Source organism: Aethalodelphis obliquidens, unplaced genomic scaffold (assembly GCF_003676395.1).
Source record: "Aethalodelphis obliquidens isolate GAN/ISIS:26980383/991018 unplaced genomic scaffold, ASM367639v1 scaffold113, whole genome shotgun sequence".
NCBI lineage: Eukaryota > Metazoa > Chordata > Mammalia > Artiodactyla > Delphinidae > Aethalodelphis > Aethalodelphis obliquidens.
In genome coordinates, this window is record NW_020838057.1 from 3,136,014 (window position 1) to 3,245,011 (window position 108,998).

A 108,998-nucleotide genomic window follows, 5' to 3' on the forward strand; every position below is an offset into this window, starting at 1 on the left:
TATATATATATATATATATATATATATATATATATATATATATATATATATATCTCGAGGGGGGAGAGAGTGGGTAGGCGGGGAGCCAGAAGGAAGCAGGACTGGGTGGCAGTGGCTTGGACCTTCACCCTGTCCCACTGGGGCCGCTGTGGTGAGGGTCCTGAGGCTGCCACCCACCCTCCCCTCCCACCATGCCCACCCACCCTCCGGTGCAGACGCCCACACCCACACTTGGCCTTTCAGCTCAGGTCCACCTTGGGGGAGGGCCCGAGTGGGGGTCGTGCCTTTGCCCAAATCCCCTTGCCTCGGACCCTGCACTTTGACCCAGGCTGGGAGCTAAAAGACCCTCCACCTGGCCCAGCCAGCTCTGTGGGAGGGAGCTGGGGGTCCTGGTCCCAGGGGGCCTCCCCAGTGACATTCCCTTGGGGCCCTCACGCACTCACTGAGACCCCCCCATCTCCCATGGACTCTGGGGTGGGGGTCTGGCTGGGGTCCCCGTCCTACTCCCAAGGGTCTGGGATCCAGCCCAGCTGCCAAGTGACCTTGTCCCAGCTCCCTCTCCCCAGGCTGGCGTGAGTGTGCGTGTGTTTGTGCCGAGCTTCTGTTTCATATTGCAAATATAAACAAATAAAGGAAGACAGTTTAAGACTCTTGCTGCTCAGACCTTGAGTTCTGGGACATGGGGTCGGGGAGCCTGAGCTGTTCCCGCATCGTGGCCTCTGGGGTGGGACCCTTGGAGCATGGAATTAGGGTCCTCAACCTCCAGGCTCTGCTGTGGGGTAACTTCTGCTGAGACTGCTAAGCGTTTCCTGGAGGAGCTGAACACTACCCGGCCTCACGTGGGTCTTGGTCCCAGCGAGCCGTCCCCTGTCCACACGCGCAGGCTCTGGGAGGTGTGGTGAGTGGGCTTCTAACCAGCCCCCTTCCCAGCACCCCCTCACCTGCCCAGCGTGTTGCAGAAGCCATGTCCCCTGAACCCTTTCCCCTTGGTGGAGCAGTGGTAGTTGGGGGCAGCCAACCAAGCCAGACAGGTGGGCGCCCAGCGGGTCCATGTCTTCCAACGGAAAGGTAAAGAACATGCCAGGTGCGCTGGTGGACATGTGCGGGAAGCCTTCCCTGGAGCTGAGGGCTGGCACGGCCTCCTGGTTCAGCTCCTTCCTGTTGGTTCAGCAGGCGTTTGTGGTGGGCACTCCTGAGGGAAGGCCAGGGCCGAGGACGGCGAGGGGAGGAGGGAGTCTCCCGACCTGTCCCTGGGCTCTGGTCCCCTGCCCTTCCCCCCAGCTCATGGAGGGGAGGGCATTGAAATTCCGCACCCCATTCCCTTCTGACCTGCCAGGCACAGCACAGTGGGAGGGGCGTTGGCAGCCATGGCTCCCTAGGCAAGAGACGAAGCCAGGGGAAGGGGGCTGTGGAGGAGGAGAGACCCCTGGGTCCCAGTGGGCACCTTATCAGCAGGTGCCAGGCAGGGCCATCCCCAGGGTGGGGGCAGCACCTCCCTGGGCCCTGTTATCAGTCCCAGAGTCCACAGGACGCTCCTCGGGTTAACGTGTAACCACACGCCGTCCCCTCCACCCCCAAAGCCACCGGTGCCCACATGCAGGCCACTTTGGGTGGGTCACACGTTGACATGGACACCCGGGAAGAGGGGCTGCCTGGAAAACCTCGCTTTTCAGCTCAAGTGAGAGCCACGGAGTGTGGGGTGGGAGCTGGGCCTGGGCTCCTGGGAACCCACATGACCTGGAAGAATTGGGGGGCTGGGTTCTGTGGGGTTGGATGTCCTGGTCCCTGTGCAGCTGCCCCCCTACCCTGGACAGCATGGCTGGCGTCCCTGGGTGGGGGCGGGATGGAAGCCCTGACTCCCAACTCCTGGCCATGTGGGGCCTGACCCCCAAAGGCTGGGAACTGGCTGAGACCAAAGCCAGGAGGGTTCTGGAGCCTGGTCCCAGGGCCTGGGGGCTGGGCTGAGTTCCAGTGGCTCAGCGGCCCCTTTGTCCCCCGAAGCAGCCGCATGTGGGCAGGTGGCTGAGCCCGTTCTTCCTCACCTGTGCCGTCTACTTTCTCCTCTGGAACCCTGAGAACCAGCCGTCCTGGGTCGGTGCCCTGATCAAGTGCCTGCCCATCCTCTACCTGGTGGTGTTCCTGTGGACCGTGTACCCCGGCGGGAGCTACAGCTTGCTCCTGCAGGGGGCCCTTCTGTGCTCAGCTGTGGGGGACTCCTGCCTCGTCTGGCCTGAGGCCTTCCTCCATGGTGAGAGGGGCTGTGTTGTGTTGTCCCTTCTGGACCCCGGGTGGGGGGGTGTCCGGGGTACAGGGGGCGACTCCCCAACAGAGCCCCTGCCGAGTGCTTGAGCCAGTTGGCGTGTAAAGGCACTGGGAAGTGGACGGCAGTGAGGGAGACATACCCAAACCTTGGGCCCCGAGGAGCTCTCCTTCCATGAGGGCGCGGGCAGCATTACCTGAGGCTGTGAGTGTCCAGAGGTCACAGTCCTGAGTACGCTGGTCGAGGACAGCCTCGCCGAGAAGGTAAAGTCTTGAAGCGGGTGCAGGGTGCCAGCCCGGTGCCCTTCCAGGGAAGGCCCTTCCGGGCAGAGGGGCAGCAAGTGCAGAAGCCCTGGGGTGGGTGTGCCTGCTGGGTGAAGCCGACTAGGGGCTGAGCAAGATGGGGTGTCAGTCAGTGGGCAGTTCTGAGCAGGGTGAGGATGGGATGCAGTGCGCGTTTTTAGGTCATTCTGGCGCCAAGAGCAGGGGGAAAGAGGACCACCAAGGAGGCCAGCGTTGTAATCCTGGCAGATGGGGTGGTGTGGCCAGGGTGGGAGCTGGTGCTTGGGGAAGGCCCTTTTTCTCAGGCTCTGAGGGCAACGAGGTGATGCTGGGAAGCAGGGGTCTCAGCAGGTGCACCCACCCCTGTCTCCTCCAGGCATGGCTGCCTTCGCCGTGGCCCACCTGCTCTACCTCTGGGCCTTCGGCCTCACTCCCCTGAAGCCTGGCCTCCTGCTGCCTATTCTCCTGGCTTCCATCCCATATTATGGCCTCCTGCTTTGGCACCTCCCGCCTGACATGGTCCTGCCCCTGACGGCTTACTCCCTGGTCCTGGCCGTTATGCTGTGGCGTGGCTTGGCCAGGGGCGGGAGTACCTGCTGGGGCGCCCTGCTCTTCACGCTTTCAGATGCCGTGCTGGCCTGGAACCTCTTCGTCCATCCCCTGCCCCATGCCCACCTGGTGGTCATGGCCACTTACTATGCGGCCCAGGTCCTCATCGCCCTGTCGGCCTTCCAGAGCCCCAGGCTCAAGTCCAACTGACCAGGGGCTGAGGCAGGCAGATGTCCACCCCCCTCCTCCCTCAAGGACCTGGGCCCCCAAGATCAGTGAGGCCAGAGAAACACCCTTGGGGGTGAGAGCCAGTCCCCCAGACTCCCATCTGCCGGTGCCAGTCTATCTGGAGACACAACTGTTTCTGGCCCTGATCTATTTTTCTGTTGCCTAAGTAAAGTGGGTGTTGCAATGGTGACATCTCCATTATTTGGGGAGGGGTGGGAAGGGAGGGGTGATCACAATAACAGCAAGTGGTTCGTTTTCCTTTTTTTTTTCCTCCCACAAAATTTACCATTTTAACCACTTTTAAGTGTATGACTTAGTGACCTTAAGTACATTCACAGTGTTGTGCATTGAACACTTGCTGTGAGATCTACCCTTGGAACACGTTTTCACATGTACAACGCAATGTTTTTAACTATACCCACAGCAGACTCCTGTGGACCAGTCCTGGTGCCCAGGACTTAGGGGATATGGAATAACCAACCGCCCCCCACCCCAGGCCCTTTGATGGTGGTGGGGATTCATTATGCTCATTGTACAGATGAGGATTTTACAGATTTGAGGCCAGGAGGAGACAGCTTGGTCAATGTATTAGTTTCCTGTGGCTGCTGTCACAAATTACCATAAACTGGGTGACTTAAAACAACAGATTTAATCTCTCACAGTTCTGGAGGCCAAAAGTCCAAAATCATGGTGTTGGTAGGGGTGCCCTCCCTCCAAAGCTCTAGGGGAGGGTCCTTCCTGCCTCTTCCAGCTCCTGGTGGCCCCGGCCACATTCACATGGTGTTCTCCCTCTGTGAGTCTGTCCTCTCCTGAGGACACCAGTTGTTGGATTTAGGGCCCACCCTAAATCCAGGATGATCTCATCTCAAGATCCCTAATTACATTTCCAAAGACCCTATTCCTAACTAACATCACATCCATAGGCGCTGGGGCTCAGGACTTGGGCATCTCTCTTTGGGGGCACAGTTCAGCTGACGACAGTCACATACAGCACCAGGAGAGGAGAGGGTTGAGATGAGGAAACTCAAGAAGAGACTTGGAGGAAGGGGTAGGTAGCAACACGGTGGGAATAGAGTACTAAATAAGAAAGAACCTGGGTATGGCCCTCATCCTGGCTGTGACCTTGATAGCCCACTGCTCCTCTCTGGGCCTCAGGTTCTACATGTGAGGACAGAAAGCAGTCAGAGCTGCTCTCCAAACCCTGCTCAATTTCTACAGACATGATGTGCTTTTAGGGACTCTTACAGCAGAGAGGAGACTTCTACATTCATGATGTGATTTTTAGGGATTCTTAGAGCAGAGAGGAGACTTCTGCATCCATGATGTACTTTTGGGGACTCTTATAGCAGAGAGGAAACATCTACATTCATGATGTGATTTTTAGGGACTCTTACAGCAGAGAGAGGACTTCTACAAACATGATATGCTTTTAGGGACTCTTATAGCAGAGAGGGAACTTATACACCCATGATGTGGTTTTTTAGGGACTCATATCAGAGAGGAGACTTATCCATGATGTGTTTTTAGGGACCTCCAGAGCCCACCGTTGGTTTCTAGTCCCTGCCTCACCTTCAGGCCAGGATCCCCACTCACCATAGAGGAAGGCCTCAGGCCAGAGGAGGCAGGTGTTCTGGGTGGGGGTGCCCTGCTCTTCACAATCTCAGATGCCACGTTGGCCTGGGATGCCTTCCTTCAGCCCCACACCCACTTGGTGGTCATGACCACCTCTTACACTGCCAAGGTCCTCATCACTCTGTCAGCCGTTGAGGGTGGGAGACTCATGACGGACTAACTGGTGGGTAAATGAAGTGAGCACCCTCTCCCTTCCTAAAGGGCCCCGCAGAACAACCTTCCACCCCAGGGAAACGTGCTAAAGGAGCAATATTTCCAGCCTCCATCTGTCTAAAGCCCATATTCTGTTTTGTTAAATTGAGATACAGTTGATATAAAACATTGTGTACCTTTAAGGTGTACTGGTGTTGATTTGATACATTGATACGTCACAGTATGATTCTTACCCTGGTAACGTTAGCTAACATCTCTATGGCATCACGTAACACCTATTTTTTTTTTTGTGGTGGGACCAATTAAGATCTAGTCTTTCAGCAACTTTGAAATTTATGATACAGCATTGTTGTCTGTAATCACTGTACTGTGACCATGTTCTGTTTGAAGGCATTTATATCCAATTCCTGAAAACGATGTTATGATCGCAGCTTTATTGAGATACTCTTCATATACCACCAACTGCCCACTCAAAGTGTGCATGTGGTTTTTAGTATTTTCACAGTTTTGCAGCTATCACCACCATCAGTCTTAGAGCATTTTCATCACCCCCAGAAGAGACCCCGTGCCTTTTACAAATCACCCATCCCCTCCAGCCCAAGGAAACCACTAGCATAATTCACTTTTTTTTTTTTTTTTTTGCTGCGCCGCGTGGCTTGCAGGATCCCCGACCAGGGATTGAAGCCGTGCCCTCGGCAGTGAAAGTGCAGGGTCCTAACCACTGGACTGCAAGAGAATTCCCCATAATTCATCTCTAAATGTTGGTGTTTCCAATCATTTGGGTTGTTTTCAGTGTTTTTTTTCTTTTAATTTTTTAAAAATTGAAGTATAGTGGATTTACAATGTGTTAATTTCTGCTGTACAGCAAAGTGATTCAGTGATACATATACAAACATTATTTTTTAAATATTCTTTTTCATTATGGTTTATCCTAGGATACTGAATATAGTTCTCCAGGGACTTCCCTGGTGGTCCAGTGGTTAAGACTCCTCACTTACAATGCAGGGGGCGTGAGTTCCATCCCTGGTTGGGGAACCAAGATCCCCCATGCCCTGTGATGTGGCCAAATAACAGAAACAAACAAACAAAAAACCCGTCAAATATAGTTCTCTGTGCTGTACAATAGGACCTTGTTGTTTATCCTTCTGTGTTTCATGATGATAAACAATTACTACTCTGCACTCAATTCCAGTGTGGGGCTTCCTCCCCTCACCAACAAGCCAATCTCCAACACCAGCTGGGCGTCCTACAAGTCAACTCAGTTCTGACGCTATCCCACAGGTTAAGGACTCAGTCCTACAAGACTGCCACCTTTTACCCCCCACCCCCACTTCAGATTCCGGTGACAAGCCCAGGTTGTTAACCTGTGCTTCTGACCAACTGGCTATAAATCAGAGGTTCCCAAGACCCGCCTCCTCGGGTTGGATTAATTTGCTAGAGCAGCTCACAGAACTCAGAAAAACGTTTTGCTTACTAGAACACTGGTTTATTACAGAATGTAACTCAGGAACAGCCAGATGGAAGCACAGGCACAGGGCAAGGTGTGGGGAGAGGGCACGGAGTTTCCATGCCCTATCCAGAAAATGTTCCTCTCCCCAATCTCCACGTGTTCACCAACCTCGCAGGCTAACTATAGATTGAGACTAGGCTGGGACCAGGTGGCCTGACCCCTACTTCAAGGTCACTCCCTCCAGTCCCATTTCCACCTGGCGCTCTGGCCACACAGAAATCCCCCCAGATTATCCCCATCCCTCTCCTCCCTCTTAGCCCTGACATGGGCTCTCCCCTCTGCCTGTGATGACTTCCCAATGCAGTTCTTCACTTGACCAAACCCTGCTCTTGTACGAAGACTCAGCCCCAATGTCACCTCCCACTAAGGGACAGATGCTTCCTCGGTGCTCTCACCATTGTAGCCCACTTCATGTCACTCTGCGGTTACCTTCCCAGTCTGCCTCCTCACCACAGTGTAAGCTTGGCCGGAGCTGGAAGAGGCTGTTTGCCCTTGGAGTCCCCGGTGTTGTTTGAGCCTGTAGTCCTGCCTGTAGGAAGCCATAGGTGTTGGGAAAACACCTGCAGGCAGGCAGGGAATTGCTTCAAGATGGTGAATGAACACGGCTTCAGTTCTTGAACCACACAAGGAGAGGAAAGCGTGGAGCAGAGAGACTGATGTCCACTGAGCAGCAAAAACAGTGAGAAACTCCTGGGAAGATTGAAGGGGATTGTGAGCTGGTGGTGGAGGGGTGGACAGGGTTGGCAGCTGGAGCGGGCTAGAAAGAGGATAGCCACGGAGTCTGTAAAAAGAAAGTTTGGCCCCTCCTGGGGGCAGGCCCCACAGAACTGAAAACATACAATGTTTTCGTACATACAACTGAAAACATACAATTCAAGCAACATTATTTTTAACAGCCAAATAGGTGGAAACCCAAATGTCCATCAGCTGGTGAATGGAGAAACAAATTGTCATCTATCCATAGAGTGGAATATTATTCAGCCACGAAAAGGAATGGAATATGGACTTTGGATGATTATCATTGTGTTCATCAATGGTAACGTGTACATTTTGGGGATGTTGACAGTGGGGGAGGTTATGCATGATGGGGGCAGAGGGTGTATGGGAAATCCCTGTACCTTCTACTCAGTTTTGCTGTGAACCTAAAAGTTGTGGTGAAAATAACTATGTCATGGGCCAGCAAACGTTACCTGTAAAGGTCCAGGTAGTAACTTAGATCAGAGCTGGGAGCAAAGAAGGTGAGTGGACTCTAAATCCCATCAGGCCATGGGGTCATGACTTCATGAGCTGCAGTGACACAGAGAGTCCAAGTGCTCATGGGAGTTGTAGTTTAAGGGGGCATGTCTATTTGGGGACAACAGATAATGAGGGACGAAGAGGTATTTTGATTTAGGGGAAGGAAGGGATGAGCTATTTCTCAGAGAACTGGCCTGACTGGTGAGGAGTGGGGAGTTGGAAAGCCCCCCTGGACGGAGCCTACTGATTCCTCTTGTCCCCTCCACCCAGCCCCGGACCCTGTCACCATCACCTCCTGTATCAGCACTTTGGGGGGGGCCATGGAGTCACCCTCACCTAGTCCTGCCCCCTGGGAGGCTATGAGGCCTTTGAGTTGGAGGTGGGCGGGCAGCAGGACTCCAGGACAGCTCCTCTTGTGGGAGAGACGTGTGGGTGTCGGGACTTAGGCCGGCTCAGTCCTACTCAGCCACCATCACGACCGTCTGGGATGGAATGAGGGCCCAGTCTGCCTCCGTGACCTGCCACACCGAGAGCACAGGTGAGCAGAGCCCCACGGGGACAGAGAGCTATTGATACAATGACATTCTCTCCAGACCCCTTCACACCCTGTTGTGAGACAGTCTCACCAACCTATGGAGTCCTTTTTGTTTGTGTTTTATTTCCTGCTTTCTTTTAAACAGCTCTGTTGAGTTGTAATTCCTATAACATACAACAGTTCACCCATTGAAAGTGTACAGCTCACTGACTTCTAGTATATTTGCAGTATTTGCAACCATTATTACCATCAATTTTAGAATATTTTCGTTAACCCATAAAGAAAAGTCATCTCCTTAAGCCATCACCCCCTAATTTCCCCAATCCCCCACCAACCAGCCATTGGCAATCTCTAATCTGCTTCTGTCTCCATAGATGTGCCTCTTTTAGAGCTTTCCTAAAAATACAATCACACAGTATGTGGTCCTCTTTGACTGGCTTCTCTCACTTAGTATAATGTTTTTAAGGTTCATCCACTGTTCTAGTGTGTATCAGTGCTTCATTACTTTTTATTGCCAAAATAAGATTTCATTGTGTGGATAGACCACATTTTGTTTATCCATCTGTTTGATGGATCTGTTGGGCCATTTCTACTTTTTGGCTATTCTGAGTAATGCTCTGAACATTCGTGTGCAGGTTTCCATGTGGACGTATGTCTTCATTTTTCTTGGGTGTATACCCAGGAGTGGAATTGTTAGATCATATGGTAAGTCCGTGTTTAATCTTTTGAAGAACTGCCAAATTTTTTTCCAACACTGCCGCACCATTTTTCACCCACCAGTGGGATATTTGAAGAAGTTTGAACCTCACACTCAGGAGATCTTTGATCATGTACCATTGACCGTGGTCATGGGCCTCCCTGGGCCCTGTCAACCATTTCCTAGGAATGAAAGCCTCTTATGAGGTGGGGTCTCTGATCTGGAGACACTGGAGTTCGGTGTACTGATAAATGGATGCTCTTCCAAACTGGGCTCAGTGGGTCCCAGTGTCCAGGATTCTCTGGTTTAGCAAGAAGGGTCTCTGAGAAGACAGGTCCTCTTGGATCCTGGACTGGATCACTCTTTCTGATGGGGAGGGGAGGCTGCCCTGGGCATTGTCAGGTGCTGTAAGCAGCATCCCCGGCCTCCAGCCACTAGATGCCAGTGGCACCACCATCGCAGCTGTAGCAACCAGAAGTGTCTCCAGACATTGCCCGATGTCACCTGGAGGGCAAAATCGTCCTCTCTGAGAACGACTAGTCTAGGCCAACTTGGGGAAGAGTCACTCTCTAACAACCAGGTCACTTGAGAAAGTGATGCCTTTGGATCAGGCTCCTCGGGAAGTGAGGACCTAAGGGGAAGAGGTTGGGTGGGAGGTAGGGCTCTATCCAGAAGCTTTCTCCTTTCCCTTCTCTGCCCTCGAATCTACCCTCTAGACCCTCTGATCACAGTCTGGGTGAGGACAGAGGTAGGGGAGATGGGACAGCAGGAGAGCAGACCTAGGCTCTCACAGCCCACCACGCCTCCTTCCCCCAGGGGCCATCGTGGGAGCCACAGTCAGTCCCCTTCTGTTTCTCATCCTGGTGGGCCTGCTGGTTTTCTTCCTGAAGAGGAGGTGAGACTTGGCGCAGGGCTTATCGGGTGCCAGGCGGGAGGGGGCCTGGGGAAAGATGGGGATCCGTGGTTCTGGCCTCACTCCCCATGTCCTTTTCCCAGGCATAAGAAGAGTGAGAAGAAACCAGCACCCAGGGATCTGGTGTTCAGGTGAGTGGGTTTGGGGAGCATTCAAAAGACTCACTGTCAGGTCAAATCCAGCTGGTCACTGTATAGGTCAGAGGGCAGGGCCAAGGAACCCACCCACACCAGCCTCAGATCCCCACTGCGGCAGGGATCGCAATGCCTTCACCGCTGCCCACTCCCTAAGCAGCCTGGGCCGGTGGCTGTGGAATCTCTTCCAGTCTCAGTTCTGGGACTTCCATTCATTTATCCAAAAAGACATTCACTGAACCCCTGTTAAGTGTCAGGCACTGTTCTAGGTGCCGAGGAAACTGGCTGAAACAAAGATTCCTGCCCTTGTGGAGCTTACATTCTAGCACAAGCAGCCATTAACAAACAAGATGATTAGGAATTCCTTGGCGGTCCACTTGTTAGGACTCCATGCTTCCACTGCAGGGGGCATGGGTTCAATCCCTGGTCGGGGAACTAAGATCCTGCAAGCCGTGCAGCGCGGCCAAAACAAACAAACACACAAAAAACAAAACCAAGATGATAAAGAACGTGATGCTTACTTGGAGACAAATAAAGCAAGAGGTGGAGGCAGGAAGGGTGGAGGAATATTTTAAATAGAGTGTCCAGGAGAGGCCTTACTAAGAAGATGACTGAGACGAAGTCATTTGAGGACAGACCTGAAGCAAGTGAGGGCAAGAGTCCTGTGCCCATCTGGGGAAAAGGCATTCCAGGCAGGGGGATCAGCAAGTGCGATGGCCCCGAGGCAGGCACAGGCTTGGCTCGTTTGGAGAACGTGGTGTGTCTCTGAGACTGAGCAGAGTGGATGAGGCGGGGTGGGGGTGGGGGTGGGGTAGGAAATGAGGTCGGAGAGCTACCAGGTGGGATCAGATCAGGTTGGGCCTTGTAGATGATAGTGGGGACGTTGGTTTTATCCTGAGATGGGAGTTTTTGGAGGTTTTCAATAGACCTGTGACACAGTCTCACATTTTTATGAAGCAAAGGCAAAAGTAGGGAAGCAAAGGAAGACGTCTGTATATAATCCAGATGTCTGTTATGTCTTGGAGCAGCAAACAGTTAGAGGGAATCAGATTCAAGATGCCGTTTGAGTGTTTGAAGAGCAGACCTGGTTAAAGAATGGATGTATGGTGTGGGATTCGGAGAGGGCTCAAGAGTGAACCCAAGGAATTCAGCCTGAGCCCCAGGGAGGCTGGAATGGCCATTACTTGAGACAGAATGACTATGCGGGGTGCAGGTTTGGGGGAAAGTGTCAGGAGCTCAGTGGTGGACACACTGATTTTGGGATGCTTGTCAGACATGTGAGTGAAAACGCTAAATGGGCTGTTGGATACAGAGTTCCGTGGTTCAGAAAAACGTTTGTGCAGATGTCTTCATCACTCTGAGTCCCCTTTAGGTTGGGTCAATCATCATCAAATCTCTATGTCAGAATGATCCCCAGGGATCAATAGAGGAGAGATAGACCAGGGAGTTAAGGGATGTTGCGAAACCGGGTGAGACAGCCTGGGTGTAAAAGAAAGAGGCATAAACTGAGGGCGTGGCCATCAGAGGCAGGGGCTTGAGGGAGAGTAAATACGATGATGTCCAGTTTCTCCTTCGCCATAGAATCTGTCCTGGCCAGCGTCCCGCCCCACTCACCCTGTGACCTCTCCCCTCCTTACCCTGTGTCCATTATATGGCATCTGCAACAAATCACTGCACCCATTGGATTCCAAGTCTGGCCCCACCTGTATGCTGAGCATCTTGCCCTCCTCAACCTCAACGTGCGTGTTTGGATGTCCCAGCGATGACCCTCGAGGACACACAGGTGGAGATTCCAGGAGGCAGGTGGGAAAACAGCTCTGAAGCTTGGGAGGGGGAGAAGTAGGGACTGGCAATGGAGATTCAAAAATCACAGATGAATGGATGGAAAGCGAAGCTAAGGAAATGGACAAACCCCATAAGAAGTGTGTGTCCAGTGAGAAAGGGGGGATTGAGGATGGGCTTCTGGGGATGCCCACCTTTTAGGATGGGCAGAGGACAGGGCCCCACCAAGGAGATGGAGAAGCAGCAGTCAGAGAGACGGTGATGGTGCAAACCAGGAGAGGGTGTTCAGGAAGAGGGTGGATCCGGAAGAAAGGAAGGCGCGGTCAAAGGTGCGAAGTGCTGCTGAGCACTGAGAGGTGGCCTTTGGAATTGGTGATAAGGAGGCAAATAAGATAGGGGACTTTGAAAAAAGTCCTTGTTCCCCTGTAGTCGTGGTGGAGACACCAGGCCATGGTGAAGGGTGGGAAGGAAGCAGAGAAAACCGGTCAGTGTGAGAAGTTTGAATGTGAAGGTGTGTTTTCATAGGTCGTCTTATTGTTTAGGTGTGATAAGGCCAATGGATCCAGAGACAGACACCACTGAAAGATAGTTCATTACAATCACAGATCCCAGGAGAGGGATTACCAAGCAAGGCCATGCAGAGAAGCACCAGGGTCAGCTGGGAGGTCGGGGAACACCTGAGGAAGAGGCTTTACTGTGGTTTCTGCAGCAAGAAGTGGGCAATCCAAGGCAAACGGGTTTAGTTTGAATCATTTCAGTGGACTCTGATGCACAGGGCCTGTCCCCTGTTCCTGGCGGGGATTCCAGCAGATGGATCCCCAAAGGGGAGGGGGTGAGGGTGTGGATTTAATCAGCTTCTCAAGAAGGAGAACTGGGGAAATGCCTGGCGGTCCAGTGGTCAAGATTCCAGGCTTTCACTGCTAGGCCCGGGTTCAGTCGCTGGTCGGGTATCTCCCACAAGCCACGCAGCGTGGCCAAATAAATAAACAAAACTGTAAAAACAAACAAACAAAAAAAAATACCAGTCACGCAAAAAAGAAGAAGGTAAACCGACGAACCTCCAACCAGGGTCTCAAAACTGAGTCAAGACTGTATATATAACATTGTATATATAACACTATACTACAAGGGGAAGAGAGACAAAGAGCTGGAGCTGGAGCCACAGGAGGTCAAAGGATTCTTTTTTTAATACAGAAGTAAGATTAGCATGTTTACACACAAAAGGGAAAGAGGAGAGGGGAGAGTTACAGCAGAGAGGGAAGAACCATGGCTAGAGAGGGCCACAGGGAATTGGGGCCCAGAGAAGGGCAGTGGTCCTAAGTGGGAGAAGAAATACCCTTTCCTTTTTTTTGAGTCAAAACAAATTTTGATTGTGGTTAAAAAAAAAAACAAATAACCTCCAAATAACAAATTTACCACCTCAACCATTTTTAAGTGTGCAGTTCAGTGGCATGAAGTCCATTCACGTTGTTGTGCAACCATCAGCACCATCCATCCATAGAACTCTTTTTTTAAAAAACTTTATTTATTTATTTATTTTGGTCACGCCACATGGCTTGTGGGATCTTAGTTCCCCGACCAGAGATTGAACCCACACCCTCAGCAGTGAAATCGCGGAGTCCTAACCACTGGACCGCCAGGGGATTCCCCGTAGAACTCTCTTCATCCTGCAAAACTGAAACTCTGTACACATCAAACACTAACTCCCCATTTCCCCCATCTCCCAGCCCCTGGAAACCACCCTTCTACTTTCTGGTTGTATGAATTTGATGACTGCCTCATATAGGTGGAATCGTATTTGTCCTTTTTGTTTGTTTGTTTGTTTGTTTGTTTTTGTGGTACGCGGGCCTCTTACTCTTGTGGCCTCTCCCGTTGCGGAGCACAGGCTCCGGACGCGCAGGCTCAGCGGCCATGGCTCACGGGCCCAGCCACTCCGCGGCATGTGGGATCTTCCCGGACCGGGGCACGAATCCGTGTCTCCTGCATCGGCAGGTGGACTCTCAACCACTGCGCCACCAGGGAAGCCCGTATTTGTCCTTTTATTTGTCCTCTTGTGACTGGCTCATTTCACTCAGCATAATGCCCTCCAGGTTCATCCATGTTGTTGTATGTGTCAGAATTTCTTTCCTTCCTTAGGAAGAATAATATTCCATTGTATGGTTAGACCAAATCTTCTTTATCCATTCATCTATCAATGGACACTTGGTTTGCTTCCTCTTTTTAGCTACTGTGAATAATGCTGCTATGAACATGGGTGTACAAGTATCTGAGACCTTGCTTTCAATTCTTTTGGATATGTACCTACAAATGGAATTGATGAATCAGAAACAACATCACTAACTTGAAAAGATATCTGCACTCCCATCTTCATAGTAGCATTACCCACAATAGCCAAGATATGGAAACAACCTAAGTGTCTATCGATGGATGACTGAATAAAGAAGGTGTAATATAGGGCTTCCCTGGTGGCGCAGTGGTTAAGAATCCACCTGCCAATGCAGGGGACACGGGTTTGAGCCCTGGTCCAGGAAGATCCCACATACCATGGAGCAACTAAGCCCGTGCGCCACAACTACTGAAGCCCGTGTGCCTAGAGCCTGTGCTCCGCAACAAGAGAAGCCATTGCAATGAGGAGCCCTCGCACCGCAATGAAGAGTAGCCTCCGCTCACTGCAGCTAGAGAAAGCCCACGCACAGCGACAAAAGACCCAACACAGCCGAAATAAATTAATTAATTTTTTTAAGGTGTAATATACATATAGAATGGAAAATTATCCAGCCGTAAAAAAGAATGAAGTAATGCCATTTGTGGCAACATGGATGGACCTTGAGGGCATTATGCTAAGTGAGATAAGTCAGACAGAGAAAGACAAATACTGTATGAGATAACACTTATACAGTAAGTCCCTTACACACAAATGAGTTACGTTCCAAGACTGTGTTCATAAGTCCAACAAAGTTAGTCTAGGTACCCAACTAACACAATTGGCTATATAGTACTGTACTGTAATAGGTTTATGATACTTTTCACACAAATAATACATTAAAACAAGCAAACACAAAAAATAAAACATTTTTAATCTTACAGAACAGTACCTTGAAAAGTCCAGTAGTGCAGTGTAAGAGCTGGCATACAGGGGCTGGCACTGAGTGAACAGGAAAGAAGAGTTACTGACTGGAGGAGGGAGAGGAGGTGGGAGATGGCAGAGCTGAAGGATCCTTGGCCATAGGAGACAGAGGGCAAGCTGCAATGTCACTCACGCCTTGTGTGATTGGACATGCGAACGCACATTCGCGTCTTTGAAAGTTCACAACTTGAAGTTTCGTATGCAGGGGACTTCCTGTGTGTGGACTCTAAAAAAAAAACTCGAGAGAATTCCCTGGGGGTCCAGTGGTTAGGATTCAGTGCTTTCACTTCCAGGGTCCCGGATTCGATCCCTGGTCGGGGAACTAAGATCCCACAAACTGTGCGGCGTGGCCAAAATTTAAAAATTAAAAAAACCTCGAACTCGTAGATACACAGAACAGACTGGTGGTTACCAGAGGCAGAGGGTGAAATGGGTGAAGGTGATCAAAGGTACAAACTTCCAGTTATAAGATAAATAAGTCCTGGGGAGGTAAAAAAAAGAAAACAAAACACAAAATCCTTTTCTTTTATCCCAAGCGCACAAGGTTAAAGGAGGTTATGTGCCCCTCTTCCCCCACAGCTTCCCAGGGGACGTCCTGGCTGAAGACTTTGCCGACCACGTCAGGAAACACGAAGACAGCGGCTGTGGCTTTGCTGAGGAGTACCAGGTCGGGTGAGAACAGAGGGAGCTGAGCTGAGCCCCACGTGTCCACGGAGACCTTTCCACCCCTTTGGGATTGAACAGAAGCAGGGATACATACTTGGTTGGCTCATACAGAAATTCTCAGCCATGATTATCCACCTTCTTGACTCACTGAACTCTTACTGTAGTGTTGGTTGGATGGGTTAATCTTAAAGCAACACCTTGGTTTTCCCCTGACCCCTCCTCTCTCACCTACCTCTCCAGTCCCCATCCTCCTGCCCTTCCTCCAAAATGCCCCCCCGGGGATGGTGCACACACTCGTCCTATTTCTCTCTTTCTTTTTTTAAAAATAAATAAATTTATTTATTTATTTTTGGCTGCGTTCGGTCTTCGTTGCTGTGCGCAGGCCTTTTCTAGTTATGGCTCATGGGCTTAGTTGCTCCGCGGCACATGGGATCTTCCCAAACCAGGGCTCGAATCCGTGTCCGCTGCATTGGCAGGCAGATTCTTAACCACTGCGCCACCAGGGAAGTCCTACTTGTCCTATTTCTGTAGGTGCTACAGAATTCCAGGGTGTAAGGGGTGAGTGGGGTGGCACTTAGGAAGGCGGAGGGAGCAACGCGGGTATCCCTGGGGGAGGGCAGAGAAAATCCAGCATCCGTGCACCCTCCCCTCACTTCGCCCCGAGCAGCCGGCCCTGGAGGACCACAGCCAGTCCCAGATGGTGGCCTCAGCTCCGGAGAACAGCGCCAAGAACCGTTACAGAAACGTGCTGCCCTGTGAGTCACGAGCCTCTGCTGACTTTGTTCTCAGCCGTGACTTAGTCAACATCCCAGGCCTGACCCTTGCCCCTTATTACCCTTGAGGGACAAAGCTCTTGCCCCCGTGAGCTGAGAAACCCCAGGCCGGCCCCTCCCGCCCGAGGTCCCTCAGACCCTCTCCCAGCTCCCCTTGTCTGTGTGCAGCGTGACGTGTGTCGGCGTGACCTCTATCCCTGGGTCTCCCACCCTGCCCCCCGCATCGCTAATGCCGGCCTCTTCCCCTAGATGACTGGTCCCATGTGCCCCTGACGCCCCTCCCTGGGGAGCCGGGCTCTGAGTACCTCAAGGCCAGCTGCATCCCTGTAAGGCTGCGGTTGGGAGCCAGGAGGATGCTGAATGAGCCTCGGAAGACGAGGGCCAGATGAGGCGGGATGTGACCTACCTGTTTTCCTCAACCAGGGTCTCTGGAGCCTCCGGGAGTTCATTGCAGTCCAGGGCCCCCTCCCCCACACTGTGGGCGGCTTCTGGCGCCTGGTGTAGGGGCAGCGGAGCCCCACACTGCTCACGCTGACCAACTGCGTGGAGTCTGCCCAGGTGAGAGGACACCTGGGTCCTGGGTGCTGACCCCTGAGCTCCAGCCCGTGACCCTGCCCCAGACACTGATCCCAGGGTAGACCTTGACTTAGACCTCACTGTTTCCCTCCACCACAGCCCCAACCTTCCTGTCTCCCCCAGTCCACCCATTTGTCCACTTACAGGGTGAAGCTGATCTCAAGGACCTTGTGAAAGAAGAGTCCTCCCGGCTGGGATGAATCTACACCTGGCTGCCTGTGGGTCCTGCCTTGTCACCAGAGCAGGGGGGATTCCCCGGCACTGAATACAAGAGCCACCCTGCAGAGGGGCACCAGGGAAGGTGCTCTGGGGCCTCCTGTACTCTGACCCGCCCCAGTCTTCCCCCAGGTGAAGTGTGAGCATTACTGGCCTCTAGACGCCCAGCCCTGCACCCATGTGACCCTGGTGGGTGAGGAGGTGATGGAGAACTGGACAGTACGAAATCTGAAGCTCTGGCATGTAAGCCCCCATCCCACCCCTTCAGCCCCACCTTGACCCTCAGTTCCTCCCCCGTGATATTCCAGGCAGTCCCCTCCCCAGAGCTCCCCATGAAGTCTAAGCTTCCGCCACTCCCGCAAGGGACCACAATGTGCCCCAGGGATGTCCCCACCGGTCAGAAACCAGCCCCCGGGTCCTGAGCTCCCCCCAACTCCCCTCCGTCTAGATGCAAGAGCAGAAGACTTTATCTGTGCGTCAGTTCCACTATGTGACCTGGCCAGACCATGGCATCCCCCACTCCCCAGACCCCTTGCTGGCCTTCTGGAAGATGCTCCGGCAGTGGCTGGACCAGACCGTGGGGGGAGGCCCCCCCCATTGTACACTGCCCGTGAGGACCAGCCAGAGCCCTCTGTCCGTGAGGAAACCGCCCCCTTGGGGCTCAGAAACCAGGGTTCTCTGGGTCCTTAGGAACTTCTAGAGGAGGTGGAGGAGATGGGGAGGGCAGAAGGTGAAGGGGCGGTGATGCAGGTCAAGAATGATGATAAAGGTGAAGAGATGGGAAAGAAAGAAAAAGAGGTAAAGGAGGAGGCATGCATGGGGAGAAGGAGGGAAGAGGGGTGAAGAGCAGGAGGGAGAGGCAGCCAAAGGTTTTAAGAAACATTTAAAACAGCTCCTTGGGGGCTTCCCTGGTGGTCCAGTGGCTAGGACACAGCACTTTCACTGTCGAGGGCCCAGATCCCACAAGCTTCACAGCGCGGCCAAAAAAAAATTTTTTTTAATGAAAAATAAAATAAAACGGTCATTTTCATGTTTAAAATTTTTTTTTTTTTTTTTTTTTTTTTTTTGATACGCAGGCCTCTCACTGCCGTGGCCTTTTCCGCTGCAGAGCACAGGCTTCGGCCGCGCAGGCTCGGCGGCCATGGCTCACGGGCCCAGCCGCTCCGCGGCATGTGGGATCTTCCCGGACCGGGGCACGAACCCATGTCCCCTGCATCGATAGGTGGACTCTCAACCACTGCGTCACCAGGGAAGCCCTAAAATTTTTTTTTAAATGACAAGCTTGGGAGCTCATCTTCCCGTGTATGAACCCTAGCTCTGTCACTTACTAGCTGAGTGGCCTGGGACAATCGACTTCACCTCACTCAGCCTCCATTGCCCTGTATGTAAAATGGGCACGCTCAACTAATGGTTCCTACCTCTTAGGAGTGGGAGGAGTGAAAAAAGCACGTAAGGCACCTGGAACAGGGCCTAGCAGGTAGAGAGAACACAGAGCATAGTCATTTGTTATTACTTCCTACTTAATGAAGTAACCCCCACTTAACACTGTAGCCTCCAGAATAGTCTCACTGAATACCCTGACCCCTGGGTGCTCCGAACACAGATCCCTCCAGTCAGCTGAGACTCCCCCTCCCGTGGTCTGACCCTTCTTGTCCCCGCCTAGCGCTGGCGTGGGCCGCTCGGGCACCCTCATTGCCCTGGATGTCCTGCTGCGGCAGCTGGAGAGTGAGGGTCTCATGGGGCCCTTCAGCTACATGATGGAGATGTGAGAAAGCCGGCCACATACGGTGCAGACTGAGGTGATGGGGATCCTCGGGCACAGGGTGGGTGGGGTGGGGTGGGGCCCCAGAGGAAAGCAGGCCGAGGCTCAGTAGCGCACCCTCACCTGCCCGTGCTCTGTCCCCAGGCCCAGTATGTGTTCCTGCACCAGTGCATCCTTAGGTTTCTGCAACAGTCATCCCCAGTGCCTGCTGAGAAGGGGCCCACCTATGAGAACCTGCTTTTCGAGAATGTAGCTCCTACAGAGGCCTGAGCTGCGGGAGGGCTGAGACCCCAGCCCATCTAGACTCAAATTCTGCATCCCTACTTCACCCCAGATACCTGGACCCCTGGGACAGCAGAGGGCTGGGGTCCCACACCCCTGGGCCCTGCAGGAAGAGGGGGCTGGCAGCCTAAATTCCTGCTTTCCGGAGGGGGAGAGAGGTCAGGTGGGAGCCCAGATCCTGGATTTCCAGTTCCTTGAAGAAGGAGAGGGATGGGATCTAGGATTTCCTTGTTGCTTTTTGAGGGAGGAAGAGGCTGCAGGGTCTCAAGGAAACAAGCTGATTTCTGAGGAAGAAAGGAAGTAACGAGGGTCCAGAATTGTGGCCACCCAAGGCGCGAGGGCAGGCCAGGCAGGATCCTGCCCGTATTTTACTCCAGAAACTGAATCATCAACCTTCGAGGATCTGAGGTTTCCCTGCACCCCACTGCCTGTACATATTTTTTCTTTTATCCCATAATTTATTAAATCACTATGCTCCCTAGAGACACTTGCCCCATTGGATTTCTGGGTCTGGAAATAATATTGGGGTGGGTTCCTGACGTTTAGGTACTGAGGCCAATGTCCTAGGGAGGAAACTAGAGGGACTCACAATTTGCGCCTGAAAAATGTAGGTTTGGACAGTTGAGTCTCTCCGAGAAGGCTGTAGGTCTAGGGTCTGGGCAGTGTGGACTCGCTTCCCTCGAGCTGGGAGCACGGGGGCTTGCCTTCTGGGCACGGCCTTAGGGGAACTTAGAGGGTGGAGTGAAGTCTGTATCGGATTTGCTGGAGAATTTCACGCATAGTCTCCTGTCTGGATATCTGAATAGCTGGGTCTCCGGAGAGGGTCTTCTGGGTCCTAGAACCCGATATCCTGGAGCCTGGTTCTATGGACAGTCCCGGGGTCTGGGGTGGGGAGAAGGGGTCTGTATGCCCGGTGGCTGGACTAGAAGGCAGAAAATCCTTGGGACCAGGATAAATATCCGTGGGCGCCCTGGTGGTTCCAGGCTGGGGCGGGACGAGGGCCGGGGCGGAGTTCTCCACCTTCCAAATACGCACGCGCACACACACATACACACTCTCAGGCTTTCTCTCACACACATATACACGCTCACACACACGCACACGGGCACATACACACCCCGGGCTGGCTCCGTTCGGCTGAGCCCCCGCCCCACAGCGCTCCGCGATCAGCACCCAGGACAGCGCCAGCCACACGCGTGCCGGGGCGGGGTCCGGGCGGGGCCGGCGCCTCGGTATCTCTCGGGAGGGTCCTGTCTAGCCACCGAGCAGGTAGGAGCCACTGGAACCCCCTCCCTAAGCCCCATCCTCATTTCCATCCCTAGAGAGATGGTGTGTGTATGTGCGCGCGCGCGCGTGTGTGTGGTGGCGGGGACACTGGGAGAGACCAGCAGATGGAGTGGGAGGGCTGGAGCCTGAAATGGGGAGAATGGGATTTAGAGACAGGTGTGGAGACAAAGAGCCAGAGGGAAGGGAGGAGCAGGCAGTGGAAGAGGGTGCGAGATCCCGGTAGACTGAGATCAGACAACAGGCAGAGGCCAGACAACCCAGACGGAGGAGCGGCGAGAAGCCGACGGGGAGACGGACCTCGATGTGGGGTGGAGAGAGGAATGGAGGCCGAGGCGGTCACGAGGACAGGTGTGAAGACAGAGCTCAGGGTGCGCGGAAGAGACAAACAGGCTGAAAAGGATGTGGTGGCCCAGCCAAGGCAGCAGGGCAGCCGCCCGCCCCTCACATTCCCCGCAAGAGTGGGAGAGGGAGGGCAGCCTGAGTCTTCACTCCCAGGGCCAGATGTGGAGGGAGGAGCCAGCCTTGGGCGCGTGGACAGACGCACGGGCAAGGCCGCGTCCTCCCCATCTTCGCTTGTCAGGGGTATCCGGGTCTGAGGTCCCAGGTGGGACGGGGAACCGAACCGGCTTGCGCCTCTGGGACTCGGCTTCTGTGCGTCAGCCCCGCCCGTTGTCCTGGCAACAGGCCGTTGCCGGGGCAACCAGCGCTCCCTTCACCCCGCCCCCGTGGAGCCAGCCGTTGCTCTGGGCAACCCGGTGCGCTGGTTCCCACGCCCGCCCTCGCCCACTTCCGGTTCAGGCCCCGGGGAAGGGCAAGGAAGGGACAGAAGTCAGCGGGATTGGATTCCTGGAGGCCTTGGAGGGAGGGGGCGTCCCTTGGGACGAGACTTGGTCCTGGAATCCACCCCCACCCCTCGCCCTCCGTCGCAGGAAGGCTGAAACAACAACCCCCAGCATGCCTCGCGGCGGTTGGCAGGTTCCCATATGGGACCATACGGCCCAGGGTGCCGATGGGAGTTGGAGTTCTTTGTTGTTCGGATGGCTCGACAGATGCACGGGGTGGGTGTGGGGGGACTAGAGCATTTGGGTGCCTCCGCAGAAAGAACAGTAAGACCCCGCCGCCATGTTCCCGGAGCCCCCAACACCGGGGCCTCCAGCGACCGACACGCCTCCTGACTCGAGTCGCATCAGCCACGGCCCTGGTGAGCGAAACCCGGGGTGGAGTGGAGGGAAAGCCAGGCTAGGATTCCCAGGGGCGGGGTTCGAACGGGTGTATTCAGGCTGGCGGGCTGGAAAATACGGGTGAGATTATAGTCGGCATCCTGGATTGGAATCTAAATGAAATGAAAAAGGAACAGGTTTGTGAGAAAATCAGGAACCAAATCAAGGGGTGTGGAGTGGAATGGAACTGTGGATTGGTGAATTGGAAGGTCCACCTCTCCCTTCTTTTAAAGAGGGAGACTGAGGCCCAGAGAAGGGTTAAGCCTTCTAAAACACAGCGGTTGAGCAAAAAAATTAGAATGGGAGTAGAAGAGGAGGTGGAACTAATCCTAATAGGCAAGAAAATCTAGATGGTGTCAGCCTGCCTTAGGTCTTCAAATAGTTTTATATGTGAGACCAGTTGGAAGGAAAACATGGGAATAAAATGGAATGGAAATGGCTGGAGGGAAAACAAGGCCAGGATTTCAGCTGACACGTGTCATACAGAATGAATCAGCCTGCTTGTCTCTCAGGGCCTCAATGTTTGCTGTTTCCATGTCCTCTGCAGTGCCCCCCTGGGCTCTGGCCACCATCGTGCTGGTCTCAGGCCTCCTCGTCTTCAGCTGCTGTTTCTGTCTCTACCGGAAGCGTTGTCGGAGGCGGATGGGCAAGAAGAGCCAGGCTCAAGCCCAGGTCCACCTTCAGGAAGTGAAGGAGCTGGGCCGGAGTTACATAGACAAGGTGTGGCCTGGCCCAGCCCCTCAGCCCTGCTCCTTCCTGCACCCTTACTCCTCTCAATGGCCCAGCAGCCTCAGTCCCTGCTCCATCCCTCTTACACCCGCTGTGTTTGCTCATCTCCCTTGTGTGTCTAGCCCTAACCTGGACCTGGGGACCTGGAGATAGACCAGACATTCACAAGAACCTCCAGCCTGATGGGGAAGTCACATGCTCATATAGACATTCAAAATACAGGGTGGTATGTGCCACATTAGAGGCAGTACAGGGCATGTGGGAGCACAGAGAAACCACCTGACAGCCTAGGCGGTCTGAGAAGGCTTCCTGGAGGAGGTGACTTCTGTGTTGAGACCCAGAGGAACTCAGAATTAGCTGAGAGCAGAGAGAAGGACATTCTACCTCAAAGGAGGAGCATGTGTTGAGGCCTGGAATCCTGATTCTGAGGGATATTTGGAGAACAAAGAGTCATTCTTCACAATAGCTGGGGTATAGCATACAGATATCCTGTGCTCTAGGGTGAGGTTTCTGGAGAGCTCAGCAGTACCCATGTAATGAAGGTGATTGGGAGCCACAGAAGTTTTGAGTGGGAGAGGCACAAGGTCACATGGGCTTTAGGATGAATCCCCTGGAACCCTTGTGGAGGACAGGTCTGGGGCAAGGAGACAAGGGAGGAGGCTATATGGCAGCCTTGAGAGGTTGAAGCAAACGCGAGTTGGAAGACGTCGTTGGCGTGGAAAGCTACAGGTGCAAGTATCTGAGCACTGGGCCTCTGAATGCAGAGTGGAATGAGGCTCTCCTGGGAGCCAGAGTCCTAGGTTTCCAACCCAGAGCAACCGGCTCTGTGACCTTGGGAAATTCACTGTTTGTCTCTGAGCCTCAAGTTTGTGGACCATAACTAGTATTTCCTTACCTCCCTTTTCAACAAATAGCTGTTAAAATTATTACCCTTAAGGGGTGTCCTTTAGGGCCCTGGTATCCAGTCTTCATCCCTCTCCCCTAAGCCAGTGACTCCAAAGACCATCAGCATCAGAATCAGTTCAGGTACTTGTTGAAATGCAAATTCTGGATCTTGTGCCAGACCTACTGAATCAGAATCTCTGAAGCGAAGGCATTTTGCCACACTACTCAGGGGAATTCTGATTCACATTGCATTTTGAAAATCGGTGGCTTAGGTTAAGAAGTTTTCTGACTTTGTTGTTCTAGTTTAGAATGGCAAATACACACTAAATATGCAATTTTCCCTCCATATTTTCTGTCCAAGATCACTGATCAATGTGGCAATTTGGACAATCATCCCAATACATCCATTAATGTGTGAACTAAAATCTGCATCCATCCTGCAGGCAATGAGACACTGTCAGTGCTTGTTTTTCTAGTCTAGTCATGACAAGCACACTGCATGTGTGTCATCACGTCTATGCCCCACCGGTAGCAGGCATCACTAATAAAACACTGACAAACTTACCACACTGTGTTGCCATGGCTAGTCCCACCTGTGGCAGACATCACTAATCAAACACCGACTCTGCTTAGCTTGCAAGTGTTCAGGTATAGCTGGAGGGATCTGTGAGTCTCCTTTGGCTTCTGCACCTGGGTGGATATCACTATCAGGGGAAGAGTTCACCTGCCCTTGCCCCTGGCTCTCTAAGGTGCAGCCAGAAGTGGAGGAGCTGGAGCCGACACCATCTGGGCCAGGGCAGCAGGTGGCAGAGAAGCATGAACTAGGACGACTACAGTACTCACTGGATTATGATTTCCAGAGTGGCCAGGTGGGTGTGGAGGAGGGGAGATGCTTTGGAGGGGAGGGTCCCAGGGGTTCTAGCCCCTTCTTGGAGGAAGCTCTGGAAGGGAAGCTAAGACTAGGGTCCCCTTATCACTGTACAGCTGCTGGTGGGCATCGTGCAAGCTGAGGGATTGGCAGCCTTGGACCTAGGTGGCTCCTCTGACCCCTACGTGCGGGTTTACCTGCTGCCAGACAAACGGAGGCGGCACGAGACCAGGGTGCATCGGCAGACGCTGAACCCACACTTTGGGGAGAACTTCGCCTTCAAGGTGAGCTCGTGGCCTCAGTGCTTTATGCCCGGCAGCCTGTCCCCAGTCTCTGAAACGCTTGGGACCGATATCTTCGGCTTTTACTGGTGGCAGCTACCAGCTCTGGGGACTATTCCACTGGACCCTGCGTTGTCCCTTTAGGGGGCACTACTGGCCCCTGGACTGCTTCGTTGGTCCTTGGGCTGTCCCATTTGGGGTCCATAGGCACCCCCCCTAACTGTTCCTTGGGATCCTCGCTGCCCCCACTCATCGCCTTCCACCTGGATGTGCTGTGTCCCACTTCCTACTCTCACCGTGTGCTTTCTTTGCGTCCCCCTTCCCCCAGGTCCCCTACGTGGAGCTGGGGGGCAGGGTACTGGTCATGGCAGTATATGACTTCGACCGCTTCTCCCGCAACGACTCCATTGGGGAGGTGCGGGTCCCCATGAGCTCCGTGGACTTGGGGCGGCCAGTGCTGGCCTGGCGGGAGCTGCAGGCGGCTCCTCGGGAGGAGGTGAGCACGCGTGGCCACGCCCCCACATCTGGCCCCGCCCACCTCAACCCCGGGCCAATCAGATCACAGGCCTCCGCGATCCTCTGGGCTCCAGCACTTCCACCTGCTGCAGAAGAGTAGCTCCCAGGTCTATCCTGGTGGATCAACGCCTCCCCTCGGCAGTCCCCCTCGGATTGTACCACCCGGGTCTTAACTCTGGACCATACCATTTCAACACGAGGGGGAGGGAAGAAAAATCGCAGAGGGGTTGGATGCGGAGCCCCGGTTCCGTTGATGAGTCCCTCTCCATCTTTTAGCAGGAGAAACTAGGTGACATCTGCTTCTCCCTCCGCTATGTCCCCACGGCCGGGAAGCTCACCGTCATCGTCCTGGAGGCTAAAAACCTGAAGAAGATGGATGTAGCAGGGCTGTCAGGTGTGTGGGAAGCAAGCAAATGGTGATGATGGGCGGGGGAGGTTCTCTGGCTAAGGTTCTGGCAGTGTCTGGGCCCCGAGGGTCTCATAGGGGAGAGGGGGATCCCGGCTGTCATGGAGGATTTAGATTCTATTTGGGCACAGAGAAAGGGAGACCTGAGGGGTCCATGGGCTGTCTCTGTGTTGTTCCAAAGAAGAGTCTCATGCATTCCCCTCAACCTGATCCCTTTGGACTCACCAGAGTGGTGGGGTTATAAGATTCCTCCTCCCTCTCCCCAGATCCGTATGTCAAGGTCCACCTGCTGCAGGGTGGCAAAAAGGTGCGGAAGAAGAAAACGACCATCAAGAAGAATACTCTGAACCCCTATTACAACGAGGCCTTCAGCTTCGAGGTGCCCTGTGACCAGGTCCAGGTGAGCTCAGACCTGCCCATAGCCCCTGCCAGAGCAGCCCTTACCCCGGAGTCCCAGGCCCTTAGAAACCCCCGTTGCTGAGGGAAGGGAGACTCCTTAGCAACCCTGAGAAGCCAGGTCTTGGGGGTCTGATTGTGTTCTCAATCTCAGTTTCTCCCATGAGGACCAGGAAGCCCCACCCCCAAGCAAGACCAGGGTGCCCGTTGCCCTCAGGAGCTCTGGTTACTGAGAAAAAGAGACTTCCCCACAACCCTAAGGCCCGGCCTCTCCACCCACTTCAAAGTCTTGAAGATTTGCCCCCCTTAGGAGGCTGACCCTAAGGGGCCTCCTAACAACCCCTGAGCAACGGGGTCCTGAGAGTTTATCTCCGCCCCCTCCCCCGGTCCAAGCTCCAGATGAAGCCTTAGCCCAGGGGCCTAGGAAGACCCCTCAGAATGAGGGTTGTGAGGGAGAGGGTCTCCTTAGCAATGAAATCTGAGTCCCTCACATTACCTCCTTACCCCACTCTCTGTCTCTTCTTCCTCCCCTGCCCACCTCAGAAGGTTCAGGTGGAGCTGACTGTGCTGGACTATGACAAGCTGGGCAAGAACGAGGCCATCGGGAGGGTGGCCGTAGGGGCAGCGGCCGGGGGCGCTGGGCTGCGGCACTGGGCAGACATGCTGGCCAACCCCCGGCGGCCCATCGCCCAGTGGCACTCGCTGCGGCCCCCTGACCGAGTGAGGCCACCGCCAGCACCCTGATACCCACCCTCAAGCCCCTGACCCCAGACTCCTGTCCAAAGCCACGTCCATGCCCACCTATAAGCCTTCTCTGAACGCTAACACCCCCCCCACTCTACCCATTCCTGCCTTCTCCCCATCCCCATTATGCCAATCATGATAACCTGCCAACTCCCCCAATATGGCACATGCCCCAAAGCCCCAGGGACCCCTGGGGGAGGAGGAGAGCAGTCTGGTCTCCCGCCATCCCAGGGTCTCGCCCTCTGCTTTGACAATCAGTGATCCCAGCCTACTATCCCCTTGGCTCCCAGTATCCCTTTTCCTGCACAGTATCACCCACTCCTGTCCCCGGTCTGATTCCTGCACCACTCCTGGGACCAAATAAATACTCAGCAACTTTGCTGGCCTGGACCGGTGCTCCTTGATGGAGGTGGGTAGGGGTGAAGACTGGGAACGCAGGAGGGACCCTCCAGGGGTGGGACCACACAAGGGCAGGGATAGGGCTGCCTATCCTGGAAACACACACGGAAACTCACCCACCCACTCATCCATCCATCCTTTCACCCACTCACTCTCCCATTCACTCCATCACTTATTCATTCACTCACCCCTCCAAGCTTCAGCTTCCTCACCTGAAAAAAATCATGATAATACTAACACCTACTGTACATTTGCTGTGAGGAGTCAATGAGAATTCACTTAGTTATTCATGAATTTATCTGCTCCCTCACCCATGATTTACATAGATTTTCATACCCATATTTCCCTCCCTCCCTTTCTTTCTTCCTTGCATCATCCATCCTTTCTATATTCCCTGAGGCCCTCTGTATGCCAGCTTCTGTTGGAAGCTCGGGACCCCCAAATAGATGCAAATCCAGACTTTACTTCCAAGCAACTTATTGTCATCAAGGAAACAAAGTAGATATGCAGCGTCTAGGAATAAAATCCCCAGAGAATGAGAGAAAGGGCAAGATTTCCTCAGGGAGACACAGTAGTTCCAGCTACACCTCATTCTTTTTGCAACAAATTCTTTCTCTCAGTCTGTGTCTAGGAAAGTTGATCATGTTATTGGCTTCTCCCCCATCTCATCCCAGACAGGATTTCAGGTGACGGACAAAGGTCCATGACATTTGGCAAGAGAGCTCTCTGAGCATCAGGTAAAGTGGAAAATGAGCCAACAAGTACTGCCATGTGCTAAGGAAAGGGGCAGAACTTACCCCTGAGCTTCCTGGTAGCCAATGGGAAAAGGGAAATCTGATCAGTTACCTAGGTTGTGAGGTCCATGAAATTTAAAAAGTTCCTCCAAAGGAATGCAATAATTTCTCATGTGTGAGTGAGTGGGGGGCATCTTTATAACGACAGTACTATGTATATGTTATTACTATTACTGCTACTACTTTTGATAATAATCCTCACAGCAACCTCATTAAATAGACACGATTATTATTCCCAGTTGACAAATGAGGAAACTGTGCTTCAGGGAATTAACATGACCTGCTCGGGATCATACATCCAGGAAGTCCTTCTCTAAATCCTGGGGTTGAATCTGTTCTGAGTTAGATGATGACATTGGGATCCCTGGGTCTATGTCTCCACAAGTAAGCAGACAAATGAGAAGTATAAAACCATTACAAGTGGCGACCAAACTGGGAAGGAAACCAGTAAGGGCTCAGATCATTTAAAAAGGGTTGTCAGGGACAGCTTCTCTGAAGAAGTAGTGTTTAGCCTGTGATATGAATGACAAGAAGGCATGAGGCTTCCAAAGATGAAGGGGAAATACGATGGAATATGATCCAGTCACAAAAAGGAATGAAGTAACTGATTCATGCTATAGCATAGATGAACCTTGAAAACACGATTTTAACCAGACATAAAAGGCCACATATTGTATGATTCCAACTATATGAAGTATCTAGAATAGGCAAATCCACAGAGAAGAAAAAAGTAGACTAGTGGTTTTCAGGGACTAGGGAGAGGGATAAATGAGGAGGGACTGATTAATGAGTATGGGGTCTCCTTATGGCATGATGAGCAATTTCTGGAACTAGATAGTGGTGATGGTTGCACAATACGGTGAATGTACTAAACATCATTAATTGTAAGCTTCGTATTGTGTGTATTTTAACACACACACACAAAGATGAGGGGGAAGAGAATTCCATACAGAAGGAACCCCAAGTTCCTTGCAAAGGCCCTGGGGGCAAGAACAGGCTTGATGTATTCTCAAAAGAGCCAGGAGGCCAGTGTGGCTGGAGAGGAGCATCAGGGTGGATGTATGGGGGTGGAGGTGGGGACATGACGTAAGAGACACAGCCAAGAGCCAGATCACACAGGAACTAGGAGGTGAAGCTAAGGAACTGGGATTGTATCTACCTGCAGTGAGAAACCTCAGTAGGGTTTTAGAGGGAAGTGGCATGGCTTGGTTCACATTTCAGATTACTCTGGCTCCTCCGTGGAGGAAACGTTGTGGAGAGTGGCGGTGATGAAGATAAAAGACATTAAGCCTCACTGGAGAAAGTCAGGATCTGGGGCTCTAGTGGGCTGAAGCCTGACTCAGGAGGGGCCCAGGTTGGCTGGCCCACTCCTGGAGGGTTGCTGAAAACTCAGCCTTCATTTCCTTCCCACTAACCAGAACTGTCCTCAGCAGGCAGGTGGACCTTCTTTCAACCCACCACACTCCTGCTAGTTGCATGTTACCTTTCCCATTTTACAGAACATGACACTGAGGCAGAGAGGGTGACTGACTTGGCTAAGTTCATGTAGCAGGGTGAGGAGAGGGGACAGAGAACCGAGGCTCCTTGGGTGCTGTGCCCTGGGCTGGGTGCTGGGGATGATCTGGAGATGTGTCTCGCTGGAGTCCCTGCCCTTGTGGAACTCACAGACAGGTTAAGTCACCTGGCCGAGTTCTCTCAGCCAGCAAGTGACAGGACAAGGTGTAAACCCAGCCATGGCTGGCACCAAAAGCCACATTCTCAAGCGTCCTCAACCCCAGATATAAAGTACTGGGAGTCACAGGGTAGACTACAGTGGCCATCTGCTGAAAAAGCAGGAGCAGAAATCAGGAAGATCACTGGCTAAGGTTAGAAGGATTTGGAGTTTTCCAGGGGGAGAAGGGGAGGATGTTAGAAGGAGCAACACAAGCCATAAAGGGACTTCCCTGGTGGTTCAGTAGCTAAGACTCCGCACTCCCAATGCTCCCAAGGCAGGGTGCCCAGGTTCGATCCCTGGTCAGGGAACTAGATCTCACATGCCGCAACTAAAAGATGCCATGTGCTGCAACTAAAAAAAAAAAAAAAAACGATCCTGCGTGCCACAACTAAGACCTGGCTCAGCCAAGTAAATAAATAAATAAATCATAAATAAACAACAACACAAGCCATATAGACCTGGAGACAACAGAGGACTTGGTGTGGTTCCTGAGGTGTGCTGTTACCATCTCTCTGAAGCCCTGTTGTGTAGCTTGCCCCCTTCCATGGTGTAAATACTGTCACTGTGGCTGATTTCAAGCCACCGATGTGAAGTCTGAATATAGAGTTGAGAAGAGATGGCTACTACCACACCATCCTATAGTATTTCCCAGAGTAGAACAAGGGTCCCAAAATTTAAGGCAAAGCCAAAACAAAAACAAAGTCACCAAAACCAACACACCCAGTAATCAAGATAGAAAGTATTTTAATGCAATATTTTTTTTTAAATTTAAAGACAGGATCTGACCCTTCACTTGGACCTCTCTGCCTTATCCTAATCCTGGCGCTTGTTCTAATAAAACTTTATTTACAAAAATAGACAGCCCATGGTCCTAGTTTGCCAACTTCATTTTTTAAACTATCGCATGAAAATAGCATTTCCTTCTTACAGGTACAATAGCTGTAAATAACCTTAAGACCATCAATAATTGTAAAATATAATAAAGTAGGAAGTGATGAGTTTTGAGTATGATTACTTTTATTTTAATGTATTTTATTGGAATTTAATTTTTAGTAAAAAGTTTAATTTTTAGTAATGATTGTGTGTAAAACCAGGTCATAAAATTCCTGAAAATGTAGCAACTGGAGCCAGTGCTAGCTGGCCTCAGTACTTCGCTGTGTTTTTCTCACCTGGAGAGAAGCCCTGTGTGATAGAGCCAGGGTGTGAGGGGAAATGGGGCCACAGAGGTCTATAGTTTATGGTCTAAGCCACCTCAGTTTAATTTGGGTTGATCAAGATTCTGTTCCGTTCTAAATTTGAATCGGCCCAGGCCTCCAGCTTCCAGAAATTTGGATCGCCCCCAGCTCCGCCCCAGCCTCTTCCGGCCCGGCCCCTTCCCCTTCAGCGCCGTCGTCATGACAACCGCGTCCTCTCGCCCACCGCTCCCGCAAACCCTTAGCGCTCCCATTGGCTAAAAGTTTGCAACGGGCAGGTCTCCCTCGCTCTCATTGGTCAGTTGATGGCGGTGGTGCCAGCCCGCACACTCCTATTGGCCGACTGATTGAAAAGGGCGGGGACTATGGGCAGCAGTTGTGTAGGGGCCTTCGGATCCCAGCGCCGCACCGAGAGGGGAGGGAGGGGACGTCTCGGGTTATTTAGAAGGATAAAGGTGAGGGGGCTGTGAAAGGGGCGAGAAGTCAGCGGAGGTGAGAGGGGAATGGGTGGGCAATGCAGACACGATATTTGGGGATTCCCGGGTTGTTTGTCCCGCAGGGAGATGACCACACCAGCGGGCTCGGGCACTGGCTTCGGCTCTGTGTCCTGGTGGGGCCTGTCCCCGGCGGTTGACCTGCAGGCTGAGAGTGAGTCGCCCACACAGGACTACAAATCATCCGACACAGCGGCTACTTTCACAGCCTGGCAGACACTAACGTTCTGGCGCTAACGTTCTCTGAGGCTCCAAGGGCGGGGGGCGCCCTCCAGTGGACAGCCTAGATACCTCTGCGAACTACGAGTCCCAGAATGCTTAGAGGCACAGCTCCTTTTAAAACCAAGGCCAGGGCTTTCCTCGTGGCGCAGTGGTTGAAAGTCCGCTTGCCGATGCAGGGGACACGGGTTCGTGCCCCGGTCCGGGAGGATCCCACATGCCGCGGAGCGGCTGGGCCCGTGAGCCATGGCCGCTGAGCCTGCGCGTCCGGAGCCTGTGCTCCGCAACGGGAGAGGCCACAACAGTGAGAAGCCCGCGTACCGCAAAAAAACCCAAAAAAACAAGGCCAGGGGTGCAAGTCCTGCTGGGAGTTGTAGTTCATCGTGCTGGGGGGTGGCTGCAGGGGGCGTTCTCCAGGCCACCAACCCCAGCCCGCTGTCGTCTTGTCAGGTCCTCCTGTGGACCCAGACTCACAGGCCGATACAGAGCACGGGACCCCCGAGCTAAATGTGCTGCTGTTGGGCTCCGTGGATGGGCGACACCTGCTACGGACCCTGACCCGGGCGGCTCTCTGGCCTCGAAGGAGGTTCCGTGTAAGCTGGGATTATGGGGTCCTGGAAGGAGGAGGACGAAGATAAGAGCACAGATTCCTGAGTCCTTGAGGGAGGAGGGAGCTGGGGACCCAGACTCCTAGGTCCTGAGGAGGGAAGGGGCTGGTGTTGGGGACTCCTGGGTTGAAGTGAGAGGAAGAGCCTAAGGATCAAGTCTCCTGAGTAGTGATGGGGAGGAGGGTTCTGAGTGCCCACACTCCTGTGTTTAAAGGAGTGGGGCTGGTGTACAGGTCTCCTGAGTCCTGTGGAAGGAGGGGGCTGAGGTTTCCCGCTCCAGGGTCTCCTAGGGGCCAGGAACACAGGTCTCACAATCATTTTTCCCTGTCCATCCTTCCAGTTTTATGTGCTGGAGAATAATATGGAAGCTGTAGCCCGACACATGCTGATTTTCAGCCTAGCCCTGGAGGATCCTGAGAAGATGGGGTTGCAAGGTCAGCAAATACCCGGCAATCTGGCCCCCAGCTCCTTCCCCCTGCCTGCAGGAATTCTGGCATTTCAAGGGTGCGGTTAAACATTTTGGACATTGTTCCCTATTTCGTCACTTGCTCACTTGTTTGGTAGCCTTAGAGCCTCAGCTTTTCCCACCTTTGAAATGGGGATAAAAGATAATACTTCCTAGAATCATTTAGGGAATTCCAGGAGAAAAGCCACATAAAACTCTCAGAACTGTGCATGACACAGTGTAAGCATTCGAAACCTCTTAGCGAGGGAGAAGCCCAAAAGAGATCAAAGGGCTTCCTGAGAGGTAGTGAGTCCCCCAGATGTGGGGAGGGTTTGGCTGAGCTGAGCTCAGTCCTGCCCAAAGCCTGAGTCCCGAGTCTCCCTTAGTTAGAGGTGTGCACCCCAGGGAATCTGCGTGGAGGAAGCGGCCTTGGAAGTGAGATTATAAGGAGGAGGGGGAGAAGGAGGATTTGGGTGGGAAATGATTATTTCCCAGTAACAAAAACTTCAGTTTAGTGCCTAGAGCAGAGTGTAGACTCAGGCAGGCTGTATTCAAATTCTGACTCTGTTTGCTGTGTGACCTTAGTTGTGGCAGGCGAACTCTTAGTTGCAGCATGCATGTAGGATCTAGTTCCCTGACCAGGGATCGAACCCGGGCCGCCTGCATTGGGAGCGCCGGAGTCTTATCCACTGCGCCACCAGGGAAGTCCCTTTTATAAGATTCTTAACTAAAATGAAAATATTCAACACTTTAACACACATAAATCTTCACCTCCATCTATATCTATATAAAACTTTTCCATTTTTAAGGCAAGGGAAACAAACATGAAATTCAGGATTGGGGTTACCTGCAGGGGGTGGGAAGGAATAGGCGAGGAGCCCTAGGTGGGGTGTAAGTTATTCTTCGTGTTCTAGCTATTCGGGTGGGTAGGGAGTTTGCCTGGGTCCGTTGTGCTGATTACACGACTATGGAATAAGAAGATCACTATAAAGTGGGTATGCGTCATCCGCACGGGTCTCATTTCTGGGCTCACTCCTCTGCCCCCTCCTCTAATTTTCTCCCCCCTCCCCGCAGAGAGGAGCGAGACCTTCCTGGAGGTGTGGGGGAACGCGCTGCTGCGCCCCTCTGTGGCCGCCTTCGTGCGCACCCAGGCCGGCCGCCTGGCTCGCCTCGTCCCGGAGCCCGATCGCCTGGCGGAGCAGCTGCCCTGGCTCAGCCTGGGCGCCCTCAAGGTGCCGCCGCCCGGCCCGCGACCGTCACCGGCGTGGATCCGGGTGGCGGTGGGAAGAATGGGGATAAGCAGTCCAAAAGGGTTTGCGTTGATGGATAGAGCTGAGGGCTCCCCGGCTCCCGCAGTGGGATATGGCCCTGGGGGTGGCTTCTACTCTTAGAGCCTCAGTTTCTTCATCTGAGAAAAAAGAGAATCGTTCCCACGCCCTGGGAGGGAAGGGAGGATCAGGTAAGAGAAGCCGCGGTCCCTGCAGCCGCCTCTCTCTCGTTCTCTCTCCACGCGGGCCTGGTCGTGCAGTTCCGCGAGCGCGACGCCCTGGAGGCCGTGTTTCGTTTCTGGGCCGGAGGGGAGAAGGGGCCCGAGGCTTTCCCCATGAGCCGCCTGTGGGACTCGAGGCTGCGCCACTACCTGGGCTCCCGGTACGACGCCCGGCGCGGTGTCAGCGACTGGGACCTGCACATGAAGCTGCACGATCGCGGGGTGAGGGCTGGGAGGAGGGGCCTGGGGTCTCCAGTCCTGGGTGTGTAGGAGGAGGGGCTGCGGCTTGAGGAAGCAGCGGTTGGGGGCCCCGAATCCTGGGTCTGAAGGAAAAGGGTGCCAGAGGTCCTCAGTGCTGGGTCTTTGGGAGGAGATCCTGGGATCCATATACCAGATTCACTGAGGCCTCTTTGCTTGCATCCCCCCCACTCCAGGCCCGAGTCATCCACACCAGTGAGTTCCGGCGCTGGAGGGAGACAGGAGTCGCCTTTGAACTCAGAGACTCCAGCGCTTATCACGTGCCCAACCGGACCCTGGCGTCCGGTCGCCTCCTGAGCCACGTGCGAGTCCACTCCCTGCCCTGGCTGCTGCTTCTTTTCGGGGGCCCAGGAGTCGGAGTCCCCAACATCGACCTCACCCGTCTCCTCTCTCCCTGATTTCCCAGCGCGGGGAGCGTGTAGCAGCGCGCGGGTACTGGGGGGACATCGTCACAGGGCCCTTCGTGGCCTTCGGCATCGAAGCGGACGACGAGACCCTCCTGAAGACCAGCAACGGTCAGCCTATCAAGGTTTGAGGCTGGAGGTGCTGGGGCTGGAGGCGAGTTCGCGAGGCCCCGCCCCCTATGCGCCCCCTCTCTACTTCCTAGGGCCAGTATGGAAGTGTAAGCTTGCCCATCAGATGCTAGCTCTGGGTGTGGGGGAGTGTGGGGATGGCGTACTCTAAGCCTCTCCCCTGCCATTCCGGCCCCGCGGTCCTAGCCCCGCATCCTGCCACGCCCTTTCTCCCCCAAAGACCGCGGGCGAGATCACGCAGCACAACGTGACGGAGCTGTTCCGAGAGATGGCCGCCTGGGGGCGCCCGAGAGCCACCCAGGGAGACCCCGCGCAGGTGCAAGGCGACGCGGATGGAAGCCCGGAGCCTGGTAAGCGACGGACTCAGCCTTCTTCCTTGAGATGGAATTGGGGCTCGGGTGATCATGTCTGGGAGAGAATGGGACCCGGACCCCCGTCCCGAGCTTCAGGCTCCTGGTGTTTCAAGTCCAAGCATGAACTGGTATGGTATCTAATGCCTGGACAAGTGACCTCCCCTTCCCGACATCCGGTCTATTTTTCTCTCTTCTCTTTGAGCTTCTCTCCCTTTGCTAAATCCTGACACCATCCTTAGCATTCTGAATTCCAGTAGTAGAATTCTCATCCTACCTGCAGAAGTCCAAGAGGCTGAGAACATTTTAACAAGGTTAAGCTGGGTCCCAGCTTAACGCTGGAGAGCCCTCCCCCCCCAATCTGGTCGTGCCTCCTTCCACCCATCCCCTAACTTGGCCCTCCCGGGTGAATGGATGTCTTGTGTGGCCATGGGCCAACCACTCTCTTTTCTTCTCTTGAATCTCAGTTGCCTGGTCTGTAAAATGGGTCTCTGTGTGCCAGGCCAATCCTCCCAGAATTTTCCAGGAATCTGCCTAAGAGGAAGGATGAGAAAGGGCTTGAAGACGGACAAGGCGAGTCATCTCCAAGTTTTGTCTGTTTGCCTAACCCTGCCAGTCTTCCCTTCCCCAGCAGCCCCTGTCCCGGAATCCTTCACTGTCCACTTCCTGTCCCTCGGTTCTGCCCAGACCCTCCACCACAAGAGCTGCTACAAGGGACGGTTCCAGCTTCTCTACGTGGCTTGTGGGTAAGAGTGCCTGGGAGGTTCCCAGATTTTCCTCCCCCAACCCCTCCTCCCTCAGACCCAGGAATCCAAGTCTCCAGACCCTCCTTAATCAGTGTCTAGGTCCCCAGCCCGCCTCTTCCCTCAGGACCTAAAAGTCTGAGCCTCAGCCCTCCCCTTTTTCTCTCTGCAGGATGGTCCATCTTCTCAGCCCTGAGCTCGGTGCCTGCGTGGCCCCCGGAGGACGCCTCATTGTAGAATTAGCCCAGTGAGCCAGCGGAGAGCAGGGCGGGGAACTTCCAGGTTGGGGGCGGAAAGCCAGGTCCCCTAACACGCTGCTTCCTGGTTCCAGGTTCCTAGTGGACCTGCGGCAGGAGCAGCTGCAGGGGTTCTCCACCCGGGTCGGGGAGCTAGCACAGGCGGCTGGATTCGCCCCACAGCCGGGGGCCAGGAGCTCGCAGACCTTCGCGCGCTTCTACAAGGCCGGAGACTCTGCTCCCAGCCACAAGGACCCAGCTGTGGGATCTGGGACTCCGCCCCCTGAAGTCCTGGTCCCGCCCCTTGAGGCAACCAACCCTCCCCCCGAGGACCTGACCCAGCCCCTTGAAGGCGGGATCCCACCCTCTGAACCCCTCAAACAGCCTTCAGAGTCTCAGGCTTCACTGTTGGAGGCTTTGGTTCCACCCACAGGGAGTCAGACCCCCAAACCAGAGAGTCTGACTCTACCTCCGGAGACCAACTCCCCAATCCCTAACTTCTAAAGTCGGGCCCTAGAATCAGAACGCGCCTCTAGAATACTCAATTATACTCCCAGCATTCTCAGCGCCAGAGGTGTCGCTAGAATTTCAGATTCCATTCCTGGGATTCTATTATTCTAGGAATTCTATTATTCCTAGAATTCTAGATTGTTCTCTTGAGTTCTACATTCCACTCCCAAGACTCTAAAACCAGCCTGGAGATCCGGCCCTGGGGCTCAGGCCCTCTGCGTGGTCCCCTCATCCCCAGGCATCCCATTCCTAACTAGGGGCTGGGGGTGTCTCCTCTCACAGGCTGGTCAACACTAGGGTGGTCCAAGTAAAGAGAGCCAGATCCTCTTCTCCGTGTGTCCGTGTGTCTTTCCTGCCCTCAGTCTGTCTCCAAGGGCTGGGAGAGGGGAGGGGCAGGAGTGTTCAAGAGAAGAGACTCGAGACCAGATTTCTGGGTTCCCAAGAGGGCTAGGGGTGAATTTCTCCGTGCTGCCTGCTGAGAGCCTGGGCACCCCACACCTGGATTCTCAAATAAATCAGCAAAATTTATGGATTGGCTAACAGGTTTGGGGCACTGAAACTGACCATAACATGGTAAAAAAAAGTTCTAGCCCTCAAGGAGAATTACAATTTAGTGAGGGGGCGGGGCCTAGACTCCTGGGTCTGAGGGAGGAGGACGTTGGGGGTCCGAACTCTTGTGTCAGAGGGAAGAGGGGCTGGGGGCCTGGACTCCTGTGTCAGAAGGAGGAGGGTTTTGGGGGCCTGGACACCCATCGGGGTCTGAGGATGGAGAGGTTGGGGGTCTGGACTCCTAGGTGGGAGGAGGGAGGGGCTGGATTCCCAGGCCGCCAAGGTGGAGAGGTGATCCAGCTGGAGCATGGCCCGCCCCAGCCCTCACGCGCCCCGTTATCTCGAATCCTGGGCAGGGAGGGGAGGGGGCAGCAATATATTTAGTCTCTGTCCTCGCCCTTTATCTCAGTGTCCTCAGTGAGGCTTGAGCAGACCGGACGAGACAGAAGCCCCAGGGGCCTTCAAGGTCACTCCGGACGCCCCCTCACTGACCCTCCAAGAGCCCCTTGTCCCCTGCTCTGCCTTCCGCAACCCCTGGCTTGAGACTCAGCATGGCGGACCGGTGAGTAATTGGTAACCGGGACTCCTGAGAACCGAGGCAGTGGCGGATAGGGGGGTGATCCCTTGGGTTCCTGTGAGGGGTGAGAGCTGCGAGGTTGGATTCCAGGCCTGAGAAGGGAGGTAGGGACAGGACTCCTGGGCATCGGAATGAGGTAAGAGTCTGGGAATCCGACCCAGAGGAGCCGAGAAGCGGCAGCTGGCGGGCCGGACCTGTCGGTCAGAGGGGCCTCTGGGGTCCCTTAGGACACGGCGTGGACAGGACCCAGGCCTACCATTAATCCCCTTTTCCTGGTTTCTCTCCCTCCAGGAGCGGCGATGCGGTGAGAGTCGGCGTGGGCTGGACCCGCCTGGCCGGGGAGGGCGCTGCCGGGAGGGCTCTGGGGCGAGAGGCTGCAGCCCTGGAAGACTGCATGGAGAGGGGCTGGGGAGGGGGGGTCCCTGTGATAACTCAGCTCCGTTCCCCAAATCCCAGGCGGAGGACCCGCCTCCCGCGCCACCCCCTGTACGACGCCGCTCCTCAGCCAACTACCGCGCCTACGCCACGGAGCCGCACGCCAAGGTGAGGGCGGGGCCAGCGCGGTGGGCGGAGCCGGGCGGGACTTCGCGGGATCTGGATTCGGATTCTTAGGTTACCCGCGGCTGGGGGAGGAGAGGCGGAGCCAGGGCCTTTACCGGACTTTGGTCGAGGGCGGAGCCCAAGCGGATGAGGCGCTTCAGGGGCGGAGTTTATCAGAGGGCTGGGCTCTGTTTGGTGAGAGCTTGCCTATGGGCGGAGTCCCGCTGCCCGTGGGAACTGAGATTGCTTAGAGATGGTGGGGGGAGGTGCGTAGCCAGAGACAGCACATTGGTGGATGGGAATGAGGGGCGTGGCTTCCCGTAGACTGAAGGCTGGAGTTGGAGGCGGGACTAAATCTGGACCCGGCTTGAGGGGGCGGGTTCTGAAGCTCCTCCCGGCGTCCTCCTTCGGATCCTCCTCGCTCATCCTTCCTTGCTCTGTCTCACCCCGGCAGAAAAAGTCTAAGATCTCCGCCTCGAGAAAACTGCAGCTGAAGGTGCGATGCGCCTGGGGAGAGCGCCTAGGTGTCTTCAGGGGGCGGGGCTTGGAAGTTGGGTGGGGCTTCGGAAGAGCAGGTGGGCGGGAGGCCCTGAAAGGGAGGGGCGGGGCCTTGGAATGATGGACATCAACCTTGGGGGGTTCAGGTCTCTGGAAGCAGGCCTGGGATTAGAGGACGGGGCCCGGCGGGGGTGGCTATCCCGCTCTGTCCTCATCCCCATACCTGTGCTGCCATACCCGTCGTGCCCTCCCCAGACCCTGATGCTGCAGATTGCGAAACAGGAGCTGGAGCGTGAAGCAGAGGAGCGGCGAGGAGAGAAGGGGCGTGTTCTGAGCACGCGGTGCCAGCCTCTGGAGCTGGCCGGGCTGGGCTTCGCGGATCTGCAGGTACCGGCTCCAATCAGGGACTCCTGCCTAGCCCGGCATCTGAGTTTCCTACTGTCCGGTCTTGCATCCCTTAGGACTCAGGGGTACAGTTACTATGCCCCCTTTCTGCTCAGGACCTTCGGGTACACTTTCCCAATTCTTACCCTCAGGAGTTCAGAAATGTGGCCTGCAGCTGCCTACAATCTCAAAACCCAGAGGTCGGTTCCTCCAACCCACTCCAGTCCAGATTCTCAGAACACCTGGCTCTGGAGTTCTGCTTTGTTCGCAGTCCCCCAGGGTCTGGCTTCAATCTACTCCTCCAGGACCAGATGTCCAGGTCCCCAGCTCCTCCTCCCTCAGACCCCAGGAGTCCAGAACCCCAGCCTTCCCCCCACCACGCACACTACATTCCTCCACCAGGACTTGTGCCGACAGCTCCACGCCCGCGTGGACAAGGTGGATGAGGAGAGATACGACGTGGAGGTGAAAGTCACTAAGAACATCACAGAGGTGGGAGACACTGGGCCATCTGGGTCGCTTCAGGATGGGAGGTGATGCCTGGGGCTCTGGTCTCAGCCTGGACCCTTGCAGCTGCTTAGACACCAGGAGACCAAGGACAACTCTGTGAGCCTGGCAGGGAGGGGGCAGAAGGATGAGTACAATACGGTCAGGGAATGCTGTTCTAGGCAGAGGGAACAGCACATGCAAAACCCAAGAGGTGGGAAAGCGGAAAATATGTTTGTGAAAATGTGTGGCTGGAGCCTCAAGTGTTGGTAAGTGAGTTCAGGTGTGGGCCAGGGAACTGTGAGATGCATGTAGCTGGACTGGGATGTGTCAGTAGTTTTCAGAGATGAGGGTGGGGCAGATCAGGTTCCAATTTCAGGATGGGGAGCTTGGATTTTGTCTCGAAGGTGGTAGGAGCCTAAGCTAGGTAGAACCTGGATCGGGATAGGAGGGAAGTGCAGGGTGGAAGAGTGAGGCAAGGAGGAAGTGGAAGGAGGGGTCTCCACCTCTCTTTATGGCTGCTACCAGATCGCAGATCTGACCCAGAAGATCTTTGACCTTCGGGGCAAGTTTAAGCGGCCCACTCTGCGTAGAGTGCGGATCTCTGCAGATGCCATGATGCAGGCACTGCTGGGGACCAGGGCTAAGGAGTCCTTAGACCTGCGGGCCCACCTCAAGCAGGTGAAGAAGGAGGACACGGAGAAGGTGAGTGTGGCTACAGGTCCAGGAAAGGGGGTGCTTAGGGGAGAAGGGGTGTATGTGTGAGCAATTCTAGGGACTAGCCTGAGGGCAGGTGGCAGTTGGAGTTGTGGGGAGAAGTATCTGGTAAGGGTCTTCCACAGGAAGTACAGGAGGGGCACAGGAAATGCAAGAGGAAGACAGAATGTAGAAGTGGAAGACAGGAAGTGCATTAGGGAGAATGGAAATGGCAAGGAGTCAGGAAGTGCATGATGTCTGCAGGATGTTTGTGAGAGAAAAGGAGTGCAGGAGGGAGATAGGAAGTCCAAGAGGGAAACGGGAAGCACAGGAGGAAGACAGGAAGTGCAGGAGGGACACAGGAAATGCAGAGGGGAGACAGGAAGTGCAGGAGGGACACAGGAAATGCAGAGGGGAGACAGGAAGTGCAGGAGGGACACAGGAAATGCAGAGAGGAGACAGGAAGTGCAGGAAGGACACAGGAAGTCCAAGAGGGAGACAGGAAGTACAGCAGGGAGACAGGAAGTGGGGCAAATTGGAAGGGATCTTCTGAGGGGACAAGAAGTGTTCCAGAACCAGACTGTGTGATGGGCGTCCAGAATAGAGTGGCCCAGCAGGCGGGAGGGCAAGTGGAGGATATCTGAGAGCCTGTAGACCAGGAAGACACCCTAACCTCTGACCCATTCCTCCAGGAAAACCGGGAGGTAGGAGACTGGCGCAAGAACATCGATGCGCTCAGTGGAATGGAAGGCCGCAAGAAAAAGTTTGAGGGCTGAGCCGGCCTGTGCACAGCCCTGGCCCTGGCCCTGAGGATGGCCCCGAGGAATAAAGCTTCTCTCTGAGCTGGGAGTGGCTGTGTGTCTATTACCAGGGGCGCTTAGGTGTGAGAGAGGCGGGAGAACTGAGGGCCAGGCTCCCCCAAAGCCACAGCACACATCAGGAGCAGAGCTGGGTCTCCACGTGGAGCTGCACAGAGGTGCCGAGACCAGGGCCCAAAGGCAGACACACAGAGACACGGACAGACTGTCAGTGACCCCGAGAGAGAGAGCCAGACCCAAAGGGAGAGGAAAAACAGGCGGAGATTCATGGGAAGAAGTGCACAGAAAGGGGAAACAGACAGAAATACACAGAGAGACAGAGATGACCTCGCCCTGGAAGAGACAGAAATAAGGACCCACAGAGGGAGAACTGCAGATACAAAGAGACACCCCCCCACCACCACACACACACACACACACACAAGAACTAGAAAGATAAAAACAGACACAGAGCTAAAGACACAGAAACCGAGTCACAGAGAAGCACAGGGACACCTGGAGACACAGACCAATAGCCAGACATCAAGAGAGGCAGATACGCAGAGACACCCGCGGAAATGCAGAGAGAAAAACTGGCGGCACAGAGACGGGCAGAGTGAAGAACTCAGAGACAGAGATGGAGAGAGAGCCCCAAAGCCAACCCCTGAGAAATGCATAGAATGAGAAATGCGGAGAGAGACAGACACTGGCACGGAGGGGTGAGGAAGCCCCTAGAGTTCAAGGTTGTGGATTGGCTGGGAAGGGGGAGGGGCTACCAAAAAAGATCGGTGCCCGATGGAGGTGGGGAGTGTGAGGTCCTGTGGGCCGGACACACCCCCTCCCCCTCCCCTCCTCCTCCCCCTCACACACCTGTTTCCCTGCTTTAGCGTCTGTTGTCACCAGGGTGGAATCCTGGTGGCAGACAAAGGGATGGGGGTGGGGAGGGGGGACAGAGAGATGGACAGAGACAGAGGTGGGGAGACGGAGAAGCTGAGACAGACACACACAGAGAAACACAGACGAAGAGTCACAGAGACAAAAGAGAGATAGAGACAGGGAAACGGGGTATGGGAAGTGGAGGCCCAGAGAGACACAGAGAAAGGGACCCCTTCATGGAGCGAGAAGGGGTCCCTTGTACCCTTCTCATCAATAAGCATTCTCCAAGGGGCTTCGGAGCAGAGTGTGCCGTGTGATCTGGGAGATGTGGAGCCCGAGGGTGGCCTGACCCAGCCCGGGGTTCCTGGACAATGCTTTTGGGATGGAGGAGAGGCCTTGGAACAGCCAGGAGGTGCCTCTATCCCGAAAGTGGAGCCAGAGTGGGGGCAGGGCAGCCTCTGAGTGTGAGGAAAGGAATTCTCTACCCCTCCCTCTCCCCCTGGGGCGGGGCTGAGCCTCCCACTATAAACTGGGGGTGCTTCAGCCTGCCCAGCAAGACTGCCCCACCGCTCACACCTCTGCAGACGCAGCCTCAGGTAAGAGTCCCAGAGGAACTGGGGATGGAAGGGAACGTATTAGGACTTGGGGGTTACAGAGCTGGGAGTGCAGGGTTTGGGGGTCCCAGAATATAACACCTTAGGACCTCGGAGGTCTGAGTCTGAGGGAATCTCAGAAACTGGGAGTCCCTGGGCTTGGATGACAGACAGTCTGGGTGTCAGAACTGGGGGGCAGTGTCTCAGAATCTGACGATTTAGGAATTGAGGTCACGGAATCTCATGTCTCATGATGGGAGGTATTAGAATTTGTAATGTCATATTTGGGGGTTTCATGAATCAGTCCCCTGAGTTTATGCATCCAGATTTTGGGGTCTCACAGTCCCGAGGTTTCAGAATTTAGGGGATGTCAAGACCTAGGGGGTCAAGATTTTAGGGCACGCATAATCGGGAGTCTCGACAGTTGGAGTCTCAGAATCTGGAGAGATGAGGAGTTACTGTTTTTCAGAATTCAAAAATTGGGGTCTGTGGGTATGGGGATTTCGTGGGGTCTCTCAACCTGGGTGCCTTGGGGATCTCAGAGATTGGGGAGTCTTAGTATTTAGGGGTCAGGATGAGGTCTGGGGACAGAAGCTGCTCTTATGTGTCCTGTCCCCTCCATGGCAGTGGGTGAAGGTGAAAGGAGGCGACAGGTGGGCAGATGACCAGCCAAAGGGGAGGGGACCTGGGGGGGGAGAGGGCAGCGGGTATGATGAATTCTCCTAGAACCCCCCCTCCACGAATACTTCTCAAGAGATGTCCTCGGTGTCACCCTCTACGACATCCCCCCAAAATAGACCCTGGGGGTGGGGCAGCTATTGTCTTCGGACCACTGTCCCTTCCCAAATACCTCCTCCTAATGCCTACTCAGATCAGGTTCCTACGGACTTGTCATAAGACAAAAGGGGACAGCTGTGGTCAGGGGGCGGGGGCTGCAGCCTTGGGGCTCTGCCCGGACCGTATCTCCCAATGAGCTGTCTTCACCCTCGGTTTAGGAGTCTTTAGGAGTTTGAGGTCCCCAGCCCCTCCCCCCTCAGACCCAGGGGTCCAGGCCCCCAGCCCCTCCTCCCTCAGACCCAGGACTCCAGGCCCTCAGCCCCTCCTCCCTCAGACCCAGGGGTCCAGGCCCCCAGCCCCTCCCCCCTCAGACCCAGGATCCAGGCCCCCGGCCCCTCCTCCCTCAGACCCAGGACTCCAGGCCCCCGGCCCCTCCTCCCTCAGACCCAGGATCCAGGCCCCCAGCCCTCCCCCCTCAGACCCTGGATCCAGGCCCCCAGCTCCTCCTCCTCTGGACCCCACCCCACTCCGCCTGTTCTCTGCTTTTCATAGGTTGCAGCAGGACACCAGGATGTCGGACGCCGAAGAGCAGGAATATGAGGAGTGAGTGATGCTGGCAGGCGGGCTGGGGCCCTGGAGCGGTGGAGACACCTCCCACCTCCAAGGCGCCTAACTCTCCCCCTCCCTCTTTCCTTCCCTCCCGGGTCCTCAGGGAGCAGCCTGAAGGTGAGTGGAGAGTGGGATGGCCTTGGGGGGGAGGGGAGGTGGGGACACCTTGGCGCATCTTAGCCCACCCTGCCCTACGCCCACCCTCCTGGTCCGCACAGCCCGTGGGAAAAGCTCAGTGGGCCCACTTGCAGCTGAGGCCCAGAGGGGTCCCCCCGTCTAGATGAGACTCGAACCTGAACGCGGGTCTCTGCGCACTCACGCACTCTTCCCCGCATCTGAAGCCCCTGCCGTCCCCCCGACCCCGGGCTCCTCACGCCTCCTCTTGTCTCCCCCACCCCTTCCAGAAGAGGAGGCTGCTGAGGAGGAGGAGGAAGGTGAGGCCCTGGACTCCGCAGGTCTGGAGCTGGACGCGGCGCCGGGGGGCTGGTGCGGTGGGGACGCTAGTCCCCGGGTGCAGGCTGGGCGGGGGCGGGGATCTCGATGGTCTCGGCCTCAGCTCCTTTAACAGCCTCTCCCCTCTCTCCCCTCTCTCCCCTTCCCGCATCCGGGCATGGCTGCTCCCCTCCCCCGGCTCCCCAAATCCTAGCTTCTCCTCCCGCCCCCTCCCCAGCCCCCGAGGAGCCGGAGCCGTTGGCTGACCGAGGTAACCGCGGCTGCTTCGCTTCCTGAGGCCGATTTCGGGGGTCCTCAGGGCCCTGACCTCCAAGATGACTCCCTCCCCGCTCCCGTAACCCGTCCCCGTAACCCGTCCCAGGCCCGGTCCTTTAAGCCCCGGAGAGCTCTCGCGCTCTCCAGTGGCCAAGAAGGGAAACAGCCTCGCAATGGCTTTAACCCGTTCCCTTCCTTCTTAAAGGGACCAACACCCAAGCCTTCTTCCCCAGTCTGGAGGAATACTTATAGAAGGGTTGGATGTTTGCGGAGAGGCACCCCTCCCCCCTCATCTTCGCCTGTCTGTTACTTGTCTCCTTCATATACATTCAAAGGTTGGGGCGTGGGTTGTAGAAGGGACTAGCAGTGGGCGTCTGTATTCCTCTGTCCCCAAGGGGGAGGGGCTGGGGACACAACTCCCGGAGTGAAGAGGGGGCTTGGGGCCTCCCTGCACTGCTAGATCTTGATGGAGGGCAGGAGCTCTGGGTATGTAGAACGAGGGTCTGAGGGTTTGTTTGTTTTTTCTCCTTATGGTCTGGCGGTTTGGACACCTGGGTTCCCAGAGAAATGGGAGGGGGATCCCCACACCAGTTCTGAATGTATATCTGATGCATGTGACCCTCTCCCTCCTTTATGGCCACCCCGATTTCCCTTATCCTCTTCCCCCCCCATACCCTTCCCCCAGAGCTGTAGGGGAAGGGAACTGGGCTTGTGGGGACCAAGGCTTGGAGGTGGGTCCCTCCTTTGGATGTGTCATGCCCACCCCACGAACTCTTGCTAATTATCTTTTTGTATCCCTCCACCAGAAGAGGAGCGCCCCAAACCAAGGTGAGATCCTGGGGGGTGGGGCTCCCAATCATGTCCTCTTAAATATATCACCCACCTCCAGAGATAGGCTGCAAGAAAGGCAGAGAAGGAGAGTGGGGAAATGGAAACATAGAAAAGGACAGTGACTCCTCCTTTCCACAAACATTTCTGGTGAACTTCCCACTGTGTTTGGCAAGAGTCAGACTCTTGCCGTCCTGTTGGTGTAACAGACCCAGATACAACAATGGTAGTGCAGAAGAGGGCCCTATCTGTGCCCTAGAATATCAAGGAAGGCTTCCCAGGGGAGGTGATGCCGAGTCCTGAGGGCGGAAGAGTTTGCTAGCTGAAGGAAGTAGAGGGGAGATTGTAGATGACGCAGCGGACTGGTGTGTGCAAGGTCCAGTAGCTGGATCTTGGCCAGTGTTTCAGGGAACAGAGGCAGACACAGGTCATTCTGATGAGAAAGATCCAAACTAGGCAGACCAGGGAAGACTGTGAGAGCTCACCCTGGAGGGTGTGACACTGGGGACAAAGCTTGGAGATGCAAGGAGGCAGCAATTGAGCATGAGATGCAGAAATTCTCTGGGACACCGGGGAGCCATGGAAGGGTTCTGAGCAGAGGGGGCCGAGGATCAGATCTGGCTGAGAGCACAGGGGCACAGGAAAGCACAGGTGTGCTTCAGTGTCAGGGAAAGCTTGTTGGAGGAGGGAAGGTCTCAGGGGTGGAGTATATCAGGGGAAGGGCATTGTAGGGCAGAGCAAACAGAGTGTGCAAAGGCCCGGGGGCACAAAGGCACAAGACATGGCCAGGGAACTGTAGGATGTGGTGAGTTTTCAAGGGGAAAAGGCCTAAGCTGGAGCAGAGGGCATAGGGTAGAAAGGGGCCACAGACTGAGAGACCCACAGGTTAATGAGCTCAGTTGGGGCAGGGTGTGTGCAAAGGCAGGAAATGTTCAGGAAGCATCTGTTTACTGGAGTCTGGGGTTTGGGAGAGAGTCTGGGCTGGAGACAGAGTTGGTGAATCCTCGGTAATTGATGATAATCGAAGTCACAGGAGTGAATGACATTAATCACAAGAGTGTCCCACGAATGAATCAAAGGGCAAAGCTCTCTTAATTTGGTTAATAGAAATTGTTGCTTTTTATTAAGCCAGGAAAGATGAAGCATAATTTGTTTAAAATTCTCTTTGATCATTGAATGACCAAAAAAGGAAATAAAGAGTCAAATATATGAGGGATTTTTTCATTCCTTAAGTTAAACTTTAAAGCTGTATTTAAGAAATCAAATCTTACAAAATCCTGGAAGGTTTTGGTAATGATGATGATAATTTCAAGGAAATTAATAAAATAGCTATTGATTTTAAAGTGTATTTTATTCAATAGTTTTGGTATCTTGCCATGGAGGATACTAGCCCAGACTAGCAGAAACATGCAATATGTAGAGTGTATTTTGACATTTTAAAAGTTATATTCCATAACCATTTTGAAATGCTGGGCAAACATAAAAAAAAATCCCATACAAAGTTATTTGCATTTAATTCAATTAGGCAATTTGAAAGCTAATTGATTAAAACACTAATATGATTGAAATTCTATAACATTTTAATGTTATTTTTACTCTACTGTTAAAAGTTTTTTATACGATAGATATACACACCCTAGTTTATTTTTGTGTCTTAGTGTGGACTTATAAATTTACTACAGGTATCTTGAGCCAGGAACACATCAGGTTTCAGGCCAGTTTGATACTGGCTTTTCTTAATTTTCATATGAGTGTAGGACTTCAAACCAAATGTTATGTCAGTGGGACTCTGCTGTCTGTGCAAGTTAATAAATTACATGATCATTTTCTTCAGACTGGAAGGAGAGTGATAAATAAGATTTGGAGTCGCAAGATACTGATGTACAATTTAAGGATTCAAGTCTCTTATAAATCAATTGTGAACAATGAATTATTAAAAAATGTTGACTTCCTAGTATAAAACTGCAAGAATAAAAATAAATTCTCCAGCTTAAAAAAGAAAGTAAGAAAGAAAGAAAGAAACCAAAGGAAGAGAAAATTCCAAGAAGCGGGAGTGCCCAGGGCAGTCCCCCAAAACAGCACCACCCAATACAAATACAATGCAAGCCACATATGTAATAACTTAAGAAACACTTTTTTTTTTTTACTAGCAGCCTTTTAAGAAGTAAACCCAAACAGGACAAATCAATCCCAATAGCGTATTTTACTCAACCTGTCATAGCCAAAATCTCAGAATTTCAACATGAATCCATATAAAACGTTATTAGTAAAATATTTTACATTCAGCAGGGAGGTCAGACTACTCAGTGTTTCTTCTCTTCTGTCCACTCAGCCGGCCCTTGGTACCTCCGCTGATCCCCCCAAAGATCCCAGAGGGGGAACGTGTGGACTTCGATGTAAGTAACAGACATCCCATCCCAGGAGGGGCTGCTAGCCTATAGGGTGCAAATTAGGAAAAGGTGCCCCTCCCTAGCCACTGTTTTTTGTTTGTTTGTTTCCTACCCGCTTCTTTTGGAATTGTGTCTTGGCAGCCCCTTAGTTTAGTGTCAGAATACGATGCTTTGCTGCCATCTGCTGGAAACACAGTGCATGGCAGACGTCTGTCCCAGCTGTCAACCCCACCAATTCTTTTTTTTTTTTTAATTTATTTTTGCCTGCGCTGGGTCTCCGTTGCTCCGCGCGGGCTTTCTCTCGTTGCAGAGCGAGCGGGGGCTACTCTTCGTTGCGGTGCGCAGGCTTCTCATTGCAGTGGCTTCTCTTGTTGCGGCGCACGGGCTCTAGGCGCACGGGCTTCAGGAGTTGTGGCTCGCGGGCTCCAGAGTGCAGGCTCAGTAGTTGTGGCGCACGGGCTTAGTTGCTCTGTGGCATGTGGTATCTTCCCAGACTAGGGCTCAAACATGTGTGCCCTGCATTGGCAGGCGGATCCTTAACCATTGCGCCACCAGGGAAGCCCAACCGCACCAATTCTTGCTGCAAAGGGCTCCCCCTCCTGATGCTTCTCAGAAGTGCTGAGAGGTTGGCACCCTCTTGGGGCACCACCTGGGGAATGACCGTGCTCCCACCCTCTGTCCCCTAGGACATCCACCGGAAGCGCATGGAAAAAGATCTGCTGGAGCTGCAGACGCTCATTGACGTGCATTTTGAACAGCGGAAGAAAGAGGAAGAGGAGCTCGTGGCGCTAAAAGAGCGTATTGTGAGTCAAGGGAGGTGGGGTTCCCCAAATTCTTCTCCCTCCTTCCATCCTTTGGGCCTTGGGAGATACGTTCCCGTCCACTACAGACCCAAGGCTGAAACTTTTGGGAAAGTACCCAAGTTGGTGCCCATCACCACTCTTGACCTACCCTGGGAAGTGATAAAGGGGGTGCGTGGTGGTCCCTGCACCCCCTCATTCTTCTCTCTCCCCCAGGAGCGGCGCCGGGCGGAGAGAGCTGAGCAACAGCGCTTCAGAACCGAGAAGGAGCGCGAGCGTCAGGCTAAGCTGGTGGTGGGTGTTTCCCCTCCTCCCAGAGCCCAAATGTTACTTTCTCAGCTGGACACTGCAATTTTCCACTCATGACATTCTCTGTGATCCCATAACAGTCCTCATGCTGTATTATTCAAGGGTCTTTCTGTTGGAAGGGACAGAAACTCCAACCCAAACTGAACTTAGCAGAAAGAGAACTTTATTGGCTCATGTAACTAAAAGGTCTAGGGCATGGCTTGCTTCAGGCATGGCTGGATCAAGGGACTCACATAATATCACAAAGACCCAGCTTTTATCTTCCCATCTTGGCCAATATTTCTGTGGACAGTGTGTCCAGGAGGGTGAGCAACTCATCCTGGTTTGCCTGGCACCTTCCTGGTCTGAGCCCTGAAAATCCTGCATCCCATCAGTCCCAGGCAAACCAGATGGTTCCCAGGCAGGGGTGGCAAACGGCCACCAGCAGCTCTGGCTTAAACTCCTCTTTTCTCTGTCTCCTGCACAAATCCTGGGATGTTTTCAAATTGTTCACCTGTCCACTGTGGAGTGAATCACTGGCTAGTTGGGAGAGAGGGGCTAGAATGCTCCCATTGGTTTAACCCTTGAAAACATGACCTGACTTGGCATCAGGAGTGGCTCACTCAAACCACTTTTTTTTGTTTTTGTTGTTTTGCCATGCTGCGCGGCACGTGGGATCTTAGTTCCCCGACCAGGGATTGAACCCATGACCCCTCACAGAGTCCTAACCACTGGACCACCAGCAAAGTCCCTCAAACCACTTTATTTATTTATTTATTTGTTTATTTATTTATTTTTAGCTGCGTTGGGTCTTCGTTGCTGCTGGCGCGGGCTTTCTCTAGTTGCGGCGAGCGGGGGCTACTCTTCGTTGCTGTGCGCGGGCTTCTCATTGTGGTGGCTTCTCTTGTTTCAGAGCACGGGCTCTAGACATGTGGGCTTCACTAGTTGTGGCATGCAGGCTCAGTAGCTGTGGCTCGCGGGCTCCAGAGCACAGGCTCAGTAGTTGTGGCGCACGGGCTTAGTTGCTCCGTGACATGTGGGATCTTCCCGGACCAGGGCTCGAACCTGTGTCCCCTGCATTGGCAGGTGGATTCTTAACCACTGTGCCACCAGGGAAGCCCCCTGAAACCACTTTTAAAGAACAGGAAATGGGTGGTGTGGTACGCAAAGGACTGGTCTCCCAAAGATGTCCACATCCTAGTTCCCAGAGACTATGAATATGGGAACCTGCCTGGCAAAAGGGACTTTGTAGGTATGATTAAGTTAAAGATCTTGAGATCAGGAGATTCTCCTGGATTTCCTGGGTGAGCCCAGTGTTATCACAAGGGTCCGTAAACAAGGGAGGACCTTTGAAGATGGGGGAAGTGGCCCTGAGCCAAGGGATGCAGGCGGCCCCTAGAAGCCGGAAGAGCAAAGGGAGTGAATCTCCCCTAATGCCTCCAGAAGGACCCAACCCTGTCCATACCTTGACTTAGCTCATGAGACCCATTTCAGACTTTTGACCTGCAGAACTATAAGCTGATAAACTTTCATTGTTTTAAGCCATTCTGTTTGCAAATTACAGCAGCGAGAGGAAATTAATTCAGGTGGGGAATCCTGGGCAAGTGAAATACCATCATGCCCATCTCACCTGCCTCTCCAGTGGGGATGGGGCTTTGGTCTGGACAAGCCACTAATTCTGGAACATGCAGTGCAGACTTTCTGGATGTGGTAATGCCTTAGTGAAGGCATTCTAGAACCTCTTCCTCAGGCTCAAGGCCAAGAGCCTCTTTACTGCCCCAAGCCCCCCGACTCCCATCACAAGTTACCTTCCATGACCCTCTGAGGACAGTCATTCTCCTCTCATGAGACTAAGGAAGAGTAAGTCCCAGAGAGGGTACGTGCCTGCACTGAGGCCACACAGCAAAGATCACCATTGGCCATTTCAGGCTGGAACATGCAGAAAAAAGCAAGCACGTCCCTCCACTAGTTTAATATTTTCCTTGGGGGTGGTATATAAAGTCTCAAAGAGGAGGAAGGACTTGCAGGTGGTCACACAGCCGGGCCTGGAAAGGTGAGGAGGGGACCGTCAGCATCCTTGCCTGTTCTGATATTGACCTTGTTTTATGCTTGGGTCTGATTGATCCCTGCTTCGCTCAGTGCAGAAGAGGGCCCCCTCCCACGTGCCCATCTCAGACCCCCTCCCCTCTCAGTCCAGGGTGCTGGAGGGAGGCCCAGGAATTAACCCCTTTCTTCCCACAGGAGGAGAAGATGCGGAAGGAAGAGGAAGAGGCCAAGAAGCGAGCTGAGGATGACGCCAAAAAGAAGAAGGTTCTGTCCAACATGGGGGCCCATTTTGGGGGTTACCTGGTCAAGGTGAGTTCAGCCTGCTAGGGCCTGAACAGGAAACAGGTAGTGTGGTACGCAAAGGACTGGTCTCCCAAAGATGTGGGAGGAGGGGCTGGGGGCCCGGACCCCTGCGTCGGACGGGGGAAGCACTGAGGCCTGGACCCCTGGGTCTCTGGGGAGAGGGGCTGGGGTTCTGGGCTGAGGGAGGAGGGGGCTGGGGCCCGGACCCCTGAGTCTGAAGTGGGAAGAAATAGGGGCAGGACTCCTGGGTCTGCGGGGGGAGGGGCTGGGTGTCTGGGCTGAGGTGCTGGGGGCCTGGATCCTTGGCTCGGAGGGGGGTGGGGCTGGGGGCCGGGACCCCTGGGTGTGAGGGGGGAGGGGCTGGGAGTCTGGGCTAAGGGAGGTGGGGATGTGGGCCCCGACCCCTGAGTGTGATTGGGAGGGGTTGGGGGCCCGGACCCCTGGTTCTGAGGGAGGTGGGTCTGGGGGGTCTGGGCTGAGGGAGGATGGGCTGGGAACCCAGACCCCTGGGTCTGAGGGAGGAGGGGCTGGTGGCCCGGACCCCTGGGTCTGAGTGGGGAGGCGTTGGGGGCCCGGACCCCTGGGTCTGAGGGAGGAGGGGCTGGGGGCCCGGACCCCTGGGTCTGAGCGAGGAGGGCTCGGGGCCTGGACCCCTGGGTCCTGATGTGCGGAGCCATCCGGTGGACCCATCCCCTAGTTCACGATGTCCTTTCCAACCGTCAGGCAGAACAGAAGCGGGGTAAGCGCCAGACAGGGCGTGAGATGAAACTGCGCATCTTGTCGGAGCGTAAAAAGCCTCTGAACATCGACCACATGGGAGAAGAACAGCTCCGGTAGGTGGGAGGGGCCTGGGTATGAGACAGGCAGATAAGGGGACGCCTGACCCAGATCCGAGTGGGCGGAAGCCCTGGTGCTGTGTGCCTTTGGGCAAGTGTCTCTCCCTCTCTGCGCCCCTGTAGACTCCCCTGTGGAATGTTTCACTGATATAGGCCCCACGTTTTGTGGGTGCCGAGACCTGTAGAGTCTGGGTGATAATACGGAAGCCAGACAACAGATCTGACCTAAATTTAGAAGATGATGGTGTTTTGATGGCCCCTGGGAACTCTGAATGGGCCCCATCTTTTACGTGAATTAAAGCCAGATGCACTGGCAACAGTTTTCCAGCCACATCTCTTCCGGGTGGGGCTCTATCTTGCCCTTCACAGCTCACTGTCTGCATAGCCTGCATCACGTGGTAAAGCCACCTGAGGGGAGGCCGGGGAGGGTCTTCCCTTCAGGGCCCTCGCCTGCGTCTTGACATTATCTGGCCCAGGCACAGAGTTTAAAGTCAGAAACATCCACCACCTCATAGGCTGCACAGTGATGGGGTTTGGAGCTCAACATCTGAAACCACTTGCCAGGGGCTCAGTGCCGGCTTCACCACTTACAGCTGGGTGACCTGAGGCACGGGGTTTACCTTCTGTGAGCCTTGCTTAACTCACTGGTAAAATGAGGCGATGATGACAAGATGTACATCACAGAGCAGTGAAAGGTCAGTATGGCAGCAGCAGCCCCCTGTGGAGGGCTTCCAACCCTATGAGGTAGACACCCTCAAGCAACTGGAACATTAAAAAACAAAAAAAGAAAGAGCAACCCTAGGCACAGAGAGGTTAAGTAAACTTTCCAGGGTTGCACACCTTGCAAGTGGGAGAGTGGGGATTTGAACCCAGGCAGTCTGGTGCAGTAGTCTGTGCTCTTCATCACTCTTTTACAAAGTGGTGTGATGGTAAATGTTTACCAAGTGGATCTCCAGGGCCTAAAAGTCCACATCTTAGCATTTGCTCATTTCCACGGTGTAAATACTCCCACCATGCTGATGTCAAACTACCAGCGTGAGAACTGTGCACTCGGAGTCGGAGTCGGGAAAGGATGCGCGGATTTGGCTCCAGCCCAGCACTGGCGATGTGCCATCCTTCCCCAGTCACGTTATCACAGGGCCTTGCACTAAGTAACATGTCGTGGAAGTTCCTTCTTCCTCCTCTTTCCTTCCCTCACCACACGTCCACTCATAATGTGGATCTACTAATATTTTTTGAGGATCTCAAGTTATTTCAGTTTTATTTATTAGATAGAGGTCATATGATGGTCTCTAAAATTTTAAAGTAAAACACACCATGGAAGAGACAGCCTTTGAAGACCATTAGCTGGCAAAAGACAACAAAGACTGCTAGTAAGAATAAAAAGAATGGTAACAACTAGCTTTGTCGAGTGTTTAGCACGTGCCAGGTATTTTATACCTATCCTCTCATTCTATAACAGTTCAAGGCAGTAGATTTTTAACAGTTCGGAATAAGTTTGGCCTCTAATAACTGAGATCTGACTATAGCAGCCTAAAATATAGAGGTTTGTTTTCTCACATAGAAGAAATCGGTAGTCCATAGCTGGTATTTGAACCAAGGCTTTCTGACTCCAGGGCCTAGGCCCTTAACCATGCTCGTTCTCCCTTAGAGAAATGTGAGCTCTCTGTTTTGGATATGGAGAAGTGGGCAGAGATCTTAAAACCCCTTGCTGCAATTCACTTTGAATACGGTGGCCTCAAATATTAACAAAATAGCACCAATAATGTCGAACTCAGAGACTCGCTGTGTGGCTTTGAACAATTCCCTCAACCTCTCTGGGCTCGTGGCCTGGCCTGGCTCCCTTCCATGACAGCCCTTCTGCCCTGCCAGGGAGAAGGCCCAGGAACTGTCGGACTGGATCCACCAGTTGGAGTCAGAGAAGTTTGACCTGATGGAGAAGATGAAGCAGCAGAAATATGAGGTGAGACCCATCTCTGCTGGAGGCCAGGCTGGGCTGGGGATGGCCGGGTGGGGGGCTGGGCTGGGGCTGGGTAGGCGGTGAGCAGGCCTGTCCCTCTGGCAGTGCCCGAATCTCCCTCCTGTCTCTGCAGATCAATGTTCTCTACAATCGCATCAGCCACGCCCAGAAGTTGTAAGTGTGAACCCGGCCCTGAGCCCCATGCCCTCCATCTGACCCTTGGGGCCTCTCTTTCCTTTCCTCTGGCTGTCCCTTACTCTGAGTTTCAGTTCTCCACCCCTTCTTGGGGGCTCTGTCTTTATCCCTCTTTCTCTGGGACGGTCTCATAATGTGTCCTTTCCTCTCCACCCTCCAGCTCTCTTCTGGGGTCTCGATCCCTGTTTCTATGTCCTTCTAAATCACTGGTTCTCGGGGCGGGGGTGACCTTGCCTCTGACCCCGGGGACATCGGGGGATGTCTCGAACCTGTTTGGGGAGGGGGATGCTACTGGCACCTGGTGGGTGGAGCCCAGGGCTGCTGTTCCACATCCTACAACGCACAGGACAGCCCTCACCACAGAATGATCCGGCTCCCGAATGTCGCTGGTGCTGAGGTTGAGAAGCCCGGCTTTTCCTCTGTTTCTTGTTCTGTCTCCCCTGTGTCTCCTTCCCTCCCTCCCTCCCCTCTGCCTTCTGTTCATCTTCTCTCTCCATCTCACTTTCCATCTTTCTGTCTCTTTCACCCCAGCCTCCCCGACCCTCTCTCAGTCACTCACCCTTTCCTTTCCCCATCCCTGTACCCATAAATATTTATCAGTGCCCATATGAACATCCTGAGCTCACCCGCTGACATCAACTCCTGCCCGCCTGTGGGCCTGTGACCACTAATCACGCCACCAGGCAGTGAACCCAATGAGAAGGCACTTGCCGGCCTCTTCCTCTGGCTGGGAGGGCGGGGATTTGCGGGGATGGACTCCCTGAATTGAGGACAGGGACCCATCTCAGAGGTTGGTCAGGGAGGCCTACCTTTCTGACACCCCTCCTTCTCCTACAGCCGGAAGGGGGCCGGGAAGGGCCGCGTTGGAGGCCGCTGGAAGTGAGGATCTGGGCACTGCCCCCCACCCCCCTCCAGGCACCCGGGAGCCCTTGGAGTGTGTGTCCCATCTGTGGCTTGAAATAAATGCTCCCCCTGCAGCACCTGCTGTTCTTTGATTGTTATTATTAGAATCTTCAACAATCATGACGGTGATGTGTAAGGTTGAACCCTCACACACAGCCGGCAGGAATGTAAAATGGGGCTGCCACTTTGGAAAACATTCCAGCGGTCCCTCAAAAAGTTAAACGTAGAGTTACCATAGGACCCAGCAATTCTGCCCCGATAGAACTGAAAATCTCTGTCCTCACAAAAACTTGTACAGGAATCCTGGCAGCATTACTCATGATAGCCAAGAGGTGGAAACAACCCAAACGTCCGTCCACTGGTGAAAGGATACAAGGGAATATCCTTCAGCCATAAAAACGAATGAGGCTCTGACACAGGCTACAATGTAGATGAGTGTCCAAATCATAACTAAAGAAGCCAGACACAAAAGGCCACGCATTGTGTGATGCCACTGATAGGAAATTTCTAGAAGGCAAATCCATAGAGGCAGGGAGTACAGTCGTGGTGGTCTCCAGGGCCTCAGGGGAAGGAAGGAATGAGGGGTTATGGCTAAAAGGAATGGTGTTTCTTTTTGGGGGTGATGGGAGTGTTCTGGAATTAGACAGTAGTGATGGTTGCACAACCTTGTCAATAGACTAAAAAAAAAACAAACCCACTGATCACACTGCTATATATAAGATAGATAACCAACAAGGACCTACTGTAGAGCACAGAGAACTATACTCAATATTTTGTAATAGGGTGGTTCAGTGGTTAGGATTTCACTGCCGGGGTCCTGGGTTCGATCCCTGGTTGGGGAACTAAGATCCCACAAGCTGCAGGGCGTAGCCTAAAAAACAATTGTAATAACCTATAGGAGAAAAGAATCTTAATAATAATAATAAATATATATATATATATATATAAAATAACTGAGTCACTTTGCTGTACACCTGAAACTAACACAACATTGTAAATTAACTGTACTTCAATTTTTAAAAATGCTTAAATAAAGGCACTGTGGCTCTTGAAAACAAAACAAAACAAAAACAGAAAGCCAAAAGTGGATAAACCTAAAAAAAAAAAAAAACTGCCATCGGAAAAAACAACAACAAAAACAAACAAACAAAAAAAACCTGCCATCGGGAACCGAGATGCCACCCGCCTTTCTGTTCTGCGTCGTCTGTGAGGTCATAGATGGGTCACAATGTGATTTCTGGCTCCGGGACTGCTATCCCCTTTGTGTCCATCCCGACGGTCTCCAGGCCTCACGGGATTTGTAGTTTATTATAATAATAATAATTATTATTTTTGCACAAGCCCAGGGACTTCAGAGTGGGTAGGGCTGCTCTGACATCCCTTGGGAAAAAAGAATCTTGCTTCTGTTTGGATTTCAGCGCCGTTATGCTGAAACGTTTGCGCTTTTTATGGGTCTTTGTTCCGGTCTAAAAGTGCCTGCCTCTTTCCCAATGAGGATTTAAGTGCAGAGTGCTTAACATAAGGATTATTTCATGCTTTATGATGCTATGTATGAGGCAATTCACCCTCCACATCTGTTCGATCTCCTCGCCCTGGACTACAAATCCCAGCATGGCTTGCGAGGATGTAGAGCCCGGACTACATTTCCCAGCGTGCTCCACGTCCCAAGGAGACAGTCAGTAGCGGGGAGGGCCAGTGAAGGCTCCGGGGGAGCTGTCATTGTGGACCCCGTCTCTTCGGTTCCTTTCCCGATGTGACCCAGGGGTTCTATCAGGGACTTGGGGTGCTTTGGGACTCTGCCTAGGACCAACTGTGCCTTTAGGGGCGTGGCCCCGAGGACTACGTTTCCCAGCGGCCGATCGCCGTGACCTTTGTACCGCAATCTTTACTTCCCAGCATGCCCCGGGAGGTCACCCAGGGATTGTCTTGGTCTAAGGGTTGCGGACTAAATTTCCCGTAGTGTCCTGACGTTTCCCACGACCTAGGTAATCCATTCATTCATTCATCCAAAATACTATTTCCGATCGCGTTTTATTAGGTTCAGGTCTTGGCACTGGGAGCAAGTAGTGCACACGGAAGACAAAAATTCCTGTCCTCCTGGGGCTTATTTCTAGATGAAGCGAGCAGACTTTTAGGACTTTTAGTCCTTTTAGGACTCCCGGGCTGTCAAGTCCATTTCCTACTAGGTCCCCAGGGGACAGTTCTTCGTCCTTTTGATGCTGTGAACTACATTTCGTAGCATGCCCTGGGGGGCACACCTGTAGCCTTTAGACTCCATTTCCCAGCACTCGCAGGAGAATCCTCTCAATCATGTTTCCTTTCGACACCTCGGAGCTGCGAACTTCCCAGTGTGCCTCGGGGCCGATCGAGGCCGGAGCGTTGCCAAGAGCAATTTCCGCTTATGGACTCCATTTCCCAGAGCTCCCCGCGGCCTTCCGTGAGGCGGTTGCCATTCCCCTCTCCAGGCTGAGGACTCCATTTCCCAGAGCGCCCCGGGACGGCGGGGTGACGTCACGCGCCGGGCGGGGGCCAGTGGATCCTTGGGCGGCGCGGGGCGGCGCGGGACGGTGCTGGGCGGGCGGTAGATCCCGGCGGCCCGTGGGCGGGCGGCGGCAGCTCAGGGCTCGGAGCTCGGCGCTCGCTCGCTCGCTCGTTCGCTCACGGGCTGGCGGTGCGATGTCGGGCGAGGATGGCCCGGGGGCGGGCTCCGGGGCGGCGGCGGCAGCGGCCCGCGAGCGGCGGCGGGAGCAGCTGCGGCAGTGGGGGGCGCGGGCGGGCGCCGAACCGGGCCCCGGGGAGCGGCGCGCCCGCACCGTGCGCTTCGAGCGCGCCGCCGAGTTCCTGGCGGCCTGCGCGGGCGGCGATCTGGACGAGGCGCGCCTGATGCTGCGCGCGGCCGACCCCGGCCCGGGCGCCGAGCTCGACCCTGCTGCCCCGCCGCCCGCCCGCGCAGTGCTGGACTCCACCAACGCCGACGGCATCAGCGCCTTGCACCAGGTCAGCGCCCCCGCCCGGGCCCGTCCCGGGGACCTGAATCGCCCTGGGTCTGCGCCACCTCGAGCACCCTCCCTCCCCTGTCCGAAGTCACCGTTGCTAGTCCTGGTCTGCGCCGTTGCTGCTGCTCCGGTTCCTGCCATCCCGTGCTGGCCCTCTTTTCCGCCCACCCACCTCGAGCTCCCTTCTTCCGACCCTGAGACACTTGAACTGACCCTGGTCTTTGCCACCCTGCGCCGCCCTCTCCCTGGACCCGAGCCATTGTTGACGGCCTCAGTCCAGTCCCTCCTAGTCTCGTCACTTCGCGCTGCTCTTTCCCGACCTTGAGCTCTCTTTACTAGTCTCGCCTGTGCCACCTCCACTGGTTCCACCTCTACTTTGTCATCTAATGCTGGACCTCTTTCCTGAGTCGGTGACACTTACAGCTCTACCGCTGCCCACAGTTTCCCCCTTCCAGGCAGGTATCACTTTCCTGGAGCATCCTCCTCCTCTTTCTTGGGCCTGTGCTGCTTCCCCCCTTGGTCTCTGGGCTGGGCCACCTCTTTGGCTAGGCCCAGCGCCTTCCACGCCACTTCTTTCATCCTTGGTCTGTGCCATCTGTTGCTGTCTAAGGATGCTTTTTCCTGAGCCCCTGCCTTCAAGGCTCTGTATTCTTTTTTTGGCCGTGGCTCGCAGCACGTGGGATCTCAGTTCCCTGACCAGGAATCGAACCCATGCCCCCTGCAGTGGAAGCGTGGAGTCCTAACCACTGGACCCCCAGGGAATTCCAGCTCTGTATTCTTGAAGGGGATGCTCCCCGGGTCTGGGTCACCTCATGCTGTCTCCCCGCCCCCCTTCACCCTCATGGCCTCTTCATTCTCCTTCTGCGGGCTGTGCCACCTCTTGTCTCCCACTGTAGGCCTTCTCTCAGAGATGTTTCTTCTTCTCCAGGCACCTCCTCTCTGCCTCTCCTCTTGCCTTGGCCAGACCTGCATCATCACCCTTTTTTTCTGGGAACACTCAAAGCACCCACCTCTTCCTGGCTTCGGGACACTTCTCTGTCCTTTGGTCACCTTGCTTTCGCTGCCTGGATCCCCTCCTGTGGATCTGGGCAGGTTCTTTCTCCCGTAGCATGTGCCATTTCTCCCAGCCCCTCATCGTATCACCTTCCCAAGGGGTCTAGCACCCTGTTTCTCCTCTCTGTCCACCCTGGGGCCCCCATGCCATTCCAAAACACTCTGATTGCTGTCTCCAGGGTTCCTCTGAACTAGGGCCCCCCAAATGTCCCACAACTAGAGTTCTCTCTAGTTCTGCGTGCTTTTATCACTCCCCACCCCCCTCCAGTGGGACCACCAGGCACAAGCCACAGAAGAGCTCTGTCCCCTCCCTCTGTCCCTGAGGCTGTCTGCCTCCTAGTCTCCTCGAATTGGTCCAGTCCCCAGCCCTCTTCTGTGCTGGAACCGCTAGGGTTTGGTTACTTTGGGGCCAGAGAGGACCCTGGGAAGGAAACCTTGGAAGGGGGCAGAGGAGTGGGGTGGAGGCAGGAAGAGGCCCACTTCTCAGGTTCCCAGGAAGAGGAGAGGTTCAGCAAAGCAGAGTAGTCCTGACTTCTGATCTCAGCTGCTCGACTTTGTGATCTCGGATTAGTGTCTTCTCTCTCTGTGCCTCAGGTTTCTTATCTGTTAATGGGGCCAGTAGTCAGCCCCTCCCTGGCAGGGCTCTGGCAAAGGAGGAAAAACACCCTTCAGGAAGCAGCTGTGGGCATCCAGTTGGGGAGTTGCAGCCCCTGGTCCAAGTACTACCCCTCCCCCCTTTCCCTTTCCCTACCCCCAGGCCTGTGCCCTGCAGAGGCCCTAGTGCTTTCTGGGACATTTTCCTCCATCTAGAGGAGGGTCTCAGAGCTTGGCACGCCCAGGAAAGGGGCCTCAGGTTTCATTGTCCCCCTTCCTCCGCCATTGTCCCTGCCCCTGGCTCCCCTCGACCTTCCCGAAGGGGTTCTTGGCCCTGCGTTGCAGGCCAAGCCCCATTCCCCGCCCTCTCCCTTGGCCCAGACCCTGCAGAAGACCACCCCGGCCTGGCCTGTTAGGTGGGACCCCTCTCCCACTCCCGCTACAGGCGAGCACTCGGTACACTCCCTTGCCAGGACTTTGCAGGAGGCATGAAGGATTAGGGCATCTGAGGTTCAGAGAGGGGAAGTCCCCGCCTAGGGTCACACAGCCAGCAAGCAGGGGTGCGGGGGCTTGGGTCAGGTCTGGGCGTCTGCGGACCAACCCGTGTTGCTCTGCTGAAGACTGGCCTGGTTTTAGCACTGAAAGTCCCAGGTCCCAGGAAGCCCCCAGACAGGCAAACCGGAGCAGTTGCCCACGCTATCTGGGTGAGTCCTGCGGCTGTGGCTTCTGTTCTGCATGGAGCAGGTCCCCAGGCATCAGCTCCCTGCTCTGGTCGGGTCCCTAGGCGTTCTCGAGCCTCAGCCCCAACCTCAGGCTGGTGTGTCAACTGCTAGACGAGGCTGGTATATTCTGCCCCCTCCCTAAAATTACCTTGTAATAGTGGCCAGGGGTCTGGGGTCTGGAATAGGAAAGACTGTGAGCCAGGATTCTTAGTTCTCAACAGGGAGGGGCGGGGGAGTCTGGACCCCTGAGTCTGAGGGAGGGGGGGCTGGGGGCCTGGATTCTTGGATCCCTGGTGCCCAGGCCGCAGGCATCTTTCACATGGATGCCTGTGCCCGGCCAGGTCCTTGAAAGGGAAAGGCCCATCTCCCTCCTTGCCCCCCTCCCCCATCACCATGACAACCAAATGGAAATAAACGGAGCCCAGAGTTCATCCCGTTCCCAGGGCACGTGTGGCCCCCCTTTCACAGCCTGAGTTTCCATGACTTCATGCTCTTGGCCCTTGTAGCTCCCTCCCCCTTCTCCAGATGGATGGTTTTGGAGAGGTGAGGGAGCTGGAGGTTAACCTACCCTGAGGACCTGGGAGTCCAGGTCCACTCCTGTCCCTCAGCCCTTGCTCAGGTCCCAGCGCCCACCCAGTGTCCACACGCGCCCGGGGCTGAATCCCTTCTCTGGCCCCCACTTGGTGTGAGTGCTTGTCTCCTGGAGCTTTGATTCTTCCTCCATCAAACAGGACCCTGACAGCCGTAGGATTGGGGAAGATGCCCGTGCAAGCCCCTTGGTGCAGTGCCCTGTGCCTAGGAGACCCTCGGTGCAGGGGAGCTGCCTCTCCTCGGGCCCCAGGTCCCGGGCACACGCTAACTCAGTCATGTCTCCCAGTGGAGGAGGCCTGCCCAGGACCCTCACTCTGTCCCAGGTTTCCAGGGACCTGGTGACTTTACCAGCTCTGCACAGCCTTGGGCCCCAGGGGTCCAGCAGTCTCCCCTCCAGGTACAAGGCAGGGCCATGGTCAGTTCTTGTAGAGTATCTGTTGGATCTGAGGGAGGGGCTGGGGCCCTGGACCCCTGGGTCTGAGGGAGGAGGGGCTGGGCCTCCTCCCTTTGGTTCATCACTGGAAGCCCCATCCTTCGGTAGTGACTGTGGGTGTGTCTCATCTAACAAGCACCGTTCAGGATTCCTACACCTGGGTGTGAAGCCCCCCTCTCTTCTCTGTCCAGTTCCTCCTCTCATGGTCTCCAGTAAGCCCCAGATGCCTGGCTGACCTAACCACTGGGAAGCCGGGGGGTTTTAAACAGCTGGATGGCTGGAGGGGCCTCCGGGGACAGGGTTGGTGTTTTCCAGAGCCATCTGGGTCTTCTCCTTGATTGTCAGGGCCGCTTGGCCCTGCATCTGCCTAGCGGTCCCTGCCAGGGGTCCTGCCGGCAGGGCATGCAGGGTCTGGACCAGGTGAAGGTGACAGCCTGTCCCTCCCCCCAGGCCTGCATCGACGAGAACCTGGAGGTGGTGCGCTTCCTGGTGGAGCAGGGTGCCACGGTGAACCAGGCAGATAATGAGGGCTGGACACCCCTGCACGTGGCCGCCTCCTGTGGTTACCTGGACATCGCCAGGTGAGGCGGGGAGGGTGGGCGGGGCCTGATGAGAACCGGCCGGACCCTTCCGCTCTGACCTCGCCCTGCCCCCAGGTACCTACTGAGCCACGGGGCCAACATCGCCGCGGTGAACAGTGATGGGGACCTGCCCCTGGACCTGGCCGAGTCTGACGCCATGGAGGGGCTGCTGAAGGTGGAGATTGCCCGCCGAGGTGGGCCTCGGGGGCTGCTGCGGGGCGGGCCCTCCGTTCCCGAGGACCCTGACTCTCTGGGCCTCAGTCCCTACATGGGAAGCGGGGTGTGAGTACCTACCCCCAGGGTTTTCCAGAGTAATTGGAGGAAGTGCTGGGCACAGAATAAGAGCGCAAACCGCTGTTGGCCTGCAGTGTCACCTTATCCTCGAGTGACTGTGGAAGTTGAGGTAGAGGCTTGTCCAGGGGTTCGTTGCGTGATTGCAGGTGATAGGAATTCTGCTGAGGTGTGGGTAGGGGAATGCACAGGCTTCTGGGGACCTGGTCTGTCCCGTGCTCAGGATCACTGAGCCCAGTGTCCTTAATATGGGGCCCAGGACCCCTCAAAGCTCTGTCTGGCCATGCTCATTTTTCTAGGGGGAGTGTGTATTACTTCTAGCAGGTTCTCACCTTCCCCCTGCCCCGCTACAAATAGCCGTCTGGGGCCAGTTGGTGTGCCGTGTGCGTGGCTGAGCTGGGGGCGGAGGACACGGGGCAGGTCAGGTGGGGGATGGCCAGCAGCTTCACCGCTTCACCCAGTCTCCCGCCGGAGCCCTGGGTCACAGCCCAGCTGTGGAGGTGACTGTCTCATCCGCAGAGCGAGGGTGGCAGCAGCAGTACCTCGCGGGTGGTCAGGGCTCAGTGGGTGGGAAGGTGTGAGTGAGCGCAGGGCCAGTGGGCCTGGCAGGTCTGGAGGGCTGCACAGGAGGTGCGGGCAGGCTGGTGAAAAGTAGATGCCGGGGCGTCCGAGATGACGCCCAGACGGCCGGCTTGGCTCTGGGTGGGAGGGGCAAGGGCCCGCCCTTGGGCAGCTGTGTGTCGGTGGTCGTGAGAGCCACGCAGGGTATGGAAGTGCTGGTGGGCGAGCCGAGGTGGGCAGCTGAGGTCCAGGAGCCCTGCTTTGGTTCAGGTGGAGGGGAGTGGGAAGCAAAGGAAAGACAGAACCGGGGTTTTCTCCCTCCCCTTCTCCACCTTTGTATCTCAAAAAACTTCAAACTCAGAGGCAGGTTTTGATAGCAGTCCGATGAGTGCCCACACGACCTTCACTGAGATCTACCAGGGCTTTTCAGCAGCTTCATGGAGATACAATTCACAGTATGTACAGTTCACCCTTTGGAAGTGTGCGATCTGGTGTTTGTTTTTAGTGTATTCACACTAAATGTTGTGCATCCAACACCACATCGATTTTATTTTATTTTTTAAATTTTTATTATTTTTTAAAATTTTATTTATTTAGTTTTGGCTGCGCGGGCTTCAGCAGTTGTAGCACGTGGGCTCGGTAGTTGTGGCACGTGGGCTCTAGAGTGCAGGCTCAGTAGTTGTGGCGCTCGGGCTTAGTTGTTCCGCGGCATGTGGGATCTTCCCGGACCAGGGCCCGAACCCATGTCCCCTGCATTGGCAGGCAGATTCTTAACCACTGCGCCACCAGGGAAGTCCCCACATCGATTTTAGATGATTTTGATCACTCCAAGAGAAATCCCACACCCCAGAGCTGTCATCCCCAGCCCTGCATCCCTCTCATTGGCTTTGTGTCTCTAGCTTTGCCTGTTCTGGACGTTTTGTATACGTGGAATCGTAAAGTATGGACTCAGGGATTTTTCACTTTTTGGCATGATTGCCCGTGTTCCCTCCCTCTCCTCTAGGGGTGGACCTCCCTGGGTCTCTCCCTGCACCTGGTTCTCATGTCACATCCAGCTCCCTCCACCTGGATCAGCCTTCGCCCTCCTCACCCTCCCTTGTTTCACACACAGGTCCCTCAGCTTGGACCTGGCTGTTTCTTCAGTTCTGCAGTTTTGGCAGGAACTTCTTAGCGAGTCCCTCCGGGAGACAGGCTCTGTCTCTCTGCCCCGTTACTGGTGATGTTAACCTTGAACCTCGTTCGGGGGGTTGCCCAGGTGACTCTACCGTGGAGGCATCTTCCTCCCTTTGTAGTTAAAAAGTAGTCTGAGATGGGGCTGGACACATAATACACTAATATGTATAAAATAGATAACTAATAAGAACCTGCTGTATAAAAAATAAATTAAATAAAATTTAAAAATTAAAAAAAAAAAGTAGTCTGCAGGGCAATGCGTGGAGGCCACCAGGGGGTGGGTGGTCTCTCGGACATCCTGTGTGTTTCTGCAGGAAATGCCCAGAGCTCACAACACCTTCTCACAGCAGCCCATGTTCCCCTTTTGCGGGGCGAAGGTTGGGGGATGTTGGCTTGTAGGGCCGACCAGGCACAAAGGCCTGTGGTCCTACTGGGAGGACGCTCTGCTGCACTGCTGGGGGTGGGAGGCACCTGCCAACAGCACTGCAGCCACCGCCTCCGGAGTCGGGCGGCTCCTGCCCCACGGCTCCGCGATGCTCGCCTTCACACGGAAGCCTCAGCGGAGCGTGGTCGGCAGAGTCTCTGTATTTTACCACAGTTTAAAAAAGAAGGGCTTCCCTGGTGGCGCAGTGGTTGAGAGTCCGCCTGCCGATGCAGGGGACACAGGTTCGTGCCCCGGTCCGGGAAGATCCCACATGCCACGGAGCGGCTGGGCCCGTGAGCCATGGCCGCTGAGCCTGCGCGTCCGGAGCCTGTGCTCCGCAACGGGAGAGGCCACAACAGTGAGAGGCCCGCGTACCGCAAAAAGAAAAAAATAAATAAATAAAATAAAATAAAAAAGAAGACAAATTATGGGCTTAGGTGACCGCGGTCTAGGAGTTATATGGACTTGAGGCGTGGTTTGATCGAGGTGCACAGAGTGAAAAGAATCCCTCCATCACTGCTGAACTCTGTGTTGACGTCATTCTTAGACAGCTTCTCTCCGTGAGGTATTGGTTCTGAGCATGGCTGCTAGCAGTGCAGGCTGATGCCCCAGCAGAGCTAGAACTCAACTCCTCCGTAGTCCCATCCACAGTCCTCTGCCTGACGCTCTTAGGGCCACCTTGGTCACAAGCTTGCCCCTGAGCCAGTCACGGTGGCAAGGAGGATGGTCAGGCCTGGTGAAGTGGCCACCCATGGAGCCGGGCTGTGGGCTCAGCCACGTCGGCTGAAAGCAGGGGTCAGGAAAAGGCAGAAGTCTTCATGGAGGCGGGAGACTGGATGCCTGCAGGTCCAAGCAACAGCTCCACTGCAGATGCTCTTCCCATGGCCCGGGCCACAGGGACACAGTCCAAGCACAGGACTCTCTGGCCGCTTGCTCAGAAGGGCCATGGTCGGACCCACAGGGACTTGGAACTGGGCAGGGAGGACACGTAAAGTGTTTCTGAAGCATTTGAAGCAATCACTTGGAATCCTAACATCAGGACAGTGGACGTGGGGCAGTTATTCTCAGAGACGGGCAGCTCTGACAGTCAGTTCCAGTGATGGCAAGGCAGAGCACTCTTATCTCTGGCCGGCAGGAGTGCGGGTGATTCCAGCCACTGTGGGAACCAGCATGGATTACAGCTGGAGATCCACATTCCCAGTGTTCCGGCACTCCTAGGCCACCCGATGGAGGCTTCAGTGTTGAGAGGATGTGGCCGACACCCAAGGGCGAACGGATCAGTCAGTAATCTATAAATGAGTGATCCAAGCAGTGGTCGGCAAACGTTTTAGGCAGTAAATTTTTTTTTTTTTTTTTAGCCACACTACATGGCATGTGGAACTTCCCCGACCAGGGATTGAACCCAGGCCCCCTGCCATGGAAGCTCAGAGTCTTAACCACTGGACCACTGGGGAAGTCTGTAAATATTTTAGGCTTTGCGGGACTTGCTGTCAGGTTGCAAGCACTCTACCCTGCTGCTGTGGTGGGGAAAACAGCCAGGGAGGATATGTAAATGAATGGGTGTGGCTGTGTTCCAATAAAACTTTACTTACAAACACAGGTGGCTGTCCAGAAGAGGCAAGTCCGCAGTGACAGGAAGGGGATTGGTGGTTGCCAGGGGCTGGGGAGGCACTGCTTAATGGGGTACGAGGTTTCCATTTGGGGTGATGAGAAAGTTGAGGTACAGATAGGGTCAGTGGTTGCACGTTGTGAAAGTCCTAAAAGCCACTGAGTAGTACGCTTTAAAATAGTGAAATTGGGCTTCCCTGGTGGTGCAGTGGTTGAGAATCTGCCTGCCGATGCAGGGGACACAGGTTCGAGCCCTGGTCTGGGAAGATCCCACATGCCGCGGAGCAACTAGGCCCATGAGCCACAACTACTGAGCCTGCGCGTCTGGAGCCTGTGCTCTGCAACAAGAGAGGCTGCGATAGTGAGAGGCCCGCATACCGCGATGAAGAGTGGCCCCCACTTGCCGCAGCTAGAGAAAGCCCTCGCACAGAAACGAAGACCCAACACAGCAAAATTAAATAAAATAAATACATAAATAAAATAGTGAAATTGGTAAATTTTATGTTAACCAAACTGGTGGCCCGCACGTGCAGGCTGTAGTTTGCCAACCCCCATGAGGAGCTCTGTTAATAAACATGGGCAAATCTCGGCAAAGAGCAAAGCTGCAGAAGGATGCGTTTGAACACGCAGGATACTAACTGTGGTTGCTGAATAAAAGATTGGCAAACTCTGCCCTTCCCTGCCCGCAGCAAGGCGCCTGCATCTATAATAGGACTGAATGTAGGTGATTCCCTTTAAGGAGATCGGGGAGGAGGGGGTGGGGTCCCTGAGTCCCTGGCACTCTCCTGGCCTCCACCCCAGCCTGGGCCTGCGGGATGGGCCCTAGCCAGCCAGACATTCCTGGAATAGCTGCCCCTGGGAGTCCCCGCCAGCCAGGGGACCCTAAGGTAATCCATTGGAGTTTAGTCCGAGGGCCCAGGTGCCACCGGGTGCGCCAGTGCGCAGCTGGACCCGGCCAGATTTGGTCCCGGCGGGGATTGCGTTTCTGGGATCCTCCGGGTAGCCCCGGGGCAGCATTTCCAACCTGCAGTAAGGGTGTAACCAGTTTCCCGTTCAGGAAAGCAGATTGATGAAGGTGGTTACCTCTGGGGCCGCGGGGAGGGGCACCCTGTCATGGCCTCTGTCGCCTTGTACTGCTTGGCCGTACACCGCACCGTCGCCAGTGCTGTCCAGTGGAAAGCCAGAGTCAGCCACAAGCGTAACTGAGAATTTCCAAGTAGGTGCGCGGAAAAACAAAAACAGTTGAAACTAATTATAGTAATATAGTTATTTAATCCAGTACGTCCGAGACATTATCATTTCAATATGTAATCAATATGAAAAACTATGCGTGAGCTGCCGCACACTCTTTTTTCTGTGCTTCGAAATCCAGTGTATTTTACGTTTACAAGGCGTCTCAGTGGGAAGTAGCCACAGTTCAGGGGCTCCGTAGCTGCATTGCTGACGGCTGTTCAGCAGGGCGGCTCAACTCTGTGCAGCGCTTGGGTGAGTGAGAAATTTCACAATCGAAAAACTAACAGCCAGTAATACACTTCCCAGGAGAGAGAGTACACATGCCCTAGAAGAGACTGTTTTTGACTCCCGTCTCAATAGTTCATAACGTGCAAAGTACAGATTCTCAGTGACAGTCTAAAGGTAGTATTCCAGCCTCAACAAGGCTGCCCGTTTTGATCCACAGTCAACGTATGTTTAAAGTCATAACTTGCCTTTTGCATCCATAAATGCAGTACAGTTTTCCATGAGACCAGTTGACTACAGTGAAATTGGCGAGTGAGGAAGCATGCTTGCCTCGTACAGATTGTGCAGGTGACAGCAGGGAACAGCAGCTGGTGGGAAGGTGCCGCTGCCCCAAGGTACGGGCACTGTTTAGTGGCTTTTTGCCTGGTTTATCCTACTCATGAGTGATAACGGTGACAAAACACACAAAGATGCTGGGCTAAGGACTGTATCTGTAGTGACAGGAAGTGTAAGATGTAAGATTCCTGCGCCCTCCATCCTCCCAGCCCCCAGCAGTGACTCAGAGACCCTTAGTGGACCCCAGGGCTTCACGGAGCATGGTTGGGAAGTAACAGAGCTAGTTCAGAGCTAGTCCTCCCAGAGGAGGCTCAGAGCAGAGGGACCAGGCCAGGTGCCACTCTGTGCTTCCTGGGTCTCAGGGTGGGAGTCCCACCTATCCCCCCCTTCTCGTCCTCCCAGGTGTGGATGTGGAAGCAGCCAAACGGGCCGAGGAGGAGTTGCTGCTTCACGACACAAGGTGCTGGCTGAACGGGGGCGCCATGCCAGAGGCCCGGCACCCCCGCACGGGGGCCTCTGCCCTGCACGTGGCCGCTGCCAAGGGCTACATCGAAGTGATGAGGTGAGCTGGGCCGGTGTAGACCCTCCCTCTTCCCCTGCCCCTTGCACTGGGCCAGCCTGTTGCTTCTCACTGTCTTACACCTTCTTGTGGATTTTGTCCATTCCCTCCCTTTTCTAATTTATGTACCTAAGGCCATGCATTTCCCTCTAAATACAGCCTTAGCTGCATCCATAAGTCTTGATGTGCAGGCTTCTCCCTGTCCTTCAGTTTAAAACGTTTTCCAACCTGTAGTCTTCCTTGACCCAGGGATCATTTAGAAGTATGTCGTTAATTTCCAAATACATGGGATTTTCTAGTCGTAGTTGAATTACACGTATACCTCATTTTATTGTGCTTCGCCAATAGCGTTTTTTTGTTTTTTTGTTTTTTTTTTTTACAAATTGAAGATCTGTGGCAACCCTACGTTGTCAGATGAAGGCGAACGTTTTTTAGCAATAAAGTGTTTTTTAATGTATGTACATTTTTTTAAAGACATAATGCTGTACACATAACAGACTTAACTTTTATATGCACTGGCAAACCAAAAACTCAATGTGACTCTCTTTATTTCAACATTTGCTTTGTTTCGGTGGTCTGGAACCAGATCCTCAATATCTCCGAGATCTGCCTGTACTCACTTCCTGGCTCACTTGCACTGTGGTCAGAGAACAGGTTCTCTGTGATTCCAGATTTCTGGAATTCATTGAGGTTTGCTTCACACCCCAGTCTGTGTAAGCTGGAATGCTTCATAACCTAGTCCGTAAGCTGGAAAAGAATTGTGTTGTTAAGTACAGTGTCCTATATAGGTTATTAGGTCCACTTTGTACTCATGCTATTTAAATCTTCTGTATCCGTAGTGATTTTTTTCCCCCATCTGCTTATTCTCTCAGTTGCTGTGAGAAGTGCAGTAAAACGTCTCACGATGATTGTGGATTTTTGCTGTTTCTCCTCGTAGTTGTGTCAGGTTTTGTGCTGCATATTTCAAGGCCAGGTTATTTGGTGCATCTATATTTTAAATTGTTGCAGCGTGTACTCTCTGCTTCTCATCCTCACCTTGGTCTTGTCCATTTCTGAGTGCCTCACCCCTTCCTGTCAGTAGTTGGTTCTACTTCTTATCATCAGACTCCCCTGTTCTCTCTTTATTTTTTCCCTCTCTCTCATGTGACGTTATACTTTATATTTAGTATATAAACAGAGTCCAGATGAATCTCTCCATCTCTGCTCACCTCTGTGTTAATGAATTTTTAGAAAGGTCTTCCAGGGGAATTCCCTGGTGGCCTAGTGGTTAGGATGCTGGGCTTTCATTGCCGTGGCCCAGGTTCAGTACCTGGTCGGGAAACTGAGATTCCGAAAGCTGCACAGTGAGGCTGGGGAAGAGAAAAAAAAAGGAAGCTTTTCAGTGAGGAGCTTAAGATGACGCCTAACAGCTCCAGCCTCATGTCCTGGTTGCTTCCCCTAATTCAGAGGTAGAGTGCCTCGTCCTCCGTAGTTCCAGCGAAAGTCCTGGGTCTGATACTCACTGGGCTGCCTGGCACACCTGCTCATCCCAGGGCTGGTCCCTGTGGCAAGGAGGGTGGGACGGTCGGGCCCGGTGATGTGCCCAGCCCTGGAAGCTGTGCCCTCTTCTACCCGTGGCTTCCACCCCTGAGTCTCAGGTGGCTGCTTCAGCTCCTGCCCTTGAATCTGTGTCCCAGCCAGCAGGAAAAAGCAGGGGGCAGAAGGAGCAAATGTCCATGTCTTTTAAAAGGACAGTCCAGAAGCGGCGTACACACTGAATACTGACATCCCATTTGCCAGACCCTTCTCGGCTGGCCACTCGTAGCTGTGAGGGAGACTGGGAGATTCTGCTTCAGCAGGCAACCCCCTGAAAGCTGGGCGCCATGTTTTTTTTTTTTAGAAGCGTCTTCCCAGAGCAGGGGGCCTCATCTTCATTCGGGGCTCTGCAGTGGCTCCCCGCCTATTTATTTATTTATTTGGCTGCACCGGGTCTTAGATGCAGCACACGGGATCCAGTTCCCTGACCAGGGATTGAACCCAACCCGGGCCCCCTGCATTGGGAGCACAGTGTCTTAACCACTGGACCACCGGGGAGGTCCCTGGGTGCCATGATTAAAGGTGGAAGGAGAGTGGATATGCATGGACAGCCTCATTCTCTGCCACAGAACTGAAACGCTTTGGCCTTAGAGATACTCACTGACTGTAATTTCATTTCCGCCCCTTAGTATGGGTTTACAACCAGATCTATCTACGGACTGCGTTTTTGGAAGAATGTAGCTGACATTCTCCTCGTTAAAGATGAGTGGCAGGGTAAAGGTGTACATTTCTTTGATGCTGTTCACTCAACACTTACTGAGCACCTGCTGTGTGCCAGGCCATCTTTTAGGTACTGGGGATATAGCAGCAAACGAGACAGATCTGGGCCCATGTGCAGTTCGTAGCCTTGTCGAGGAGACAGACAGACAAGTGACTGAGGAAGCCGGTCACATCACATGGCCCTGAGTGCTCAGAGAGGGGTCCTCAGCCTCCACCCTGGTGACGTGGGGCTGGATAACCCCGGGGGCCTGTCCTGTTCATGGGGGTGGGACACTGACCTCCACCCACTCCACACCCCACCGCAGTCACGACAACCAGGCACATCTCTGGGCGTTGCCCAACGTCCCTTGGGGGTCAGCGTCGTCCCCAGTTGAGAACCACTGGTCCAGAGGGATATAAACAGGGCAGTGGGGGAGAGCGAGTGTGGTGGGGAGGTCCCCTTCGAGATTCGGGGAGGAGGTTGTGACGACCGAGAGGGTGGCCGCGTGAAAGGCACTGATGCCTCGAGAACGTTCACTGGGCAGAGAGAACAGCGGAGCCCAAGGTGGGCGCGTGCTTGGGGGAGGAGCGGACGCCCGCACGGCTGGAGCAGATGAGCTGGGGGCCCCGCAGAGGCGCTTTTGTTTAAAATGGCTCTTTACAAGGTACCTCGTCTCTCCGCCTCTCCCGCCTTGCTTCCGCTCTTTCTCACTGACACGCAACCTAAATGCCGTTCTCTAAAAGCCCGCGTGTCTACCCTACGCTGAGTTTGCAGAATTGCCCTGGACCAGATCGTGTGGTCTAAGGTGGTGATTATCTCACGGGAAAGAACCGTCTAAGCCAGGGGTTCTGTCTCGGCACCGGTGGCATTTGGACCAGATCGTTCCTGGCTGTGGGCGCATCCTCTGTGCTGTGGGTTGTTTAGCAGCATCCCTGGTGCCGACCCACTGATGCTTCTGGCTCCCACCCCTACGTTGTGACATCCAGAAACATCTCCAGACACGGCCAGACGTCCCCAGGCGGCTATGTGGTCCTGGTTGAGAACCACTGCTCTGAGCCAGAGGGGTCCTGGAAGAGTGCTGCCCCCAGGCCGCCCCTTCTGGGGTCTCATCCTTTCTCTAGGCTTGGGTGCTGGGGAACCCCTGCCCTCACCTCCCCTGGAGCTGTCTCACAACCAGGGGTGATGCTCAGAAGAGTTGAGCACTGCAGGTACAAGAAGCAGGGTTCCAGAGGCCACCTGCTAGGCCAGGGGAGGAGTCAAAGCGGTGGCAGAGAGGGTCACTTCCGGGAGGGGGCGCCTTGGGGCCATGACGCTTCACCCCCTGGCCCAGGACCGGTTTCGGTACTGTCACAGCTGGTACTGCCACCACAGCACAGCTGGCCGACCTTAGCTCTTGGCCCTGAGCCCCTGTCCTGGTCCTTGACCTGAGCCTCCCTGGCCCCCAGGCTGCTGCTTCAGGCCGGCTACGACCCGGAGCTGCGGGATGGGGACGGCTGGACGCCCCTGCACGCCGCAGCCCACTGGGGCGTGGAGGACGCCTGCCGCCTGCTGGCGGAGCACGGCGGGGGCATGGACTCGCTGACGCACGCGGTGAGGGCCGGTCCGGGGCCCGGGGACCGGTGGGGGGTGGGGGGTGGGAGGGCGCGTCCACCAACTCCTCACCTGCCTTTTCCCCTCCCCACCCAGGGGCAGCGTCCCTGTGATCTAGCGGATGAGGAGGTGCTGAGCCTGCTGGAGGAGCTGGCCCGGAAGCAGGAGGACGTGAGTGTCTGTCTGCAGCCAGGAGGGAGGGCCTCCACGTCCCTGGGGACCTGCCCTTCCCTGGCCGGTGACCTGGGCCCAGTGGGGAGCCAGGAGGAGGGGCACAGTTGGGCACTAGGGGGAGGCGGGGCCTTGGGCCCCAGGGGACCTTGGGATGCAGATGGCAGTCATCTATCCAGGTTTGGGCTGGGCCTCGTCACCCCTGGGACGCCCCCCCCCGCCAGCACTGGGCCAGGCCTTGTTGCTGGAAAAACGCAGAATGAAGGGGTGAACGGTGCGGACTCGGGGTCTGAATCCCAGCTCTGCCATGGATTTGCTGTGTGAGCTCAGGCCAGTCGCTTAACCTCTTTGGGCCTCAGTTACCTCATCTGTAAAATGGGGATAGTACGGCGCACTTTGAGTTACATGTTCTGTTACGTGGAGTACGTATTATGCTATGAGTGGTATGTATGTAACTAAACAAAAGCATTCAGAACACTGCCTGGCACACAGTAAGCACTCTTAGGTGGCAAGAAACATCTCCTGAGGCCTTCTGGGGGCCAGGCCCTCTGCCTGGAGCTTCTGGCGAGTGGCAGGTAGACAGGACCAGACCCCGTGTTTACAGCTTGGCTGTGGCAACACTGAGGGAGACGGTCCTGTTTCCGGCTTGGCGGACTTGGGCAGCTTCCTGGGGACCAGGGCTCGCACACTGTTGAGGGAGCAGTACGTGCAAAGGCTCAGGGGTGGGGAGTCATATGGTACCCGGAATTTGGAGAGGGGCAGACCCTGAAGGGCCTTGAATGCCAGGTGAGGAGGCTGGGGGCTCTGGGAGGGCGTTTAGTGGGTGAAGCAGGGTCTCTGAGAGGTGGGGGCACAGACGAGGCCTGGGGGTGTCTGGGAAGGGACACCTGCAGCACAAGGGGTTTGCTAGGAGGGGCGGGGGAACTGCTGTGCAGGCTCCGAGGTGTGAAGATACAGCAGTCGGGGAACTGCGCCCTGAGATGCCATTTGGGGGCTGGGCCTGACAGCGAGCCTTAAGGGAGGAGGCCGGGCCTGGCAGCCCGTGTCCAGTGTGCTGAGGTGTTGGGGAGAAGTTTGGGTAGCTCGCCCCTGGGAGGTAGAGGCCAGGAAGCCTGGGGGCCCCTGAGTACTGGACGACTCATTTGAGACCCAGGGCTCCATGTCTAGGAAAACTCAGCGAGTGCACAAATCATCCCATTCCCCCCTGTACCACCTCCACCCCGGCACAGTTGTATGTGGGACCCAGGAGGGTCTGCGTGTTCTGCCCCTCCCCAGTGGCCCCCTTCCCCCTTTCAGCTTCGGAACCAAAAGGAAGCTTCCCAGAGCAGGGGCCAGGAGCCCCAGGGGCCCTCCAGCAGCAAACACCGAAGGTAGGGGAGAAGCGCCTGGAGGGTGGGTGGGCTGGAGGTTCCCCAGGGCTTGGACCCCAACGCCCTCCCCTTCCCACCAGGAGCTCTGTATGTCGTCTGAGCAGCCGTGAGAAGATCTCCCTCCAGGACTTGTCCAAGGAGCGCCGGCCTGGTGGGGCAGGGGGGCCCCCAATCCGGGACGAGGATGAGGGAGAAGAAGGCCCCTCAGGTGAGGGGCTGGGGGGCTGGGGTCCTGAATCTGGAGAGGAGGGGGCTGCGGGAGGAAGGGCTGGTGCTCAGAGACCTCTCCTGCTTCCCACGCTGTAGAGCCACCCCCTGCAGAATCCAGAACGCTCAACGGGGTCTCCTCCCCGCCACCCTCCAGCCCCAGGAGCCCCGTGGTGAGTCTGGGTTCCCGGAGGCCGTGCTGGCCCGGGAGGTTGTGGGGGGCGTAGCCATAAAGCCTGTGAACCTCCTGTCAGGGCAGGTGGGGTGAAGACTACAGTTCCCAGAATCCTCTGGGACAACTGACTGCCTTTTCCTGACTGTACCTGTCCTCCCCACCCCCCAGTTGTAGTTTGTGGTGGTCCTTTTGGGGGTAACACTTGAAGTTCTTGAGAAGTAGGACCCTCTCCCTGTAACTGATACCCTTCCCTTCTCCAGACCCCCGACGAGGCCCCCTTCTCCACGCGCTTTGGCCTCCAGAAGACGGGGAGCTCTGGGGCCCTAGGCCCTGCGGAGAGGCGGGGCGCCGAGGGTGCCTCGGGGGCTGGGCTGCAGCGCTCCGCCTCCTCCTCGCGGCTGGAAGGGACCTACACTCAGGTGAGCAGGGTGAGGGGCAGGGGACCAGACCCTGCCTAGTCAAGGAGAATAGCCCCCTCCTCTCCTCTCCCCGCAGGCCAGGGAGCCCCGTCTTGCCAGAATTACCCCCACCCCCTCCCGGAAGGTGCCGGAGTCCTCTGCCCCGTGAGTCTGACGGCCCGGGTCCCGCCGGGAGTGGGGCAGGTCTGGGCCCCTGTCTTGTCAGCCTTTGCTCTCTGGGGTCTGGTCCCTGCCTCCCACTCTTGGCCTCAGTTTCCCTTTTGGTGCATCAAGTAAAAGCTCACAGTCAAACTCCAAGGCCACCGTGATCCGGCCTCCGGCGGCCCCCACCCCCCTCTCCAGCCCTCCGCCCTCCTTTCTGACGCGGGCTCGCTCCTGCCCGGGCCCTTCGCTGTGGCTCCCCACTCACCCCCACAGGGCTTCCTTCCTCCCTCTCTCAGGTTTGTTTGAATGTCAGCTTCTCAGGGAGGCCCACCAGCCCCACTGCACTCACTGCCCCAGCCTCCGGACGCGCACACCTCCGGTCTCCTGTGCCTGCTCTGTCTTTTCTTCTCCAGGGTGCTTCATTCTTCCGGCGCCGCGCGGTGTCCTGAGCTTTCTGTGGTTATCCTCTCTTTTGCTTGCATCTCTTCTGCTCAGATTCGACTCATCGGGGCAGAGACGATTTGTTTCTTTTTCTTGTGCTTCTTGCTGTATGTGTGGTACCTGCCACGTAACGCAAGCTTGAGTAACATTTGCTGATTGAATGCGTTCACACAGGTCTGAGATCTCCAGGCCTCCTCCTCCCTTGGGTAACTCCACTCCTGCCTCCAGGATTCCGGAGCCTGAATCCCCAGTGAAGCCAAATGTCCCCGTAGCCTCTGCAGCGCCCCCAGCGGACTCCCGCGACCGCCGGAGGTGAGGTGAAGTGGCCTGGGGGCAGGAAGCAGCTGTCTCCCCAGCTGGGAGACAGCTGCCTTACCCAGGAGTCCCAGGGTTGGCGCTGAGGTCCTCTGGCCGAACTTGACTCCCCCAGAGAGTGTCAACCATGGGATGGGACAGGGTCCAAAGGAGCCCTCTCTGAGGTCGGGGCCCTTCGCTCAGGTCCTACCAGATGCCTGTACGGGACGAGGAGTCTGAATCTCAGCGGAAAGCTCGCTCTCGCCTCATGCGCCAGTCTCGGAGGTCCACGCAGGTGTGGGATGGGGGCCTGGACCCCTGGGTCCGCGGGAGGAGGGCCTGGGGGCCTAGACTGTCCTGAAGGGGCTGGGCCCTGAGTCCTGGACCCCCTGACTGCCCCCTTCTCCGTGCCAGGGTGTGACTCTGACAGACCTTAAAGAAGCAGAGAAGGCTGCAGGAAAGGCCCCAGAGCCAGAGAAGTCGTGCCTGCAAAGCCTGGTGAGAGGGTTCAGGTGCCCGGGCAGGGGGTGGTACAAGATGCCCTCGTCCTCTGACCCCCGTGCCCCTCTCCCACAGGACCCTTCCCGGCGACCCCGAGTCCCCGGGGTCGAGAACTCTGATGGCCCTGCCCAGAGAGGTGAGGTCTGGTCTCTGGGAGGTGGTCAACCTGGGCCCACCGGCTCCCTCCTGCTACAGTCTTACTGTTTTCCTGGGGGTTGGGCCCAGAGACCCTGACCCTGCAGAGGGGACCCCTCCACAGATCACTGGGCTGACTCCTGCCCCTCCCCCAGCAGAGGCGCCTGACGGCCAAGGGCAAGGACCACAGGCCGCCAAGGAGCACCGCAGAGTCAGCAAGGAGTGGCGGGGACCTGCCGAGGTGCGGGGCGGGGCCCAGGCGGGCCGAGCTGGGGCTGTGGGCCGGCCTTGGAGGTGGGCTGGGGGTGGAGCCAAGCTGAACCCCACCTCCGCCCACAGGGGGAGGAGGCGGAGCCGGCGCCTGCAGACCGCAGCCCAGGATCCAGGTACAGGGTGGGCAGGAAGGGTTTGGGCTGTCTGTGGGGCCGTGGGCGCGCCCCATGACGCCCTCCTTGCCCTCACCCCAGCACTCCCGAGGGCGGCCCCTCTTCCCGCAGGCAGCGGGACCTCAACCCAGAACCAGAGCCAGAATCAGAAGAGCCTGATGGAGGCTTCAGGAAGGTTCGCGATCCCACCCCACGATCCTGCCATTAACCCCCACTTGCTGGCTTTTATATACCTGCCCTCCTGCCCCCTACTTAGTGGCTCTACCTGACCGATCCGGGCATCCTGCTCTTTTCCGGCCCCACCTGAGCCACAGTCACCCCCTTTCCCTGCAAACATGCGGCATCTCAGCCGGCAAGCCTGACCCCCGTGTCCCTCCTCTTGGGGCCCCCAGCTGTATGCAGAGCTGCGCAGTGAGAACGAACGACTTCGCGAGGCCCTGACCGAGACCACACTGCAGCTGGCGCAGCTCAAGGTGGAGCTGGAGCGTGCCACGCAGGTGAGGACGCCGCGGCCCTGGAGGTGGTGGGAATTGGCCGGCGTGCCAGTGCTGGCTCCGGATCCCTGGGAGGTAGGGCCAGAGCGTCGAGGGGAGGGGCCTGAGTGGTGGGGGTACTAGGACCCTTGGGAGGAGGAGCGTGGGCAATGAGGGGCGAATGAGGGGCAGAGCTAAGATCTCGGAGGCGGAGCCTGGCCCAAGAGGGGCTGGGCTTGTCCTGAGCAGTGGGTGGGGCGGTCTGGGCCAGCCAGGAGTCTGCCTTTCCCCCTCTCACTGCTGGTTTCCCCCTTCTGGCCATTGCGGTTTGGACGCTTCTCAGAGCCCTGCTCTTTTTGTGTCCTCACCAGAGGCAGGAGCGATTTGCAGAGAGGCCCGCCCTTCTGGAGCTGGAGAGATTCGTGAGTAAGGGTAGCTGGAGCGGGGCCAGCTGTGTCCCCAGCCTTACAAGCTCAGGCGGGTCTGGATGAAGAGGGCCACACTGACCTTCTAACGTGCCCCTCTGCCCATTCCCCGCCTCTCCCAGCCATACTTGACCTCCGGCCCTCCCCGACCCCCGGTCCCTCGTCCTCACCTTCCCGTTTATTCCAGGAGCGCAGGGCCCTGGAGCGGAAGGCAGCGGAGCTGGAGGAGGAGCTGAAGGTGAATGCTAATGGGGAGCTGAGGGCAGAGCGAGGGTGGGCAGTGGGTGCAGCCTGCCCAGGGCCACCTGGCTGACCCGTCCCACCTCGCAGGCCCTGTCCGACCTCCGGGCTGACAACCAGCGACTCAAGGATGAGAACGCAGCCCTGATTCGCGTCATCAGCAAACTCTCCAAGTGACTCTGGAGGAGGCCCTTCCCCCACACCCATATTTATACAGCTGCTTCTGCCACATGCACCCCTTCCTTTGCGTGAACACGAGTGACAGGGCTCCCGGGGAGTCTCTGAGAAGCCATAACCTCCCCTCGGGACCTCCAGACTGGGAGGGGAGTACAGAGTCCCCAGGAGCCAAGGGGGGCCATCCGAGGCCAGGATGGAGGCGGAGGCCGAGCCAGGTAGGGGGACGTCGCTGAGGGGGGACGGGCTGGAGGCGGGACCAGGAAGGAACCGAGGACCAAGAAGCGCCAGGACCAGAGTGGCCGCCCAGAGGTCCCCCCTCACGTGTGATGCCACCCTCATCACCCCTCCCACTCGTGAACAGGGATCCGAGAATGTGCCAATAGTCCCTCCGGCCTCGGCCAGGTGGGCCTGTGTATAGGGTCCGTGTGCAATAGGGAGGGATGTCTTCTATTTTTTGCTGCCCCCTCGCGGCCCACTGTCTGGGGCAGGGGGAGAAGGTATTTTCGAGATAAAGCACAGGCACCACAAATAAAAGTCGTGAAGTTGCCACTCAGTGGCTGCGTCCTTGGCTGGAGGTGGGGCGCTGCTTCCCATTCCCGTGCTGGGGCTGTGCCTGCCCGTCACGGGGTGGGACAGGGCTTCAGGAAGAGCGGTCAGTTGGAACAGAGGTCCCAATCCAGGGCCCACGTGGTCACAAGTTGGCTTGGTACAGAGCAGGAAGGGTCAGCCGGGCGAGGGGTAGGGGCTGTGAATATTGGGTTGGGGAGCTTGGGTCTTGCCATCACTGCTTTTGAAACAAATTTGAGTCAGTTGCCAACATTTAAAACTTGGGGTAGTTCACGTATAAAAGTCCGGGGTTTTGACTTTTCTGAATAAACAGGACTCTGACAGTGCGAGCTGTTCAGTCCTGCACGGCAGCACTTGGCTGGAGCCAAGTAGGAGCTGTCCTCCAAGTTGGGGCATTCATTCATTCACTCGCCCGTTCATGGTCCTGTTCTCCTTGCCTGGCCCTGTCCTACGTGTTGGTGGTACAGTAGTGCATGAGACAGGTAAAGATCCGATACATTTCAGGAGGAGAGGCATGAGGCACCCAGTGACAAAATAAATGCGTTGCCAGTGGTAGTGCTGCGGAGAGAAAGCAGAGGGGGCGGCAGGGGTTAGGGAGGCTGGTGTGCGCGTGTGCAGGAGTGCGTGCCTGGCGGAACACTCTGATTGGCCCAGAGGGGGCGTGGCAGACCACGGGGGGTCCGGGATTGGTCCAAAACTGGGGCGTGTCTGATTGCAACACCGAATGTCAGGCTGTGACATTTTGTACAGGGTGGTCAGAATAGACCTTACTGGAAAGCTGGCACTGGCAGGTACTTGAAGGCGTCTGGGAACGAGCCATGTGGGTATTTGAGAAGTCTTCCGGATGAGAACAGCGTGGGCAAAGGGATAAAAACGTGCCTGAAATGTAGGAAAGTAGCAGGGGATGAGGTTGGAGAAGTAAGGGCTGGCCTCGTAGGAGTGTGGCCCTGGTAAGGACTTCTTTTTTTTTGGCTGTGCTGCGTGGCCTGCGGGATCTAAGCTCCCCGACCAGGGGTTGAATTTGTGCCCCCTGCAGTGGAAGCGCAGCGTCCTGACCACTGGACCCCCAGGGAAGTCCCAGGGGAAAACTTTTGTTTTGGGGAACTGCTTGCTTCTGTGGTTCTTTGGTTAGAAACAGGGGCTGGGGCAGCAGGCAAGAGGCTGAAAGACGATTAGACACCTGCTAGGGCTGAGAGTATTCCGGGTGAAACGAACAGCATGAACTGAGGCGTGGAGACAGGAAGAGGGAAGCAGAGCACTGTGCTCGAGAAGCTTGTATGCTAGGCAGGCTACAGGCCCTCAGCTGCCGAGCCGCATCGTGGATTTTATCTGGTGGGACATGGGGAGCCTGCGGAGGTGTGTGAGCAGGGCAGAGGGTGGGGTTGAGATGGGAAGGGATCTTGGAGAGATGATGTGTCTGGTTCCCGAAGGAAGCAGAGGCGTGAGGGCGGCAAATAGGGGCTGAGGACCAGCTCCTGCCTGCCTAGGGCTGTGCCTCTGGTCCCTTCCGATCTGGTTTTGGAGGGCGCCATCTGGTGGCTCGGCTGGAAGCTGACTGAGCTCCGGGGGAGAGGCCAGCAGGAATTGGTTGGGGTGGGGAGGGGAGCTTGTCAGGGGGCATTCTGGGGAAGCAGAAGCGTCCAAGCTGAACCAGGTTGGGATCCAGAGAAAACCAGTCCCAAACCAGCCTCGCCAGCCACCCAGATGACGGGAAAAAGTTGCTGGCTGGCCAGAGGGAAAAGGAGCTGTTGCTGAGGAGGTAGGAAGTTCCTGTTAGGCCGTCGTCTCACAGGATGAAGAGTGGCCAGGAAGCCTGTGACACATTCAGGAGGCAGCCACTTCTCCGTAGCTGGACCCCTGGCTGGAGGTGGAGAACAAGATGTAAAAGTGGATGCTGGGAGACTAACCTAGGGGATGAGGGCAGGCTTTTCCAAAGAGGGTATTTGAGCTGGGTCAGGACAGCTGAACAGGACTTCAACAGGCAGAGAATCGTTCCAGCCAGCAGAAACCAGCCATTGTTAAAACTCCAGTGGTTGAAGGGGTTTGGGGAGTGTGTGGAGAAGGGCAGGATCAGAATGCACTGGGGATGAGGAGGTGAGGACGAGGTTGGAGATGTAGGGACCAAACCTCTCAGGGCCTCGAATGCCAGGCTATGGGGCTAAGACGGCGACGGGGAGCCAGAAAAGGATTTTGAGCAAGGGGTGGACTGGGACCTCGGGTGTTCAGAAGATCCCTCTGGAGTGAACTAGAGGACAGACTGGAGGCTGGGAGGTCAGGAGGAAGCCTGAGTTGGGAGGATTCAGAGAAAGAAACTAAAGAGAGTGGGGACATCTGCTAGATTCCTTTCCTGTGAGGCTGTTGCTGGGGTGAGGGGCAGGTTCCTGGCCCCTGGTACCCGGGTAGAAAAGGGACAGCAGTTGACATCGCCTGCTAAGAGGAGGCTGTTTATAGACTGGGTAGCATTATCACAATACACAGGGCTCCCGAGCGCAAGCACTTGCCCTAAATTGTCTCAGTGCCCGTTCTCGGCCAATAAGAGAGCACTTCTCAGGAGACTCCATTAAGGACGGGCCGATTTATCTAACCGGACGGGGTAAGACCAAGGCTGGAACAGGTCGGCGATCCCTGGAGGGATCTACTTCCGTTGGTGGGGGCAGTCTGCAGAGTCCGTTCTCCCGCGGGGCTGCTTCCTGGAAACTTAGTGGAGGGGCGGGGAAGGATCAAATGACTTCCGTTTCCACCTCGTCTTCCATCCTCTTCTTTTGCTTCTTCATTACCGCCTCCAGCTCTGACACTTTCTCTTTGTCCTGGAGTGGGGGTGGGGGTGGAAAATCAGGACCTTGGAGGCAGAGACCTCAGCCCCCTCCCCAGTCCGGGCTCGGGGACGAGCGCCCGCCTCACCTCCAGCAGCGAGCGCTGCACTGTGATCTGGCTGTACACGCGCGCCCCCTCCTCGGGGCTCAGCGCCCGAAACTTATCTTTCTGCAGTGAGAATAGCTGCGCGCCGCTCAGTGCGCCTAGCGCGGCCACGGTCCTGAGCAGGGGCATCCAGGGCACAGTCAGGCCTGTTGGCCAATCACGGCTCAAGCCTCCTCAGCCCCACCAACCACTTTACGCCCGCTTAGCCCTTTGTCCAATCTGAGCAGCATTCTAGCTCTCAAGCCGGGGGGCGGCCGCTGCTGATGGCTCCTGAATCCCCATCCACCAATCATAGCGCGCCGTGGGGGGGGGCTGCCTTCCAAGGGAGGCGGGGCTTTCCTAGAGACTCCAATCGGAGCCTGGAAAAACATGGCAATCGCAGCCCGACAGTCACAGTTGCTATCAGACAGACCCCCTTTTTGGACCAATCCCGGTCTCCCGTGGTCTGCCATGCCCCTTCTGGGCCAATCGGAGCGCTCCGCCCCTAGCCCCGGTATCTCAGGGTCCCCTAGCCGGCACCTGCCACACTCACCCTGAACTAAAGCCCTTGCCCTGCAGCCAGGCGCGGACCTCCGAAGCGTTGGAGCGCGGGCTGAGCTGCGGCTCCGGGGCGCGGGGCTCCGGGGCGCGGGGCCCCGGGGCTGCGCGGCTGGGGCCCGTGAGGCCCTGGGCCAGGCGTGCCTGCAGCTCCTCGTTGATACTGAGCATCTGGGAGAATTTCTCTGCAGGCGGGAAACCGGGAGGGAGGGCGGACTCAGGGCGAAGGGCCCTGGGCTCAGAGGTCGGGGACTTCCAGCGTCCTCGTGATGGGTCTCCGTTTACTCTTTCTGAGCCTCGGTTTCTCTGCCTGGAAAGCGAGGACAAGGACCACTCCTTCGAAGGGGTCCCCACCACTCACCCTTCTTGCCGGAGTCCAAGTTGTTGAGGCTCTCGCAGCTGTCCCTGGGAGACCGAGACGGAGACGGAGCCTGGGTCCGCGCTGGTCGGGCACCGGGAGCTGGAGCCAGGGTCGGCACTGGTGCGGGAGGGGGCGGGGGGGGAGGAGCCGGGGCCGAGGCTGACGGGGGAGGGGGAGCCGGAGCCAGGGCGGACGCTGGTGGGGGGTGGGGAGCCGGAGCCACGGCCGGCGCTGGTGGTGGAGGGGGAGAGGGAGTGCTGTTCTCCTGGAGAGGGGAAAAAGAGGAGAGCACCTGGATCGGAAAGAGGACTGGGTCCCAGTCCCCTTCGCCTGGAGGTGAATTTTCGAATCCTCAGCCACTTCCTCTGCCAGTGACTTTGACCCCTTATGCCTCACGCCTCTTGTTCCCAGGACCCAGGATCTGAGCCCAGCCCCTCTTCCCTCAAGACCCAGGAGTCTGCCCTGGCTCACCAGGCTGGGGCCCCCCTGCGGCCCCGGGTGGGGTGTCAGGATATTATAGGGTACATATCCCTCCTGCCCGCTCTGGTCCCGAACCTTCCACCACTTGCGCTGGTCATCCAGGACCTGGAAGAGGGAAGGGTTCAGAGGCTGTGTCTGTAGCTAGGGCTGGGTGGACTCCAACCCCCCAGCCCCACACCCCGTCCCCCACTCCTCTGACCTCCAATATGTCCCACTGCTTGACGGACAGCTCGCTGCTATTGCGCGCCTGGAAGTCATAATTACATAGGACCCACTTTCCCGCCGGCTCCAGCCCCTGGGGCTCAGCTTCTGGTTCCTGGTCTTGGTGACTGGGGAGAAGGGGAAAGGGTTGCGGGGTAAGGAGGTAGCCAGCTCCACTGCTCTGGACTGTAGGGTGTTGGTGTGAGCTGGGGTTAAAGCCAAGCAGGGGTCAAGGCAGGGGAGGCCAGTTAATACTGTTAACAGAGGTTTGAAATTGTAATACCGGTTTGAATATATTGTGTTCCTTATGTGCCTGGCACCATGCAGTAGGCACATGACATGAGTACTAGCATCAGCTCCATTTTATAGATGAGAACATTCAGGCTCAGAGAAACGGAATGACTCTCCCCAGATTACACAGCTAGAGACAGCTGCTGTTTATTGAGCATCTACTGTGTACTTGACTCGTGTATAATGATAACTCATAAACATAATAAAAACAATAATTAACACTTATATAGCACTTATTACATGCCAGACACTGTTCAAAGTCTGCTACATGTATTAGCTGATTTGATGCTAGAGACAACACTTGGTAGAACCATGAGTTTGGACCCCCTAGTTCCTTCCTCCCTCCAGAGACCCAATTATTATCTCCATTTTACAGGAAAGGAACAGTGATATCAAGTGACACGGTGATGTAAAGGTCACAGAGCAAGAAAGAGGTGTAGTCAGGCTGGGACCCGGGCAGGCTGGCCCCAGAGCTCATGTCCTGAGTAATTCCATTCTACTTGCACACAGCTGGATGTGAACCTGCGTGTTCCCATGACCCTGAGCTCCTGACTGCTAGCCTGTACAAACTCACAGACTTCTCCCTCTTTCAGGGAGGGATTATTATTATTTCCATTCCCCTCCTGCCCTCCGCAAAGAACTTGAAGCGCAAAAAAAAGGTGAGTTAAAAGCTGTGGGTGTCAAGCTCAAGGTTCAGAAGCGCACCGAGAGGGGGGTCCGCTAGACCAGGCAGCTGGGGGGAGGGGAGCAGACTTTTAGCTCTGACAACCCAGTAAAAGGCACCTCAGCCCAGATCAGGCCTACCTGTGCAAGGGAGAGGGGAGTCTTCAGGGCCGAGGCACCCCCTGTGTGGGGCCGGCGGCAGCTCCCAGCACGCCGCCGTCTCTGCTGAGACTCTCTGCCCAAGCCCTCACCCAGACCCCCTTCTGCTCCTCCAGACCTGCGGCTTTGTTGTCTTCTCATCCCACGCAGCTTCCCTCCCATCTGCCCCCCGACTTGCCCAAGGAATCCTAGCTCCTCTAGGCCCTTCTTCCCCCGGGACCCAAGAGTCTGCACCACCATTGCTTGTTGGAACTATGAATTTGCACCCCCAGTTCTTTCCTCCTCCAGAGACCTAGGAGTCCAGATCTCAAGCTTTAATTTCCTCGACCTTTTAATGTTTAAAAGGTCCCAGTGTGACACCCAGCAGGGACTGAGACAATTGCTCTAGAGCCTTGGGAAAGCAAGGGTCCAGCCTCCCAGCCTTTACCTCTCTCAGGAGCCCAGAGATACTACCACTTCCTAACTTTCCCAGAAACTTGCCCCTTGGTCCTTTAAGTCCCAAGCCTACTTCCCTGGGTCTCCAAGGTCCCAAGCACCAGACTTGAGCTCTTCTTCAAAACCCAATATCTAATTCCCCAGCCTCTTCTCTCCAACACCCAGGACTCTGTCCATATAGGGACCCAGGCAGGGAGCTTCCCAGGCCCTGGGAAACCAAACTGCCTTCTTCCAGACCTTTGGGGATCTAGAGGTCCCTCTCAGACTTTACCCACTCCCAGCACCCTCCTCCCTTAGACCCTGGAATCTGGGCCTCCAGTTCCCTCCTCCCTAGAACCCAGAAGTCTGGGCCCCACTCCCTCCCTCGTTGATCCTCCCCCCGTCCCAGCCCAGGCCCCTGCCTCATCGCCACCTCACCCACCTTTGAAGAGCCGGGAAGACAAAAGGAAAAAGAAAAAAGGGGAAGCGGAGTCAGCGCTGGGACCCCCCAGGACGCACCCCTCCTGGACCCCACCTGACCCGACTCACCCATTGACACTTACCCATTGACAGCGACCTGAGGAGTGCTTTGCTGCAGGAGATGAGAGCAATAGATCAGGTGGGGCCCGGCCTGCGCCCCAGAATTCCCAGTCACGGCCCCCCTGTGTCACCTGGGGGAGCTTAAGCCTTAGCCTCACCTGCCGGCGGCGCCGCTCGTGCTGTAGCTGTTTCTCTACCGGGTCCTCCCAGGCGCGGCCCTGTGGGTCCGTGGCTGTGGGCTCCCAGCCGCTGTAGAACTCAGGTCTGTATGGGGGTCCCTCCTCTGAGGGTAGCTCTATCCTGCAGCCAAGGAGGGGCAAGGGATCCTCAGGGATCCTGGTATGACCTCCCTGTCAGTAACTTCATGAAGTTCTCCCCCTCCCCTTAAGCCTCGTTCTATTCTAACAATTATAATCCTGCCCCCTTTTGCCAGGCCCTGCCCTTGCCTCTAAGCTGCATCCACGACATCAACTATATTTGTAAATACCCTGATTCCATTCATGCTCCGCCCTGGCCTCTGAATCTCACCTCTGATTCCAAACCGTGTTTCTAGCTACGCACATCCCGTCCCTTTCCCCTAAGTCCAGCAGCTAGCTCTGCACCTACTCCCCTGAAGCTTTCAGCCTCCAAGCGCAAAGACTGCTCCCCCTTTCCAAAACCACAGACCAAACGTTTCCTAAGCCCGCCTCTTCGGCATAGCCTCACTCCATTCCTCTAAGTCCTGCCTTTTATTCCGGTTTGAGTTTTTTTTTTTTTTTTTTAAATCATGCTATGAAAAACCTAACTACCTAACTTTAAGATTTATTTTTGCAACTTTTTTAAACAGAGAAAACAACACACTCCTTGGGGAAAGGTGAGTGACTAAGAGGACAGGTCCTGGGTACAAATTACTACCAGAGCCTGGAGTTGACAGGCCTGCCTAGGAGAGAACCACCGGCACTGCCACACCACCAAAGGGGGTAGCTGCTGTCTGAGGCTCAGCAGACAGTTTCATACGCCACGCAAGGCTGCTCGCCTTCCCTCATCGGATCGTGGCATTTGACCTAGTTCCACCTGAACTTCAATTTCTTTGGCGACACCCTCTAGCTAAGCCCCACAACTAACCTACCCTCCTAGCCTCATCTTTCCAACAGCCCCGCCACTTCCTCCCAACCCCACCCCTAAATTACCACGCCTCCTGCTTCCCAGCCCTGTCCCTCCAATCACCACGCTCCCAGCCACCCCCCCCCCCGCCCCCCGCCCCGGTCCGCCCCTGGATCACCACGCCTCCTGCCTTTCAGGCCTGTCTCTCCAATCACCACGACCCCAGCCCCCCCGCCCCGCCCCTGAATCACCACGCCTCCTGCCTTCCAGGCCTCTCTCTCCAATCACCACGACCCCAGCCTCCCAGCCCCGCCCCTAAATTGCCACTCCTCCAGCCTCCCAGCCCCGCCCCTTACCCCGGGCGGGTCCAAGAGTCCCCCAACGAGGTCCAGAGCGTGTTTTCAAGTTGGGTGACGTTGTCCCACAGCAGCGCCACAGCCTCGGAAGTCAGATGCGGCCGCCGCACGCAGCTCGCGAACTGGGGGCCGCCCGAGGTGTCCACAATCTGGCAGCGGCGCAAGAGTGGGCAAGCTATCAGACCTTGAAGTGGAACCCTCCTGCTGCAGGCAGCCCTCAGGCCGGGGGTGTCTCACCATTTGCAGAGGTCCGAACAGGAAGTGCAGCAGTTCTGGGGAGGAGGGGTTGGCGATGTTGCTGCGCAGCCGGGCCTGTGGAGCCGGGGAGGTGCTGGTATTAGTGCGCGGACAGGTCAGGTTTGTTATTCCCCTCGCCCCCTGACGCCCCGGGATGAACGCGTCCTCACCAGCAAGCTGAAGGCGTACTTGATTTTCTGAAGCACATCAATGAACTCGGCCTCTGAGGGCGGCTTGGCCCGCAGCGTCAGGAGGCCCTCTGTGGGTAGAGAGGCAGGCGCGGTGATGGGGCACATGCAGACAGCGTCAGGCAGGGTCGAAGAGAGAGGCAGAGACCCAGTGAGATCGCGATAGGGAGTCAAACTGGCAGGGGGTGCAAGGGGAGACCCAAGGGAGAGGGTGGATATTTGGGAGTGGCCAGGAAGGGGGTGTTCAGGATTGCCACTCGGTGGCGCCTCCTCACCCCCGGCCTCCCGGTGCCGGGTCCTGCGGCTGCGCTCTCGGTGCTCCAGCACTCGGGTCGCCTCGGCGGACTTCTGCAGCCTTGATACGAAGGTCTCCACGTCGTCGAACACGTGGTTCAGGATGTCCTGGGGGGCAGAGCAGGGGGATACGTGGGACCCCTGAATCTTGGACCCTCATCACCCCTGTCCAAGCCCTCTCAAACCAAGAGCGCTTAGGCACATTTAGGCCAGGCTACGCCCTCTGATGCTTGACTCTGCCCCCATTCTGTCCCCTCCGGCCACCCCCCCAGAAGTCTGACCAAGTCCCCAGAACCAAGCCCCACCCCCTGACAGAAGATTCACACCTGCAGCCAGTCCCGCCCCGGCCCTAGCCCCGCCTCACTCACCACTTCCCGCTCCGCCTGCAGACTGGCCAGGTCTGGGCCGCAGGGGCCCAGGTCCCGAGAGGTCGGGTCAGCGCTGCTGCAGACCTCCGCCCGGCCCGGCCTCCGCATCTCTGCAGTCTCTGGGATGGGGTCCGCCCGGGGTCGCCCGCGGCCCGCGGCCGGCTCCACCGTGTTGATCGCGGCGCGGACCGTCGGGCGGTGCTGCAGGGGCGCGGTCTCGGCGGCGGGCGAGGGGTGGCACTGCAGCTCCTTTCGCGTAGCCCTGCGGGGGAAGAAGGGGAAACTAAGGCTGGGCACACCGAGGGGTCCGGGGAGGGGAGAAATTCGGGGCTTCAATCTGAAACACTGTGGCCCAAAGGGGTCAAACTTAGGCTCTCAGTGGTAGGGAGAAATCCGATATATGGGGGATGGGAGAGCACCTCTCCGGAGGGAAACTGAGGCAGAGGGAGGAGAAACCGAGGGGAGGGGAGTACACTTGGTACAGGGTTTGCTTGACTCCATTTAAAACTCGTTCTGCTCTAGGCTAGTGGTATCCACCGATTTCTCGGTTGGGGAAACTAAGGCCCGAAGAGGGGAGCCGGCTCCCCAGAGACCTCCCCGTCGTCTCTTCTCCCCAGCTTCCAGCCCGACCCCCTTACCTGAGCGCCGCCGCCCTGCGCTCCCCGCGGCCCGAGCGATAGTTGTGCAGAGCGCCCTGGATGTCCTCTCGGATCAGCTCCGCCTGTCAATCACGCCGTCAGGCCACGACCGCAACCCACCCACTGCCCGCCCAGGCGGCTCTCCGAATCGATTCCTCAGCTCGGCCCCAGACCACGTCCAGTCATAGCTCACGCACTGCGCCCACGCACGTCCACGCCCTGAACTCACACCCTGGCTCTTAAACTGTCCCTGCCTTAGGCCCCTCCCCCAAGCACGGAGGCCCCGTCCACATGGCGCTTCGCCCCTGACCACACTCACTCCCATCCTAGTTCTGGCTGCTCCCCCAGACCCTCACTTCCATGTTCTGTCCACGTTCTGTCCGAGCTCTTAGCTCTTAGCCTCCGTCTCCATTCGGCCCTGTAGTTCCTTCTCGACCCTACGTTCAATCTGTTCTCAAATCCCCCTCCCTCCCAGAATTCCTTTACAGGTCACGCCCCCTCCGCTGGCCCCGACCCCGCCTTTGCCGTACACCGTGCCCCCCGTCTTAGAGGCCCCGCCCCGTTGGAGGTCCGGCTCCGGACTCCGCCCAGTTTCAGCTCCGCGCCCGGATTCCGCAGGGTCTCAGTCTGTGGCCCCGACCCCCGCTCGCTCACCCCCAGACGCAGGCCCTGGAAGAAGTGCACGTCGGGCTGCGTGCGCTCGGGCTCCTGGCACACGAGCAGCAGCAGTGAGCAGCTCTGGCCCGGCGGTATCACCGTGTCGCAACGCACGATGGCGCTCAGCGGGTAAGACTCCAGCTCCTCCTGTGGGGTGGAGGGTGGGACAGCGGGTAAACTGAGACCCTGAGCCAAGGATACTCCTAAGTGGTGCCAGCAGTGCCAGCAGTGCCAGCACGTACAGGCACTGCGCAGGGCAACCTCCACCCCAAGTTGAGGGGCCAGGGATAACACCCCTGTTTAATAGATGAGGCTAATGAGGTTCAAAAAGGGGGCGGGGGTCCCTAGCCAAAGTTCCTAGAGGAAGAACGTGCAGGAATCAAGATTCACACTCAGATCCCTGAGGTCCCTAGGGCTCTCCATGCCTTGGTGGGCTCAGTCCAAGCTGCTCCTTCCACCCGTGTGCCCCGTGGCACCTTGGAGACTGGGTCCAGCAGCGCAACGTGTGTGGGAGACACGCGCAGCAGCATGTCCTGGGCCCAGACGCGGCCTTGGCTGTCCATGAGGGCCAGCTTCCGCGAGGCGTCCTCCACCGTGTGCACGCCATCCTCCTCACCCAGGCAGAAGGTCACCAGGTGCTGGAGAAAGCAGTGAGTCCCAGGATGAAGCCAGGTGGGCTGAGAAGCCCCTGGCATCAGCCTTATAGCCTGCGACTACGCACACCTCCTCTGGGAAGCCTTCTCTGATCACCTGCTCCACCTCCTCCCAGTGCCCTTTGTGTGTCTTCCCTGGGTCTAGCTCTCCAGCTAGACCCCTTGAAGGCAGAGAATGGTCTGGATTATATCTAGTTCCTTCTAAGCAGCTCTACCTCCGTTAGAGCACCTGGCAATTTTGCTGGTACCTCTGGACCTTGTCTGACCCCTACTCATCCAGGATTGCATCTGATTTGTCCCTGTGGTCCAGCTATCCAGCACAGGAGCTGGTCCAGAGGAAAAGTTGGCAGATTCAAGTGGAATTGAGTTCCTCCACTGAGTACCCACATCTGAGGCAAGGCAGAAGGAGTCCACTTTGCAGATGAGCAAACTGAGTTTCCCAAGTTCTTGCTGCTTGGAGGTCCAACTGCTTTCAACTCCCCCATCTCCTCAGGCCTGCCTTGCCTCCTGCAAGACTCCCCGTGGCAACACAGACCCCAGACTCACATTGACTGGATATTGGGAAACATCGGCCATAACCTCGGTGGAGTAACGCTTCCTCTGTTCTGTGGGGGAAGAAGGAGAATGGCTGCAGGAGACCCAGCTCCCAGCCCCTTCCCCCTCAGACTCAGGAGTCCAGCCCCCCAGCCCCCTCCCCTCCAGACCCAGGAGTCCAGACCCCCAGCCCCTCGTCCCTCAGAAAAGGAGTCAAGACCCCCAAACCCTTCCCCCGTCAGATCCAGGAGTTCGGGTCCTCAGTTACCTCCTCCCTCAGACCTAGTTTCTCTTGGCCTGGGTCTTCCTTGCCCCTCAACTCACCATAGATAGACTTGGCACTCCGTTTGAGAGAAGCTTCTGGACTAGTGAAGGAAAAGAGGGGTGAGAGGGGCCATGGGAATTGGGGGCAGATCATGGGAGTTTTGAGTGCCCAGCAGAGCTTGTGGGGGCGGTGGGGAGCCATGGAGGGTTTTGAGCAGGGGAGGGCAGGGCCAGAGCTGGACTTTAACGAGACAAGTATGGCAGTGGTACTGGCTCGTGGTGGCGAGTGTGGTCTCTACTGTCACCCAGACCTGGGTTCAAATCCCCTGTCAGCGACTGCTTTGTCATAAGACCCCGGGTGGGAGACGATCTCTCCTGCTTCAGTTTCCCTTTCCATAAGACAGGGGTTAGTTACCCTATAGTGTCTGTCTGGTAGGTCTGTTGGGCGAATTCAATGAGATGATGCAGTTGGAATGTTGTGCAGCCTTAGTAACTGTTATTATCATTATTAAGATGATGCAAAGGGCTTAACACACAGTAGTTGCTCAATAAATGGGATTTTTTTTTTCTTTTTTTGTGGCCGCGCTGTGCTGCGTGGCTTGCAGGATCTCAGTTCCCCGACCAGGGATTGAACCTGGGCCACAGCACTGAAAGCGCCAAATCCTAACCACTAGACCACCAGGGAACTCCCAATAAATGGGATTTTTTACAATAGCTTTAGTATTGGGAGTAGATGGAAAGTTATCTTCTTCCCCTCCTACCCCCACGGGCCAGGTTCTTTTCAGCCAGATCTTTCTCTGAGAATTCTCGAGTCCCCATTTCCACAGAAATAACAGCTCAGAGCTTGGTTGGGGTCGGAGATGAGAGATGAAGGATGAGAAACTCTTTTAGTCAAACCTCTGCTCCTCTTCCTGCCCTTGTCAGTCAAATCTCCCCACAATTTGTTTACCTCTGGGCTGGAGAACTCACTCCCTTCCATCTCCCATGCAGCTATTCCCACGCTTCTCTCTTTATCCTTCTCCCTGCTTACTCCAGGAGACTTGACCCTTCATTATAAACAGTCCTGAGCTTTTAGCAAAGGGTCAATATTTAATAATAAGATATAACAACTGGGAATTCCCTGGAGGTCCAGTGGTTAGGACTCGGTGCTTTCAGTGCCGTGGACCCAGGTTCCATCCCTGGTTGGGGAACTAAGATCCCAGATGCCACGCAGCGCAGCCAAAAAAAGAAAAAGGAAAAAGGTAAGAGCGATGGCCTAGCAGCTCTCATGAGTTGAACACCTGCTGTTGGTCAGATGCTCTGCTAGGTGCTGTATGTGCATTAGCCTATCAGAATTGTCCCTGTTTCACGGAGGAGGGACTGAGGCTTGAAGAGGTGATGTCCTTTGGCCAGGGCCACACCACTGCTGAAAGTTAGCGCCTGGATTTGGACCCGGGTCTGTCTGCTTGGCAGCAGGAGGGAGGCAGCTCAGGTGGTCCTCAGAGTGTCCAGGCTGCGGGTGTGGCTGAAAGGGTCGGGGGGGGGAAGGGCGGGGCGGCCGGGGGACCCGGTGGGCGGGGGTACTTACCCAGTGGTGGAGCTCATGGTGCCGAGAATGGGGAGCTCCTGCCACCTGGAGCCCTGGGAGCCAGCAAAGAGGTGAGGCCGGACCAGATCGCAGGACCTATGGTTCCTGCCCCAGCACCTCCCCGCTCAGACCAGGAATCCGGGCCCCCAGCCCCTCCTCCCTCAGACCCAGATGTCCAGGCCCTCAGGCCGTCGTTTCTCAGACCAGGAATCTAGACCCGCAAGCCCTCCCCCCTCACACCTAGTACACTGCCGCACCCCCAGTTCCTCAGGGCTCCATGCATTCAGCTCCCTAACCTGTGTGTACCCCATTTTCCTTCCTCTACCCAGGGATCCTGTCTCCCTGTCTTCTAGCCTTTTCTCAGGGGCCCAGGAGTCCAGAACTCAGAGCTCCTTGTCCCTTGGAGCTAAAGGGTTTGGACGCCAAGTCTCCTCAGAGAACATTCATCCAATCCCTCAGCCCCTACGACCCCATGGTCTTCCCTTAGGTGTTCGGGTCCGATCTCCAGCCCCCAGCTCTTCAGAACTAGACTTTAGTTCCCCCAGCCTTTCCTGTGTCTGGACCCAGGAGTCTGGGCCCCCTGCTCTCCTCCCCCAGACCCAGGAGTCCCCACCTCCCGTCCCTCCTCGCTAGGACCCAGCTCTCTTCCCTGGGCCCCCTCCTCACCTGCTGCTCAAGCAGTGTCAGACGGGAGGCTCTGAGCTCTTCTCTCCCTTCCCTACAGGGGCCTCTCCTTCCTGCTCACTCCCAGGGCCCTCCCTCCTCCGCATACCTGAGCACTCACCTGGTACAGCCTGCTGGCGTGGCCCCTGGGCGGGGCTGGCTGACAGACCCAGGGCGCCGGCTGGGATGTCCTCAGGGGAGCCAGAAAGCTTATTGTCTCCATCACAACAGGAGAAACTACAGTAATTCGATGTCAAACTCCTTCACGCGTCAGAAATACCCGCTTCGAATTCTCCTGGTATCTCTGCGATTCTCCTGGTATCTCTGTGAAGTTGATTGCCGCTTGTTCATGGTCAATGTGGAAGGGTGGGCTTTGAACCCGGAGCCACCTTTCCATCTCCAGGGCTGGTGTCCATCCCTGCTCTGTGCACACCTCCTGTCTGGCGTTCCTATCTCCACCGGTGCCCTCGGCCCCCAGCCCTCCCCTTCCCTCCTCCTTTGGAAATGTCCCTCAGTAATTCCTGATAACGATGACAGCTAAGACTCAATGCCCAACACTGCTCCAAGGGCATCACAAAAATGAACAGGCTCCCCAGGCATGAAAATCTCCTTTCGAGAACTTCCCCTGTGCCATGGACCTCGCTAACTGAGTTATACACACCGCTTCTTCCCCGAACCCAGTGAAGTGAGTGTTGGGGTGTCTCCATTTGGCAGATGAGGAAACTGAGGCTCACAAGGGCTCAGAGACTTGCTCAGAGTTACACATGCAGTGAGTGGTCTCCCTGCCGTCTTCCTCCCCAGTCCGGTCTCAATGCATGGACCCCATAGAAACCTAAGTCAGCTTACGTCACTCCACTCTCAAAAGGCTTCGGTGGCTCCCCATTTCTCTGGATAAAAGAGAAGACCTTCTACAAGGCCTTAAGTGATGGTACCCTACCTCATCTCTTCCTTTGCTCCTCGAGTACCCAGATGCCATTCTGCCTCAGGGCCTTTGCACTTGCTGTATCCGCTGCCTGGAAAGCTCTTCTCATATCCTCCGATGAGAAGAGGCTTGCTCCCTCATCTTCTTCAGGTCTTTCCTTAATGGCAGCACCTCGGGAGGCCTGGCTGGCAACCTTAAGTTTAACATGGCAGCACCTCTGACCCGTCCCTCCTTCAGAGTCTCTTCCCCCTCCCCCAACATTTAGTTTCTCTCCAGATCATTTATCACCCTGTAGCTCACTATATTACCTGTTTATTTTGTCTGTTTTATGTCCTCCCCATTAGAATGTAAGGCTTCATGACAACAAAGACTATTGTATGCTCCGTCCCCCAGTGTACCTGCAGCATATAGAATAGGGGCTTGTACGTAGTAAGTGCTGGAGGGACGTTTGTTGAATTACTGAGTTTTTGCATTTGGTGCACTCGTGTGCATTATTGCTTCACTGAACACATGTTGACCCCACAGTCTCTACTAAGAGAGGCTGGAAACCGAGAAGGCACATCCTTGTCCTGGATTGATGGGGAAGAAAGAACAGACAGAAAGAGAGATGATCCTATTGTGTGGTGTGATCATAAAGAGCCCAGGTGGGTGTGGGTTCGAGTCCTGGCTTTGCCACCTAATAATTTTGGTAATACTTATTGTGTGCTCATATCCTCTTCTGAGCACCTTGTGTGTGTGTGTGTGTGTGTGTGTGTGTGTGTGTGTGTTTGTATAAACCTCACAACGTCCTAGGAAATGGGTTCAATTATCCCCATTTTTACATGAAGAAACCAAGACATATTAAAGTTAAGTAACGTGTCTATAATCACACAGCTAATAAGTGGTAGAGATGGTTGAACCCAGGCCATACAGTTCAGACACTGCATCTTGGTTGTTACCCCGTGCTACCACCTCACGGTCCAGGCCCCTATCTAGCTGTGTGACCCTGGGCAAATTACTTAACCTCTCTGTGCCCCAGTCCCCCATCTGTAAAATGGGGATAACAGCACTGGGAAGATTAAAGGAGGTTACGGAGAGGTCTTAGTACAGTACTCAACGAAGAGAAAATCCTAGGGAAGAAGTGTTAGCAACCACATCGATGATGTCTTTCTTTCCACAGGTCCTATAATGGCAGATGCTAAGGGTGCCTCGGAAGCCTGGAAGCGGCTCCTCAGAGGGTCAGGGCAGGCTTCCTGAAGGAGGAGGGGTGGGGTGGCCAGAGCTAAACCTGAAGGGCAAGTTTGGCAGCCCCAGGTGGCCTGGAGGATGAGGGAGGAGTGTTCCAGGCCAGGAGCTGCCTGAGCCACGGAGGGGAGGGCCATCTGGCCAAGTCTCAGTGGCTCCGGGCCATGACAAATGCAGATCTGGCTGAGACCAGGCCCTTTCTTCGCGTGCAGGTGGAGAGAAGTGTCCTTGTAAAGGCATTCAGTGGGAGTCGGGGGCCTGGACTCCTGGGTCTGAGGGAGGAGGGGCTGGGGGTCCGGACCCCTGGGTCTGAGGGGGGCGGGGTTGGGGGCCTGGAACCTTGGGTCTGAGGGGGAGGGGCTGGGGGTCTGGACCCCTGGGTCTGAGGGAGGAGGGGCTGGTGGCCTGGTCCCTGGGTCTGAGTGGGGAGGGGCTGGGGACCTGGTCCCTGGGTCTGAGGGAGGAGGGCGGTGGAGCGCAGGCGCCCCCAGGCCCCACCCACAGCAGCTTCTTTGCGCTCCGGAGCAGCAGGTGAGACCAAAACCCAGCCTCCGCCCTGCCCTCGTTCAGAGCCCAGGGCCTCCTTCCTTCTTCCCTGCCACAAAGGAGGCGCCTCCCTCTCTCCAAACCGTAGCACGTGGTTCCCAAATACCAGTGGAGGCTCACACCCCTGCACTGTCTGCCTCAGTAAGCCCTGGGTGGAGGCGCTCACCGGGGGGAACCCGGCACCAAAACGCCCCGACGGTAGAGCGCCTTTTACTGAGTGAACTTTAGGACTCTGTGGGTCTGAATTTGCCTCTGTCCTTGAACTGGGATAGCTTTGTTATTGGGGAACTGGATTGTTTATTCTCTCTTTTGGGAGATCCCAGGAACCAAACAGAATTCTCACTGCTGCTTGTTAAGCCAGAATCCTCTGCATGTCATATCTGAAACCACCCCATCTCTTCCCTCATCCTCCTCGCCCAAGGCACGCCCCCCACATCTGTCCCCCAACTGTAGGATTTGCTGATGAATTCCTAGGACAAGGAGGGAGGTCGAATTCACAAGTCTGGCAGGGCATATAAATAAGATGGGAGCTGGGTCTCAGGGAGATATAGTTACTTACATATTTGTCCATTCGTTCATTCATTCAATAAATGGTCCCTGAGGGCTTCCCTGGTGGCGCAGTGGTTGAGAGTCCGCCTGTTGATGCAGGGGACACGGGTTCGTGCCCCGGTCCGGGAAGATCCCACATGCCACGGAGCGGCTGGGCCCGTGAGCCATGGCCGCTGAGCCTGCGCGTCCGGAGCCTGTGCTCCGCAACAGGAGAGGCCACAACAGAGAGAGGCCCATTACCGCAAAAAAAAAAAAAAAAAAATGGTCCCTGAGACCTAATTGTGCCTCATCCTTTGCCCTCAAGAAGTCAGGTCGATTGGGGAAATAGACCCTGCTGGCACCCACAGTAGCAATTCACAGTGACATGTGCACTGCTGGAGGTGGCAACAGGGCATTGAGTGTCCCCAGAGGAGACACTTATTCCAACTTTGTGGTGGGTATGTGAGGCAGTCAAAGAAGACCACCCAGGTTAAGTGATAACTGGATGGGGTTCTGAAGGGTGAATAGGAGTTCGCCAAGGAAGATGCGGCAAGGAATGATATTCTAAGCTTGGGGAGTGGCGTATGCAAAGTCCCAAAGTCATGTAGTAGCAAATACTCAAGCACCTACTGTGTACCAAGCACGTTCTAAGTGCTAGGCAGACAAAACCCCTGCCCTTGTGTTGTTGTCGTTCTAGCGGGTGTGGTGGGAAGACAGAAGATAAACAGGTAGGGACACACACATGAGTAAGACTTTCAGATTGTGGTAATCTCTGTGGAGGAAATAAATGTGAAGAAATAGAGTCACTGAGGGACAGGCAGGTGTGGCCACTTCTGGTGAGGTAGTCAGGGATGACCTCTCTGACGAGGTGCCATGGGAGCCTTGACCTGAATTTCAAGACGGAGCCAGGAATGCAGAGAGGGTTTTAGGCTGAGGGAACACCTTGGGGAGGCTGGGCAGGTGGGGGTGTGGCTGGCCAGAGGAGATGAGACTGGAGACAGCTATGAGGATGGTCATGATATTGGTGTTGACCATGACAATTGCAAAGGATAGGGTAGCCAAACTTCAACTCAAATGCCCTTGCCCCAAGCCTGAGTCTCAAGAAGCTCCCTGTCTGGGTGGGGAGGTGACTTAAACATGGGTTGCCTGAAACGTGCCATAAACGGAGGTCGCTCCGGCAGCGTAGAAGCTCGGAGGAGTTCTTCCTGGGACCCGAGGGGTTAGGAAAGGTTGTTCCTTGAAATTCCTCTGAGACCGGCTGGCCCTGGAGAGCGGGCGGGGAGTAGCACCAGGAGGGTGAGTCTAAAAACTGACCTGGCCAGAGGAGGGAGGCTGGTGGTGAGCTGTTTATTCTCTGGGCGGGATCTAGGGCAGATGTGTCTCCTGAAGCTGAAGGCACTTGGCTTCCGTGTTGGGGAACTGCACCCAGGAGGCGGTGATGGGGAAAGGGCTCCAGACAGACTTGAGTCTGGATCCTGGGTTGAAGCAAGGGCCAGTGCAAAGGTCCTGAGGTGAATACTCACACAGCAAGGCTAGTGTTTATGGAGCAGAGTGTTGAGGGCAGAGGGGTAGGACATGAAGTCAGAAAGGTGATGGGGGTGGATTGTGGGTTCCCAGGGTCACTGTAAGGATCAGAAATTGATGGTACTATAGAAGTGTTTTGATCAAATTTTTTTAAAAAATTGACCTGAAATTAACCATCTTTTTTTTTTTTTTAATTTTTTGACGTGGACCATTTTTAAAGTCTTTATTGAATTAGTTACAATATTTCTTCTGTTTTATGTTTTGTTTTTTTGGCCGCAAGGCATGTGGGATCCTAGCTCCGCGATCAGGGATCGAACCCGCACCCACTGCATTGGAAGGCGAAGTCTTAACCACTGGACTGCCAGGGAAGTCCCTGAAATTAACTATCTTAAATTGAACTGAGTAGCATTTAGTACACTGACAATGTTATGCAACCATCATATCCATCTAATTCCCAAACATTTTCACCCTCCCCAAATAAAGTCCATACCCATTAGAAGTCACTCCCTATTCCTTCCTCCCCACAGCCCCTGAAAACCACCATTTGCTTTCTGTCTCTGTGGATTTGCCTGTTCTGGACGTTGCCTATAAATGGAATCATACAATATGTGACCTCATAGTGTTTTTGAGGTTCATCTATTTTCTTTTTAACATCTTTATCGGAGTATAATTGCTCTACAATGGTGTGTTAGTTTCTGCTTTATAACAAAGTGAATCAGCCGTATGTCTATGTTGTATTGGTCCAGTGTTGAAATAATTTCAGACTTGTAGAAAAGTTGCAAAAGCATACAGAGAAAACCTCTGCCGGGTTTCTGTACATTTTTTCCTTTGTAATAAATACGTATCTTGGGGAGAGCTACTTTGAGACTATGCAAATATCCTGTGTGTCATGAAACTTTTAACTCATTAGTTTTGGCATCTACGGATGCTTCCTGCCTGAATCGAGGATGACCAAGATGGTTCCCCAACGGCAATTGAGTTAAGTTTCAAAAGGATTGCCTAATTTCTGTGTGGAGAACAGGGGGAAGCAGGGAGACCAGCTAGGAGGCTTTCATATTAATCCAGTGAGAGATGGTAGCAATGGACATGCTGAGACATGGTCAGATTTTTGGATATATTTTCAAGGAAGAGCTGGCAGGCATTGAGAGAAAAAGAGGAGATAAGTATGACTCCATGTTTTGCTCTAGGCAATGGGAAGACTGGAGTTCCTATTTTCTGAGATGGGATTGCTGCTGTAACAGAAAGACCTGGACTATTAGTGGCTTAAATCGGGTTGAAGTTTATTTATTGCAGTTGATCCAGGGCCCGTTTGGCAGCTCCATAATCATCAGGGACCCAGGCTCTTTCCATCTCCTTACTCTGGCAAAATAAGGTTTCCACCTCGTGGTCCAAAATGGCTGCCTCAGGTCCTGCCATCAGATCTGCCTTGCAGCCAGAAGAAAGGAAGAAAGAGGGCACGTGTCTTTTCATTTTGAGTACACATGTCCTTTTTGCTCACATCTCGTCTAAGTCAGAACTTAGACACATGGCCACAGCTAGGTGCAGAGGAGGCTGGGAAATGATTCTTTGTTCTATGTGCTCACGTGCCCAGCTATGAACCAGTGGCTCTAGTATTATGAGCAAGAAAGGAAGAATGTATGTTTGGGGAACAACTAGTCAACTTTCCCTAATGGGTCCTGAATGCTGCTCTTCCTACATCCCTTATGTCCCTCTCCAGTCCGTATTCTACATCTCACCTGGAAACAAAATTCCTAAAACATAGATCTGCTCATGACCTTCCATGGCTCATTACTCTTTCATGGGCCTCCAGTATCCTCTGAATTAAAGCCAAGTTTCTCAGCCTGGCATTTGAGTCATAATCTGGCTCCACCTTCCAACCACTCCAGCCTCATTCCTTCCACCCCATCCACACCTTACACTCCCACAATATCCGCACGTACCTGTGTGCTACCTTTTCCTTAAGCTGATCCCACAGTCTGCAGCATCCTTTCTGGCCTGAGGAAATCCTTTCTGTTTGTATCACTGTGATCAACACCACATCCTGCAGGAAACTTGCCCAGCCTCCTTACAGTGGGGCCCTCTGCCTCTCACAAACTCTCAGAGTCCCCGTCACCCCATCCTAGCAGAGAGGTCAGCTATTTGTATGGTGCCTGCTTTACTCCAGGCAAACTCACTAAGTCTTTCCTTTCCTGTCGTCCTTCCTTCTCACCACCCTTCCCTCCTGTCCACACTCTGCTCCTCCTCCCTTTTGCCTTCCTGTCCTCCCAGTTATGGAGCATGAAAGCACTGTACTCAGCACCTGTACTAAACAAAGAATCAATTTTTCCAGTTACTAAGGTCATGCGACAAATCATTCCAAGACCTAGTGGCTTCAGACAACGGCCACATTTAGTTTGCTCACGAACCTGCCATCTGCACAGGGCTTGGTGGAGGTGACACATCTCTGCTCTACATGGTGACAACGGGGGTGGATTGGAAGCTGGGGCAGTGTCTTGGATGGAAAGGCTCAAACAGCTGGAGCATGGACCAATTAGGGCTCCTCCACCATCTGACCTTTTCTCTATGTGGTCTGTCCAGCATGGTAGCTTCAAGGTAGAGAAACGTGTTTCTTACATGTCAGTTAAGGGTTCTGAAAATGCATGGAGAGAGAGAGAGAGAGAGAGAATGACTTGGGTATGATAAGCCCTCTGCTGGGGGAAGAGTCCTCTCAGTACCTGGAACAGCACCCAACATTTATCAGGAATTTATTAACAACTTCAACAATGATAAAGGGATGCATAGCTTACCTGGTAGCCGGAAGAGATATTCTAAACACCTTGGGTGCATATGGGAATCACGTAGGAGGTCCTCAGAGGAAGGAATTTGGATGCATTGTTCTGTTTATAGTAACAACAGTACAGCCATCAATGCTCTGGCATTTACTGTGGGTTAGATCTTTGTCATGAATTACTTTCTGTCCTCCTTCCAAACTTCGTGACAGGGGCCAGCAAACTGTGTCCCTCCACTTGTTTTTGTAAATAAAGTTTTATTGGAACACAGGTCTGCTCATTTGTTTGTATACTGTCTGCGGCTGCTTTCCTGCTGTAATGGCAGAGTAGTTGCAACAGGGACCAGATGACCCCAAAAGCTGAAATTATTTGCTATCTGGTCCTTTGCAGAAAATATTTGTTAACTCCTGCCCTAGAGGTAGGTATTAGGAGACCAGTTTATAAAAGAGAAGAAAAAGGCTCAGAGGGGGATGCTTTATTCGAGGTTGAGAGAGTCAGCGTCCGTACTTTTTATTTTATTTTTTTATTTTTATTTTATTTTTTTTGCGGTATGCAGGCCTCTCACTGTTTTGGACTCTCCCGTTGCGGAGCACAGGCTCCGGACGCGCAGGCTCAGCGGCCATGGCTCACGGGCCCAGCCGCTCCGCGGCATGTGGGATCTTCCCAGACCGGGGCACGAACCCGTGTGCCCTGCATCGGCAGGCGGACTCTCAACCACTGCGCCACAAGGGAAGCCCCTTATACAATTTTTTAAATACAATTTTTAAAGGCTACGTTCCATTTACAGTTATTACAAAATATTGGCTATATTCCCCATGTTGTACAATAAATACTTCCCTGTAGCCATCTAACACCCAGCAGTTTGTTCCTCCCACTCGCCCACCCCTATATTGCTCCCGTCCCCCCACTGGTAGCCACTTGTTTGTTCTCTATGAGATGGTGATTCATGACAGCTTTGGGGTTGTTTTTATCTCTTGTTTTTGCTTTTTAGTTTGCAAAGTCTGTGTGTGTGTGGTTAATCCATTTGATAACCCACTTGGGCTCAGCTACTGGTGTTCCTCATCTGTGGATGATGGAGCTTCAGAGTTTCTAGATTTCTCTACCCTGGACATCCCCATCTTAGAGACAAACCTGGAGCTTGCTGTCCCCAAGAGTTCCTGCTGTTGCTGGGGGCAGGGCCTCCCTAGACTTGTTGGGACAAGGCTTCCCTTCCTGGTCAGGACTCTGGAGCCCCCTGGGGCTCTTGAGCCTCATGTAGCTCCGAGGAAAGTGGGTGATAAGTTTCCAAAGAACTGCCCACCTCCAAGACTTCTGGATCCTCCATCCTGAGTGCTGTGCTGACCCCTGACCCTCTCATCTCCAGCTCTGTACACTTCTGCCGTGTCCTGCCCCCACTCACCAGTTTTAACGAAATAAGCATGTTTTGTCTTGCTAAAAAAACAAAACCCAAAAAAACCTCTTGGGACATGTGGAAACGATTTATGGGTCAGATATCTGTCATTTCATAAGTATTCTGAAGTATGCCTATGGATTGTTGTCAAACCTGATCCAATCATAAATCAAATGAGTTACTTGGAGTCAAATAATTTCCAAAACAAAATTATGCAAATCTTTTCAGTGTTTTTTTTCAGCTTTATTGCACTATAATTTACATGCAATAAAATTCACTTTTTTTTTTTTTTTTTTTTTTTTGCGATACGCGGCCTCCCACTGTTGTGGCCTCTCCCATTGCGGAGCACAGGCTCCGGACGCGCAGGCTCAGCGGCCATGGCTCACAGGCCCAACCGCTCCGCGGCACGTGTTGATCCTCCCGGACCGGGGCACGAACCCGTGTCCCCTGCATCGGCAGGCAGACTCTCAACCACTGCGCCACCAGGGAAGCCCTAAAATTCACTATTTTTAGGTGAACATGCTGATGAGATTTGACAAATATGTCATCATGTACATAAACACCAGTGCGGTTTAGAGATTCTTTCCAACCCCCCCGAAAGTTCCCTTTGCAGTAATCACTTCCCCCAACCCCTCTGCCCTTGGTAACCACTGACCTTCATTCTCTCACTATAGTTTTGTTTTTCCTAGATTGTCATGTAACTGGAATCATACATATTGTGTAAATACCAGTAGTTCATTCCTTCTTTGTGTGGGGGGGGGGGAAGGGACCCACACCACAGGGCATGTGGGATCTTTGCCGACCAGGGTTTGAACCCATGCCCCCTGCATTGGGAGCTTTGAGTCTTAACCACTAGACCATCAGGGAAGTCCTCATTCCTTTATATTGAGTACATTATATGAAGTTATTATAAATAACTTATTCCTTTAGCTGTCGATGGACACATCAATTACAAAATTGGGTTGCTTCCAACTTTGGGGTATTATAAGTGGGATGGGTTGAATTGCCTCGCCCCTCTCCCCCCACAAATTCATATGTTGAAATCCTAACCTGCAGTAGACCACAGAATGTGACATTATTCGGAAATAGGGTATTTGCAGATGTAATTAATTAAGATGAGGTCGTTTTGAATTAGGGTGAGCCTCTCCTCAGGCCCAGGAGTCCCGGTCCCTAGCACTTCCCCCATCAGACCCAGGGGTCCAGACCCCCAGCCTCTCCTCCCTCAGACCCAGGGGTCCAGGCCCCCAGCCCCTCCTCCTTCAGACCGAGTGTATGCCCCCATGTCCTCCTGCCTCAGGACCCAGGAGTTTGGGAACCTCCCAGGCTAGTAGGTCTTGGATTCTGAGCACTGAAATTATCAAATTGTCCCAGAAAGTCTACGAGGAACACATATATTTATGTTCCTTATTTATTTTTATTGCAGTATAGTTGATTTACAATATTATATTAGTTTCAGGTGTACCACATAGTGATTCAAAATTTTTACAGATTATATTCCGTTTACAGTTTTTATAAAATATTGGCTATAGTCCCTGTGCTGTACAGTATATCCTTGTAGCTTATTTTATACATAGTACTTTGTAAGGAACATATTTTTAGAAGAGGAAACATGCTGGTACATTTGAAAGACACAGAGGACCGAAGTCCGGAAGCAGCAGCTGCTGGATTGCGATCGTGGGGTCCCTCCAGCAGCTGTACGAGTGTAACATTATTGGAACTGCGTGTAGGCCCCGCCCCCGAGACCACGGCCTCGCCCCCGGCTCCGGAAACTACCATGCCCAGCTGCAGCTGCGCTCACGGCCCCTCCCTATAGGTCCCTCCCCCGGAAGTTCCGCCCCGCCCGTTTCCGGAAGCCGAGGCTTCCAGCCCGGCCTGCATTTCCCCACGTGCATCCCAGGCAGCGCGCTCCTAGGACTGACCCCGGGCGCGGGTCTGCGGGCGGCTGCAGTGGGACCCCTCACCCCACTCCCACCGGCTCCGGCCCGTAATGAATCGCTACATTCTGCCGCTGTCCGTGCTGGGCACAGCGGTGGGTGGCGCCGTGCTGCTCAAGTAAGTACGTGCGGGTCCCGCAGGCGCGGTAACGGTTGGCCGGTGGGCAAGGACGAGGGAGGGAAAGCCGAGTGGAGATTGCCAACCCTTGGCCCACCCAGGAGTCCTCCAGCTCACCCGTCCAGCAGTGCTCCCAGAGAATGAAGGGGCAAGCCTGGTCCCCGAGAGGGCAGGTCACGGCCCAAGGTCACCCAGAGAAAGGGGCGGATCCGGGCCCTGGTAAACATTTTGGTTTAGTTGCTTCTGGACTTTTAATGGATTAATTCATTCATTCAGCGGACACTTATTGAGCACTTCCCATATGTGAAGTCGTGGCCCAGATGCAAGGAAAGTGTGTACCACCTAAGCTCCCGTTGTCCGAAATTAGAGAAACAAATTAGAATTGTTCAAGTCAGTAAGTGAAAAGATCGTATTGCGTGGTATATAGACATACTGTAGTTCTTTCTTCTCTTTCCTAGGCTAATTCGTTTAATAAAAACAAGACGAAACGGGACTAAGAAGTAAAAACTATTAGGTATAAAATAAGCTACAAGGATATATTGCACAGCCCGTGGAATATAGCAAATATTTTATGCTATAAATGGAATAGGTTATAAATGGAATAGAACCTTTAAAAATTGTAAATCGCTATATTGTACACCTGTACCTTATATAATATTGTATATCAACTATATACTTCAATATAAAAATCCCCCCAAACCAAAAAACAGCTACCAAATGTTCTATAGGAGCACCGGTCAGTAGAACTTCCTGTGATCATCGAAATGTTTTACATTTGCCCTGTCCATTATGAGCCATACCGTGCGACTACGTTTTATTTATTTATTTATTTTTGGCTGCTTGGGTCTTCGTTGCTGCGCGTGCACTTTCTCTAGTTGCGGCGAACGGGGGCTACTCTTCGTTGCGGTGCGCGGGCTTCTCATTGCGGTGGCTTCTCTTGTTGTGGAGCATGGGCTCTAGGCGTGCAGGCTTCAGTAGTTGTGGCACGCGGGCTCAGTAGTTGTGGCTCGCGGGCTCTAGAACACAGGCTCAGTAGCTGTGGCGCACGGGCTTAGTTGCTCCGCGGCATGTGGGGTCTTCCCCGACCAGGGCTTGAACCCACGTCCCCTGCATTGGCAGGCGGATTCTTAACCACTGCGCCACTGGAGAAGTCCCTCGGCTGCTGTTATTTTTATTCATGCTGATGCCTTTCAGTTCTGAAAAAGCTTAAAAATAAAAAAGGGCCAGCATGGGAAGAATAAAAGAAAACTGAATGCCCTAGGGGGGAAAGTATGACTATTGTTTTTTTTTTTTTTTTCACTTTTTATTTTTAAAAACAATTTTATTGGAGTATGGTTGCTTTACTATGTTGTGTTAGTTTAGATTCTTTATTTTTAATTAAATTAAAAAATTAGCCTCAGGGGACTTTCCTGGTGGCGCAGTGGTTAAGAATCTGCCTGCCAATGCAGGAGACACGGGTTCGAGCCTTGGTCCGGGAAGATCCCACATGCTGCGGAGCAACTAAACCAGTGCACCACAACTACTGAGCCTGTGCTCCAGAGCCCACAAGCCACAACTACTGAGCCTGTGTGCCACAACTACTGAAGCCCGGGTGCCTAGAGCCCATGCTCTGCAACAAGAGAAGCCACTGCGATGAGAAGCCCGCGCACCACCGCAACGAAGAGTAGCCCCGGCTGACCGCAACTAGAGAAAGCCCTTGTGCAGCAACGAAGACCCAATGCAGCCAAAAATAAATATAAAAAATTAATTAATTAATTAAAAAAAAAGAAAAATAATAGCCTCTGGTGGCTGGTGGCTACCGTGTTGTACGTTGCCCTTCTTTTGTGTGGAGATAATATTGTTTATTTGGCCAGTTCCCTGTTGGTGACATTTGGTTGTTTCCAGTATTTAGCCTCTGGAATGTGGGCATAGTAGCAGAATAAGGGCCCCCAACGATGTGCATGTCCTAATTTCCAGAACTTGTCAAAAGGGACTTTTCAGATGTCACTGTGTTAAGGGCCTTGAGATGGGAGATGATCTGGGTTATCCAGGTGGCCCAACATCATCACAACGGTCCTTATAAGAGGGAGGCAGAAGCATCAGAGTCAGGGGCTTGAAGATGCTGTGCCGCTGACTTTGAAGGTGAAGGAAGGGGCCACGAGCCAAGGGATGCAGGCGGCCCCTAGAAACTGGAAAAGGTATGGGGACGATTCTCAGTTCTCCCTGGAGCCTCCAGAAGGCACACAGCTCTGCCGACACCTCGATTTTAGCCCAGTGAGACCCATTTCGGACTCTGACCTGCAGACTGTAGGAAATACCGTTGCATGGTTTTTATGGTTTTTTTTTTTGCGGTACGCGGGCCTCTCACTGCTGTGGCCTCTCCCATTGCGGAGCACAGGCTCCCGGATGCGCAGGCTCAGCGGCCATGGCTCACGGGCCCAGCCGCTCCGTGGCATGTGGGATCTTCCCGGACCGGGGCACGAACCCGTGTCCCCTGCATCGGCAGGCGGACTCTCAACCGCTGCGCCACCAGGGAAGCCCCGTTGCGTGGTTTTAACCCACTGAGCTTGTGGTGGTCTGTTAGAGCAGCCACAGGGGGTCTTTCTAAAATGACGATTGTCTCGCTGTGCACGCTCCCCGCACCAGACCATGCTGAGTCCTTTACCTGTACCGCGACACCGGTCCCATGGAGTTATACAATGTCGCTTCCATCTTTCCGTTGGGGGAACACAAGCTCCGAGAGGTCATTTCCCTGAGATCACAACAATCAGGGACACCTGTGGTGAGAGAGGACAGACAGACCGAACTGACCTGCCGTTTTTTATCTCCAGGGACTTTGTCGCCGGCGGGGCTTGTCCCAGCAAGACCACCATTCCCGGGAAGACCGTCATTGTGACCGGCGCCAACACGGGCATCGGGAAACAGACGGCCTTGGAGCTGGCCAGGAGAGGTGAAGTCCCAGTGGGCACCTGCTTCTCTGCCTGGGGCTCGGGCGCGAGATCTGGCGGTGGATGGTTTGATTTCCCGGGGGATGTTAAGGCATCTGATTCTTTTGGTTGCAAGTGGCAGAAACAAACTCACGCCGGCTTAAGCCCGAAAGCCTGTGTCTCTGGAAGAGGGAAGGGCAGGTTCAGGGTCTCAGAGGAGGCCGTGGGCGCTCAGCAGTTATTGGTTTGGGTTTTTCTCTTTGCATCGGCTGTGCTCTTTCCTACTGTAGTTGGACTCAGTCCTAATGGCTGGGTCGGGACCTAGGTCAGAGGTTGGGGGTCAGGCTCTCCCAAGCTTACTGGTCAGGCGTTTTGTAGAAAGAACACGCTTCGATTTGGGTCTGTTTGACGTTTCTCTCGCGGTCAGACTGGGCTTATGGGGAAGTGCCCTTCTCAGCACATGCAGATGTCTTTTGAAATTGGAATCAGTGGGGTTTCCTGTGGGTTCAGGTATGAGAAAGGGAGGAGTTAAGGTTTTGTTTGAACAGCTGGAAGACCAAAGCTGCCTTGGCTGGGATGGGGAGGCCAGGGCAGGGCAGGGGTGAGGACTGGGGAGACTGGAAACTCTCCTTGGGCTGGTCGAGTCGAGGTGACCAGTGAATGGGTCCCTGATGGACTGACCAGGCCTGAGCTGCCTGTTCACCCCTGAGGTGAGAGTGGTGGGGGTCCATGAGGGCAACCCCCCTTCCCCCCACACCACATGGGGTTTCCCCAAGGGAGGGACAGACGCTCCTTTCAGGAAAAAGCGAGAAGGGAGGGACTTCCCTGGCGACGCAGTGGTTAAGAATCCACCTGCCAACACAGGGGACGTGGGTTCGAGTCCTGGTCCGGGAAGATCCCATGTGCCGCGGAGCCACTAAGCCCGTGCGCCACAACTACTGAGCCTGCGCACCACAACTGCTGAAGCCCACGCGCCTAGTGCCCGTGCTCCGCAACAAGAGAGGCCACCACAATGAGAAGCCCGCGCACCGCAACAAAGAGTAGCCCCTGCTCGCCGCAGTTAGAAAAAGCTCATGCGCAGCAACAAAGACCCAACGCAGCCAAACATAAATAAATAGACAAATTTAAAAAAAAGAAATTAAAAAAATGAAAACAAAAAACAGGACAGCTAATTTATTTAAAGAAAAAGAAAAGTGAGAAGGGAAATTGGGCCAACACACCCACTGTGGTCCCTTGAGAGCCAGGCTGCCACTGGGAGGACAGACAGATCCAGGACTTGATGAGTCCATTCTGGACTGTGTGATGGGGGGGGGGCCAGATGTGTAGGAGGCAGCTGGCCCAGCTGTGGAGGATGAGCCCTGTGGACCCACGCGGTTCGGCATCCTTGCTGCCCGTCCTCCTCTCAATCCCTGTTTCTTCTCACTTTTCTAATTTGAAAATAAAAGTTTAAAAAAATCAAATTTTTTCCTTTTTTTTTTTTTAAATTTTGGCTGTGCCGCCCCGGCATGCGGGAACTTAGTTCCCCGACCGGGGATGGAACCTGTGCCCCCTACAGTGGGAGCACGGAGCCTTAACCCGCCGGACTGCCAGGGAAGTCCCCCAAAAGTTTTCTTTTTAAAGGCTGTATTAAGATTTAATTCACACATTTAAAGTGTACGCTTCCATGATTTTTAGTATATTCACAGAATTGTACAACCATCACTGGTCTCCATTTTAGAACATTTTTCATCACCCCAAAACGAAACCTGGCTCCTCTAAGCCATCATCCCCTAATTTCCCTTCCCCGCCAAAGCTAGGAAACCACTAATCTTCCTTCTGTGGGTTTGCCTCTTCTGGACATTTCAGATAAATGAATCATGCACTCTGTGTCCTTTTGTGTCTGGCTTTCACTGAGTATCACGTTTGTGAGGTTGGAATTTCCTTCCTTTTCATGGCTAATATTCCACTGATGGACAAACCACATGTCACTTATCCATTCATCCCTTAAAACATTTTTTTTTAAATTTTATATTGGACTATAGTTGATTTACGATGTTGTGATAGTTTCAGGTGTACAGCAAAGTGATTCAGTTGTACATATACATGTATCTGTTCTTTTTCAAGTTCTGTTCTCATTTAGGTTGTTACAGAATATGGAGCAGAGTTCCCTGTGCTGTACAGTAGGTCCTTGTTGGTGGTTTATTTTATGTATAGTAGTGTGCACATGTCAGTCCCAAGCTCCCAATTTATCCCTCCCACCAATATTCATTTATCCCTCGATGGGCATTTGGGTTGTTTCCACCTCTGGCTGTTCTGCACAGTGCTGCTGTGCACATGTGAGTACACATTTTTGTGCGGACTGATGTTTTCATTTATCTTGGGTATCTATACTTAGGAGTGGATCTTTTTTTTTTTTAGTTTTTTTTTTTTTAACATCTTTATTGGGGTATAATT

The 108,998-nt window shown here is 54.7% G+C and overlaps 10 protein-coding genes across 29 annotated transcripts in view; 9 read left to right on the top strand and 1 right to left on the bottom strand.

Moving 5' to 3' along the window:
* The window catches only part of PPP6R1 (protein phosphatase 6 regulatory subunit 1), a 25,374-nt gene extending 23,696 nt beyond the window's left edge, over positions 1 to 1,678 (top strand). For 2 of the 3 annotated variants that reach the window (XM_027097235.1, XM_027097237.1), the window contains one exon: positions 1 to 651. This exon is cut by the window's left edge and continues 384 nt beyond it. Coding sequence is in view for 1 of the 3 variants with exons in the window: in XM_027097234.1 (XP_026953035.1) it covers positions 767 to 898; positions 1,581 to 1,626 (178 nt within the window). In the remaining 2 variants the exon portion in view is untranslated. Of the gene's footprint in view, positions 652 to 766; positions 899 to 1,580 lie in introns of those variants that run through there. The other variant, XM_027097234.1, reaches the window with a different exon arrangement.
* TMEM86B (transmembrane protein 86B) lies at positions 1,422 to 3,506 on the top strand. 2 transcript variants are annotated; one of them, XM_027097238.1, is made up of 3 exons: positions 1,422 to 1,678; positions 2,002 to 2,248; positions 2,918 to 3,506. In XM_027097238.1, exons 1-3 carry the CDS (start codon positions 1,595 to 1,597, stop codon positions 3,298 to 3,300), a joined length of 714 nt encoding a protein of 237 aa, XP_026953039.1. In that variant the 5' UTR covers positions 1,422 to 1,594; the 3' UTR covers positions 3,301 to 3,506. The 2 variants fall into 2 exon arrangements, with proteins under 2 accessions (XP_026953039.1, XP_026953040.1); XM_027097239.1 differs by having other exon boundaries at positions 2,005 to 2,248.
* Positions 3,507 to 8,022: 4,516 nt separating this feature from the next.
* PTPRH (protein tyrosine phosphatase receptor type H) lies at positions 8,023 to 16,751 on the top strand (the record flags this gene model as incomplete). Its single annotated transcript, XM_027097450.1, is given in 7 exon segments — positions 8,023 to 8,157; positions 8,160 to 8,238; positions 8,241 to 8,387; positions 10,078 to 10,125; positions 15,617 to 15,709; positions 16,371 to 16,458; positions 16,726 to 16,751. Coding segments are annotated over 7 exon segments (594 nt in total), but the record flags the coding sequence as incomplete, so codon positions are not given.
* Positions 16,752 to 16,872: 121 nt separating this feature from the next.
* Positions 16,873 to 27,024, top strand: SYT5 (synaptotagmin 5). Of its 5 annotated transcripts, none has more exons than XM_027097445.1 (12): positions 16,873 to 17,034; positions 17,199 to 17,511; positions 18,932 to 19,067; positions 19,175 to 20,581; positions 21,698 to 21,800; positions 22,367 to 22,539; positions 24,183 to 24,302; positions 24,418 to 24,585; positions 24,911 to 25,078; positions 25,375 to 25,492; positions 25,771 to 25,904; positions 26,444 to 27,024. In XM_027097445.1, exons 5-12 carry the CDS (start codon positions 21,722 to 21,724, stop codon positions 26,642 to 26,644), a joined length of 1,161 nt encoding a protein of 386 aa, XP_026953246.1. In that variant the 5' UTR covers positions 16,873 to 17,034; positions 17,199 to 17,511; positions 18,932 to 19,067; positions 19,175 to 20,581; positions 21,698 to 21,721; the 3' UTR covers positions 26,645 to 27,024. The 5 variants fall into 5 exon arrangements, with proteins under 5 accessions (XP_026953246.1, XP_026953248.1, XP_026953249.1 ...); XM_027097447.1 differs by having other exon boundaries at positions 17,199 to 17,270; positions 17,401 to 17,511; positions 18,932 to 20,581; XM_027097448.1 differs by having other exon boundaries at positions 18,932 to 20,581; positions 25,378 to 25,492.
* Positions 27,025 to 31,180: 4,156 nt separating this feature from the next.
* Positions 31,181 to 36,959, top strand: DNAAF3 (dynein axonemal assembly factor 3). Of its 5 annotated transcripts, XM_027097452.1 has the most exons (12): positions 31,181 to 31,199; positions 31,304 to 31,392; positions 31,908 to 32,050; positions 32,406 to 32,499; positions 33,585 to 33,742; positions 34,039 to 34,221; positions 34,434 to 34,559; positions 34,664 to 34,772; positions 35,011 to 35,140; positions 35,608 to 35,886; positions 36,056 to 36,130; positions 36,215 to 36,959. In XM_027097452.1, the coding sequence occupies exons 2-12, from the start codon at positions 31,308 to 31,310 to the stop codon at positions 36,621 to 36,623; spliced, it is 1,791 nt and encodes a 596-aa protein (XP_026953253.1). In that variant the 5' UTR covers positions 31,181 to 31,199; positions 31,304 to 31,307; the 3' UTR covers positions 36,624 to 36,959. The 5 variants fall into 5 exon arrangements, with proteins under 5 accessions (XP_026953253.1, XP_026953252.1, XP_026953255.1 ...); XM_027097451.1 differs by lacking the exon at positions 31,181 to 31,199 and having other exon boundaries at positions 31,248 to 31,392; XM_027097454.1 differs by lacking the exon at positions 31,181 to 31,199 and having other exon boundaries at positions 31,256 to 31,392; positions 34,664 to 34,786; positions 35,775 to 35,886.
* A 119-nt stretch (positions 36,960 to 37,078) lies between these two features.
* On the top strand, positions 37,079 to 41,205 carry TNNI3 (troponin I3, cardiac type). 2 transcript variants are annotated; one of them, XM_027097457.1, is made up of 8 exons: positions 37,079 to 37,740; positions 38,047 to 38,059; positions 38,212 to 38,298; positions 38,750 to 38,791; positions 39,049 to 39,180; positions 39,580 to 39,669; positions 40,192 to 40,368; positions 41,052 to 41,205. In XM_027097457.1, the coding sequence occupies exons 1-8, from the start codon at positions 37,730 to 37,732 to the stop codon at positions 41,133 to 41,135; spliced, it is 636 nt and encodes a 211-aa protein (XP_026953258.1). In that variant the 5' UTR covers positions 37,079 to 37,729; the 3' UTR covers positions 41,136 to 41,205. The 2 variants fall into 2 exon arrangements, with proteins under 2 accessions (XP_026953258.1, XP_026953257.1); XM_027097456.1 differs by lacking the exons at positions 37,079 to 37,740; positions 38,047 to 38,059; positions 38,212 to 38,298 and having other exon boundaries at positions 38,355 to 38,791; positions 41,052 to 41,201.
* Positions 41,206 to 44,083: 2,878 nt separating this feature from the next.
* TNNT1 (troponin T1, slow skeletal type) lies at positions 44,084 to 55,345 on the top strand. Of its 3 annotated transcripts, XM_027097459.1 has the most exons (12): positions 44,111 to 44,128; positions 44,416 to 44,445; positions 44,658 to 44,714; positions 45,526 to 45,547; positions 47,880 to 47,943; positions 48,624 to 48,740; positions 48,954 to 49,031; positions 51,267 to 51,380; positions 52,098 to 52,207; positions 54,083 to 54,173; positions 54,304 to 54,344; positions 55,203 to 55,345. In XM_027097459.1, the coding sequence occupies exons 6-12, from the start codon at positions 48,642 to 48,644 to the stop codon at positions 55,246 to 55,248; spliced, it is 579 nt and encodes a 192-aa protein (XP_026953260.1). In that variant the 5' UTR covers positions 44,111 to 44,128; positions 44,416 to 44,445; positions 44,658 to 44,714; positions 45,526 to 45,547; positions 47,880 to 47,943; positions 48,624 to 48,641; the 3' UTR covers positions 55,249 to 55,345. The 3 variants fall into 3 exon arrangements, with proteins under 3 accessions (XP_026953261.1, XP_026953260.1, XP_026953259.1); XM_027097460.1 differs by lacking the exon at positions 44,658 to 44,714 and having other exon boundaries at positions 44,084 to 44,128; positions 44,416 to 44,466; XM_027097458.1 differs by lacking the exon at positions 44,658 to 44,714 and having other exon boundaries at positions 44,121 to 44,128.
* Positions 55,346 to 57,829: 2,484 nt separating this feature from the next.
* Positions 57,830 to 78,624, top strand: PPP1R12C (protein phosphatase 1 regulatory subunit 12C). 3 transcript variants are annotated; one of them, XM_027097205.1, is made up of 22 exons: positions 57,830 to 58,265; positions 62,108 to 62,238; positions 62,314 to 62,432; positions 68,492 to 68,651; positions 72,369 to 72,513; positions 72,610 to 72,684; positions 73,981 to 74,054; positions 74,135 to 74,262; positions 74,361 to 74,434; positions 74,697 to 74,855; positions 74,932 to 74,999; positions 75,615 to 75,752; positions 75,939 to 76,029; positions 76,149 to 76,232; positions 76,311 to 76,371; positions 76,526 to 76,611; positions 76,710 to 76,756; positions 76,868 to 76,931; positions 77,149 to 77,253; positions 77,601 to 77,651; positions 77,842 to 77,892; positions 77,985 to 78,620. In XM_027097205.1, the coding sequence occupies exons 1-22, from the start codon at positions 57,945 to 57,947 to the stop codon at positions 78,069 to 78,071; spliced, it is 2,319 nt and encodes a 772-aa protein (XP_026953006.1). In that variant the 5' UTR covers positions 57,830 to 57,944; the 3' UTR covers positions 78,072 to 78,620. The 3 variants fall into 3 exon arrangements, with proteins under 3 accessions (XP_026953006.1, XP_026953003.1, XP_026953004.1); XM_027097202.1 differs by having other exon boundaries at positions 57,832 to 58,265; positions 76,838 to 76,931; positions 77,985 to 78,624; XM_027097203.1 differs by having other exon boundaries at positions 57,832 to 58,265; positions 76,529 to 76,611; positions 76,838 to 76,931.
* A 2,606-nt stretch (positions 78,625 to 81,230) lies between these two features.
* On the bottom strand, positions 81,231 to 92,095 carry EPS8L1 (EPS8 signaling adaptor L1). Of its 2 annotated transcripts, none has more exons than XM_027097207.1 (19): positions 92,043 to 92,095; positions 90,536 to 90,576; positions 90,224 to 90,282; positions 89,501 to 89,662; positions 89,022 to 89,171; positions 88,368 to 88,450; positions 87,730 to 87,991; positions 87,343 to 87,469; positions 87,050 to 87,138; positions 86,880 to 86,954; positions 86,643 to 86,791; positions 85,362 to 85,503; positions 85,227 to 85,255; positions 83,135 to 83,264; positions 82,927 to 83,040; positions 82,456 to 82,720; positions 82,090 to 82,279; positions 81,540 to 81,672; positions 81,231 to 81,445 (listed from the first exon to the last, which is right to left on the bottom strand). In XM_027097207.1, exons 1-19 carry the CDS (start codon positions 92,057 to 92,059, stop codon positions 81,359 to 81,361), a joined length of 2,304 nt encoding a protein of 767 aa, XP_026953008.1. In that variant the 5' UTR covers positions 92,060 to 92,095; the 3' UTR covers positions 81,231 to 81,358. The 2 variants fall into 2 exon arrangements, with proteins under 2 accessions (XP_026953008.1, XP_026953007.1); XM_027097206.1 differs by having other exon boundaries at positions 89,450 to 89,662.
* Positions 92,096 to 103,455: 11,360 nt separating this feature from the next.
* RDH13 (retinol dehydrogenase 13) overlaps positions 103,456 to 108,998 on the top strand; it is a 17,737-nt gene continuing 12,194 nt past the window's right edge. The window contains exons 1-2 of one of the 3 annotated variants that reach the window (XM_027097326.1): positions 103,456 to 103,659; positions 106,470 to 106,588. In XM_027097326.1, the coding sequence (XP_026953127.1) occupies positions 103,595 to 103,659; positions 106,470 to 106,588 (184 nt within the window). In that variant the 5' untranslated portion in view covers positions 103,456 to 103,594. The remainder of the gene's footprint in view (positions 103,660 to 106,469; positions 106,589 to 108,998) is intronic. The other 2 variants (XM_027097327.1, XM_027097328.1) reach the window with 2 other exon arrangements.

Coding starts and splice junctions, on each gene's coding strand:
- DNAAF3 (XM_027097451.1), top strand. CDS start 31,248: ATGGGTGGGCAATGCAGACACGATATTTGGGGATTCCCGGGTTGTTTG. Junction 32,500..33,584: donor TGAGAAGATGGGGTTGCAAG/GTCAGCAAATAC, acceptor CCCTCCCCGCAG/AGAGGAGCGAGACCTTCCTG. Junction 34,560..34,663: donor CCGGTCGCCTCCTGAGCCAC/GTGCGAGTCCAC, acceptor CTGATTTCCCAG/CGCGGGGAGCGTGTAGCAGC.
- TMEM86B (XM_027097238.1), top strand. CDS start 1,595: ATGCAGGCCACTTTGGGTGGGTCACACGTTGACATGGACACCCGGGAA. Junction 1,679..2,001: donor AACCTCGCTTTTCAGCTCAA/GTGAGAGCCACG, acceptor TGTCCCCCGAAG/CAGCCGCATGTGGGCAGGTG. Junction 2,249..2,917: donor GCCTGAGGCCTTCCTCCATG/GTGAGAGGGGCT, acceptor TGTCTCCTCCAG/GCATGGCTGCCTTCGCCGTG.
- PPP1R12C (XM_027097202.1), top strand. CDS start 57,945: ATGTCGGGCGAGGATGGCCCGGGGGCGGGCTCCGGGGCGGCGGCGGCA. Junction 74,435..74,696: donor CCAGCCCCAGGAGCCCCGTG/GTGAGTCTGGGT, acceptor TCCCTTCTCCAG/ACCCCCGACGAGGCCCCCTT. Junction 77,652..77,841: donor TTCTGGAGCTGGAGAGATTC/GTGAGTAAGGGT, acceptor CGTTTATTCCAG/GAGCGCAGGGCCCTGGAGCG.
- SYT5 (XM_027097445.1), top strand. CDS start 21,722: ATGTTCCCGGAGCCCCCAACACCGGGGCCTCCAGCGACCGACACGCCT. Junction 22,540..24,182: donor GCCGGAGTTACATAGACAAG/GTGTGGCCTGGC, acceptor TGGCTCTCTAAG/GTGCAGCCAGAAGTGGAGGA. Junction 24,303..24,417: donor ATGATTTCCAGAGTGGCCAG/GTGGGTGTGGAG, acceptor ATCACTGTACAG/CTGCTGGTGGGCATCGTGCA.
- TNNT1 (XM_027097460.1), top strand. CDS start 48,642: ATGGAAAAAGATCTGCTGGAGCTGCAGACGCTCATTGACGTGCATTTT. Junction 49,032..51,266: donor AGCGTCAGGCTAAGCTGGTG/GTGGGTGTTTCC, acceptor TTCTTCCCACAG/GAGGAGAAGATGCGGAAGGA. Junction 54,174..54,303: donor TGAAGCAGCAGAAATATGAG/GTGAGACCCATC, acceptor CTGTCTCTGCAG/ATCAATGTTCTCTACAATCG.
- EPS8L1 (XM_027097206.1), bottom strand. Junction 87,992..88,367: donor CGCAGGGCGGCGGCGCTCAG/GTAAGGGGGTCG, acceptor CTTCCCCCGCAG/GGCTACGCGAAAGGAGCTGC. Junction 81,446..81,539: donor TGCAGCGCTCGCTGCTGGAG/GTGAGGCGGGCG, acceptor CCCCCACTCCAG/GACAAAGAGAAAGTGTCAGA.
- TNNI3 (XM_027097456.1), top strand. CDS start 38,591: ATGGGAATGAGGGGCGTGGCTTCCCGTAGACTGAAGGCTGGAGTTGGA. Junction 39,181..39,579: donor TGGGCTTCGCGGATCTGCAG/GTACCGGCTCCA, acceptor TTCCTCCACCAG/GACTTGTGCCGACAGCTCCA. Junction 40,369..41,051: donor AGAAGGAGGACACGGAGAAG/GTGAGTGTGGCT, acceptor CCATTCCTCCAG/GAAAACCGGGAGGTAGGAGA.